Source organism: Xenopus laevis, chromosome 4S (genome assembly GCF_017654675.1).
Source record: "Xenopus laevis strain J_2021 chromosome 4S, Xenopus_laevis_v10.1, whole genome shotgun sequence".
NCBI classification, from domain to species: domain Eukaryota; kingdom Metazoa; phylum Chordata; class Amphibia; order Anura; family Pipidae; genus Xenopus; species Xenopus laevis.
The window spans coordinates 12,592,271-12,707,912 of record NC_054378.1 but is presented as its reverse complement, the minus strand read 5'-3'; the positions used below and the strand labels follow the sequence as shown (position 1 = coordinate 12,707,912).

General features: G+C 43.7%; 3 protein-coding genes and 1 pseudogene across 3 annotated transcripts; 1 reads left to right on the top strand and 3 right to left on the bottom strand.

The window, feature by feature from the left end:
- Positions 1-13,323: 13,323 nt before the first annotated feature.
- Positions 13,324-25,109, bottom strand: fbxo3.S (F-box protein 3 S homeolog). Its single transcript, NM_001093708.1, is given in 11 exon segments — positions 13,324-14,136; positions 14,508-14,698; positions 14,786-14,901; positions 15,205-15,327; positions 16,379-16,463; positions 16,568-16,613; positions 18,559-18,763; positions 20,142-20,256; positions 20,335-20,498; positions 22,685-22,774; positions 24,712-25,109. Coding segments are annotated over 11 exon segments (1,350 nt in total). The 5' UTR covers positions 24,804-25,109; the 3' UTR covers positions 13,324-14,013.
- Positions 25,110-32,987: 7,878 nt separating this feature from the next.
- abtb2.S (ankyrin repeat and BTB domain containing 2 S homeolog) lies at positions 32,988-110,348 on the top strand (the record flags this gene model as incomplete). Its single annotated transcript, NM_001094801.1, is given in 17 exon segments — positions 32,988-34,160; positions 93,845-93,991; positions 96,787-97,000; positions 97,588-97,740; positions 98,081-98,246; positions 98,456-98,545; positions 98,798-98,899; positions 99,036-99,132; positions 99,249-99,384; positions 99,708-99,934; positions 100,072-100,250; positions 100,513-100,618; positions 100,761-100,863; positions 101,001-101,091; positions 105,022-105,090; positions 106,698-106,811; positions 108,709-110,348. Coding segments are annotated over 17 exon segments (3,051 nt in total). The 3' UTR covers positions 108,907-110,348.
- A 1,442-nt stretch (positions 110,349-111,790) lies between these two features.
- Positions 111,791-113,450, bottom strand: LOC108715233 (annotated as a pseudogene).
- On the bottom strand, positions 113,187-114,968 carry LOC121393445 (formin-like protein 3). Its single transcript, XM_041562005.1, has 3 exons — positions 114,429-114,968; positions 114,201-114,317; positions 113,187-113,884 (listed from the first exon to the last, which is right to left on the bottom strand). Exons 1-3 carry the CDS (start codon positions 114,879-114,881, stop codon positions 113,780-113,782), a joined length of 675 nt encoding a protein of 224 aa, XP_041417939.1. The 5' UTR covers positions 114,882-114,968; the 3' UTR covers positions 113,187-113,779.
- Between the last annotated feature and the right edge of the window lie 674 nt (positions 114,969-115,642).

Sequence of the window (115,642 nt, the reverse complement as noted above, 5' to 3'; positions counted from 1 at the left end):
AAAACATTCGATACAGATGATGAAGACAAACCATAGGTTAATCTATAACCTACTAAATTAATCATTTGAAGGTGAACTTTCCTCTTTACGTTGTTCTGCTATTGGTTGTAATCTCCTGCCTCTTGGGCCACACAGTTAGGTGTTTTCTGGTACCATCTCCTTTTGGTACAATACATATATGATCAGTCTAGTTCCTTCATGCTATCAAATGGCACCATGGTAGTTGTAGACCAGGACCCACTTATAATCTATCTATAATCTAATATATAAACTAATGTATACAGGGAAATCAGAGGGAAGCTCCTTGTAGCCCTTGTTGATGTTTCCATGTTAGTGAGGGCCCAGATAAAGGGTAACAACATCTCACGGTTAATGATGGGCGAATTTAGAGACGTTGTGGCCAGCTGGGCTGCCTAGGGCTCTCAACCAGTTAGGCCTGGCACTGGTAGGTGAAAGTCCTTAGGTTTACTCATAGGGTCCTTAGGATTACTCTGCCCATTATGATAAAGAAGCTCATCGGATGGCTGGTTATGGTCCTGCCATTGTTCCAAATAAAGGCATTTTTTTTTTTTTTTTTTTAAAGTTCACTTTTATTTAATATATGCAAATTGACATATCAGTACACATCAAGTAGACAAGTGTGATCAAAAATATACAGTCCACATAGTATATGCAAGCAGGTACACAAATAAAACATTGCAGTCATCAAGGACAGGTTTGAATCAAAGCAATCACTGAACTTTGGGATTGGGGTAAACCTCAAGCCATCTCTCCCAGATTTTCCCGAATTTAGTTGAGGAGCCACGAGCCTCATAAGTGAGTTTAATAAGTGGTAAAGTGCGGTTGACCAAAGTAATCCAGTACTGAACTGAGGGAGGTGCAGGCTGAAGCCAATGAAGTATGATGGATTTTTTTGCATAAAATAGCAAAGTATGATATAGAATTCTAACATGGGTTTGTGGGACCATATCATCTACGACTCCCAAAAGACAGGGTCAGGAGAGAGGACTTGTGGCAACTCCAGGTTATCGCTCAAACATTCATCCACTGTATGCCAAAATCGAACAATCTTGGGGCAAAACATGTAAAAAATCTGCTGTCTGATTTTGGCACCTGCGACAGGCTGGAGATTTATCTGGGAATATTTTATGCAGTCTGAGGGGTGTAAAATAATACAGGTGAAGGACTGTAAAATTTATCAATCTATCCCTGGTAGAGATAAGGAAGTTAGATAATAGCTAGAGGTAGTGGCTTTGTCCCATATATCATCACTTATCTCAGGCAGTATTGTTTGCCATTTACGGCAGGCAGAGTCAAATGGAGAAGGTCCAAGGTCTTGTAAAGCTCTGTATAAGTTAGTAACCAGCTGTCTCAAACTCTCTACTCAAATAAAGGCATTTTTACTCAAGAACGATTTGTGGTGCTTTACTTCATCCAATGTATGCAAGAGGATTGACAGGTGGCCATTCAGGGTACGTGCACCAGATTTAAAGACTTAGGAGCTGATTCTACTAACCAAGGTTATGGTCCTACCCAACTGGAGTTTCCCATCCAACTGGAATTCAGGGAACTGTTGTTTGTATCGGAGCAGAACTGCAAAAAACATGTGGAGGCTTATTCATTAAAGGTCAAGGTTTTTGAAAACACAACTAACATCCCAAACTCTAAAACCACCAAAGTCAATGAATTGATTACAAGATCCGAATATAAAAAATGCAAAGGAAAAAAAAACAAGCACTAAAGAAAATACTAAAAACTCTAAATATTTGAGTTTATCGAACAATTTGTAGCAGAAAAATATACAGTAACCCCGTTTGCCATTGTCCGTGTCTCTGAAGCTGTACAGGTGCACAAACAACAATAAAAGCTCATCCATCCCTATCAGATCAATGCTCTTGAGTCTAATTAGAGTAATGGGCCGAGCTTATTTTTCTAGCAAAGATGCAGATAAGCCAGTGAAAGAGTAAAGACGATTAGTGCTCCCAGGTCAAAACGTGAGCTTCTCCATTTCTACTCACTGGGGACACCATGATTTAACAGTTGGAAAAACAAAAGTGACAACTAAAAAATTCTTTAATGGAGAAGTTCATCTTAAAATGAATTGGTTTCAGTGTCGGACTGACCCACTGAGATACCAGGAAAACTGCCGGTGGGCCCAGGTGTCAGTGGAACCTCATGCTGCTAAACATTTGGCCTATTTCATGGCCATTCCCTATTTCTATGAGAACAAAGAGGCTAAATAGATGGAATAATAGATTATAGTATGTAAAGAAAAGAGACTAGGAGAATAGAGGTTGAGTGAGGAGAGGAAGAATAATAGTACTGAGAGTGGGCCCCTGGTCTAAGGTTTTTGGGTGGGCCCCTGGTGTCCCGCCGGCGGGATGGCACTTGGATCAATTTGTTTTCTGAAGTCGCCCAAAGTTGCCTCACGAGGAAACTTTGGGCGTCTTCGGAAAACGAACAGCTCTGAGTGCCATCGGCATTTTACATTCTAGCCGGCGGGAAGGTTGGGGAAGGCTGTTCAGGGAGATTTCTAAGAAGAGGGGATTTGTCGCCGGGCGACTAATCTCCCCGAATCTGGCAGTGTGTCTCTGCCCTAAAGGATCGAGCCATGAGCGGGTGGAGGAGGAAGAGGAGTAGAAAGGACACTATGGAAAGAATGGGTGGGTTCATACTTATTTATAACAATAGAATTAAGCTGGCCATAGATATAAAAATAAAGTCATACGAACCTTCAATTCAACATTTTTTGCACCGTTGACAATTGGTTGTTTAGTCGATAGGACAGGTAAGAAAATTTCCATTGACTAACAATAATTTCTCTGCATTTATTGCCTGTCTGACAATATCAATTGGTGACTGTCACTTCTATTTGTTGGCTATAACTTTTGTACGATTGCTATCATGGTCAGAACATCATCTGATTTGTTCTTTTAGTACTTTATCTAATCTGAATGGTTAGTGCAGAGCCGGGCCAGGCCGGCAGGGCTCCCTAGGCAACGTGGCCGGCCACCAAACCCCCGCGTGCTCGTGCTAGCCCATGCACTCAAGCCTGACCGGGCGCAATGGAGAGAGAGGAGTTGGAGGGGTGATAGATGGTAAGGAGGGAGGGGACAGTGCCAGAGGGGAAGGGGTGAGCGACGGAGGGGAGAAGTGAGCGACGGAGGGGAGAGCGATGGAAGGAACTGCAACAGTGGGGAGGGTGACAGGAGTGAGGGGAGAGCGACGGAGGGGTGGGTGATGGAGGGAAGTAAGGGAAGTAAAACTGAGGGCTGCGGACTAGGGGTAGGGAGAAGACCATTTTAGAGGTAGTTGCCCAGAGCCCTCCTATCATTGCGCCCTAGGCAGCTGCCTCTTCTGCCTACCCCCCTAATTCCAGCCCTGGATTAGTGGCAGGTCAGTCGACTGCGGCCTATGATCGTTCGTTGCATACAAAGCTAAAAGCTGCACGTCTCTGGTCAGCTTAATACTAATTCCAACTTCCTAAATAAAAATAATCTCAAAGCCGTCTTTGGTTTGGGTCTATTTTGGGAAACAGTTACTAGAGAAAGTGCTGAGGAACGACGTTCCCATGGGATTAAGGAAACATTCTTATGATCTCTCTCTAATAAATCACTATGACTAATAATAATCACTCTCCCAGGAGAACAATTCATTATATCAGGGGAAAAAAAGATTTGTGAAAAAGAATCATTGCAAAAAATAAAAATTTTCAAGATGTTGTTCTAAATGTATTTCTATCTCACTGTTTTATCATGTTTAGATAATTCCACACCCCACCCCTAAAGTCTAATGATATCCCTCATCTTATTTAATCCATTCATCTGGCAATGGGGTAGGAGAAAAACTGTGTGGGGGGGGCGAGCGCATGGGAAGAATGATGAATATTAATTGTTGATTATGTACTATGAGCAATTGCAGTTTTGACCTGCTGATTTTTTCATATTATTTGATTTTGTGCAGTTTTTGGAAATATTTCATTTGGAATTATTGTTATTTGTTTTTTTTTTTTAATAAGTTCCTAGGGTGGCTATGGCTAAAGGCACCTGTTGCAAATAATGTTATGTTTCCTGCGACTCTGTGCTGGTTGGTGCCACATCCGATATGTAAACTCACAATAACGTATCAAAAGCCACCTCTGTCTAATAACCTTGTATCTACATCTTGTGGTTGTCACGTCCTTACCATAACCGATGAAAAAGTAACATTTATTCTCATGAATTTATATGTATAGAGTAGCATTCCTTTATTCAATCAGACCAGATTAGGTTTTCTGTGTTGGGTTCTTGTAAAGTTCCCCATGGTCCCTAAGGGGCAAACCCATACACAGCACAGACCCGCAACCCAACCCAACCCCGCAGAGCTCTTTATTCTGCCCCAGAACTGATGTCCAACCCCAACGACAGGGGGTTAATTTTAATCCCAATCTGTGAAACACTTACCCTAGAAATGATGAGACTGTGGACTAGAAGTTACAGGAAGAGAGGAATGAATGGAAAACTGTAGCACTGGGCTCTTAAAAATCTAGTATCTGTATTTTCTGTTGTTTAAAAAAACGCAGCATGATACACCTAACGCGTTTCGGGCGCTTCAGGCTGGATCTTATATCGGCTAATGTCTAGGTGGTCCTTTATGTTTCTTTTTCATCCCTTTCATTCCGATGGCACTTTCTTAGTGGAATCTGAACTCCAATTTGTATATTTAAATTTTAGAAAAACAAAATTCTGTTAAAATTTGTTGTCATATTGCTTTACCGTCATATGATTTACGCAACTTTGAGGGCCTAGATTGACTTTATCTGGACATGTTGGATTTAGGCAAATCCCAAACCAAATTCTAGATCTGGCACATCCTTATTATTAAAAGAGAACTAAACCCTCCCCAATAAGAAAAGCCCCTACCTACTACCCTAGGTAGTCCCTCCTCATAGTTTGTTACCCTAAGAGTTTGCTTACATATCAGAACAGCTCATGGGCGACATGTGTGGTAATAGTGTATACCAGGCACCCTAAAGCTATGGGCAACTCCCTGCAACTTCTAGCAGTGTGTGTGTCACTTTAAACACTTTACCCTTAGGTGGATCCAAGGTGTCTCCTGGTGCACAGATCAATCAGGACGAGAGTAACAGCTGTCCAGTTTAATTGCTTCAAACTTCTTTATTGGACAATGACAGGTATCTTGATCACAGCTTTCAAGCAATATACCTAATCTAGTACATTCAAAGCAATCAGTGGAAAACCGTCACACTTTAGGATATTACAAGTAAATCCCTCTTAAGGGTGGTACAACCTGTCTTGGTGTTTTTCCCCAACACTAGAGATCTCACGGGGTATCTTGCTCCTTGGCATTTACCCTGCACCTGAGCTCACCCACTCGTGTACCTGTCTGGCAGCTTGATCACCGCAAGGGTACTAACCCCAACTACTGTCCTTGTTGGAGCCAGAAAGCTGCTCACTAAATTACCCTGCCACTATCTTTTGCTCCTAGAGCAACTATTACATAAACTTCTGGCACCAAAAAAACTTTCCCTAACTCGGGCCTGATACTTCTCAGACCCAGGGCCGGATTTGTGGAGAGGCCACAAAGGCCCGGGCCTAGGGCGTCTGAACAATAGGGGCGGCATGCCGCCCAGCCGCTTACTGGGGAGCAGATTGCTGCTCAGACCCTCTCCTCTACCCAACTCCCTGCAAGGTAAGATCCAATAAATGAATACCCTTTTAAATTTGTAAACACTGCCACCTACTGAACTTGCTCAGTTACAATGGACCTAGGAAAAGGGACATAGCTGCCTGGGTGAATCAAAGGATCCCATCATTTTGGAAATAGAAAGAAGGACAAAAAGACAAAGAGTAGCTTCTCTGGCTGTCTCCCATAAACTCAATTTTATCCAAATAATCCAAATGTAAAAATAATTTCCTTTTTCTCTGTAATAATAAAACAGTCCCTTGGAGGGCCGCCATCAGGTGGGGCACAGGTGGTACTGTACAGGTATCCGGGTCCCCCTTGAGAGCGCCAAAGCCACACCGCTATGGGGTGCCGTTTGTCCCATGTACATTATGTTGACAAAAAGTACATTTTGTAAGCAAAATTAATCTGTTAATAGGATTTTCTGCATCATTTGGACAGAATTAATGAGAACATGGATTTTGTGCCACAAAATATATGTAGACTTGCTTAAATATGTATTGTGGAACAAAACTGATAATAGTTACCAAAAATAAATTGTGTACATTTAATATATCTATTGTATTTTGACAAAAGTGCAAATTACTTTTTTGTAGCACAAACATGTTTTGCTCAACTTCCAACACATTTTGCTCAACTTTTGTTGTTTTACAAAAGAACATACAGCTTTTAGTTTCACCAAATACATTATGTACAACCATCTTTACTTAAAAGATATGTATGTTTTCACATTATCTCTTTTATCTCATACACCGCCTCTTCCGAAGTCCTGAACCGCCGAAGACCTGAAGAGCCAAAAAGCTGAAGTCCTGAATAGCCGAAGCCGCGAAAAGACCCAAACAAGCCGAAGTGGAAGTCCCGAAGCCGTAAAAAGACCCGAAGTCCCGAAAAGAGCCAAAGTCACAAAAGGAGCTGAAATTGATGTCCTGAAGCCGCAAGTTTAGTTCTACTGAACACCAATATGTGTTTTTTTAAAATAATGTATGATTTTAATACTCTATAGGCCCCTTGTTTTTTATAGAAAAAATATTCTCTGGGCGCCCAATGTCTTTTTTAACTTTTAAGGGTGGCCCTGCCACCAATGTTCTTTTAAAAACTTTTTTGGGGGGGCCCAGGCGCCGATGTTTTTTTTTTTTTAATTTACGGGGGGCCCTGACGCCACAGTTTTCTTTTTAACTTATAGGGGGGCCCTGACCATCAATGGCTTTTTATAAATTGTGTGTGTGGGTTTTTTTTTCCCCATTTGTGATCTTTTAACTGTGGTGTGGGCGGGATCTGGGGTGGGGCTTGGGGGCCCCGAAAATGTTGTTGTACAGGCCCCCGTGATTTCTAATGGTGGCCCTGGTTGATAATAACACATTCATTTTTGAGACCTGAAGGCATATCTGTTATTGCTAGTAAGTTGCAAAGTGCATCATTTGTTTTCATTCACACCTTGCCCCTATAAGATTCCATTCTTATTCTTTGCATATGCAAATTAGGATTCTGATTCGGTTCGTTATTCGGCCGAATCTTTTCACGAACGATTCGAGAAAATAGTGAATTCACAGTACCAATTCTATATTTAATAATTCAGCTCCCACGGCAGGATAAATACAGTACCAATTCTATATAAAATACCCCCAGAACACATGGCAGCAGAAATACAATGCCAATTCTTTATATAATTCCCCCATGGCAGCATAATACCTCTTCTGCTTAATCACAGTTGTGAGCATGAGGGATGGTGTTTTGAAGGAGGACTCTGCAGGGGACCTATAATGAATAGGTGGCTTTGCTTGGCCTTTATAAAATTGTTTTCAATGGTACCAGTGGCTTATTGTAGTTTATTAAGGTCTTGTACATAACAGCCCTCTCTTAACTGAGTTGGTTAGAGCAATTACTAACACTTTTCCATAATTCTGTCTCATCAGGGATGTTCTGATATTGATCAGGTTGGGGCAAAAACTTCTGCCAGATAAGAACTTTATGAGGCCAAGTGCATTGTACAGACTCCCTGCATGATCTGACTGTGTGGTCTTGGGGGCATGAAGGGTAACAGAAATGACTGATTGGGCAAATGAGAGGAGGCTTATGTTGCAGTTGCAGGAATGAAGTTTTCTGGGGGGTTTATTAGTCAGTGCTGCGCTTACAGAATTATGTATCTGCAGACAACTACAAGGAGCAGCTACTTATCTCATAATTCTAGTATCTCTCAGGCAGCAAGAAGCCTCACAACAAACAGAACCAGTGGCTTTAGCCACTCCTTATGGGTATCAGAAATAGAAAGTACAGAAGGAAAATACGCACCATCATATTTTCCGGCTCAGTATCATGTCACACCCACAAACAGACCCGCAATAAAGTCAATAGGGTTCCTAACAGCGTATGCTGCCTCTGTGTTGAATGTACACTACAGCAAAAATGTAACAAATGCTGTGGTAATGCAAAAACAGGCACAAAGTCTGCCCAGGTCTAGTAACCCTTAGCAATCGGTTTTAAACAGCCGAACGTTAAATGCCACCTGCAAACTGCTATAGGTTACTCGTAGCAGGTTTGCACCTGTGATTACATTCAGTGGCATCACTAGATATTACGGGGCCCCACTGCAAATTAATTTTGAGGCCCCCCCAAAAATATCTAGAGGTTGACCTGTTTTACTAATATTCATTGAAATTGTATATGAATTAGGGCCTCATGGGGCCCCTATACCTCCTGGCCCCCCTACAGCCACAGGGTCTGCTCTCTCTGTAGTTACACCCATGATTACATAACAGAGGATCATTAGGGCAGAAACGCACGCTCAAATTCGGGGAGATAAGTCGCCCCAGCGGCAGTTCGGGGAGATTAGTCGCCCCGAAGAAGAGGAGATTTGTAGCCAGGCAGGCCCGGATTTGTGCAAAGACCACCTAGGCCCGGGCCTAGGTTGGCAGGATTTTAGGGGGGCAGCATGCTGCCCAATCACAGCCACACTGGTTCAAAAACACTGGGTATAAGCTGGAGATACAATCATTTTTTAAATTTCCTGTGCCCCAATCCCCATTGCTCCGGTCCAGATGATGAAAGGGGAGGGGACAGGGGCAACGAACGGCAGTGGGCCTAGGGGCTCCCACTATGTAAATCCGGCCCTGTTGCCGGGTGAGTAATCTCCCCAAATCTGAGCATGTGCCCTGACCCTTAAGTCTAATAGAAAATCATGTTTTTCGAATTCGCCAAAGTTGCCTCAACCGGAAACTTCAGGCGATTTCGGGAAACGAAGGTCTCCGAGTGCCATCCCGCAGGCGATTTACATTTTAGCCGGCAGGAGGCAGTTCGGGGAGATTAGTCGCCCCGAAAAAGAGATTTGTCGCTGGGCGACTAATCTCCCCAAATCTGAGCGTGTCTCTGCCATAATGATCCTCTGTTAATGTAATTAACCGCCTCCTGCCGGCCAGAATGTAAATTGCTGGTGGGATGGCAATCTGTGCGCTTCGTTTTCCGAAGTCGTCCAAAGTTGCCTTACGAGGAAACTTCGGGCAACTTCGGAAAACGAAGCGCTCCGAGTGCCAGCCCATCGGCCATTTACATTCTAGCCGGCCTAAGAAGAGACGATTTATCGCCGGGCGACTAAATCTCCCCGAATCTTCACGTGTGCCCTTACCCTTAGGAAGAATGTATACAATGATATAACAACCAAAGTGAAGACCCCCCACAACTGGGGAGCCTGCAAAGAGGGTTACCAGCAAGTTGCACCTCAGAATATGAGGAGGAAGGAAAGGTCCCAAAATGTCTGTACTTTGATAGGGGTGGGGACGCATGTCCATGTAAACAGACCCTTCGTGGTGCTGCACTCTGAAGACCAGACCCCCAGTAATTATGAGAAATAAAACTAACACAGCTTAATAAATATGCTTTTTATTTTTACCCGCCCATCACCCACAAAGAGGAGTACGAGGTCGGCCCGAACCCACTCGACCCGCAGGTATCGTGCCGGCCCACACATCCCTATTGATTAGCAACATGTTGCTCCTGAGGCACTGGTTGGGGGTCACTGCTTTAAATCCAAATCTATGGCCTCTAAGAAAAAGTAGGTTTGTTTATCCAATCAACAAACAGAGCACAGATTATAGCAATTGCTCATTATACACAGCAGTGGTTCCCAAACAAAAGGAGGGGGGCACAGAATTTAGACCACAAAGGGGGCTATGGATTCTTAAAGGAACAGTAACATCAAAGAATTAAAGTGCTTTAAAGTAATGTACAGTATATATAATAAATGGTTATCCTGCACTGGTAAAGCAGACCTGTTTGCTTCAGAAACACTACTATAGTTTATATAAACAAGCTGCTGTGTAGCCATGGGGGCAGCCATTCAAGCACAGGATACACAGTAGATAACAGATAAGTACTACTATAGTTTATATAAACAAGCTGCTGTGTAGCCATGGGGGCAGCCATTCAAGCACAGGATACACAGTAGATAACAGATAAGTACTACTATAGTTTATATAAACAAGCTGCTGTGTAGCCATGGGGGCAGACATTCAAGCACAGAATACACAGTCAATAACAGATAAGTACTATTATAGTTTATATAGACAAGCTGCTGTGTAGCCATGGGGGCAGCCATTCAAGCACAGGATACACAGTAGATAACAGATAAGGACTACTATAGTTTATATAAAAAAGCTGCTGTGTAGCCATGGGGGCAACCATTCAAGCTGAGCTGAGTGTCGGACTGGGACACTGGGGGCCCACCCAAAAACCTTAGACTAGGGCCCACTCTCTATTATTCTTCCTCTCCTCACTCAACCTCTGTTCTCCTAGTCTCTTTTCTTTAAATACTATAATCTATTTTTCCATCTATTTAGTCTGTACTCATCAAAATATGGAATGGCCATGAAATAGGTCAAATATTTATCAGAATAAGGGTCCACTGATACCTGGGCCCACCGGGAGTTTTTCTGGTATCCCAGTGGGCCAGTCCAACACTAAATGGCTGCCCCCATGGTTCCACAGCAGATTATATTAACTATAGTAGTCTGTCTGAAGCAAAGACGCCACTTTTACTAGTGCAGGTTAACACTACATTATATTTGAATTACTTTAATACACTTTCCCTTCTTGGTGTTATTGTTCCTTTAAGGATCTGGCGCCTGATGTAACTATCTGCCCTGCCTGCAATGACTTCTGGTCCTGAAGTGTCCCAATACCAAACCTCACACATTATTATTATTAACATGTATTTAAAGAGCACCAACATATTGCGCAGCGCTGCACACATTTGTTTTGCAGATCCAATACCAAAAAACTCAGACATTAGAGTGCCATCTAGTGTCTACTGGAGAGAAAACATGTTTTAGGAAAATGTTCTAGGCTTGTTTTGGAAATGTTTCACTATTGCTTGATAAGCCCTTCTAGGCTTTTTTTTTTATCACTTAAATGGAGTCAACCCCCCCCAAAAGCCTAATAAAAGAAAACATAATTCTAAACAACTTTCCAATATACATTTATTAAAAAAAAATCATTGCTTTATTTGAAAAAGCATTTGCTATTGAAGGCAGCATTCGCTTAATGCCTGTTTTTAAACAGTGTTGCAAAAGTCTTGGTTCCCCAGCAAAGACAGATGTTAATCAGCTGCCTTGTTTTACCTTGTATAAACAGTCTGAACCACAAAGGCCAAGAATAGAAAGGGACAACCAAATACTGCTTTCAATAGCAACACATATACAGGTATGGGACCTGTTATCCAGAAAACCATTATCCAGAAAGCTCAGAATTACGAGAAGGCCGTCAATTTTATCCAAATAATCCAGAATTTTAAAATATGATTTCCTTTTTCTCTGTAATAATAAAACAGTAGCTTGTACTTGATCCCAACTAAGATATAATTAATCCTTATTGGAAGCAAAACCATCCTATTAGCTTTATTTAATGTTTACATGATTTTCTAGTAGACAAGGTATGAAGATCCCTTATCCGGAAAACCCCAGGTCCTGAGCATTCTGGATAATATCCCATATCGGTACAAACAACTTAAAAAACATAGAGAATGTTTAATGTATATTGCAAATTTGCTTAGAATTGTGTTTTCTTTTAATTAGGCAAAAAGCACCCCAGGAATGTTTTTGTTCAGTATTATTTTCGAAGGGGATGATAAACTTTAAAGGGAACTTAACCCCATCCCTACAAACTGTTTTTAGCTTTTAGCTCAAGAGTATCCCCTGCACCATATCACACCTACTTCCCATACTAATTTGACCCTTGTCATGGCTCCCACAGCAACCTTGTCACTACCATTCCTTACCATAAGGACTGCTCCCGACGCCTAGAAAAACCTAGAGTTTCATGTCTAGACAATGGTGGAAAGAAATATATTCCTTTAGACCCATGGCACAATAAGCATTATGAGCTGCAGGTGGGCAGCCTGAGTGATGATCATTGTTTTTGAGCGTAATGCCTGGTGTGTCATGGGCCTCAGTCAAACTAACCAGAGACACACGGTCAGATTCGAGGAGATTAGTCGCCCTGCGACAAATCTTTTTCTTTGCGGCGACTAATCTCCCCCCGAACTGCCTTCCCGCCGGCTAGAATGTAAATCACCGGCGGGATGGCACTCTGAGCGCTTTGTTTTCAGAAGTCACTTTAAGTTTCCTTGTCAGGCAACTTCGGAAAACAAAGCACTCCGAGTGCCATTCCGCCGGCGATTTACATTCTAGCCGGCGGGAAGGCAGTTCGTGGAGATTAGTCGCCCAGAAGAAGAGGAGAGTTGTCACCTGACCTTGAAGTTGAAGGGGAACTATCACGAAAATGTAATATAAGCTTCCTCGTACTAAAATAAGCAACTTTCTAAATACAATCAATTACAAATTCTGTAGTGTTTCTGAAATAATCAAGTTTATCTTCACTATTCCTCTCTCAGTTTCTCTTAATTCTGTCTTCATGCAGCAGTTGGGTGCCTGATGAATGATCCAATATATTTTATAGGGGGGATAGCAGATGAATTGGAGCTCACTCAAATAACTGATTCCTGTACAAACAAAATCTAACGAAATAACTAGCTTTTGCACAAATTTTGCATGTAGAGAGACGTGATGTCTGGTGATTTTAATAGAGTGAGCCCTAATACATCTTCTAGGCAAAAGGAGCCCCCCTATGAGATATATTGGATCATTCATCTGACACCCAACTCCTGAATGAAGATGAGAGAGGAATAGTGAAGGGAAACTTGATTATTTCAGAACGGTACAGAATGTTTTATTGATTGTATTTAGAAAGTTTCTTATTTCAGTATGCTGAAGCTTATGTTAAATTTTCACGATAGTTTTCCTTAAATATAAAAGTGCAAAAGGTAATTCTACCTATAGCTGGGGGCAAACTGGCTAAATATCTGGTTAAGTAATAAGTTAAGACATCTACTTGAGGGAAACACTCATTGATCTTATAGAAAAAAAAGTATTACGAGCAAATCCAAAGCATAGACATCATTGTGTCTAATATAATACCTGTAGCCACTTGGGGATGCTGATATTAGCTTCAGTATGCTGAAGCTAATATTATATTATCGTTTTTTCGATAGTTCCCCTTTAAAAAAAAAAAGTAAAAGAAAATAGCACCAGAGAGACAAGTAGACAGTGTTGTATACAACATACATTCTCCAGATCACAAAGGAGACCCACATTTTTTATTTTAAACTCCCCAGCCTCGGTTTATTTTCCCTTTGCACGTTATTGTACCTCCACACCTGCTGCTGCGAATAGGAGTCGATAGGCTGTCTGCTCCGGGTGCAACGTCCATGGGATGAACATTAATGAATACACTAGAACATGACTTGAAAAACAACTTGCCCTCATTCGTTTTTTTGGGTTTCCATTTCATCGTCAATGGCGGGGCTGGACAGAACTGCCATACTGGGGGAAAAGTCTCTAATACTAAGCATAAAGCAAACAAATAGTATAATTGTCAGTTAAGATCTAGACAAACCATAGTAAAACAAAGTCACTTCTAACTGATTTTCCCAAAGACCAATCATTAATCGGAGGCTTTTCAGATATTGCACCCCAACACAAGCTGCCCCTTACAGAATGCTGAGCAAGCCGATACAACACCAGATATATGGCTGTTTCTACTGTTTGGATAAGCCAATCCCTTACAGCCACATCACATGATTCCCAAAGCACTCACAGCTGGGGGTTAAAGCAAGAGGTGCCCCCCATATACTTCCTGCATGTCATCTGGGATAGTCAGAGCAATGGTTGACTGGGGGGGTCCAAATCCCTGCTATTGTCCAGAATAAAAAAAAACAAAAGTGCAAACACCCAGAATTTTGACCCTTTAGTGTTCAGAGCCTGCCAGGTAGGAGCAGATTGTTCAGGTGAATCGAGGGCAGTGAACAGGCGCATTTGGCATATCCAGAAATCGACGTCTCTCCTCATAGTCATCGGTGTCGGTGGAATCATCGTCATGTAGGAAACAGTCATTGCAGCTCTCCTCCTGCATAGAAGAAACACTCTGATTAAAACTCTTTAACAGACAGGCTAGATGGTTTCTGCTGGGCCTCAATCCCAACCAGTGCTGTGGTGTAATTATAGGGAGAGCAGGCTTTGTAACCGAGGGGGATCTGGTCATTATTAGGGAAAATTAATTTGGGTTGATCTCCATAGAAAATAACTCTTGGTTTTAGACTCCGTCAATCAGACAAACATTTCACAATTCAAGCTAAATTAAAAGTTGAAGACCAATTGCAAATTTCCTCTGGCATATAATTGCCTTCAGCCCTACATTATAAAAGTAAACTTCCCCTTTAAAGCAGATTTTGACTGTGCAAAAAACTTAAGACGGAATTTGCTCTTTCTGGGGCTTACTGTGGAAATGTTGGACACACGGAACGTCGGACAGTTCATGTGAAACCTGGGGATGACAACATTGAAGGTCTCCTGTTTTTTGTCCATGCGGTGGAATGTGTAGTAGCCTTCCATGTAGCCAGAGGATGTGGAGAAACTGGTGCAGCTTGTATACTCGTACACCCGGCCTGGTCTCAGCTGGGGATAATCTCCTGACAAAGCAGATGATGAGAGCAGTTACATGAGGGATCTGCCACTGGATAGTGTCTAGATCATTGTCAAAGGCAAACAACACACACCTACAACGCCGGGTCCTTGCACTTCTTCCACCTGATCCTTGGCATTGGTTATTCTCCAGTACCTGCTGTCAAGCTGGCACGCTTTCTCAGGGTAGGCATCCTTGGACATCTCAAGTCTAAGGAAATGCCAATAGATTAAACCACAGAATCACTTTAATTACTGCGTTATTTATGTATTACAACTTTCAAATGGGGTCGCTGACCCCAACAGTCTGCTCTGCGAGGCCTCAATGTTATTGTTTCCCCTTTCTAAGATTCTCCCGAATACCTGGTTGGTAGGGTAAATTGCACCCGAGTCAAAACAATGAAGACCAGTCTCAAACTGTATCAGAAGATCGTGGTCTACATCATGCAAAAGTTTATTTAAAGGTGAACTACTCCTTTTTTTGAAACTGTCACTGCAGTCAGCGAATGCTCACCTGATCCGATATGTGAAGAAGTAATGGGGAGGGTGAATGGAGCTCAGCTCTGGCAAGAATGACGTTGAGACAGACACAGTGATATCATCAGTAGTTGCCACACAAGCCTTGTCATGTTCATACCTAGCAACAGCAATTCAGACTGGTCAGATGCACATTAATGTTATAGTAAAATGCAACCCGGCCGTCCACCCCCCACACCTCCCCGCGTGCGCCCTACTGCAGCGAAGAGGAGAGCAACGGAAGGAACAGAGGGGAGAGCGACGGGGGGGGGGAAACAACTGAAGGGAGGGAGGGGAAGGAGGGGAGAAAGACTGAGGGGAGGGAGGGGAGATTGACAGAGGGGAGAGTGATGGAGGGGAGTGCGACATAGGGGAGGGGAGATCGACAGAGGGGAGGGAGAGCGACAAAGTGGAGGGTGACAAGAGGGAGGGGAGAGGGACGGAAGAATGATGTTGAGATAGACAGTGATATCATCAGTAGTTGCCACACAAGCCTTGTCATGCTCATACCTAGCAATAGCAATTCAGACTGGTCAGACATACATTAATGGGGAGGGAGGGGTGCGCGACGGAGGGGAGAGTGACAGGAGGGAGAGCGACAGGAGGGAGAGGAGAGCAACGGAGGGGAGAGTGAAGGAGGGGAAGGTGACAAGAGGGAGGGGAGAACGGCAGAGGGGTGGGTGACAGAGGGAAGGAAGGGAAGTAAGATTGAGGGGTGAGAACACAGACAAGGGGTAGGCAGAAGACAACTTTAGAGGTAGCTGCCCAGCGCTCCCCTATATGATTGTGCCCTAGACAGCTGCCTCTTCTGCCTACCCCTAGTTGCAGCCCTGCACAGAAATCATAGTGGGCAGCAGTATCACTTTACTGCGGGTGTTTTACAGATGTTGGGGATAATTCAGGTCTACATTAAAATAATAAAACAAAAAAGGCATGCAGGGTTGTTTGAGAAATGATTGATATATCAAGTTCACCTTGGTATTCATAAAAAGCAATAGCATAAAATATCAACTAAGGATTAATTACAATAATTAGTCATCTGCTTAAAAATAATTTTTTTCCTTAGCCCCAATTATAACAGGGCTGCTTGCCCGTGTCATATAAACTGCCCTCTAATGGGAAGTGATGTAACTTAAGTGTCTGAGTTAGGTTTTGCATTGAGTCCACGCTACCTGAAAATCTGGTCCCAGATGATAGGATAGTCACCTGAGACAACGTGTTGTACGTAGGAGGTAAACCACTGGGAAAACGAGGTACCTGGTAGGAAGAGAACGGACAGAAAACCATTAGGACCTGTTGGCTGTAACATAATGAATACTATATACACCTGCCTAAGCAAGAGGAGAGCTGGTATGTCCTACCTGTAATGAACATGTCAATGGCAGCAGGGTTGTGTGCAGTCTGATCCTAAAACAGAGATTCCATATAAGTTTTTGGCCTTAATTTGGATACAATGGGAATTATTAGCAAGTGAAAGGAATAACGTGATGGTTTAACTCTCCAGTAAGACTAAGCTAGCCATACATAGAAAGATATGCTGGTCATAAAACAAGTGGCCTACGCGGATCAGATCAGCAAGGATGGCACAGGTCCCTTAATGCAGGGGTCCCCAACCTTTTTTGGCCCGGGTCGGCATCCAATTCGGCGTTCCAGCGTCCAATTCGGGCGTACCTCGTTAATTGTCCCCTAGGCTCGGCGGCACAGTTGTAGACTGTCCGTGGCCCGGCGGTTAGGGACCCCTGCCTTAATGTGATCCTCTCCCAATGGCCCTGTTATGGTACAAGTTTTAAACAGATGGTCAAATATTGGATGAACAAGCTGTACACTATAATAAACACCCGACTAAGGCAAAACGGGTTAAAGGCAGCCATAGACAGTAAGATTTTTAAAAGATCTTTTCATTATTGTAAGACCAAGCTTATCTTGAAACGATTGTTTAAATGTACGATTTGTCCATCAACAAAAAAGACAATTTTAAGCAATATCGTCTAGTTGAAGCCGGGAAAACTGATGGATACATTTTACTGCGAACGATGGAAATCTTTTAACCTGCCCGATCGATTTTCTGACCAAGGTTGGACAAAAAATCATTCGATTTTGTTTGGTGCCCATTGACCTCACGATAATTTGGTGGATTTGTCGGATCGCACTAAAATCATTCATTAGGGAGAGAAAAATCTTATCGTCTATGGCCACCTTAAGTCAAGGGTTACAAATTGGACTGTGAATAGTCAGATTGTCAGAACACAACTAACAAAAAAAACCGTGGCTCTATCCAGACAGTGAAACTCAAAAATGTTAATGAAAAACGGAAGCTCACCCGATATATGACCTGACCTGGGTGCGTGACCCCAGGTCCGTTGTTTACGGGCTCAGCCTTCTCGGAAAAATTAATCAAACAATGTAAGCATTATTCGCACTCACCGATGGAGATTGGAGGCTCGGGTGCAGGGTATTAGGATATAATTTTTAACAGGCAACTAAATTTCATAAATTAAACATCAGACTCAAAATTACACAATAGATTAATCAATAGATAATGTTTTTGAACTTGATTAATCTATTGTGTAATTTTGAGAAATTATATCCTGATATCCTGTAAGTTTTTAATTTTACATTGTATTATACACTGTGGCTATATATACATCTCCTCTTTCTGGATATAATACGTTCTAATGGCAGCTATTTAAAACTAATGGTTTAAATGTTAATTTAATGAGACATACGGATATAGGTTTTATGTGTTGAACAGTATCCAAAGGGTTAAAATCTTTAGTGAGGTTTATCCTCACGTCATATCCTCTTTTGAGGTTTAAATATTTGTAACGGTTCGCTTTGAATTTGTGCCTATGATTACGTATCTCTAGATAAGAAATGCGTTAGGACAGTTGCTTTTAACCTATGGAATAAAGAACGAGATTTTATCCAGCCTGGTGTGTCAAAGGAGTGCGTGCTCATTCCACAATTTTCGTGCTGAACACAACTAATGCAACCATTATGAAAAGAACTGGATTGCTACACTATATAAATATATATATATATATATATATATATATATATATATATATATATGTGTGTATGTATGTATGTATGTGTGTGTATGTATGTATGTGTGTGTATGTATGTATGTGTATGTATGTATGTATGTATGTATGTATGTATGTATGTATATATATATATATATGTATATATATATATATATATATATCTATATATATATAAATATATATATATATATATATATATATATATATATATATATATATATATATATATATATTATATATTTATATATGATCAGTAAATGCAACCTTGTGCACAAGCAACATGTTATCAATCTATCCATCCTTACTGGGCACTGATAAAAGATCTCATTGCGGCGTCTTCCGTCAGTGTCGGCCAACGCCAAGTACTGACTGAGCCCCGTGTGGATACAGAAGGTTATGGGCAGACATTGGTTCAGACCCATCCTGCGCTGGAAGCCGCCTGCTGCCGTGTCTATGTCCAGGAGATCCTCCGAGCGATAGTGGTTGGATAAGGCCATGCTGCCCATCAGCCTAGGAGATCAGAACAGACATTGATGGTTCATACAGGGTAATCATCCCATTTCTAAGGAGAAGGGGAGGTCCCAATTGTATCCTGCAAGATGTCCTTGACTATGAACTCCATTATCCTTCAATGGTCAAAGAATGTTTAAGTGATACCAACACGTTTACAGTATATGAAAACAATCGCATTAATTTTACAGGCAGGGCCGGATTTACATAGCGGGCACCCCTAGGCCCACTGCCGTTCGTCGCCCCCCTCCCCTTTATTGACACATTTTCATTGGGACCAGAGCAACTGGTATTGGCGCACAGGAAATTTAAAAAAACTATAATATCTCCTGCGCATACCCAGTGGTTGAGCAGCATGCCGCCCCCCTAAAATCCTAGGCACAGGCCTTGGTGGCCTTTCCACAAATCCGGACCTGTTTACAGGTATGGGATCCACTATCCAGAAACCTGTTATCCAGAAAGCTCCAAATTACTGAATGCCTGTCTCCCATAGACTCCATTTTATCCAAATAATCCACATTTTTAAAAAATGATTTCCTTTTTCTCTACAATAATAAAACAGTAGCTTGTACTTGATCCCAACTAAGATATAATTAATCCTTTTTGGAAGACAAACCAGCCCATTGGGCTTATTTAATGTTTACATGATTTTCTAGTAGAGTGGTATGAGGATCCAAATTACAGAAAGATCCGTTACCTGGAAAACCCCAGGTCCCCGAGGATTATGGATAACAGGTATATAATATATATATATATATATATATATATATATATATATATATATATATATATATATATATATATATGTGTGTGTGTAGGGGGGTACTTTATATATATATGTGTGTGTAGGGGGGTACTTTATTCACTATATATATATGTATATACACATACAAATACAAGAGGTCCTCTGCACTCAACCCATTATCAATATATTTAAGACAGAGACATTTTGTGCATACAGCTACTAACTTCCTTACCCTTTAAACAAAACAGGGATTGTTTGTCCATATATTACAATATATTTAAGCTGGCCGACTACGTCCAAGTCATCCCATATCTGGCCAGTCCTACGCACAATTTTCATCTGATTCATAAAGAATTATATTGCTTCATTATACATTTTAAACGGGGACTACTGCAACTTACTTTATCACACTCATAACCAACAGACATACTATGGCAAACTGTATAGTTCTGGCAGTACCAGTTCCACACAAACCCCTGGCTGAAGCAACTGACAGATCTGGTGCTCAAAGAACTACTTATTTAACTGTGCTGGGGGTGTCCAAGCCCCCATAAAACTGGAGTATGCTGCAGGTGAGGAGGACCAATAGTAAAGTGTCATTATTGATGCCATCCTGTTAACACTATCTCTCACCCAGGCACCACCAGCTTCTGGCCATTGTGAATCCTCAGGGAACATCTATAATCATCTGGGAGTTTGCAGCCTATTTTTTCTTCCACGGCATTTAGATCTTTCTCCTGGACCCCAGCTGCAGAAATAACCAATAATAGAGAGTTACCGTTGATAAAAAGCAACACAAGGACACTCAGAGATGAGAGGGATGTACCTTTAAGGGAACTGATCATCTTGGGACAGCATTGAGCCAGATACTGCTTTAGAGAATCCCAGGCTTCCTTCAACGTGGCATAGTGCTCAATATACCGGCCCATGTCCTTATAATATGTTATGAAGGTCTCCTTCCAGGTCTGAGTTTTCTGGGCCACCTTGTTCCTAATAACCACATAAATATATTAATATATATAGACAAATACAATCCAATACAAATACAATAGAACCAAAGGACTTTTTAACCATTGAAACATCAGTGTTGGGCAGCTTTGACCCGGATGTGTTGGCAGGTTACATATTAAGGTGTAACCTGTAAACAGAGTCTATGGCGCTGTAGCATTGTCTCTACAGAACTGACACAATGGTACCTGTGGGTCAGTGTTTGCTGGCAATTCAAGGAGAACTAAACCATAAAAATGAATGTGGCTAAAAATGCCATATTTTATATACTGAACTTATTGCACCAGCCGAAAGTTTCAGCTTTTCAATAGCAACAATGATCCAGGACTTCAAACTTGTCACAGGGGGTCACCATCTTGGAAAGTGTCTGTGACACTCACATGCTCAGTGGGCTCTGAGCAGCTGTTGAGAAGCTAAGCTTAGGGCTCGTCACTAATTGTCCAGCAGAAAATGAGGTTGGTCTGTAATATAAGCTGATGCCACAGGGCATGGCTGTGGTTGCCTTGGGCTGGTACAGAAGCACAAAACATAATATACAACATTTCTAGCCTACTTCTTTAGTTACGCTTTAGTTCTCCTTTAAGTCACCTCATTTCAAGATACTTGTTTTTAACATCATGTTTATCTTCAGATAAGATTGTTTCTTAAAGCAAAGTGAGTTAAGGTGGCCATACATGTGCCAATTTCAGCTTCCTATTCAGTCCCATCACACTGAATTGTCATCTGCCAGTGTATAGAGACCACATAAAGGCCTGGGCAGACTGATATCTGGAAGAAAATCTGACACATACCAATCAGGCAGGTTTGGAAATTCAATTGGGTGGGGGGAGGGGAGAGCATTGGCACACTGAAAGGATAGGTAAAACTTAAAAATAACTGAATGTAAAATTGTTGAGGGGGCTATTCTAAGCATTAAGGGATACATGAACTGTTAATATGAATGAATTTTGTTACAACACCACCACCTGCTCATCAGATCTTTCCTAAGCAGAAGAACATCAGAGCAGCCTCTTTCTTCCTCCTGACAACTTCCTTGACTACTTGCTGGTCAGACAAGTCGGAAACTGACCAGCAGGTGGTGCTGTTGTAACAAAATGTATTCATATTAAAGGAGAAACAAACCCCTTATTAAAAAAACCCTACCCCCCTACCCCACATAGACCCCCCAACCTAGCTGCCACTTGGGGCAAATGCCCCTAACTTTTTACTTACCCCTCGGTGCAGATTCAGGGATCAGAGTTCACGGCAGCCATCTTCCGGGTCTTCGGTAATCTGAGAATCAGACTGACGTGGCGGCGCATGCGCAGATGGAGCAATTTCCCGGTTATCGACAACTGCACATGCGCCGAAATTGACGAAGCGCCTGAAGAAGACCCGTAAGATGGCTGCCATGAACTCCGATTCCTGAATCTGCACCGAGAGGTAAGTAAAAAGCTGGGGCATTTGCCCGAGTTGGCAGCTATGCTGGAGAGGAGGAGGGAGGGGGTCTATGTGGGGTAGGAGTTTTTTTTAATAAGGGGTTTGTTTCTCCTTCAACAGCACATGTATCCTTTAATATCTTGGAATAAAAAATAAATAAATAATGAATGTACATTGCAATAGTGCTTAGAATAGCCCCCGATTTTACATTCACTTATTTTTAAGGTTTACTTATCCTTGAACCTCATCCCATGTGTCTGCCCAAGCCCTATTTGATAATCAATGATCATCAGATCAGCCCAATTGGGCCCAACATGTGGGTGGCCATACTGGCCCCTGACCCCCTTGTTTTGCGACCTACTAACGGATCTGTCCATGTCCACGGCAATCTCAACATAGAAGAAACTAGGGATGCACCGAATCCACTATTTTGGATTCGGCCAAAGCCCCGAATCCTTCAAGAGAGATTCGGCCGAATACCAAACCGAATCCTGATTTGCATATGCAAATTAGGGGTGGGAAGGGGAAACATTTTTTTACATCTTTGTTTTGTGACAAAAAGTCACGCAATTTCCCTCCCCCCTAATTTGCATATGCAAGTTCGGATTCGGTTCGGCTTGGGCAGATGGATTCGGCCGAATCCTGCTGAAAAAGTCAGAATCCCAAACCGAATCCTGGATTCGGTGCATCCCTAGAAGAAACTGCCAATTTTTCTGACATAAACATAAGGCGCACATGCAGGCACTCACTCTGACACCAGCCAATAGATCTGGCAGGGCCGCTTCCACAGAAGGTCATGGTTGCAAAGCTGGTTTAACCTCCGATTGACAAGGCTGCAACTGAAAAAAAGAGGGGATGGGAAAAAAGAATGATGGATGGTTACCTTTTGGTTAAATGTCTTGCCAAAATAAGTAATAATAATAAAAAAAAAAACAACTGCAATTTAACTCAGAATATCATTACACCACACAAAGGTAAACTTTGCCTTTAACATTACTGGTACTGAGTCATGTGATACAGTGGAATAATTCCAGCACCTCGTTTACCTGCATTTATTAGGACAGGCAAAATAAGAACGTGTTGCAAGCGTGTTGTAGCATGTCTGTGCCAAGAAGCGGCTTCAGACAGGAGACAGGGCGGAGGAGCATTGTGTTCTTATTTCTGGCATCATTTCTGGTCCTACTAAAAGCCTCTCTTTATATAAAGTAGGGCAATAGTTTTAAGCGCACAGCGAATCGCCCGAGATTTTAACCGCCTGCTAACAAAACAGACACAACAAAGGGTGAAGGTGGGTGTCATAGGGATACCTGGCAAGGGACAAACATGGAGGAGCTTTAGTTTCCCAGTTCAGCTCAGAAAATAACAGTAATAATAGATTTTATTTTTTTTTTTTTCTAAAAACCCTCTTTATTGCTTGGGGGGGGGTTTAATTACTAATCAATAATGTCAGTATTCCTTTAAATGCAGTCATTATTGCCTGGGAGCTCCTGTGGTTGCAGATGTTTTCAAATGTTGCAAATGTACAGGGTAGGGAAGGGTTACACAGGAGGCCACTAGTTGGGGACAGACACTATTTGCTGAGTCACTGATCTCTCTCTTTATCTGACACATCCACCCCCCCCCCCCCTCAGCGAGTCACTACATTTATCACCAAACAAACATCTGTAGCCCTCCCTGTCAGTGTCAATAATGTCTCCTGGACACCATGTTATTGCACCTGCACATTGATATGCATTCCCTGCATAGAGCAATAAATACAGATATACTATGAGGATGAGTACTAGGAAGAGTAAACTATACCCACATAAGGGCAGTAACTAGTGGGGCTAAATGATGTACACAGGACACTAACGGGGTAATGGTGAAAAAAGCAGACATTTACTACGAGGGAGTAAATAATGTGCATGGCTGTGACTTACTATAAGGAGTAAATGTTGTAGACAGGGGACAGTTACTAGAAGGAGGGATAAATTATACACACAGGGGACAGTCATGAGGAGGATGGGTAAATGCTGCACACAGGTGACAGTTAGTAGGAGGGGTAAATGCTGCACAAAGGGGCAGTTACTAGGAGGAGAGGTAAATGTTGCTCATGGGAGACAGTAGGAGGGGTAAATGCTGCACACCGGTGACAGTTAGTATAAGGGGTTAATGCCCTTCACACAGGTGATAGTAGGAGGGGTAAATGCTGCACACAGGTGACAGTTAGTAGGAGGAGGGGGTAAATGCTGCACACAGGTGACAGTTAGTAGGAGGAGGGGGGTAAATGCTGCACACAGGTGACAGTTAGTATAAGGGATAAATGCCCTGCACACAGGTGATAGTATAAGGGGTAAACACTACATAAAGGTGACAGTTAGTAGGAGGAGGGGTAAATGCTGCACACAGGTGACAGTTAGTATAAGGGATAAATGCCCTGCAAACAGGTGATAGTATAAGGGGTAAACACTACATAAAGGTGACAGTTAGTAGGAGGAGGGGTAAATGCTGCACACAGGTGACAGTTAGTATAAGGGATAAATGCCCTGCACACAGGTGATAGTAATGGGTAAACACTACACAAAGGTGACAGTTAGTAGGAGGAGGAGGGGTAAATGCTGCACACAGGCAGGGGCATTTCTCACATGCTGATACGCGCCTACACACAGGTGACAGTTAGTAGGAGGAGCAAAGAGTTCTAAGGTAAACACTCAGTGTTATGACACGTGTGGTAACTTATAAAGGCGCTGGTTTAGAACAAGTTGCAACACACACAGCAACACGGTCTTTCTCATACCTGGCCAAGTCCCGGAAGTCCAAGTAGGACAAAATAACCAGCAGCGGGTCAGTCGGCAGATCCACCAGGCTCATCGCTCCGACTAGCGCCATCTTGGAAGTATGGAACTGCGCATGTGCCGCCCCGCCCCTATCCTGCTGCTTCACGCCCACCGACAAACACATCTGTAGAGGAGGGGCCCTATTCGGAGCCCTGCAAGCGAGAGGGAGGAGTCTGAGGTGTCAGGGGTCGGTCGGCGTTCAGATGCGAACTACTAGCGAAGGGCTGAAATACTTCAGTTGTACCAAAATCCTCACACATATATATATATATATATATAACCTCCATCACTCATTTGCTATTTCGCTAATGTAGTTGCTCATGGCAACCAAAAAGCGCCCTCTTTACTCAGAATACATTTTACCCCATGTCCTGTGAGACAATGTGTGTGTCTGGTTATAGGGAGGGACTGACTGAGCATTTGGCTTGGGCCCTTAAAGGAACAGTAACACCAAAAAATAAAAGTCTTAAAGTGGCCATACATGGAGAGATCCGCTCGTTTGGAGATGTCGCCAAACCAGCGGATCTCCCTCCGATATGCCCACCTTGAGGTGGGCAATATCGGGCTGATCCGATCGTGGGCCCTAGGGCCCAACGGTCGGATCCTAACGATGCCTAACGGCGGTCAGATCGCGGGACCGCATCAACGAATAGATGCGGGCGCGATCCGACGGGATTTTTTGTCCCATCCGATCGAGATCGGCCAGATCTCGATCGGTGAAGCCCGTCGGGGGGCCCCATACACGGGCCAATAAGCCGCCGACTTGGTCTGTCAGCAGCTTTTATCGGCCCGTGTATGGCCACCTTTAAAGGGGCTGATCACCTTCCAAACGATTTTTTTCAGTTCAGTTGTTTTCAGATTATTCCCCAGAAATAAAGACTTTTTTTCTCTTTCTTTCCATTATTTTTTTTTTTTACTGTTTTACAAAATCTGAGTGTAAAGTTGATTGTTCGTGTCTGTGGTGTTTGACTGACAGCTCATTAATTCAGGTGCAGACTCTGAACTGTTACAATTCTGAAACACGAAGAGCATTTAAGGGAATAATCAGCAGAACACACTCCTGCATGCGCTCTCGTAAAGAAGTATTCAGACTTGACTACTCACTTATCTGAAAAAACTGCAGTCACACGTCTGTGCTGCCCACATTTGCTGTTGCAATCTCACTCCTCATGGCTCATTCCTTAGTCCTCCCTCCTCAGCCCTCATTACAAAATCCCTCCCTCCTCATTATAAAAGTCCTCCATCTTCAACCCTCCCCCCTCATCTCTCAGCCCTCCCTCCTCAGCCTTCATTACGAAAGCCCTGCTTCCTCAGCCCTCCCTCCTCAGCCCTCATTACAAAATCCCTCCCTCCTCAGCCCTCATTATAAAAGTCCTCCATCTTCATCCTTCCCTCCTCAGCTCTCAGCCCTCCATCCTCAGCCCTCATTACAAAAGCCCTCCGTCCTCACCCCTCCCTCCTCAGATCTCAGCCCTCATTACAAAAGACCTCCCTCCTCAGCCCTCATTATAAAAGCCCTCCATCTTCATTCCTCCATCTTCTTCCCTCCCTCCTCAGCCCTCATTATAAAAGCCCTCCGTCCTCAGCCCTCATTACAAAATCCCTCCGTCCTCATCCCTCCCTCCTCAGCTCTCAGCCCTCATTACAAAAGTCCTCCCTCCTCAGCCCTCATTACAAAAGTCCTCCCTCCACAGCCCTCATAAAAGCCCTCCATCTTCAGGCCGGCCTCCTCAGCTCTCAGTCCTACCTCCTCAGCCCTCCGTACAAAAGCCCTCCCTCCTCAGCCCTCATTACAAAATCCCTCCTTCCTCAGCCCTCCCTCCTCAGCTCTCAGCCCTCCCTCCTCATCCCTCATTACAAAAGCCCTCCCTCCTCAGCCCTCATTACAAAAGCCATGATACCCCTAACAGAAAACCATATATTTTCCGAAAAGTACACATTCTGACGAATTGTCTTTCTACTGCAGACTACCAAACTGCAAAGCTATGCTAAACATAATGCTTTTTATGAAATTTCTGAAAAAAATCACAAAGCTTGCATTTTGCCTCATTATATACAGTACTCATATACTTTTCATTTATTCCTTTTTTATTCATTTTTCAAAGTTTTTACAGAAAAAATAGAAGAGCAAAATAGAGCAGAGAAGCCATTTTCTATTTCTGCCTGTGGCATTAGGAGAGTCAGGTCAGGCTTGTAGGTTTGTGTGGGATTAGTTGTGCAAGCGGCTTCTTAGTCTTAATCAATGGCTTCCTACTTCTTCCAACTGGAATGTGAGGCCCAGTATTGATCCAAGTGCTGCATATTTGCTCCAGGTCTCCACGTAGAGCAAATAAAACATTACCTTTTGGTATTTCGAGGCACCGTCTTTGCTTTACCATATGCTGAATTCTGGACACAATTCCTCAGAGAAGTCCGTGGTTTGGTGCTGAAGGAAGGAAAAACAGGTTCACAGATTTCTTAGCAAAATCTCAAAGACAAGTAACAACTCACTGAATATTTATCTGCAACTATACAAAAGCTGCACCAAGTTTATCAAGATATTTGCCTCCACATTTTCATAAGCTCAAAAACCAGCTCAAAAGCAGAGAAAAGGAAAGAAATGAAAGTAGAAATGATGCAGATAGCCCATAGTAAGTGCAGTGAAAGGTGAGCTTTTGAGGTGCCAGGGACAGTAAAGCAGGAGAGATGAAATCATCCCGTGGAATCATCACGTACCACAAGTTTCGTCCTTCTCCCTGTTGGTCACCTGACACCTCAGTCAGCTCTGCTCCCAGCTCAATACTAAGTGCCACCCACAATTAGAGATGGAAAAGCCAGTGATGAGTGATGAGCAGAGCCCAAGGGGCCCAGAGATAGAGAGTCTTAGTTCAGGGTCAATGACAGGTGCCCCAAGGTGGGAGGGCCGATGTCGGTGGCCAGTGGTTGGGAGGGCCGATGACGGGGGCAAGAGGCAGGCCCGGATTTGTGGAAAGGCCACCTAGGCCCGGGCCTAGGGTGGCAGGATTTTAGGGGGGCGGCATGCTGCCCAACCACACCCACATTGGTTCAAAAACACTGGGGATGCGCTGGAGATACAACCATTTTTTAAATTTCCCATGCGCCAATCCCCATTGCTCCTGTCCGCCTGGGAGAGGGGCGACGAACGGCAGTGGGCCTAGGGGCGCCCACTATGTAAATCCGGCCCTGGCAAGAGGTGGGGATGGTCGATGACTGGGGCCAAAGGTGGGGAGGGCCGATGACGGGGGCCAGAGGTGGGGAGTCCCGATGACAGGGGCCAGAGGTGGGGAGTCCCGATGACAGGGGCCAGAGGTGAGGAGGGCCGATGACGGCCCTTTAACCTTTATCTTCCATATGAACATTCTCTGTTACTACTCGTCTCCCTCGGGCTGGCTGATTTGGGAGCTGTCACCGGCCAGGGGCTGGGACCCTTTAACAGACATGTTAAAGGGTCCCAGCTGTATATCAGGCTCCTATTTTGGCTTCATGTTTTGACACTGGAACAATTCTTAAAGCAACATTGCTTGATAAAAATGAGTGCAATGTTTTTTATTTTATTGACATAGTGTAATTCATGCCCAAATTCCTTGGCAGCACCACTACCAATGCCCACTAGAATACCAGGGCTCAAGGGACAGAGCCATTGACAGACATTACCCAGAACCATTGTACCAGACATTACCCAGAACCCTAGGGCCCACGATCGGATCAGCCTGATATCGCCCACCATGAAGGTGGGCATATTGGTAAGAGATCTGCTCGTTTGGCGATCTCTCTGTGTATGGCCACCTTCACTGAACCTTCTCATGCATATATAGTACCCTGCGCTAGGGCAATTGGGTACTGTCCCAACAAATGTGACTGGCCAAAACCATTGTCATCCTGCAGCTCTGATTAGCACCTAATTCAGATGCATAGTGGGTGACTCTGCTCCTTTTGGGGTCTGAGACTTGCACCTAAATGAGTGTGGATTCAGTACGTGTCTGGTTTTAAAGGTGTGACCCTAGAAACAATTTGAAATAGGAACTCAAACACCAGTTTATATTTCCCAGCGAGGGCAAAAATGGATAATGAATTTAGTGTTGTGTCCTGTTGGCAATACCAGTTACTGATACAGGCAGTAGATGGCAATAGAGAGCTTTAGTTTTGCTGCTGCTATTAAAAGGAAAATATTCCATTATTATTAAGATTCTTCATTCATATTTACTGTTCACTCTCGTATTTCTAGCCCTAGTGGCATGTAGTTTGGGCAGAAAAGGGAGTGGTTAAATAAAATCACCCAGTTTCATATAGAGTTGATGCCCCCAGATTTTTTGGGGGGCAGATAAACCAATTTTGACTATACTGACCATACCTATCGGACATGCATGTTCTCTTGGAGGCTGTTTGACTGTCAGGTTGCAGTTGCTCAATCCAGTACATATGGGGGGCCTTATCCAACCCAGAAGTGTCACTGTTTCATTTCCAAATGTTTCAGTATGTACCCCAGGGTTTTTTTAAATAAAGGCAATATATTATCTGGGTCCTGGTTGAGTTTACAGTTGAGTGGTCGGGACCCGGATTATTTCATTTTATAAGATTTTTAATCAGCATCTGCCACCGATCAGCAGTTTTTATAGTGGGTTGCAGTACTCCTTGTTTTCCAGTAAGTGACAAAAGTTGGCTGATGCCATTCACTTAAAGGGAGACTGTCATGGGGGAAAAAAAATCCAAAATGAATCAGTCAATAATCCAGCAGAATTCTGCACTGAAATCCATTTCTCAAAAGAGCAAACAGATTTTTTTATATTCAATTTTGAAATCTGACATGGGGCTAGACATATTGTCAATTTCCCAGCTGCCCCAAGTCATGTGACTTGTGCTCTGATAAACTTCAATCACTCTTTACTGCTGTACTGCAAGTTGGAGTGATAGCACCCCCTCCCTTTTTCCCCCCAGCAGCCAAACAACAGAACAATGGGAAGGTAACCAGATAGCAGCTCCCTAACACAAGATAACAGCTGCCTGGTAGATCTAAGAACAACACTCAATAGTAAAAACCCATGTCTCACTAAGACACATTCAGTTACATTGAGAAGGAAAAACAGCAGCCTGCCAGAAAGCATTTCTCTCCTAAAGTGCAGGCACAAGTCACATGACATGGGGCAGCTGGGAAATTGACAAAATGTCTAGCCCCATGTCAGATTTCAAAATTGAATATAAAAAAATCTGTTTGCTCTTTTGAGAAATGGATTTCAGTGCAGAATTCTGCTGGAGCAGCACTATTAACTGATTCTTTTTGAAAAAAAATTTTTTTCCCATGACAGTATGCCTTTAATAGAAAAAAAGTGGGCAGGGTTCAGCCCACAAATGAGCAGAGGACTAATGGGATGCAAGTAAAGGTTTATATTGCTATTAGTTGGCCACTGCAGTTACAAAGCTTCTGCCCCTGGGCCATGTTATTCTTTGTTTCATGTGAAGCTCAGCGGCTACACCCACAAATACAATGCTGTGCCATACGTGTGGGTAGATTCCTACTGCAGAACAATCCTGCTTTCATCCTCTGCTACAGAACTACTGTTATATTTAATGTAAATCAACTGCAAGGTTGTCTCTCTGTGACTGAACATCCCCTTTCCATGCAGCCATACATGTGCCAGTATTGGTTACCAACCCGGCCAATCTTAACCATCTTACTGACCCGTGTATGAGAATATACTAATTCCTTGCAGAAGGGGCCTGGACTGGAGTAGAACCTAGGAACCCAAGTTTTGTAAGGCAGCGGTACTATTCACTGCACCTGCCATAAAGCAAGACAGGACTGCTGTTTGAAAGCCAAACTTTAGTTAGGTGAATGTAATACATTTTATGGCAGACTACATTATGTTTGTGCAGAATCTTTGTGTGTGGCAGAGCCCGTGGGATTATTTGCAAGATTATGAGGCATCTGATTTTGTATATGACAATAGATCAGTGTAATGGGAATGACGCTCAGCACATTATTTATCCAGTGACGCAGACGTCCCCCTCTCTGCAGTAACGTGAGGTCCCTGTGCTGGGAATGACTCACCTGCTATAGACGCTGAATCATTATGTTCCCTTCCCTGTGGGGTCGTTAATCAATATCACTCTACTTCTACTCACCCCCAGGTGTCACTCTACTCCAACTCACCCCAGGTGTCACTCTGCTCCAACTCACCCCCAGGTGTCACTCTACTCCTACTCACCCCCAGGTGTCACTCTGCTCCTACTCACCCCCAGGTGTCACTCTTCTCCTACTCATCCCCAGGTGTCACTCTGCTCCTACTCACCCCCATGTGTCACTCTACTCCAACTCACCCCATGTGTCACTCTACTCCAACTCACCCCAGGTGTCACTCTACTCCAACTCACCCCCAGGTGTCACTCTGCTCCTACTCACCCCCAGGTGTCACTCTGCTCCTACTCTCCCCCAGGTGTCACTCTACTCCAACTCAACCCCAGGTGTTACTCTACTCCAACTCACCCCCAGGTGTCACTCTACTCCAACTCACCCCCAGGTGTCACTCTACTCCAACTCACCCCCAGGTGTCACTCTGCTCCTACTCACCCCCAGGTGTCACTCTGCTCCAACTCACCCCCAGGTGTCACTCTGCTCCTACTCACCCCCAGGTGTCACTCTACTTCTACTCACCCCCAGGTGTCACTCTACTCCTACTCACCCCCATGTGTCACTCTACTCCAACTCACCCCAGGTGTCACTCTACTCCAACTCACCCCCAGGTGTCACTCTACTCCTACTCACCCCCATGTGTCACTCTACTCCACTGGTGTCACTCTACTCCAACTCACCCCCAGGTGTCACTCTGCTCCTACTCACCCCCAGGTGTCACTCTACTCCTACTCCCCCAACTCACCCCAGTGTCACTCTACTCAACTCACCCCAGGTGTCACTCTACTCCAACTCACCCCCAGGTGTCACTCTGCTCCTACTCCCCCAGGTGTCACTCTACTCCAACTCACCCCCAGGTGTCATCTGCTCCACTCAGTGTCACTCTGCTCCACTCACCCCCAGGTGTCACTCTGCTCCTACTCACCCCCAGGTGTCACTCTACCTACTCACCCCAGGTGTCACTCTACTCCAACTCACCCCAGGTGTCACTCTGCTCCTACTCACCCCAGGTGTCACTCTACTCCAACTCACCCCATGTGTCACTCTGCTCCTACTCACCCCCTGCTCTACTACTCACCCCCAGGTGTCACTCTGCTCCAACTCACCCCCAGGTGTCACTCTGTCACTCTGCTCTACTCACAGGTGTCACTCTACTCCAACTCACCCCCAGGTGTCACTCTCCTACTCACCCCAGGTGTCACTCTGCTCCAACTCAACCCCAGCGGTGTCACTCTGCTCCTTACTCACCCCCAGGTGTCACTGCTGACTCCAAACTCACCCCCAGGGTCACTCTGCTCCAACCTCACCCCCAGGTGTCATTCTGCTTCCTACTCACCCCCAAGGTGTCACTCTTGCTCCCTAGCTCACCCCCAGGTGGTCATTCTGCTTCCCTACTCACCCCCAGGTGGCACTGCTGCTGCCTACCTCCACCTCGCATGGGTGTTCTATGCTCGCTACTGGTCAGCCCCCAGGTGTCACTCTGCTCCTTACTCACCCCCCAGGGTGTCATTCTGCTCCTACTCACCCCCAGGTGTCACTCTGCTCCTACTCACCCCCAGGTGTCACTCTGCTCCTACTCACCCCCAGGTGTCACTCTGCTCCTACTCACCCCCCAGGTGTCACTCTGCTCCTCCTGTACAGTTTGGCATCATCCCAGAATTCCTAAATATGTGTCATTTCCAGTATCAAAATTAGGCATTCTCCCCAAAATCTAAAGCCACTACTCTAGGATCCCATGTGGAGAGGGGGGTGGATCAAGCTACTGAATAGTATCAAATAAAATCCAGGGCCCCAGGGGAGCAAGTGTCTTGAGGTGATTCCCGAAGTTTTAGTCATTCTATAACATCCTAGATGTGAACAACCACTTTAAAAGAAAATCTAGAAACATAAGAAAGTGTTTTTCCTGCTGTAAGTGTTTCCCATCCATCCTCCCTGCAAACGTGAGCCTCATACCTCGGCGGAGTCAACGCGCTGCCGTTTCCATGGCAGCGCTGTGCCCGCCCATCGGAGCTGCTGATTGGTGGCTGTCCGGGCAGGCAGAGCCCAGTCACAGTCAGGCTGCACAGTGCAGAGAACTTTACAGAGAGCTGGTCGCGCCGGTGGATTTAAGGGGAATCCGTTCCCTTCTCTGGATTAATCCGCTCTATCCCCTGGTTGTTATTATTTCCCGGGGGTTTATGTTCTTGGATCTGCAAAGAAAGATGAGGGGGAAGATTAAAAAGGATTTCTGTCCCTAACTGGATCATGTAGCGACTTTGTAGCAACTTCTGTCCTTGCTGCAGCTTCTGGAGAACAGAGAGAACTGACAGTCAGTCCTATGGGGATCTACACTTCTCAAGGGAGGGCAATGGCCATGGGGTGCCAAGTCACAGTGTAGGCAAACATTTCCCAAATATACCCTGGGCTCCTCCTGATCAGCTTCAATGGCTGCAATGTACAACTTGAAGACCTTGGAGGATCTGACTCTAGACTCAGGCTATGGTGGAGCAGAAGACTCCTGTAGGTCCCTCAGCCTTTCCTCTTCCAAATCAAGGTCCCAGCCCCTGGCTTCATCCCAGCACCGGGGCAACTGGTGGTACCACTCAGGGTCCATGAACAGCAGGAACAGCAGCTGGGACACCATGAACACCGCTCTGACCGAGGATCCAGACTTGGTGGACCTCTTTTCCAGGTGCCACCGGCTGCCAGAGCTGGAGGACTTCCCTTGGACGGATGAGGACATTGGGAATCTCCTGAGGAAGGGGATAGAGGACGGGGGTGCCTGGGAGTTCTCTGAGGACGCAGTGAGGAGAATGGCGGTGTTATTGAGAAGACCCCTCATCAGGATCTCCAGGGAGGCACAGCGCCTTAGCATCCTGCACTCCAAGTGCACCCGCTACGAGATCCAGAGCTCCATGAAACTCATCCTGAGTTGGGCATTGTCGCAGAGTTGTGCCCTGGCGACGGTTCGCGCAATGTCGCTGTACAGTATGAGCGCAGGGGACGGCTTGCGGAGGGGCAAGTCTGCACGTTGCGGGTTGTCACTGTCAGTGGGCAGATTCTTCAGGTGGATGGTGGACACCAGGATCTCAGTGAGGATCCACGAGTATGCGGCTATTTGCTTGACTGCGTGTATGGAGAACCTGCTGGAGGAGATCAGGAGAAGGGTGCTGCTGGCCAGTCAGGGCAACGAGGGGGCTGAGATCTCCCTGGAGGTGCTGGAGATGGCCATCAATAATGATGCAGAGCTTTGGGGAGTCCTGCAGCCTTATGAACACCTCATCTGTGGCAAGAATGCTAATGGTAAGTTGTGCCTTGGGCACATTTAGGGCTCCCTCCCTTGTTGGTGTAATATCTGCATTTATATGGGTGTAGAAGTGTGAAGGGATCATGTATGGTGAACTGAAACAGACATGTATGGGATGGAACTTCATGCCAACAACATTGGCTTATAGTTGCAACTAGCCTAGAGCTTTTTCCTAACCACACTGGTAGCAGAGGATGCTGGGAAATGTAGTGCACGAAGAGCATTCAGGTTCCTCTCTCAGCTCCAGGAAATAGGTCTCACTTTCCAACATATAATATTTGGAAGACCCTGATTTTATTGATTATATTACTCATTAAAGAGAGATGCTGATGTCTATGGTCTGCCCACTGATGGTACCAATGTGCATCTATATGGAGATTTTGTACAGTAAGTGCAGTAGAGGACAACCTGCAATTCTGACATATATATAGTTTGTCAGGTGGCCCCAGGAGCTGTCACTCTAACAGCAAGTCCTGCAGTTATGGCAACAGAAGGAACATTAGGGAAGAGTACCCAAAATGTTGGAATTTGTCCAGTTTCAATGCTGGACAAAATGACAGATAGCAGCAGGCAGCAAGGGCAAAGATATTAAAACAATGGCACTGTTATTGTCCCATAGAGAATGATGGGGGTGGGGGGATGTTATTTCAATAGTCTACTGTGAGTGACCTCCAAATTATGGGACACAGTTATAGAGGGGAGGGGGCGACTCCTGCATCTAAGTACTAAGAGGAGGTTTATATGGCAAATTTTGATATGTTTGCTGCGGGAGCGACACGCATGGGTGACAGTGACCCCAATGGTGTTTGGCATCCAGTGCCATTGTTCTGGGCTTTTAGCCGGACAATATTTTAAGGTTCTGCCGCAGAGCTGACATTCTTTCTGTTATCCTGAGGCAATGGGGCCCTGGCTCACTTTTAGATTGTTCTTTTTAGTATGATGTAGACATTCATAATCAATGTTTAATTTTTTTGTGGTTTTTGAATGATTTGACTGTTAGTTCAGCAGCTCTTCAGTGTGGAATTTCAGGGGGCTGTGTGGTTGCTATGGTCTAGTCTAGCCTAGCAACCAAGTAGTGGTTTTAAAATGAATAGAAGACTGTCTGAAAGAGAAGTAGCAAAGTAACATAGTGCCAGTGGGTGATATTGTGCGAGGGGTATCTGGGAATTACAGTAATTGGTTTATCCCCAAAAAGGACCGGTGTCCCCGTACAGAGCCGTAATTTCATTTAAAGGGGTTGTACACCTCTGAGTTAACTTTTAGTATGATGTAGAGAGTGATATTCTGAGATGAATTGTAATTGGTTTTCATTTTTTACTATTTGTGGTTTATGAGTGATTTAGCTTTTTATTCACCAGCTCTTTAGTTTGCAATTTCAGCCATCTGGTTGCTAGGGTCTAAATTACCCTAGCAACCATGCACTAGTATCATGTAGAGATATTCTGAGACAACTTACAACTTTTTTCATTCCTTAATATTTGGTTTTTGAGGTTTTTTTAGCTTTTTATTCAGCAGCTCTCCAGTTCGCAATTTCAGCCATCTGGTTGCTAGGGATCAAATTCCCTTATCAACCAAACATTGATTTAAATAAGAGACTGGAATATGAATAGGAGAGGCCTGCATAGAAAGATGAGTAATTAAAAAGTAGCAATAACAATAAATTTGAAACCTTACAGATCATTTGTTTTTTAGATGGGGTCAGTGACCCCCCATATGAAAGCTGGAAAGAGTCAGAAGAATAAGGCAAATAATTAAAAAAAAACTATAAAAGATAAATAATGAAGACCAATTGAAAAGTTGCTTAGAATTGGCCATTCTGTAGCAAACTAAGATGAACCGCCCATTTAAGTCAATAATGCGGCCGCAGCGCTCCTGCAGAAAAAGGTTCTGTCTGTTATTGTTGGAGAGGGGAGATATTTTAGTTTCCCTTATTATAGGAAAGGTCAGAAATCACTTCTGTGGGCTTTATGTTTCCCTCTCCCCGGATCCATTTCCAGCTGATCTGAATAACCTCCTGCACTTATCTGGGATTTGTCAGACAGCAGCAGTTATTGGCTCCGGATAAACAGTTATTACAACTGGCTCCGACTCCAAAACTCCAGTATCTGTTACACAGACACATATGTAGCGTGTGCTGGGGGTGATTAACATAGGGACGAATTCCAAGAAAATGACATCACCAGGGAGCAGTAGTGACATCAGCAACCCCTTGAGCAACTGATTTAATCTGTGATGATTTCAGGAGTCAGCCAGAGTTCCCAGGATAAAGGATTATACAAAAATTATACAAAGATAAATATGTAATATAATCACACAGGGGAGAATATAGTTCCGCCATGCAGCATGCATCTAAGGGTCAGGGCACACAGGCAGATACGGGGAGATCAGTCGCCCAGCGGGGCGACTAATCTCCCCAAACTGCCTCCCCTGCCTTCCCGCGGCTAAAAAGTAAAATGCCGGCAGGATGGCACTTGGCGTGATTCGTTTTCCGAAGTCGCCCGAAGTTTCCTTGTGAGGCGACTTCAGAAAACGAATCGTGCCGAGTGCCATCTTGCCGGCGATTTACATTTTAGCAGGCGGGAAGGCAGGGGAGGCAGTTTGGGGAGATTAGTCGCCCCAAAGAAGAGGAGATTTGTCTCCGGGCAACTAATCTCTCTGACCTCCACTGCTACTTATGGCTTTGTACAGGTATGGGACCTGTTATCCAGAATGCTGGGGACCTGGGGTTTTCTGGATAAGGGATCTTTCCATAATATGGATCTCCATACTTTAAGGGGGTTATTTATTCAAGTCCAAATGGCAAAACATCCAAATTCTTTGTGAAAAAAACTCAAATTTTTCATGATTTATTATACCCGAGGATGGAAAAAGTCAGAATCCGAAAATCTGGCATCTCAGACCTGCCGAGGTTGTATATAAGTCAATGGGAGAAGTTACAAAGATATCCTGATCCGTGCTGGGTTTCGTGCAAAAATTCAAAGATTTGGTGGTTTTCGGTCAAGAATCTAAAAAACGATTCTAATTTTCGTACGTTTTTCACATTTTTTTTCAAGTTTTTTCCCGCAATGGATTTTTTCTGGGAAATGTATTGATAAATAACGGGAAATAAATAATTAGAGATAAATTCGGATTTTGATAAATAACCCCCGAGTGTACTTAAGGCCTCAAGCACATGGGCAGATTCGGGGAGATTTAGTCACCTGGCGACTAATCACCTCTTCTATGGGGCAACAATCTCCCCGAACTGCCTTCACCGTGCCTGCCGCCTACTATAATGACAAAACGCTAGCGCCAATGAACTCGCGGCGCTTTGATTTCCGAAGTCGCCCGAAGTTTCCACGTTTCCAATAGGCTGGTTTTCCTTCTAAAAAGGATTAATTATGTCTTAGTTGGGATCAAGTACAATGTACTGTTTTATTATTACAGAGCGAAAGGAAATCATTTTTAAAAATTTTTAATTATTATTAAGAATTATTTGCTCATAATGAAGTCTATAGGAGACGGCCTTCCTGTAATTAAGAGCTTTCTGGATAACAGGTTTCCGGATGACAGATCCCATACCTGTTCCCTTAAGTTCTGTAACGCGGCAGGAGACCTCAGGATTGGCTGAGAGTTCAGTCACTCATATGGCATGATGTTACCTGGCATTGAGTTGGCACCTCTGTGGGAATCAGAGCACTGCCTTCAGCTGCCCCAAATCAAATGTTAACCCCGCTGCCTAAAGACAATGGCTTGGGAAGGTGGCACTGATTATGTGCTGCTGAATATGGATATATGGAAATAGGAGTTATTAGCAGTTATTTCATAAGCCGGGTGGCACAATGCCTGCGTGACATATGGCGACTATGATCTTCAATCTCGCCCTGCCAACACTGTCCTGCTCGCCCCTTTGTGTGCCCAGCGCTTTGCATATATTAAGACCCCCAGCCTTTATTAGCACAGCTGAATCAAGGAGCCCAGGGAATTTCTTTAGGAGCAAATCAATCAGCGCCGACGCCTGGGTTTTGTTGAAGGTGATATCTTTGTCTGAAAGCCAAACCGCTCCAAAGAACGAGAAACTTTTAAAGGGGCAGTAAAACGCCAAATAATATTACTTAAAGGGAAACTGAGACTGCTCTAAGATTTTTTAAAGCAAACTGACAATTCCCCAGCTTTGCCACCCAACAAAGAAACTATGGCTTTAACCATAGCTAATGTACGAGAGCATTCTGGGAGATGTAGTTCAGTTTTTTATCAACAGTCGAACATGGACCAGGCAGGCTTTTCTAGTTTTAAAATCAAGATTAAGTTATGCACCTGCCATGTTTCTATAGAATTCAATAGCTGATAAATGGATGCACCATATTTTTTTTGCAGCTTGGTTCACATGCTTTTGCTGTGTGTCTGTGTCTCCTTCCGCTTAGTGGGTCTCATTTATTATCCTGGAACTTTCCTCACTATCAGTCTGAGGCATCGCAAGAGTCATGTAGAGAATTCAGCAGAAGCACTTGTTGCTAAAGGCCGACTCATGTCTGCTGTCTGGTGGGATTCAACAGAGGAATTTAAATGTTTCCCAGGCTGATCCTACTTGCCACCCACTGAGTATAGATATTACAGAAGGAGATATGTAAGAGTGCGGACTAAAGGGGAACTAACCAACCCAGTCTTGAAGTGACTGTGGCTGTGGGATAGCAGATATAGTAGGGATAGATGGTGCCTATAGTAACAGTGGCATAATAGTCTCTGGGAAGGGAGTGTGACTGTGGGATAGCAGGTATAGTAGGGAGAGATGGTGCCTATAGTAACAGTGGATAATAGTCTCTGGGAAGGGAGTGTGACTGTGGGATAGCAGGTATAGTAGGGAGAGATGGTGCCTATAGTAACAGTGGGATAATAGTCTCTAGAAAGGGAGTGTGACTGTGGGATAGCAGGTATAGTAGGGAGAGATGGTGCCTATAGTAACAGTGGGATAATAGTCTCTAGGAAGGGAGTGTGACTGTGGGATAGCAGGTATAGTAGGGAGAGATGGTGCCTATAGTAACAGTGGGATAATAGTCTCTGGGAAGGGAGTGTGGCTGTGGGATAGCAGGTATAGTAGGGAGAGATGGTGCCTATAGTAACAGTGGATAATAGTCTCTGGGAAGGGAGTGTGACTGTGGGATAGCAGGTATAGTAGGGAGAGATGGTGCCTATAGTAACAGTGGGATAATAGTCTCAGGGAAGGGAATGTGACTATAGGATAGCAGGTATAGTAGGGAGAGATGGTGCCTATAGTAACAGTGGATAATAGTCTCTGGGAAGGGAGTGTGACTGTGGGATAGCAGGTATAGTAGGGAGAGATGGTGCCTATAGTAACAGTGGGATAATAGTCTCTAGGAAGGGAGTGTGACTGTGGGATAGCAGGTATAGTAGGGAGAGATGGTGCCTATAGTAACAGTGGGATAATAGTCTCTAGGAAGGGAGTGTGACTGTGGGATAGCAGGTATAGTAGGGAGAGATGGTGCCTATAGTAACAGTGGATAATAGTCTCTGGGAAGGGAGTGTGACTGTGGGATAGCAGGTATAGTAGGGAGAGATGGTGCCTATAGTAACAGTGGGATAATAGTCTCTGGGAAGGGAGTGTGGCTGTGGGATAGCAGGTATAGTAGGGAGAGATGGTGCCTATAGTAACAGTGGATAATAGTCTCTGGGAAGGGAGTGTGACTGTGGGATAGCAGGTATAGTAGGGAGAGATGGTGCCTATAGTAACAGTGGGATAATAGTCTCAGGGAAGGGAATGTGACTATAGGATAGCAGGTATAGTAGGGCGAGATGGTGCCTATAGTAACAGTGGGATAATAGTCTATTGGATGGTAGTGTGACTGTGGGATAGCAGGTATAGTAGGAAGAGATGGTGCCTATAGTAACAGTGGGATAATAGTCTCTGGGATGGGACTGGGGCTGTGGGATAGCAGGTATAGCAGGGAGAGATGGTGCCTATAGTAACAGTGGATTATAGTCTCTGGGAAGGGAGTGTGACTGTGGGATAGCAGGTATAGTAGGGAGAGATGGTGCCTATAGTAACAGTGGATTATAGTCTCTGGGAAGGGAGTGTGACTGTGGGATAGTAGGTATAGTAGGGAGAGATCGTGTCTATAGTAACAGTGGATAATAGTCTCTGGGAAGGGAGTGTGACTGTGGGATAGCAGGTATAGTAGGGAGAGATGGTGCCTATAGTAACAGTGGATAATAGTCTCTGGGAAGGGAGTGTGACTGTGGGATAGCAGGTATAGTAGGGAGAGATGGTGCCTAAAGTAACAGTGGATAATAGTCTCTGGGAAGGGAGTGTGACTGTGGGATAGCAGGTATAGTAGGGAAAGATGGTGGCTATACTGGCACATACAGATAGTGGGAATTACATTTGATGTAAACTGGCAAGTGCAGATTTGGTGCTTCTGTTAAAAACAAAATACTCAGTAATGGAAAATGAGTGAGTTCTTAGCTGGGAGGGAGGATTCTGGGACATTTGGTTCTGTCTCAAGCCTCTAGGTCAGATTCTGTCTGTGCCAGAGTCATTGCCTTCAGCTCCATGTGGTCCAGGAACGTGTCCTTGCATCATGTCTTATTTACATGGTAAAAGTATCAGTTTCTTTGTGCAGAAATCTTTGGCTCTGTTGGATCTTCGGTCCAGATGTTGAAAGCACAGAAGGGTGTTGGCTGAACCTGTTTCCAAACCCTGTTTGTTGAAAGTAATTAGTGTTCTATGGGGACAGTGGAGCTTCTGGGCTCAGCCTCAAAGCATCTAGGCTGCCGTCTCTCTGGCAATGGTGGACATGGTGCCAATCCTTGTCTTTCATCATGGAGAGTCATTTTTAGTGAGCCCTGGAGTAAGTGAGGTCCCACTCCTTTTTACTCCTTTTCTGACTGGGGGGGGGACCCTGTCCTGAAGTAAGGGTCCAGTTTAAATACCCTGTGTCCAGCACCAGGACCTAATGCTACGGCCAACACTGCAGATAATGATGTCACTGAGCAATGATGTCATTGGGTTATTTGAGCTGCAGATAATTCAGCTGGTAAGAGGATAGTTGGAGCTTAATCTGGTGTGACAACATGTCCTTCATACTCATTGATGTGGGTGACGTGTAGTTGGATGAGCTGAGGTTGAAGAAAGACGACTGGAAGTTCAGAAGAAGACAAAAACAGTTAATAGGCACAATAAGCCCAAATCAAATGAGCTCCAAAATACCGGGAGGGTCTCATATATCTTCCAAACGATGACAGCGTTTCCTCTCAGAACGTGAGGAGAACTTGACAGCGTTTATCTGCTTTCTGGGTTTGGCCGTCAGTCAAATGAATACCTGCCATGAGGAACTGGCTGCGGTCTCCTTACCCTTTCCAGTGATTAAATCCCCCGGATTATTCCATCAGGGAGGGATATGTTTTTTGTTCTCCGCTTTGCGCATCTGGTTCCCAGTGAAGCTTTTAGGCCGGAGGCAAGAAAAGGCCTGAGTCAGGCGGAGGTGACCTCACAAGTCCTTGATGTCCAATTACAGCTCCAAGTGAGCTGTGAAATATCAGCCAGGGAGTGGGGAAGGTGTGTGCTGACTTGCTTCTTCTCAGGGTCCCCAAAATAACGAGTTAACCTTGTTAAAAGTGCATAATACAATAGTCCAGGTTCTTAAAGCAACACTGCTTAATTTAACTTTCCCCAACCCTCCAATGACCCTGTTTACTCTAAAACACCCCCTCACTTGCACATCATTTAGTCCTGATGAATAAAAGGTTCTGAGGAACCCCAGGCTTCCCTTGGACCCACAATTTTTAGTCTGGCACAAGGTGCAAAGAGCGCAGCATGCACCTGCCATAGTTGTGGATGCAAGTGCACCCTGTAAGCACCCTCTTTCCTTTTACCCCATCCACAGATATTATGTAAGCCTACATTGGTACTTGATAGGGTCTTTAGTTTCCCTTTGATCATTTTCTGCTGGATCTCTCCAGCAGCTCCAACAACCCATGTTTTCTCCAACATTCCTTCCCCTTAAAACCCCACAAACACTACATTATTCATGGGACTACAGCAGAATCATATTTATCTAGAGGAAGGGGGTTATATTATAAAAAGTGGGTTGTAGGAATGTTTGGGAAAGATGAGACCATTGACTTAATGAACTTTCCTTGTGGATATTGTTAATATTTATGGGGGTTTAATGCATACAGAGATGCCTGACGCCTCTCCAACAGTGACAGTAAAAACAGAGGGGGAAAACAAACAATCAGAGACAGCGAGGGATCTTACATCGAGGAGCTCAGGTTTCTTGGAGATTCGGTTCCAAGCCGTTGCCCTCTGTATTTATATACTGCACTGCTGTAAACAGTTGCTTACCTGCCTCTGCCATCCTGAGCAAAAATATTATTGGGGCTAACAGTGGCTTAATAGATGTTACTGGGCCACCAATATATCCAGAGGTTGACCTGTTTTACCAATATATGTTGAATTTGCTCATTAATTAGGGCCTCGTGGAACCCACTGTCCTCCTGGGCCCTCCTGCAGCCGCATGGTCTGCTTCCTCTATAATTACACCCCTGAAAACTAAAGCATGCTGGGATTTGGAGTCCAGCAGAATTTGAGGATTGTGAAGGTCTTTATTAAGTTCCTTTTCATGCCAGTTAAGGTCATTGGACCTTAGGGTTGTCAGCTTTTCTGGAAAAAAATACCGGCCTTCCTATATATTTATATTTTTTCCCTATTAATAACATTGGGATCATCCATAATTTTTACCAGCCAGGCTGTTAAAATACCGGCCAGGTGGCAACCCTATTGGACCTCCATTAGTCCAACCGGGGTCAAGTTGGCCAGCAATATCGCATCATGTGACTCTGGCTTCATACTACAATGCAGCATAGCATATTTATCCCTACGTTAAAAAAGTGGTGATTTGAAAAACTGGCGTGAAACTGGAAGTCATGGAGTAGCCATGTGTACTCTCCCAGCGGAAGCAATCCGGGGGCGGTCCAGTAAAGGAGTTTAAATGGCAGACAAAGATGACATAAGACTCTATAAAACAGGGGGGTTGCGACTCCTAAAATGAATGATGAACGGCATCTTGGGGGGTTTGTCAAAACCTCCAGAAGCACTGTGGGTAATTGTATGGCATTTGCATTGGCCTGCCCTGGTGTAGGCATCTCCATAAACACCTCTTATATTTTCTAGGTTTTGGATAACATTCAGTACTCTCTGAGAGAGCCTAAACTTGCTGGTACTGATTTAGAGAGGACAGTCCAATACTGGAAATCCTGAAAGGGGTGCTGGCTGTGAAAGTGGGGGCATGGCTGACCATGGTCGAAGTTAAAGTATGTTATAGAAAGGCCAATTCTAAGCAACTTTTCAATTGGTCTCCATTATTAATTTTTTATCGTTTATGTTGGTGACCCCTCCTTCTGGCGAGAAAATACCAGGTTTCAAGGGCAACATTTCTCCTCTTTCTTTCTTTTCTTTCTGTGTGATTGGGTCAGTGCCATGTTGCACCACGTTGCATTCGGTTCAGCATGATTGGATGGGGCAGGAATCTTTACTTGAGTTGTTCTACTGTATATAGTTCCTGTGTAGCCTGCAGAACAGTCTAGCGTTGAGGGTGGCAGAAGATTTTTGTCTCTGCAAGAATTTCACAAGTCACATTCACTGCTGTAGATAGAAGGCAGATGACATGACAGTCAGACATGCAACCGTGCTGGGGAGGGGTGATGTCTGGAAAATTCTTAAACCTACTCTTACCTACTGGTACTGGCAACGGTATTGCTGCCATTCTGCTATGTGCATATCCTGGCATATAATCATAAATATTAATAACAGTAACACTGAATAATAATATTAAGGCAACCCCCTGCATGCCCCAAACATCACTGCAACTTGCTGAATTGTGCACTCTGTTAATGAAGAACTGATTTGGCCAAATGTAAAATAGAGATAAAAATAGTCACCATGTTGGTCCTTAGGTGCATTGGCATTCTTGGGGGGAGCAGACCCTGGGCTGGAAAAGGAGCCTAAAGAGAGAGGAGGCCAGTAAGAGGGATTTCAGTCAGGGAGCTGAAAGGTCTCATTTGTGGGCTGCAAAGGTGTAAGACTTGTGGGGAGTCTGCAGGGTTTGGGTGAGGTTTGAGTATGATAGCTTGTGCCTGGGAACAGACACATAAGGGTGGTCAAGCAAGCCTCTTGCATTGCTTTCCCTGTGCCCCTTCCTTATTGGCATCTAAGAATTAAAAGCAGGGCCGGTGTTAGAGGCAGAAAAAGAACATACCTTGGATACCAGCACCCACATACCTGCCGTTTTCACATACCCCTAGGCCAGGAGTGCCCAAAAGGTAGATCGGGATCTACGGGTAGACATTTAGCTGGTGATCAGTAGATCTCAAGACACTATCAACAAAGCTTTTTTCACCCTCCTAGGTTACATAAGAAATAGTTGTTTGTCAAATATAGCAATATAAATTCTCTTGTACAGGTATGGGACCTGTTATCCAGAATGCTCGGAACCTGGGTTTTTCCGGATAATGGATCTTTCCGTAATTTGGGTCTTCATGCCTTAAGTCTACTAGAAATTCATTTAAACATTAAATAAACCCAATAGGCTGGATTTGCTTCCAATAAGGATTAATTATATCTTAGTTGGGATCAAGTACAAACTACTGTTTTATTATTACAGAGAAAAAGGAAATCTTTTTTTGAAAATTTGGATTATTCGGATAAAATGGAGTCTATGGGAGACAGCCATTCCGTAATTCGGAGCTTTCTGGATATCGGGTTTCCAGGGATCCTATACCTGTATATCAATATTTCCCTGGAAGAGAATGCCAACAATGCTTTTATGGATGTAGATCATAATGGAAGAACATAACTAAAAGTAGACCTCACATTAGTAAAGTATGGTCACTCCTGCCCTAGACAGACTGAAGATGCAATTTATTGGGGCAATTAGTTGGCAGAGGGCCCAGGAAAACACAGAGGATCCAGAGTCTCCTTCATTATACTTTGACCTCCCAATTAATGTCCCTGTCGTTTAGCTGACAGTTTATTGCCCTGCAGTTTTCCAATTGCACCTTCCTGAGTGACGGCCCATTGAGTGTCTCTTGCTTCTATAGGAAGGCTTTTCCATATCTGACTTTCCCCTGCTGCCCAACACTCAGCTAGACTCAGAGAGTGAGAGAGATCTATGGCTGCCAGCGATGCCATTCTTCCTCTGTCTCATTGTGACAGCTCTGACAGATTGTCTCTGCACTCACTTTCCATGCTGCTAAATAAAGGTCACTCCGACTCACGGAGGGAGGGGGGACTGTTGCTGAGCAAAGGTGGTTGACCCCCAAGTCTTCTCCAGATAATAAAGGAACTAGAACACATTTACTGTGCACTGTTGCTTTAAAGGGGCAAAACTTACCATCTCAAATAGTGCACCAAAAAAAGGCAAATAAACTATAAAAAAATAAATGTTTCTAAAGTATTACAGTTTGATGCATTAGTTAATACATTTTTCAGTAGCAGAATCTTCAGTTCTACTGAGCATGTTAACAAACGTTACTTTTGTTAATTATAGAATGGCTAATTCTAAGCAACTTTTCAGCTGGTCTTCATTATTTATTTCTTGTAGTTTTTAAATTATATCTCACCCAGATTTCAAAGTGGGGTCACCGACCCCATCTGAAAAAAACAAATGCTCTGTAAGGCTACACATTTATTGTTATTGCTACTTTGTATTACTCCTCTTTCTATTCAGGCCTCTCCTATTTATATTTCAGAGGATTTGAACCAAAGAAACCAGATGGCTGAAATGGCAAGCTGGAGAGCTGCTGAATAAAAAACTAAATAACTCAAAAACCAAATATTAAGAAATGAAAAGCAATTGTAAATTGTTTCAGAATATCACTCTCTACATCGTACTAAAAGTTAATTTAAAGGTGAAAGTGCCTTTAAGCCCCTATCAGAACAACTGTTACAGCTTTATACATGGGTAAATAATACATTTCTCATCAACAGAACTTAAAGTGTCAGCTCCTTCTGAGCGTGCTCAGTGGCAGGGTTTGGGTGGGATGTGGGCGGAGTTTTTGCATCATTGGGGAGTGGCCAGGATAGATCAGGGGTGTTTCCATTAGGGCCCCTTGCGGTTAGTGGGTTTATAATGGGGGCCTCCTTGGAGGAGGGTCCAGGTAACTTAGTAGCATGGAGCTCCATGATTACAGATGGCAACCCTGATTAAAATACTTGTTGGCTTAGGGCAGTGGCACACGGATCGATTCGGCTTTCTGAAGACGCCCGAAGTTTCCTCGTGAGGCAACTCTGGGCGACTTCAGAAAACGAAGCGATCCAAGTGCCATCCCGCCAGTGATTTACATTCTAGCCGACGGGAAGGCTTTTCGGGGAGATTAGTCGCCCGAAGAAGAGGCCATTTCTCGCTGGGCGACTAATCTCCTCCAGTAGCAGTGTGTGCCACTACCTTAAAGAACAGAACTATGAGAAGGAGGAAAATGAAACTTCATTTTAAATACACAAATGAATAGAAAGTAACCTTAAAGAGTTATTATTGGTGCCATACGTTTTAAATATGGTAGGTTTAGTAAAAGTGAACTGGCCCTTTAAGTATCTGCCAGCATGCTTTAACCCTAATGCTTAGAGTTATAAGGCAGCAATATTGCAAAGTCGCACTAGAAGGTTTGTGTCCCCTTTAGCTGCTGCAGGACTGCGGCATTCAGAACCTCCCGAGTGTCTGGCCCCATATTCCTTCCTAAAAAAGTGTCACCTTGCAAAGGGAAAAGCATTTGTAGGGTATTACTTCTACATGCCTGCCTGGCAGTTTGGCTTTGCACTTCAGAACGGCCCAGTAAAACCTGTCCAATAAAATCACTGGTAATTAAGGCAGGATGTTTTCTGTCATTTCAGGGCACGGAAGGAATTTGGCCCCCTGTGAGGTTAAAATCACTGCTGCCCCCTGTGGGTTTGGGGGAAAGAGAGGGTTATGCGTTTAAAGGGGTTGTTCACCTTTGAGTCAACTTTTAGTATGTAAAGAGGGACAGTCTGAGACAATTTGCAATTGATTTTCATTTTTTATTATGTGGGTTTTTTGACTTATTTAGCTTTTTATTCATCAGCTCTCCAGTTTGCAGTTTGATCCATCTTGTTGCTAGCCTCCAAATTACCTTAGCAACCATGCATTGATTTGAATAAGAGACTGGAATATGGAATAGGAGAGGCCTGAATAAGAAGAGGAGTAATAAAAAGTAGCAATAACAATACAGTGGGGGTCAGTGACCAGAGCCCACGGTCAGAATGGGCCAATGGGCCACTGGGACACTTGGAGGTATCTTGGTAGACCCAGATGCTTCAGGTTTACTCCTGGCCCAGTTATGAATCATGGGGCCCTATACTAAATCGTTCACAGGGCCTTTCCCATCATGTGACCTGTTATTAACCCATTGCCTGCTGAGTCCCTGATGGGGATTTGCCCGTCCAAAGAAGAAGATAGTGAGCTGATTCTTCCCTTTAGGGCTGTAGATTCTCATCTGTGGCAATGAAGGAGTTAAGCTGTCATATGGTTTCTAGGCTCACTGACGCTAGCAACACGCTTGAGAATAAAGGATGAAATCAAAAGGTGTGAGTAGGAAAATAAACAATAAAAAATGATTATGAATAGCTGATCCGGGCAAGCAGATGGCATTTTAACAGTCACTTTGGAAAGAGAACAGAACCAGGGAATTAGGGGAGGGGGGATCAGAACCCAAATAAAAGAATGAAGGAAAAACTGCAGCGTCGCTCAATTCATTTCCATCTGCAACACATTAAAAGTCGATTGAAAGCTGAACTTCCCCTTTAAGGTTCAAACTGTATTTTGAAACTTGTCTACGAAAATACGGCGTGTACCTTAGGATAAGCTCACAAATCATCGGGTATTTCCTCCCGGGACCCAGGGGCTTTGCTTTGTTGGTGTTTCTGAGAAAAAGCTCGGGGTTGATGTGCCAGCGTTGATGTTCCACTCCGAAAACATTCGGCCCAGTTCAGCCATTTGGCACAATTTGTCAGAGCAACGTTCCACCATGAACTGGGGGGTGATTGGGCAAGCTGAGCCCTGCAGGGGCCACACATTCATCTACTGGCATGACCAGCGATCCCACCGTTTCAAGAAACAAATACCGTCCTCTCGATGTCTGTCATTGTTTTAGCCTGTTAAAGGGACAGTAACGACAAAAATTGAAAAGTAATGAACATATAATGAAGTGTTGCCCTGCACTGGCAAAACTGGTGTGTTTGCTTCATTAACACAAACAAGCTGCTGTGTAGCCATGGGGACAGCCATTCAAGCACAGGATACACAGTAGATAACAGATAAGTACTACTATAGTTTATATAAACAAGCTGCTGTGTAGCCATGGGGGCAGCCATTCAAGCACAGGATACACAGTAGATAACAGATAAGTACTACTATAGTTTATATAAACAAGCTGCTGTGTAGCAATGAGGGCAGCCATTCAAGCACAGGATACACAGTAGATAACAGATAAGTACTACTATAGTTTATATAAACAAGCTGCGTAGCCATGGGGGCAGACATTCAAGCACAGGATACACAGTAGATAACAGATAAGTACTACTATAGTTTATATAAACAAGCTGCTGTGTAGCCATGGGGGCAGCCATTCAAGCACAGGATACACAGTAGATAACAGATAAGTACTACTATAGTTTATATAAACAAGCTGCTGTGTAGCAATGAGGGCAGCCATTCAAGCACAGGATACACAGTAGATAACAGATAAGTACTACTATAGTTTATATAAACAAGCTGCTGTGTAGCCATGGGGGCAGCCATTCAAGCACAGGATACACAGTAGATAACAGATAAGTACTACTATAGTTTATATATAAACAAGCTGTGTAGCCATGGGGGCAGCCGTTCAAGCACAGGATACACATTAGAAAACAGATAAGTACTACTATAGTTTATATAAACAAGCTGCTGTGTAGCCATGGGGCAGCCATTCAAGCACAGGATACACAGTAGATAACAGATAAGTACTACTATAGTTTATATAAACAAGCTGCTGTGTAGCCATGGGGGCAGCCATTCAAGCACAGGATACACAGTAGATAACAGATAAGTACTACTATAGTTTATATAAACAAGCTGCTGTGTAGCAATGAGAGAAGCCCGTGGCTACACAGCAGCTTGTGCATAACCTAGAGTCTAGAGAAAGGGGAAAGGGATTATACAGAGCGATTATTTTAACCAATAACCCAGATATGATGAGCGGTGCACCAGAACCCACAGAACAGGATTCCACACTGATGAATGGGCCGCATTGCTGATCACATTGATTCACTGAATTGCTGCCACCGTACCCTCGTGTTTCCATTAATAGGTGTCAGCAGCAGTTGTTGAATCTGTTCTGCTGATGCCGGTTAAATGCTACTGACCTCGGCAGAAACACAGAGAGCGAGTCCAGTCCGACCCCCTGTCTGCTGTACAAAAGCCTGTGTGTGTGTGTGCATAATTCATTCATTGTCTGCCAGTAAATAACTAGTGTGTGTTTCCTTTGTGGTCTGGGCTTGTGGGTTGTCTCATCCCACCTATATGCTATATACTCCACAAATACAATTACTGCCAGACCCTGATTCTGTAGTGGCTTTGTCCAAAGTAAAGTGTTGTTACCAGCGACAGGGGGGTTATTGGGGCAGGGAAAGAGTTAAAAGAGAGGGGGTGCAAGTAGTAGAAGAAAACAGGGACCTCCTCATTAACACAGCCTAAATGGGATGTCAAATGTTGTCTAAAGCTGGCCATAGACGCAAAGATCCTATCGTACAAATAGAGGATTCGTACGATTTTCGGACCATGTGTGGAGAGTCCCGACATTTTTCGTCCGGCAGAAATCGGTCGTTTGGTCGATCGGACAGGTATGATTTTGTCCCGACCTGTCCCGCCAGAGCCCATTGCGCTCTCATCGTAATCCGATTCGGGTTCAGATTACCCCCGATATAGCCATGCCCGTTAGTGGCGTATCGGAGAAAGATCGGCAAGTTTGGTGATGTCACCAAACGAGCGGATCTTTGCGTCTATGGCCACCTTAATGAAAGAAAATGCAACTCAAATGAACTTCTGTGCAATAAATGTATGGTTGTTTGTAAAAGTCACTGCTATTGGAAGCAGCACCTGTCCCTGCACTGCTGGTTGTGATTGAAACGATTGCAGCGCAATCCAGCTTGATGAACGCGTGACGCATGAAAGACATTGTGGGCCTTTGATCGGAGAAGAGCTGGCTTGTATTATTTTGTTGTGACAGTTAGAACCAGCAGTGAGCACGCAGAATAGGAAGGGCTGGAAAAATACTGCTTTCAGTTTTAGAAAACAGTGTTGGTATAGTGGGGCACTGATATATATAATATATATATATATATATATATATATTTCAGTAGTAGGTTAATACAAAACAAATGCATAAAAGTCGCCTGGTTCATTCCCTGCTGCCCTGCAATGATAAAGCACTTGCGTAGGAGCCTTCATTTGCCATGGAGGGCACAGAGAGTCAAATTCCAACTTTGGGCCAGGAGCTGACGCTTTACAAATAAGAGATACAAATAACCTGCATTGTGCTATGACTGTCTGACTGTTTTGGTGCTGCCCTGAATATCTGCAAACCCCCAGAGTGCTTTGAGCCATGCCAGAGAGCTGGGTTCAGGGGGCAATGTTTATTATTGCTGTGACTTTATTATTGCTGTTGGTTTATGGAGCAGTGTGTAGTGTTGCCTTCCATGTGTTCTGTATAAAGCCCCCCAGGCTAGGGATCATTTAAAGGGGTTGGTCATCTTTTAGTTAACTTTTAGTATGATTTAGAGTGATATTGTGACACAATTTGCAATTGGTTTTCATTTTTTTATTATTTATGTTTTTTGAGTTATTTAGCTTTTTATTCAGCAGCTCTTCAGTTTGTAATTTCAGCAGTCTGGTTTCTAGGGCCCCAATTCCCCTAGCAACTATGCATTGATTTGAATTAGAGACTGGAATATGAATAGGAGAGACCCGAATAGAAAGATGAGGAATATGAAGTAGCAATAACAATACCTTTGTAGCCTTACAGAGCATTTGGGTTTTAGATGGGGTCAGTGACCCCCCCCCCATTTGAAAGCTGAAAATAGTCAGAAGAGGAAGGCAAATAATTTAAAAAAAATGATAAACTGAAAAGTTGTTTAGAATTAAGCCATTCTATAACATATTAAAAGTTAAGTTAAAGGGGAAGTAAAGAAAGAATAAGTTTGTGCTTGAGCTTGTTTCCATGCCTGGGGCTGCTGAGCACTTTCCTATGTAGAAAAGCCCCCCACTGGCCCCCATAAAAGCCCCTCTCGACTAGGGTTGCCACCTGACCAGTATTTTACTGGCCTGGCCGGTAAAAATGATGCTTGATCCCAATGTTATTAATAGGGAAAAAGATAAATATAGAGGAAGGTATTTTTTTCCAGAAAAGGTGGCAACCCTACTCCCGGCCCCCGGACCTTTCATAGCCTCTAGACACAATACAGAAGCCTCATCCCAGGCCATGACAAATGTTCACTTGTAGAGTTATATCATATGTATATTTGTATCCCCAGCCTTTTTTTACCCATGAGCCACATTCAAATGTAAAAAGAGTTTAGGGGAGCAACACAAGCATGCAAATAGTTCCTGGGTGCCAAATAAAGAATATGATTGGCTATGTGGTAGCCCCTATGAGGACTGGCAACCTATAGTAGGCTCTGTTTTTCCATACACCTGTTTTTTATGCAACCAAAACCAAATCCAAAAATGAGCATCTGCTTAGAGGCCAAGAGAGCAACATCCAAGAGGTTGGTGAGTAACATGTTGCTCATGAGCCGCTGGTTGGGGATCACTGCTATAGAGAATGCACTGCATCATAGGGACGCACGCTGGAACATTTTTGCACAGAGGTCTATGTGCATCACAGTGGAACAACTAGATGCTACTGGGCCCCACTGCAAATTAATTTTAAGGCCCCCAACATAACCAGAGGTTGTCCTTTTTTTACCATGTTGAAATTGCTCATTATTTATGGCCTCATGGGGCCCCTATATCTCCTGGGCCCCCTTGCAGCTGCAGGGTCTGCTTCCTCTGGTGCATCAGACAGGACACTTTTCATTAAAAGAGAACTATAGGCAAAATGAACCAGGGGCCCCCTGTACTGACCTTTCCCCTCTCCCCAACTGTAGCAAGGACACCCCCCAGCCCTACTCCCTGTACCAATGCTCAGAATATAGAGTCTCACACGGTCATGCGATATAGGTTTATGGGCAGAGAATTTAGGGATGGGTGAATTTTTTCGCCTTGTTTGGTGGCGGAAATGACTCCCATAGACTAGTATGGTTTAGTGCATCAAAATAAAAATGTTGACACCCATAGACTTTGGCGTTGGCGACATTTTGGCGGCGGCAAATTTTTGGCGAAACAAAACAGGTCAAATTCGACCAAGCCCAGCAGAGATCTACCTGTGTGAAGGTGGAACAAAATCCTCTGCTATTCCCGAGTGCTTTTCTCTTCTCCCTGTTACCGTCCTTGGTGTCAGTAGTCGCAAAGTCAGGACTGCGTTCATTTGCCGTAATAAGGATAGGGGCACCTCGCTGTAACTTATCTGTATATAGAGGGTTAAAGCATTATAGAGAAAGGGATTGGTGTAGGACATTGTTACTGTTGCTGCAAGCCCCTTCTCCCCTGGAGGACTGCTGATTGGTAACAGGCTGCCCCCCACTGAGGTGTAAGATGAAATCACTTAGCTGCATTAGTGATGGAAGCACAAGGGGGTGGGGAGGGGTGACAGTCAGAGCTGACACTGTGAATCGGATCTCTTCCAATGAGGTCTCACCATTAGTCTGGTTCCAGTTAGGAACATGTTCATGGCCTTCCCTTTGTCCCCCGCGCATGTCAGAGAATCCATTACCCCCCCTTGACAGAGAGTGACGTCCCTTGTCTCTGGGTTGTCCCCCACTTCTCCTTCTTGTTGCCGTCACTTCCACGCTATAACTGAATGCTGTACAAGAACAAGAAAAAGAGAAGCAACAGGCATTTCTATCAAATATGAATTGGCTGTGATACTGGGCCCCACATCCACAGCTCTGGGTCCTGCTAAAGGGGCCACCACCATTTAGGGATCATTGTTGTAGAAGATATTGCTATTCTGTAACTTCCACCATCCCACAGAAAGCCAAAGGTTGATGCTGATGTCCTCTGGTCCTTCATTCTTGTCTAACTCCTTAGTACTCTGTTCACAGATATGTTTCTGGTGTCACTGCTCTGGATAGGCCTTGTTTTAAAGACCCTGCACCATGCCATAGGTTAGTTCTGATGCCAGTAGTTCAGAAAAGGCAAAGAGCCGCCACCATATTGTTTCTAATTGAGACCATCTGTTAGAGATATCAAGCTCTCCAAAAATTAGGGCTGGTTTAAGTATTTGGGGAGTTGTAGTTTACAACAGCAGTAGGGGGTATATTTTTGACATCACTGTAGTAGATATAGTAACTATTTTATGGACTGGAGGACACTGCTCATATTTCCAAGGGGTCAAGAAACAGATGTCCCTGTATCCATCTCCTGTGGTCTCCAAATCAAGTTATACTATAAATATAATAAAATGTTCCCCAAGCCCATTCTCTGGTACAAGACAAATTTTTCTGTCATGCCCTTTGATCTGGCCATTAAACCATAATGAGCCCAACCAAGTCCATGATCAGCTCCGAGCCTCCAAACAGCAGCCTTAGGTAGGAAGGGGGATTAGTAAGTTTATACAAGATGGTTGGTAGGCTAAGAGTACCACCAAAGGTGCTGTCAGGGAGAACCATAGGAAGAGCATTTCCCATTATTTTCAATGGCAAGCGATGGACAATTAAAAAGGTTTTGAACAGCGCAATTCCCCCTGTGAGTGGTGGAGGCCATCCTAAAGCCGTGGAGGTAGAGACCATCCTAAAGCCATGTATTCTCTTGGTATTTGTAACACTTAAAGAGTTACAAATACCAAGGCTGACGCACACACACACCTTGAAACCATTTTGGCTCTTCCATAACTTGCTTTAAAGACGTCTCCAGTTTCGTCTGCAGTTTACTGAAGAAGAAACAGTAATTTGTAAATTAACATTTTGTTCCTCCTCAGGGAAGCAGAAGATATATTTGTCTGTTTAGCAAATGGTTGGCAACTCCTGTCCTGTGCCTGATGCTCAACTGCAGCTCCCATCATCCACCTCTAGCCAGTCCAAAACTTTTTGCATAGGTACATAATAATGGCAGGGGACATATACCTTCCATAGTTTGTTTTACTCCACCAAAATGTTGCGTGACTACAGCTCTCTAGGGGGTAATTTAATTAGGGCAAGGTGCAAAGGGCAAAAGAGGGGCACAGTCTGCCATGCTATTTTCCCTTTTGGGGACCAATTCTACTTGTAGGTGACCAATGGGTTAATGGACCTGCTAACTTTGTTGTATGTAGTATGTGACCCTATGATTTCCAGTGGTGGCCCTGGCACTAGCACCACTTGTTGCACCTAGCTCTGTGTTTGAATGTGGTGCAAAGCCCAATATTATGGAGGGGCAATTGGCCTTGCTAGGCCTAGTAAGATTGGTACTGATCTCTATGGGTAAGATGTTTTCTAAGTCATCAAGTGCCATGAAGCTGGCAGTGACAACAGGCAATTTGCTTGTCTTCCTATAAATTGGATTCCTCTTTTTTTGTAAACCTTCGCCTCCCAGAACACATGGATTATCTTTGCATATAATTATTCTAATTACCATAACATTTGGCTCCTTAGCCTGACCTTTTCAATCTGAGATAATTGCCTTGGTCCCCTGAAAACTTTTCCTGCGCCCAGTGTCCTTGGAATTGGCATTTAGCAGCTCAAAGTGGTGATTATAGGAAGTCCTGCTGGAAGCAAAGTGTCTGGATGATGAGGAGGATGATGCGGGCATTGTGTATTGTAAGATCACCCATAATCCATTCCAAGAAGTGATTTTGGGGGGATACTAACTGGGGTAACTCACCCCTTCCTATACAGTCAGTGTGTACAGAAACTCCATTGCACCTAAAAGTTTTCTATCTTCTCCTTGTAGGGTTGCCACCTGGCCTGTATATTGCCGGCCTGGCCAGTAAAAATGATGGTTGGTCCCAATGTTATTAATAGGGGAAAAAGATAAATATATAGGAAGGCCAGTATTTTTTTCCAGAAAAGGTGGCAACCCTACTTGTAAGTGTAAAGGTGGCCATAGACGAACCAATATTATTGGGCGAAAGATCTTTTGTAGGATAATCTGTGAGTGTGCGGTGGGAGACAAGGTGAACAATATCGGTAAAAAGCCTTGGAAATGTGTTTTTTTGTCTATCGGGCAGGACTGAAAATTTCGGAAGGTGCCCGAACATTGTAACTTTAATGCTGAAGCATAAGAGTTCTTTTTGCTTTTACCTGCATAATTGACTATTCAGCTGTTAATGTTAGTAGAGTGTCTTTTGTATGGCCAATAGTCGTGGGAAAGGTTGTAATTGTAGTGTGTATGGCCCTTTAAAGGCAGAGTGTATGGGAAGGCAAGATGATGTCCAGCGAAGGGATAATTTAACGTCCTAATATTCTACTTTGGAATGTTGGGAGGTATGATTTGCTCCCCCATGCTTTTTCCTAGAATCTGCGTGTGCCACAAAATGTTGCCATTGTCAGCAACCTCAGCAGGGAGGATTTTATTTGGGGAAGCCTCCTGCACACACAGAATTAACCCCTGTGCTTCCAGCCTAGCCGTCCAAGGGAAAGTCTCACTGCTAGGGTTGCCACCTCACCCCTTTAATACCAGTCACATATTGAATTCACAACTCCACCTCCTCTTATTTCATTTTCCTCCTTTTTTCATGAATTTGAGCATTGATTTTAGTTTTTATCTGATGCGCAGTCTATTTAATTTAATTAATTTAATCCTCATTTGCCTACGCGCAAGTACTATTTAATACAGCACTCTCTAGCACTTTACAATTTATGAATTCATTTCTCCAATTGAAGTAACAATTTGAATTTAAATGTAAATGTATTACTATTTAGTATTATAGTAACTAATCAATCAACTGTTAAGAATTAATAGTCACCAATTGGGGTAGCACTTTAATTAATTAATTTTAAAATTATATTTCTACAAGATCAATTAAGGAGGGTATAAATCTCTGTTAAGGGACCCCCCTTTTTTTTTTACTTATGGTTCTATTGTAACAAAGATCAATATTGGGTTCCTTAATTCCTTAATTTGTTTTTTTTAAATCCAATTAATTATTGCACAGCACTTTATAACTTATTGCACAGCACTTTATAATTTAATCACCTAGTGAATACTTAACCCAATGTACAAACTAGTGGTTTTTACTTGAGTGTGTATAACTTATCGAATAGGCGAGTGTAGAATATATTGTGATTGCTTTAGCTTTAACTGGTCAAGTGGGGGTACTTTTCTATCTTCTCTTACATATTGAATTCACATCTTGATTGGATAATTTGCAAATTTACATGTTGCATGACGGCACATAAATCCGATGCAGCGTGCATCTAAATGAATTGCAAACTAGGCAGGACGTGGATTCAATTTGTGGTCCATTATTAAAGGGGTGAGGCAGCAATCCTACTTGCTGCCACTGATCACCAGAAAGGAGCATGAATGCAAGAAGCTGATCTGGTGCTCGTGGTTCTCAGGGTCAGGGATTGGTGCAAGGGTACAGAAATGAATTGCTTGTATATGGGGAAAGACTGGGGAGCATTGGCATTTAGGGGTGCAGATGTTCTGGAGTATTTTGGACACTTTAAGCGCCTTGTGTTTTAAAAGCTTATGTCTATGGGGGGGGGGGTTGGGCTTTTTAGAGTTTTTCCTAAAAATTCAGTGATTAAAGTGCCCAAAGTAGCACCCATGTGCCATTGCCCAACAAGCTCTGGGACTTCAAAACAATGTGCAAAATTGCTGCAATTGTGTTTAAAACAGCTGAGACCACTTGCTTAGTACAATGTGCTAGACAGGTGCTAATGAGGGAATACTAACATAAGGTGTTAGTGTAAAAATAGGATTGTTTTTTAAAGGTATCTTTTTAGGGATATTCATAGTATCACTAAACTTTCAGGGAAGTTTTAACTTCCCCTTTAATAAGTTTTTGTATTGCAGATGATGAAACCCACTAAGCCCTCCAAACCCACTTAAGACCCATTCTGTTTTAATAATCACTGCTAATCCATCCCTGATGTTGTAGAACTACAGCTCCAGCACACTGGAGAATTGAAGTCCATACTACATGATCAAGCCTGACCAATAAAAACGTCAGTAACTCAGTGGGGAAAAATTATTTTACCCCCACCCATCAGCTTATTAGGGGGCATGTCTGCTTATAGGCTTGCTCTGCTTCCAAAGGCGTGGGGGCTGCTAGAGCCCTTTAATGAGATTTACATAAGAATAAAGGGCAATGCCAGACGCATTATAAACACAAATACCCTAATCCCTTTAAATACGTACCGTAAGGCTAGGGCCACACGGCGCGATTTTGCTGCGATTCTGCGCTGGGCGAGTTGCGAGTCGCTGCGGTTTTTAAGCCGAAATAGCTTTGTTAACTTTGGCGCTGGCGTCAATGCAAATCGCGGCGAAATCGCTGCGCTAATTCACACGCGGCGATTCGTTTTCTATTGTCGCCCGAAGTTGCCTCGCTGGGCGTTTCCGGGCGACAGTAGAAAAAGAATCGCCGCGTGTGAATTAGCGCAGCGATTTCGCCGCGATTTGCATTGACGCCAGCGCCAAAGTTAACAAAGCTATTTCGGCTTAAAAACCGCAGCGACTCGCAACTCGCAACTCGCCCAGCGCAGAATCGCGGCGAAATCGCGCCGTGTGGCCTTAGCCTAAGTCATGGCTCGTGCAGCTGCTCTCACTCTTGCCTAATTCCATGCAGTTGACCTCTTCCTACATGGTTAATACCAGGGAATTAACCTTCACTAGGATCAAAAGGGTCCAACAGGGGGGCTTCCCTTGGGGGGGTACATGTGCAGCTGTTTCTGTTTCTTCATGAGTCCGTTTAACATGCAGAAAGAACAGGAGCCAGGGGGCTTGTAAGATCTGATAAGGTTACAGGCTTCAGGGAGGCCTCCCACCGTCCCACTAGAACCATCCCCAGTGTCTGCAACTGATAAAGCGAGAAACTTGTTGGCCAAGGATTTAATCAGAAGTTCTTAATGAGACTATCTGATTCCATAATGTAACCTCCCCCCACAGCTCTCAGTTCCCTAGGGATGCTGGGAGCAAGCACCTGGTGGGATGTGGGTTTTTGACATGACCTGTTAAGGGGCAAGAATGCTCATATCACTTCTACTGTATCAGCAGCCAATTAACCTGTATGTTTTTGGAGATTGGGAGGAAAGCGGAGTATTCAGAGGAAACACACCAAGAGTCTGAGAGAACAAGGAAACTCCTTATAAGTAGGGTCTGGGCAGTGTTTTACTGGCTCTCTGTTATACCAGGAATACTCCTGGTGGGCCCAGATGTCAGGGGCTCCATGTTGGACACCATTCTTGTGCAGCCTCCCAGTAAACTTTCTTCTAAGGAAACTATTTTCCATTTTGGGAGAGGGCTGAATATGCAGTAATGGGGAAGCAGTTATGTTTCCTTTTAGCACATCTGGTTAACTAACCAATCAGATCAGTTTGTGACCCTCATTGGTTTGCTGACTATTTGAAGGAGAGCACTGTAACAAACCATCTGATGATTTATTACCTATCAAAGCAGTGGGGTAACTAGATATTACTGGGCCCCACAGCAAATTATTTATCAGGCCCCCAAAATGTTTAGAGGTTGACTTTTTTACCAATATTTATTGAAACTGTATATGAATTAGAGCCTTATGTGGCCCCTATACCTCCTGGGCCCCCCTGCAGTTGCAGGGTCTGCTTCCTCTACAGTTATCAAAGCTATTTACATCATTAGAGAAGGCAACATCAACCTTGGCCATGTCATTGGACCCAGTTCTAATACATTAAGGGTTCTCTGATGACTGTCCTATCTCCAATAATCATGGACCATGGACTATGGACCATGTGACAGAGGACCAGAGGCCCTAATTAATTTCTTTGGCCATGTGTTAGCCATTCAGTGTGGTTGGTTCACCCCAAATCTTAGGCCTCCTACATACATAACTCTTCTGAGATTATTATCCATTAAACTAAAACTACATGTATCCTGCCATGGGTTCTGGGGCATTATATATAGAATAAGTGTTTAAAAATGTGTTGCTCAAAGCGCCCAAAGGGGCCCAGAGTATGAAATATTAGTGTTTTCAGGTTGATGCTGAACTTAACAGATGTCTCTGGTGCTTTGCATAAATCTCCATTTTTGTAGACTTTCATATTTGCTTCCTCTTTTTAAATTTCTAACAGGACTTGTAAATTGTTGGGTCTGCTTTACACATTTAATCACTGGCTTGTTAAAGTGTCCGGGCGTCTTGTAAAAACCTGACATTTAGATCAGAGACGGGGAATTTGCTGCTCGAGCTTTGAGGAATGGTTGGCCTCCTGTCTCAAGCTCTTACACAGAGTTTCCAAGCCTTTGAAGCCTTGGATACGGCCTCTAAGCATTGCCTAAAAATCATTTAGAGCCATGTAGGTTAGTCCACTGTGTCATTCCCATTAGATATGGTGCTGGGCTGGTGTGTTCACTTGGTCTAGCCAGGGTCAAGTTAGTACCAAAGCCTGAAATTCCATATTCGACTTGCAATTGTGGTATGATCCAGGTGAAACATGTAGATCTGAGGTTGCTGGTTGAATGACTGGGGGCTCTCAGAATTGCATATACCAAGAAAGATTTTATATTTCATTTCAGGTTTAAGAGTTCTTTACGCAACTTGATGTTTAGTTTGCAAGAGCCCTAACTGACATCTAAGCCAGAGGTCTTTGGACTTTAACATAAGCTATGACATATAATTGAGTCACCCACCTATAGTAGTTGTAGGGATATCCAAGACTACAAATAGATATTTAGCTCCAAATGGCTTCAGGGAGGACTCCCTCTTCCCTGCTTTTACCGCTTCCCCTTCCCCCAGCATCAAAGTTAGGAAAACCTCCATGTGGTGCAAGTAAGATTCGGTAGGTGGAAACCACATCTGGACTGGGAGTCAAAATAGGCCCTGGCATTCCAAGTACACAGAGGCCCAATCTGCTCCCCACCAGCCCACTAAATAGTGACTTTCTATGGCATCTTATGGCAGCCACGACATCTTACATGGCATCTTACGACACCCCTTCTCGAACCCCAGTCAATTGTCAGTGATGTGATTGGGAAGCCAATACCCTGCACCCTGAACAAAGCCAGTATTACTCCAGTAGTTAGGTTGTTGGCCGCAAATCTTTCCGTGTGTAGATGATTAATGACACCAGTCAAAGTTTGTTGAAGCCTAAATAGATTTGGCGACCAATCTCCCCGAATCTGCCCATGTGCCCTTACCCTTAAACTTAGCTGTCTGAATTAATCTGTATAAATGATTGGTCCACTGGTTCCAGATTCTAAAGAACTTTTTGCAAAACTATCTAACCATGCTTGGCCACTTACTCTTTCTATTGTCCTGTACACATAGTGCTATTATGGATCAAACTTGACCCCCTTAGCATCCCACCAATATGGTCCTAGAGCCACTACTCAGCCTGGTGTCTTTATTTTTAAAATCTTTGTAGTACAAATACAGTTTCCTCAAATCCCTGGCTTGAAGGCACGCTTTAGTTGCATAAAACTACAGTATGTGTACTGCCAAACAGAGCCTCCTGTAGGCTGCCAGTACATAGGGCTCCCAAAAACCAATCATGGCCCATATTTGGCACCCTAGGAACTTTAAGGATGCTTATGTTGATCTCCAACACTTTTTACATTTGAAAGGAGACCCCTGGTCTAGATGTAGAACTTGGATGGGCAGTCTGAGGTTCTGAGAACTTCCAGCCAGGTCCATTAGCAGTGCAATTTGTAGTTGGTAAGCAATTTGTCATATAGTGTTTGCCTCGTTTTGCCTGGAAGCATTAACTACTGTAATTTATTCTTTTATTTATTCATTCATTATTTCTGCTTGGGTTAAGGGAGCTGTTGATCATTGCTGCGCATTGGTCATACCTGTAGCTTGCATAGAAGCAAATGGGCATAACTTTTTTTTAAGGTTTTAGTTTCCCATTTCCATAAAGGAACTGTTCCATTGGTCTTGGCTGAACATTCTGGCCTGGGTACACTGGTGGGGTTAGGTGGCAGTCTGTCCACTATCTGCTCACTGTATCCAGCATTGGTTTCGGTAACTCAGTCGATTTAAAAGTGTGGACATCAAGCTTACAGACAGACAGCTGTTTGACAACACCGTGAACTGGTTATATTCATCAGCAGCTGAAGGGGGGGGTCAAGTCTGACACCTTCCATTTAAAGTGTAAGTGTCCCTTTTACAGCTTTACAGACGTCCGTCCTATGAACAGATTGCCACTGCTATAATAAGGCACCTGAATAATCATTGTCTCATTAGCCGATGCTGAATCAGCGCCTGTGGCCCAAGGACGTTGCTTCAACTCTCAAAACCTTTTCTGCCTTGAAAAATAAACGAATGTTCTTTCTCACAGACGCACACAATAAAAACCCAGTTTCCCCCTGGCTCAGTGTGCACGGGCCAAGTCTCTTTGTGCATTCGCCTGAAAAGTTGAAAATGTTCCAGGGAGGATAAACAAGAACTGCCTGATTGGGTGAAAGGCTCCCTTGTTGGTAAAGGCCAACAGTTTGTACTGTGCTCATAATGATGCCGCTCTCCCTCTTGCTCCTTTCTCTGTGGCACAACTGGTTCCAAGCCCAGACTATGGTCCCATGTGTCTTTTAGCTGCTGATTTACTCAAATATCTGGCAATTGTGTGGAATTCTACAGGGGCATGGATTCTAGAACTGTCATTATCATTGTCCTTATACAGTATATGAGTACAACCCCAGTGGAAATTACAATCTAAGGACCTATACACATACACACTATAGTTGATTTTATCAGGAGCCCATAAAAGCATCTATAGTGTTGGAGGAAACTACCAGAAACACTAGGAGAACATACAAACTCCTTGGAGATAGCTCCCTGGTTAGAATCAATCCCAGGACTCCAGTGTTGCAAGGCATCCTCCATGAATGGCTGTCCTCCACGTCCGTCATTCTATCTGCTCCTCATAAACATGTGACTGCTTGCACCTGCCTTCCTGTTCCTGGTGAAGCAACATGTGACAACACATGACATTAACTGCTTGCTCTTGGGCTTGTCAGTTTTATCTCCAGGACAGCAAAGTATTGGGAGGCTGAGAAATTCAAGTGGACCATAGCAGCCTTTTAACTCAATCTCCACTGCTAATTCACAGCTATTGACCCTGTGACCTTAACTGTTCTTGCAGCTCAGTCAGCAGATACTGGGCTGGGTCGGATGTGGTGGAAATAACTTTGCAGAAGACCTTTTGTATCTTGATTCTTTCTGAATAATAATGACTCACACCCTTGTGAATTCACCCGCATATTTCCCCATATGCTATGCATGAATTGCTCCTTCATTGAGTCGTAGATAAATGGCAACAACAGCAAAAACTGTGCAGTCCTACTAGGGATTCTCCAAATAACATCATTTGTTGACTGCGGGAACATGATGTTGAGTCATTGACTAAGTGTAAGTTACTCATCTGAGTGGAAGCTGTCATACTGAAAAAACAGTGGTGCCATTGTTTATTTAGCAAGTGAGCTGTACATGTTCCCTTTAATACACTTACTATAGAAAGGGAGCCAGTTATGGATGCTTGTGTTGAGGAACCATACTGAAAAGAGTCCCGTGAAGGATGGACAGTGTTCTAGTCAGCCTATGGTAAGATCTCCATATGGCCCCTCCTTCCGTCATTCAGACCTTATCATTGGTAAAGGAACAGGCATATCTGACTGTTTCCTTACACTCTGAAAATCTGGGAGTGCCACTTATAGACACAGTAAATAAGGGAAGGCCAGTGTCGGCCTGGGTCATTTAGGGCTGACTAGAGAACCTGGGACCAACCTGATTCTCCCAGCAATAACATATACATAGTGCCAAATGGTTTATCTTGTTATATAGGTGCACAGATGAAATAAGAATAGGCAGTTGAGAATGCACCTAGGCTGGGGCCCAATGGAAGACCCTCTGGTTTTAGGCCATCTGAGCCTGAGGAAGGCACATGCCAGGGTCAAAACACAACAGAATTAATAGGCCCAATATCTATGAGAAGCAAAGCAAGAGTAGAGACTGTTGAGGCTACAAAGTAACTCTAGGTGGGAAAGCAACCTAGGCATCAGCAGATTTATGGTCTCATCCATATTCTTCAATGACCGGGATCACATTGCACCCACCTCTGGTGTCACTAATGACAAATACTCATCACATACCCTGCTTCTAAACCCCACAGTCACTTGTCACCACTTCTCTGTTAACCTGATTGATTAGTTTGCACAAATCAATGAACACATCTGTTGAACACTAAATGAACCTGGGCGACTAAAGCTACATTGCCCTCATTGTCTTGTACGCTTTGCCTTGGGCAACCTGGTCGGTGCAAACAAAGGGTTAAAAACATAGGCTGTGCAGGGCTTCCAACATAGAACTTGGCCAAGGTCTACATTGTGTAGCATTTTAATAAAATCTAAGTTGTATAGGGCTGGTCTAACACTCTAGAACGGGGAGGTTCAACTATATTTGTCCCCTTCCTCAACTTTCATCTATGTATTGCATCTTTATTTTATTATCAGGCCCCCCAAACATTCAACATAGTAACTAACTGTCCCTCAACATTGGCCTCAAAGCAGGCCCAGTGGCCTCAAAACAGGTGCTTATTTTTGAATTCCAGGCTTGGAGGCAAGTTTTGGGCGTATAAAAACCAGGAACACTGCCAATCAGAGCCTCAATGTAGGTTGGCAATCCACATAGGGGCTACCAAATGGCCAATCACAGTACTTCGCACCCCCAAGAACATTTTTCATGCTTGTGTTGTTCCCCAACTCCTTTTACTTCTGAATGTTGCTCACGGGTCCAAAAGGTTGTGGATCCCTGCCTTAGAAAGTGCAACTGAGGAGAGCTGAGAAGGAGTGGGGAATTGTGGGAATTTGTTGGTCCTCCACTCCCTGGTTTCTGCTTCTGCTGTAGTTACTCTACTGGGTTTGACTGCAAATTTGTTAAAAGGGGCTGAATGGGCAGTCAGTATTTGCTGTGTATGGACACATTTTCTGGATATGATCAGACCTGTTCAGCCATAATAAGCCCTAGGCCTTTCTACTTATCTCAGTACAATTCAGAAGAGGGAAGATGAGGGACATTAGTAGCAGTAGAGAGATAAATGCATAATGTGACTTCAGTAGCAATATGAAGTGTTAGCCCTCATGCAAGAGATAAATACAACCCAGACATGTTTAGTAAACGTATCTTTTCAGTCCCTGAGAATCTTGGACACGGTCTTGCATGACAGCCTAGTACCAGTATCTAACGGGAATGTTGTAGAAAACCAGGCATTGGGACTTTTAAATGAAAAATATGTCTATTTTGTTCTACTCTACAACTCTATGGCTGTATAGTGATGCTGGGAGTTGTATTTCAACAACAGCTCGCCGGCTGTAGGTTAAACGTTATTTTGCATTTGGCCCTGTGCTGCTTTTTTTTTTAGGGATGAATGTGCTTCTCAGGCAGGATCTGTCATACTGCTTGTCACTTCTCATACGTAACTCTCTCTTCTACAGTCCTGTAGAACCTAATGTATCTATATTTCAGCCTGCAGCCTTGTGCCTTTATATGGTCACAGAACTCTTCAGCAACTTCTAATATCTTTATCATTTACAGTAGGGGGTACATTATCCCTTATAATACATGAGTGATACTCAGAGTTCCCTGTATAACTCAGCCTGCAGCCTTGTGCCTTTATATGGTCAAAGAACCCCTCGGTGACTTCTAATATCCTTATCATTTACAGTAGAGGGTACATTATTCCTTATAATACATGAGTGTGAGTATAATACATCAGAGTTCCCTGTATAATTGAGCCTGCAGCCTTGTGCCTTTATATGGTCACAGAACCCCTCGGTGACTTCTAATATCCTTATCATTTACAGTAGGGGGTACATTATCATCATCATCATCATCATCATCACATTATCCCTTATAATATCTTTCTAGAACCAAAGCCCATTTAAATTGTTAGCTTTCAGTTTCCTTACGGCACTGGAATATGCTGAGAAAGACAGCTAAGCACCTTTGCCATATGTTGAACAATAAAACCATTAGTCACAGTGGCAGTAAGAAGCCAGGGAAGTCCTGCAGGAAGTGGACCTCTGTCTTCCTCAGTTTACAGCATAAACACAGGTGGTGAGCAAAGGAAGCTCTCTCTGTCATCTGTGCTACTGCCAGCTTCAGTGGTGGGAATCCACTTTGAGTTGTTGGGTGTATATGTGTGTTGGGTTGTTGGGTTTATATGTGTGTTGGGTTGTTGGGTGTATATGTGTGTCACCTTGCACCAGGGGCAGAGGGAGAGAGTAACCTCCTACCTGATAGAGCCATACTGGAAGCTGATTGGTCAGTAGCTGATTTGATTTAAAACTCCTGCATCATTGCCATATGCATGGCCAATATAAGGCCTAACGATGCCAAACCTGGACTCCAAAATAAATTCGGTTCACCAGTGTATTTGGATTTGTCAGTAGCATGAAAATATTGTACTGTCAGTAGCATGATACTATTGTTGCAATTATCTCCTTAACAATAACCGGGGCTGGGTGTACAAGGCGTAGCGCCCCCAGGCAGGGTATCTCCAGCTCTGATTGAGTGGGAGAGGAATGCGTTGATTGGCCAAATAAATTGCTCTATTGACAGAAAAATAGAATGTTGTTAAATGTAGGCATGGTGGAAATGGAAGGGGCTAGTCCAGCCTTAGGGAGTGCTAACCTCACCCTGGGCTTAACGTCCTGCCCTGATCCAACTTGCTCACTAACTCTGTATGGCAAGATGGTTCCAGTAGCTAGAGAGCTGCCCTTCCCCCATAGATTTCTATCCATTATCCTGACTTTAGATGATGGGGTTGTATCATGGGCGTAACTACAGAGGAAGCAGACATTGCGGCTGCAGGGAGGCCCAGAAGGTATAGGGGCCCCATGAGGCCCTTATTCATATAAAATCTCAATATTATATTCAATCAATTATTTGTAAACCAGGTCAACCCCTAGAGATTTATGGGCTTGAAAAAAAAAAAATTCTGTAAGGGCCTAGTAATATCTAGCTACACCGCTGTGTTGTATGGAAATACCTGCATACAGCAAATACTCGTTGGTCGGGGGCGTGGCCGGAAGCTGACGGAGACGGACGCTTAGCACTGCACCGCAGCACCCGTGCTGCTAAGATACTGTTTTTCCCCTGTAAAGAACCGCCGAGTCGTGATTGGAGAACCGGAGCGTCTTTCTTGGCGAGTTTTCTTACCCGGCGGTACTCTGCGGCTCACAGCCAGGGCCCAGACTTGTGCGCCGATATGGGGAAAAGTCGCGGAGCGAATTCGCGCATCAGCGTGAAAACGCCGAATATCCAAGATGGTGCTGGCGCTCGTGGAGTGTCACCTAACTCTGCTAAACATGGCGATGGAGAGGGAAGAACTACCACCAAGTTGGGGAAAGGGAAGACTATTGGAGCTTCTGCAGCATTGAAACTGGGCAAGTATGCCAGGGACACTTCCCATAATGACACCATGCCTAGAAGCCAGGGGTCTATATCTCCTGAGCCTTCCCCTTATGGTTCTCCTATGCTTTCTCCGGTCAGTAATTTAAGTGAGCAGATAGCAGAACATAGTGAACATACTGTACATATTGAACCAACTTTGTCTGAACTTATGCTGCTCATTAACAGTAACCATGCTGCCACGATAGCAAAGATGGATGACCTTAAAAAGGATTTTGCTTTGCTGAAGCAGGATGTGCAAAAGATAAGGGAACGTACAACAGAGGCAGAGAGGCGCATTGCCATACTCGAGGATGTTACTACCTCTATCCCAAATAATTTATCTGAAATGGCACAGAAAGTTCGGAGATTGGAGGAAAAAGCGGATGACCTTGAAAATAGGCTCCGCAGGAACAATATTAGATTGGTGGGCCTACCAGAAAGAGTGGAGGGGAGTACGCCTGAGCTCTTTTTGGAGGATTGGCTCAAAGATATGTTTGGGAGCAATAATTTTTCATCAGCGTTTACAGTGGAGCGGGCTCATAGAGTCCCGGCTCGTTTACCTCCACCTGGTGCTCCTCCTCGCCCTTGTATAGCCAGAATACTGAATTACAGAGATCGAGATAAAATCCTCTCGGAAGCTCGGAAAAAGCAGGAAATTATTTATGAGAATGCTAAAATCTCTATATATCCAGATTTCTCCACCGAAGTGCGAAAGCAAAGGCTAAAATTTGCAGATATAAAAAAACGTCTCCGGCAGATCAACTTATCGTATGCGATGTTGTTTCCAGCTAAATTGAGAGTCCAGGATGGCGATAGAGTCCATTTCTTCACAGCCCCGGCCGAGGCCAATGCGTGGCTGGAGGGAAGGCCTCTGTGACTACGGGCTCACCAACCCAGAGACGCTTATGATCTTGCTGCACGATTGACCTTGGGACTGGTTCGAAACTGAAGATTTGTAAGCACGGGACAATTGGGAAGGCTAAGACATAACTAAGGGTGTCAGTTAGCTTCCTGGCCACTAGTTGGGAGCAATAGGGTTCCTCCTCATAGGGTTTAATGGTATTGGGTGTAGGCCCTCCTAGGATTAGGGGATGGGCAGGGTGGGAAAAGGGTATGTGTGGGATTTCATTTTTTATGTGTTTTGTATGTTATGGTTCACATATAATTATTCTGATCAAGGTACTTTTGACTTTTGAGATATTCCAATTCTCTTCTATATGCAGTCCTCCTTGACTCTAGTATCTTGGAATATTAGGGGTCTTAATTGTAAATATAAGCGTGCTCGAGTGTTCGATTACATCAAAAGATATAAGCCTGATGTTTTGCTCCTACAGGAGACCCACCTGGTGGGCCAGAAGCTTTTTTCATTGAAGAAACCTTGGGTGGCCTATGTTTATCATGCCTCGTTCTCTACTTATGCAAGAGGGGTCTCGATTCTTGTTAAGAAGGGTGTTCCGTTTGAGTGTGTGGGGATTAGAACAGATTTTTATGGCAGGTATATTGTCCTTCATTGTAAACTTGCTAACCAAATTTTTTCCTTGGCTAATGTTTATTGTCCTCCTCCATTTTCTTCATCCCTCTTAGACCAGGTCTATTCAGTACTTGCCTCCTTCCCAAATGCTCCAATTTGTATGGTAGGGGATTATAATGCCACTCTTGATCCTCATTTGGATAGGTTGGGTCAAACAAGTAGTTATAACCAGGGATTGAAGCAATGGGTGGAAAACCTAGGTCTTATAGAATTATGGCGCTGGAAACATCCGGGCGAGGGACAATATTCATGTCATTCAGTGACCTATGCTACTTTGTCTCGAATAGATCTAGCTTTGGCCTCTTTGGATTTTGCACAACAGGTTAGTACTGTTGAATATCTTCCGAGAGCGTTCTCAGATCATTCCCCTTTGTGTATTTCAATTCGAGTGGGGGTTGGTGGTAATAGAGCAAATTGGAGATTATGCCCAATGTGGTTATCAAATATACAAGTTAGGGATCACTCATGTGAAGAATATGGGGCATATTGGGATATCAATGTGGGAACGGCTCCTCCAGGAATCTTATGGGAGGCATCTAAGGCGGTCGCTCGGGGGGTGTTAATTAGTGAAATTGCTAAGGTTAAGAAAATATCTAAGGCAGAGGTTGATAAAGCAGCTATGGCTCTTACAGAAGCAGAGAGGGTCCATAGTCAAGCTCCCACGGATACCACATATCAGCTTCTGGTCCAGTCACAAAGAGACCTGGAGTTGGCCCAAACGAAGCTGACTAGCAATCGGTTGTTATATGCCAGCCAGGGCATATTTGAACAGGGGGATAGAGCTGGTAAATTACTGGCGAGGTTGGCTTCAGCTAGGGATTCACAGACTCCAATAGCTCAGATACAGGATTCAGCAGGGGAAGTGGTTAATACTCCAGATGATATACTTTCAGCCTTTACGAATTTTTATGAGACGTTATATCAGACGAAGACAGGTTACTCAGCAGAGCAGGTATTTTCTTATTTGGAGGCAATTACTATCCCTAGTCTGACACAGGAGGAGAGGGAGTATCTTGATACCCCGATATCTGAAAAGGAAGTGGTGGAAGCGATATCGGTCCTCCCCTCGAACAAAACCCCGGGCCCAGATGGCCTTCCAGTTGCTTGGTATATAGCACAGGGTCACTCTCTGGTTAGACACCTACATGAAACCTATATGTCTGCCTTTGAGCAGGGGATTCTCCCACCTTCCTTTTATGAGGCAGTTATTGTTCTGATAGCGAAGGAGGGCAAAGACCCTGCGTTGTGCGATTCATATAGGCCGATATCGCTTATAAACACAGACGCCAAGATATTGGCAAAGATCTTGGCCACCAGATTAGCTAAAGTAATTCCCTCTATAATACATAAAGATCAAACGGGCTTTATGCCTGCTAAGTCGACTACTATTAACCTGAGAAGAGTCTTTACTCATTTACAGACTAATCATATAAATGCTGGGTCAAGGATCATTGTGTCTCTGGACGCTAACAAGGCGTTCGACTCAATAGAATGGCAGTATCTGTGGGTAGTCATGAGGAAATTTGGGTTCGGCCCGGGTTTTATTAGATGGGTTCAAATGTTATATTTTAAACCTACGGCATGTATTAAAGTCAATGGCATGGTGTCCTCCTACTTCTCCTTGGCTAGGGGAACTAGACAGGGATGCCCCTTGTCTCCTTTTTTATTTGCAGTAGCAATTGAACCCTTAGCTACCTGTCTCCGTCAGGCTCCGAGGGTTGTGGGATTTAAGAAGATAAGATTGCTTTGTACGCGGATGATATGTTATTGTTCTTAGAAAATTCGGGCTCATCTTTGCAAGAGGCCTTGGGTATTATAGAGAGATTTGGTGATTATTCTGGACTAATTATAAATAAATCTAAATCCGTTATTCTCCCTATTGATGTGAGACCTAGTCAATCTACTAGTTCACATGGTATTAAATGGGTGAATAAGTTTAAATATCTGGGGATTATTATTTCTCTAGATCATAATCTGTATATCTCAGATAATGTTAACTCAGTAGTAGAACAACTTGGAAAGGCAGTTAAAGTATGGTCCTGTTTACCAATCTCCCTATGGGGTAGAATTAACCTGTATAAAATTATTTATCTTCCTAAGCTTTTGTATAAGCTACATAACTCTCCTGTATGGATTTCAGAATATCATTTTCGCAAGATTAATTCTGTTTTATTGCCTTTCATATGGGCTAATAAATCCCCACGCATTTCCTGGATTTCATTAACAGCTACGTTGGATAAAGGGGGCTTGGCTTTACCCCATTTACGGTACTATTTTATGGCTAGTCAGATTTATCATATTCACAGTTGGCTTCATAGTGAGGTGGAGGATCCAGCCCTGTTAATTATGGCTTCTAGAATTGGATCACTGGAGGCCCTTAAAAACTTGCCATATAGACGGCTGTGTGATTATGATGACTACCCATCTACAATAGCGGTCCCATTTAAAGCATGGGAAATTGCTTGTTCGTATACAGGCCATAAGTCCCCTTTGATATCGCCCTATCTGCCATTGTGGAGGAATTCTAATTTGCCCCACTTTAAAAACTATGCAAGATTGCTCGTACTGGACTGCAAAAGGATGTAAGTTGCTGGGAGAAATTCTGGTAAACCAGGTATTTCCTACTTTTCAACAAATGAAGGCACAACTTAGTGAACCAGAATTGCAGTTCTTTCGTTATCTCCAGCTGCGCCACGCTTTTAAGGCTCAGTTTTCATCTCTGGAGGTGATATATAATATCCCCTCGATAGAGCGGATATTGAGGGATTCAAAGAGGGATAAACTGACTGCTAGGCTCTATCAGGAGTTACTGAGTACTGTTCCTGCGCCATTTGATAGAGCATGGAGACGCTGGCATCAGATAGTCCCTGGTATTAGTGAAGAACAGTGGGAAGAGGCTATTGGCTCAATTTATGGTGATCTAATTTCTTTACGGGATAGACTTGTTCAATATAAGTTTATTCAACAGTTGTATATAACTCCTATAAAGAGGCAGAAAATGGGTAGAGAAATTGAGGCAAATTGTCCAAGATGTCAGGAGCCAGATGCATCTTTTTTGCATATGGCATGGTACTGCCCCCCAGTGCAAAGGTTTTGGAGGGAAGTGATTAGATATTTGGCTGACAACTTAGCACTTCCCTGTGGTTATTCTCCAGGAATATGTTTATTGGGACTGGTGGATGACTTAGTACCCTTGAACAAAACTAGAGCACTTATGCGGGTTGTACTATTTTATGCCAAGAAATTAGTGATAATGAACTGGATGGGTAAGAACAATCCGACCATAACTCAATGGGTTACTCTAATTAATAAAACACTTCCCTCTATCAAGCTTACTTATCGGGCCCGAGGGTGTCCGGAGAAATTTGAGAGAATATGGAAGCCATGGCTGGAGGTTAATGGTGTGCGAAACCTGTAGAAAGCTATACTTATAATCTAGTTAAAATCAGGTTGGACGCTGGGTATAACGTGCTGTGAATTATGATCTTATTTAAATGGTTTAAGCGGATTAATCAGTTAGTACTTTGGTGGATAACTGAATTTGAATTTATACTTGAATTGTATCTGTGAACCAGGTTTGGTGTTGTGTCTATCTTTTCCTCTCCCCCTTCCCCCCCCTCTCTTTCTCCCCCCCCCTCTTTTTTTTTTTTTTTTTCTCTTCCTTCTTTCTTCCTTCTTGCCTCCTGGTGGTAGTGAATATGAGAGGCTGGCGGAATCACACTATAATAGAGGTGACCATTCAAGGGGTAATGGTACTGGGTGAGGGTAACACTGGGACTAGTGTTGATAAGGGAATAAACGAATTGGAATGGTTGGGAATATTATCGGTATTGCTGTGGTTAAGGGGGAGAGAGGACACAGATGTGATTGAGTGAGGGGAAACACTGGGATTGTGTGATAAAGGTATAACCTAATGAGATTGGTAATATAAATTATTCACATTGTAATATTGTGGGTAAGGGGAGGGAGGACACAGTTATGAGTTAATGCGATAGCACATGTATAATGAATCGCACAGGGGGGTAACATATGTAGCTACACACAGTAGCCTATGGGTAACGTATATAAAATAACAACACGGAAGGGGTCACAAGATTGGATGTATACACAAGGGTTGTGGAATGTACGGTGGGAAACTCCCTCAGCTTCTATACGTACTACCGAGTACAGGAGGATGTAATGTATTGTGTCATGTATTTTTTTTTCCTTGTTTTGTTTTTTGTTAAAATTCAAATAAAATAATGTTTTAAAAAAAAAATACTCGTTGGTCACCAAAGTGGTACAGTGCTGTTAGTCTGTTAGGCCATTAATTGTTAGACAGACAGATGTCCCTGCTAGTTTCAGTATCTCATTGATTATTAGAGAGTGCTTTTTCCCCTCTTATCAGCCTGGACTTCTGGGCATTCCAGCCATATGTCCAACAAACCCACATACAAAGGCATAGTAAACCTGTAGTAGGAACCACTTTGCAATAAACCAAGCTCCTAAGGGTCTCCATATGCTGATAATGCAAATTGCATTCCGGGGTGGATGGTGGGCAGCACTTGGACCTCCCGGAAAACCTTCTATCTTATGTGCCATTTACGTGTACAGGGAACGCCATTGGCAAACTTTGGCACCATACCGTACATTTAATTTGACCACATAGTCCTGGCAAGCAGGATTCTCATTGGTCAATCCTCTTCCATCAGTAATTAAGTTTGAGTCCCCTACCTTTAATAGCCTGGGGGTCTATGGCTGCCCAGCTGTTGGTGAAATACAAGCCCCCGTACAAACTTTATTGTTGGCTGGTCCCACCATACGTCTATGGGAAAAACCCAATTAAGGTCATAATGAATCAATGTTGGGACTGTATATAACATAGGGCCTGCTTTGTAAGTTAAATATTGTCAGATTATTGTATTGAATTGCTGTCCACGTGCCATTGATCCAGGGGTACAGGACAGGTCATTAGTTGTCAGAATATGCCTTGCTAATACATTGGCTCAGTCATTGGTGTTGTCATTGGCTCAGTCATTGGTGTTGTCAATGGGCTCAGTAACTTTAAGTTAGATTTTTTATAAATTCATTACTTTTTCTTTCCCTTTACTTAGCTACAATGCTCCAAGCACACTGCTGTATTTTTATACCATTTTGTTTATAGTTGCCTTTTCCAAAGTTCAAGACCCCCTAAGCAGAACATTTCCAAGCTCTAGATCCGTAATGCTGGGAGTAACAGCGCTGAGTAGACATTGTAGCATGCCTGTCTCTCTAGGCCCCTGTGGCTTTTTTCCACTGGCTGCTAAAGGGTGTGCGAGCTCCTGTGTTGGGCTGGGGGGATAGAGTTTCCCCCCTCATTACCCACAAGGCTGCTGTTTATTTTCAGTATACAGCCCCATGCACAGAGGAGGTGGGGAGGCCCCCTGGAGATGGCAAGCTCTGAATGGAAGGATTGTACTCGGTTACATCCATCACTACCTATTTACCTGCTAACCCCTGAGCAGTTTCTGTTTGCTGCAGAACAAAGGGTTAAAAGCCCCCTGCTTGAGGCGATACCACTGCCCAACTGTATATACTGTATATGTGTGGGGGCTGCCAAAGTGATAAGGAGTGATTAAGATATGAACTTCTCTCCCCCTCAACCCACACACTTCCCTCTTGCCAAATGTGACCCCATGCTGTTGTGCCCCCTGGGAAGGAGATGCTGAGATGATTTGCTATTCATTTAAATGTAACTGAAACAATAGTCCCTTGAGGTCCTTCACATCTGTAGAGTTTCCACTAATTTGGGCCCCAGGGCCAATCACTGCTTTAAAGGAGCTGATATTTAAGCATAAGGGCATACTGGTCCTATTCCCAAAGTTTAAGGGGCCTCAAAGATTTTGCTGTGGGGCCCAGAAACTTTTAGTTATGTCACTATCCAGGACCACCAATAGGCATCACCAAGCCTTTATCCTTCAGAATGACTTCAACCTATATGGTTTTGAGCTCCCCTATTGGAGATACAACACAGTTACAATCCTGGGGCCCCATACTACTAAATTAACAGGCCCCTTTACCTCTAGGGGGCCGAATTATTACACCCTATTATCACCTTGCCTCCATGGGTGGTGGGCCTTGCCAACAAGTAAAATTTTCAATGAAAAGAAAATGTACAACCTCTGATTAGCAATGACCACTATTCATTATGTCAAAAATAACGATGGTGGCCCTGGACAGGGAAATGTCAACCACCTCTTCACCAGGAGATATAACACATGTGGGCCTAGGCTCACCATACAGGGTTGAAATTATCCAACCATTGCTAAACTTGTGGAGGCTCCTAGGGAAGATGTTCCTGTGATTGGGAAAATTCATTCATCCAATGACTCCCGTTGGGAAGCTTGAGATGTCATGTGCTTAACTGATGTCACAGGGTTTGGCCCTTTTTGTTTGACTTTTTTGATAACGCTGATTTGTTTTGTATCTGCCTTCTATTTACAACAGTTTATATCACATTGGTTTTCACTAAATGGCATATTGTACATGTTGGTTTCATTTCCCTTCCAGTAACTATGTCATTCTAGATGTTTATTGCCCAGTAAATGCTCCTTATCTTAGGATCAAGCTTCTGTAGCCTTAGATAATGTCCAGTAAAAGCAACTGTGCGGAGGCTGCCTATTGTAACTTGCCACTCAGACTAAAGGTGTCCAACGATAGGAATACATCCTGCCATCACCATGGCCTTTGTTTCCATGTGTGGGACTAAAATGATCACCTTCCCAATCAGTACTTGAACAGGGTCTATTAATAGATCTATCAAGATCTATTAAAGTCAGATCTGGAGTAAAATTCCCTTGGCTGAGAAAAGGCTGGTCCCATGGGAGCTGTTAGAAGATGATGGAATTTTACTTTCATCTATGGTTTCCAGTCATTAGCCAAGGGCCACGTCAGTAGCTCATAGGCTTGTATACATGTCCCTTCCAATGGCCTGTCTGACCAATACCTGCCAGAGCCATGCAAAAACAGAGCTGTGCCCAAGGCAAGCCCACAGTAGCCATCTACCCCTATGAGAACCATCCCAACCAAATCTCCTGCACCCTGCTCGCCAATTTCCACTACATGCCACCATTTGCTCTGCAACATTTTCCCCTGTATGCAACTCACCTGTTTGCTGATCACGATCCTGAGTTAAAGAAAAAATTAGCCCAAGGTCCTGGAACCCATAGTTGCACCTTGGCAGACACTTTTTCTGCTTAGCCCTAGTCCTGGCCCTGAGATATCTAAAGAGCAGGCTTGAAAATCCCAATGGACGTGGGATGTGGCCCTCTCCCAACTAGGGTTGCCACCTGGCTGGTATTTTACCGGCCTAGCCGGTAAAAATGATGGTTAAACCCAATGTTATTAATAGGGAAAAAAGATAAACATATAGGAAGGCCGGTATTTATGTTTCCAGAAAAGGTGGCCAAAAAAATACTGGTCAGGTGGCAACCCTATCTACAGGAAGGTCTGTTAGGCAGTACACCTGGTTTTTAGGCTTTCCTCCAAGCCAAGAATTTAATAATAAGTACTGATTTGAGGCCACTGGTAGCAACAGCCAAGGGGTTGGTGAGCAACATGTTGCTCATGAGCCATTGGTTGGGGATCATAGTGTATGTCCAGCTCTATTTACTTAAGGGAGCGCTAGGGTAACTAAGATATAGTATTACAATATAGCTGTTACCTGCATATGTCCATCAAGGGCAGCCGTTCCCACAATAACATGAAGGTTCTGTGCCTCCCACATCCAGAGCCAGCAGAGAGGAGAAACAGAGCCGTGTTATTGCCGAATGATGTCATTAATCCAAACAAACACTTGGGAGTGAGAATTTTTCCGAGCGAGGGGACTGTTCCAGGAATAAGTTTCTTGTACATAGTCAATGTGTCTCCTTGTTCCTTGTTCAGGAAGAAACTCCAAACGCCATACCTTTTTTATTATTATTTTATTTTCCATTCGGTTCTGTTTAATTATTTAATGTTTCATAAAGAGGAGAGAAGAGCCGTAACACAGGGGAAGTGCTGAACAATTTGTAACGGTACTTTGGCTTTTAAGGGAACAATAAACATTCTTATCCTGCTGGAGCTTGTGTATATTGGAAGATATAAGGGCTCGTACGCTAATGACAGGGTAGGGTGCAACTGGGAGTACCATGTTTTTTGCACTTTGCACCCTGCTTTCCCCCATGGGCACCCTCTGGTTTAGGTATTTCTCCAGAATAGAGCACGAACCTATGCCATGAACACGGCACTACCTGCATTCAGCAGCACTCAGTTCTTCAGGGGTGGGCTAGGAGCTTCAGGTAGGTGCAGTGGCGTAACTAGATGTTGCTGGGCCCCACAGCAAATTAATTTTAGGGCCCCCAACATATCCAGTGTTTGTCCTGTTTTACCAATATATGTTGAAATTGCTCATCAATGAGAGCCTCATGGGGCCCCTGCACCTCCTGGGCCCCCCTGCAGCCGCAGGGTCTGCTTCCTCTGTAGTTACGCCCCTGGGTAGGTGCCATCACAAGGTGCCCTTGACAGGAATTAAGTAAAGGACTCCCTCTCATCTGAGAAAACTGAACCCTGAACCTTGTGTCGGATTTTAGATCTGGTGCCAAATTCAGAGCCCAGCAAATCCCATGGGTGCAAGTGTTTAGCGGATAGTCCTACAGACCATGGTTTTGTGCCCCTTATGGATCTTGTACTTCTGACCTTGAGATTAGAAAATAGTCCTCCTAAAGAATATTGTGCCTTGTCTGGGGGGTCGCAATAAGATTGGGAGTGTTATTGGGGGTTGTGTAGTGCTGGCTAATACATTCAGCAGATACTATTTATTTCGAACATTTTGAACAGAGATACCCGGTATGTTGCCCCTTGAAGAATGGAATGCTAAGCATGCTGTGCTGTAGATCCTGGCAGAACTATACAAATAAACAGAAAGATAGGTGGATACAGATGGAGGGTGTGTTGCAGCTGGCACAAACCTTTTAGTAATTAAGAAGTTGCACTTTGGGCGACTTTGGAAAACAAAGCGCCATGTGTGTTTTAGCGCAGGCGACTTTTCATTATAGCAGATGGGAAGACATTCGAAGGCAGTTCAGGGAGATTGTCGCCCAGAAGAAGAGCCGATTAGTCACCAGTAGGGATGCACTGAATCCACTATTTGGGATTCGGTTCGGCCAGGCACAAGGATTCAGCCTAATCCGAATCCTGCTGAAAAAGGCCGAATCCTGGCCGAATCCCAAACCGAATCCTGGATTTTGTGCATCCCTAGTCGCCAGGCGACTAAATCTCCCCAAATCTCCTCGTGTGGACTAACCCTTAAGAGTTTAAACTTCACAAAGTGAAGTAGAGGATGTTACTAAGCTGCAAAGTCCTATTCTTAGGATGGTAAAGTTACTGGCCAGAGCTTTAGCCCACCCTTATGCTATTTATGAAAATCTAGCAGGTGGTAAGGGTGTCAGAACTGACCCACAGAGGTGCCAGTTGTACCTGTAAGAATTATCAAAAGGCCCCTTCTAGGCATTTTATGATCGCTGTTCTTCCCAGCTGGCTACCTCCTATTAATCCTCCTATTAATCCATTAACTAACAGGTTTAATAGGGAGGTGACATTTGCACTTCAGGCATCGTCGAGCGTGAATTCTGGCACCCACGAGGTGTCAATAACTCCTCCTTTCACCTGCCAGCACCTTATATATATTTTATATGTAGCCACCATATGTATATAGACAGATATTGACAGGCTGTTTTCATTGGCCCTAGCTTTTAACAAGGCAGGAGGTCATTAATAATACAGGACAAGACAAATAAGGTGTTTTATATTATACATGAACAGTCCCTGTCCCGGAGACTCTAAAATTGGAAAGCATGGCAAGATTAGTTTGTTTGGCAAGGTGGCAAGATCTTTTCTTTGCCCATGTGCACTCATCCAGCTGTTGATCTGGGGGCCATAATGGAATATGGAAGAGGACCAAATCTGTGTGTCTGAAGCAATTTTCTAATCTGTCCAGTATATATTTGGCTGGTTTTTGGATGGACAATAGTCTTAAAGGAGAAGTAATAGCATTTTACATTTGGGTTACCAAAAGTTAGGCACCCCAAGTGACTACTTTTACTTACCTAACACTCCGGGGTTCTTCTAGTGACCAACATGGAGAGATCCTCTTCCTGCTTCTTCAGATCTTCTCGCAGTTGCGCATACGTAGTAGAGCGGAAAGCCGGACTATTTCGCTCTACTGCGCATGTGTCTGCCCTGGGAAATTTGAAAACCGATGAAGCAGAAAGAGGATCTCCACGGTGCTCGCTAGAAAAACCCCGGGCCATGCGGTTTTCTGGTGATCGGAGCACCGGCCCGGGGTTTCAGTGCCTAACTTTTGGCACCCCAATTGTAAAATGATAATTCTTCTCCTTTAAAGGAAGTTGGGTAGGCTCCATACACAGGCCAGTAAGCCTTTCAAGAGATTCATGGAACCTTTGCCATAGTCATTATCAACAGTGATTGGGTCTTGGCATTGTTGCCGACCATGGTGCAGTTTGTTTCCTACTGGAACTCCTAGTCCTCTAATATATTACCTACACATCAACTCATTTATAGCTCCCCCCATACAACCAAAGTTGTTGGGCTCTTGCAGTACTGGTTCAGACCCAATCAGAGAAATGGCTTGAGTGGAAACCCACCATCAGCAGATAGAGAGACAATAACTCTGTAAATTTTACTGATACATGTACAACCAGGGGTCTGCAGTTACCCCCAAAACACTAACTAGTATATGTTCCACTTTGCCCTGCAAAGAACAGATATAAGGGAACATAGCCTGTCTAGAGAACATAAAGCTCCATCTGTCATATCCCCTGGAGCAGGCACTATAAAGCTGCAATGTTTCAGTGAGCTATTGTTCCAGCCTTTACAGACAGACTACATCAATATTTCCGCATCTAACCAGCACTAGACACGAGTTTGGCTTCCGAAGAATATGTTTTAGGGCTTTACAATGATTACAAGCCCCACACTGTACACTGTACACTGTACAATAACAACATTCTTTTAGCAACATTGAAATTTACACACACACCTCATAGCCTGTTAGCCAAAAGGAATTTCCTTACAAAGCCGCTGAATGAGGGACTTTAACTAGAGGCTAGGAATTAGGAGTAGAACCATGAAAAGAATGACTTTAAAGTGAGCCTATGAATTGGGAATAGTGCATGAGTGCAAGAAGAATGTCTTCTTAAGCCTAATAATTCAGGGTAGTTCTATGCAAAGAAGGATTTTAATTTAAGATCAAGAATTAAGGGTTATTCCATGCAAATAAGAAGTTCCACTTAAGTTTAGTAATTGTAAGTAGTGCCAGGCAAAGAACTTTCACTAGAGTGTAGGAATTGGGGTAATGCCATGTGAAGAAGAACTTTCACTAGAGTGTAGGAATTGGGATAATTCCATGTGAAGAAGAACTTTCATTAGAGTGTAGGAATTGGGATAATTCCATGTGAAGAAGAACTTTCACTAGAGTGTAGGAATTGGGGTAATTCCATGTGAAGAAGAACTTTCACTAGAGTGTAGGAATTGGGATAATTCCATGTGAAGAAGAACTTTCATTAGAGTGTAGGAATTGGGGTAATGCCATGTGAAGAAGAACTTTCACTCGAGTGTAGGAATTGGGAGTAATGCCATGCAAAGAGGAACTTTCAGTAGAGTTTAGGAATTGGGAGTAGCGCCATGCTAAAAAGAAATTTTACTAGGGTCTGGGAATTGTGTGTTGTATCATGCAAAGGGTTTTACATGAACACATGAATTGTGTTGGCAAGGGCATATATGAAATACTTTTACTTGAGCCCTGAAAGTGTGGCTAGTGGCATTTAATGAATGATCTGTACCTGAGACTTTGAATTATGAGTGAGGGCACACAAAGAACGTACTGTGGAAAGCTGTATGCAATTAAAGATTTCCTAATCCTGGGAAATGCCTGTGGTGGCATGCAAAGTACTTCACTTGTACTGGAACCAATGCATTGTCGCTAAGGTCATATAATGGAGGAATTGTACTTGAACCAAGGACCTTTATCTATGCTTAGGAAAAAGGGATAGTGGCATATGATGCAAGACTTTTACGTGATGCCAGAAATTGGTGATGGCGGCTTATAAAGAAGAAATTTTACAAGAGCATTAAAATGATAGGTAGTGGTATGCCAACATAATACTGAAGAGAATATAAATGTAATGGAGTACCCCTTATTTCATGATTGTCAGGCTATAAGAAGTATTGTTGCCAATGTGCTTTAGCCTTCTGTTATTGATACATTTTTAGGCAAGGGATTCCTGAAGCACCAGCACTGCACTCCAGGCAAAGTACAATGAGAACAGAAGAATACGACACGATTGTTATTCATTAGGGGGGTTTCTTGGCATTGAAATAAAAGCAGTTTCCTTCTGAAATCATGGTTTTGTTTGTGCAATTTATTTATAGAAAGAAAAGCCACTTTTTTTTAACACTTCAAAACATTTTTCTAGCAGGGTAAATCCAGCAACACATATTGGTTATTGTGGAATTCCAGTTTCCAGGATCATCTAGGGAACTGGAGCTATCTCAAAGCCTATGGTTGGTTTCAGAAGAAGGACAAATGGCCTTAACTGGTTTCCAAAATGTTGGTTTGTCCTCATGGGGGGGGGCAGGAACTGTTGGCATATTTGGATGATATTGGGGGAGAATGCCTATTTGCTCTTCTGGATACACCTAAAAGCTTAGTCTGATGGCCATTCAGCCTTAGATTTGGGATGCAAAAGTTAAGGTGGGAAATATGGCCTTTGGGACGCTGGGTATTTTTCCCACTTAAGCGGTGCAGTTCCCATATATCACTATAGGCAGCGGTGACAGGCGGATACAAAAACAAATAAATAAAAATACAGTAAAATACTTGGTCAATGGTATCTCCAGCAGTCGAAAAGTTTAGGCACAAGCCCTCTTTAAATTCACTGGGAGATCTTGCAATAAAACTGTCAGAGGGCGCCTCACCAGCTTTATATGATTTTTTTATGCTGTGGAAGAGGAATTAACTGAGCTATTACCACAGCTGGATAGACATCTGCAAGCAAATGGGCTGTAGGTCTATGTTTTCATCTCCTACCATAGATCTGAGCCACATGTATTGAGCAAACCTAAGAGAGTAAATAGAACTGTCCCATATCCAGCTGCATGGTAGGGCCCTCGACTTTACTAGAAGCATCGGAAGACACAGTGATGCACAGGCAGGTCAGTGTGTAATTGGGGAATGGCCAGAAAACTCCCAGAATTCACTACCTGAAGGTTGACATCTTAGCTATGGCTACGCTTGCAACAAAAGTGGGTAAATCGGAGGGTCCTAGAACTGTCCTATATCCACAACACAACCCAGACCCTATTTATTTTAGGCCATAATTTTTATTTTGATGAGATGTTAACCCTAGTAGAATGGCAGGACTCCTTTCAGGGTTGGGATTGGGGCTGGATGGAGTGTAGTTTGAGCATATAAGGGTAAGAGCACACTGGGCGATTCGGGGAGATTTAGTCGCCTGGCGACTAATCGCCAAGACTTTGCAGCGACCAGTCTCCCCGAACGTCTTCCCTCACTCTGCGCTGGCTAAAATGAGATTGGTCAAAGTCGCGGCGATTAGTCGCCAGGCGACTAAATCTCCCCGAATCGACCAGTGTGCCCTTACCCTAAGGGTGGAGTTGAGGTTTGGCTATGCATAAGTATTGGACTCCACAATTCGTTAGAGCAACCCTGGCAGTAGACCACCATATCTTATGTCTATAGCCCATTTTTCCTACTTAAGCATTAGGGAGGGGGTTAAGCTACAGAGTCAACATAAGAACTGTATGTGCAAAATCCAATAAGAAGAGCGGGTGATAAGAAAGATAATTGGCAATAGAGGACGCTGGACATGAGAGAAGAGTCATATTGAACTGATCACGATGTACAAACTGCAGGACACAAATTGCTTGGCAGTTAATCTGATCAAGCAAACTGAGACGTCGAGGGAGGCCGTACTCTCCCCGTTCACTTACGTAACTGCCTACCTGGGGAGATAAAATCATAATGCTGGCTCTGTCTGCTTTCAATCTGCATTTTGGATGATTTATTAGTGTAGAAAAGCCAAAGAGATCGGCTAAAAAGACTTAAGGGTTCATTTACTGAAGGTGAGAGTTTGGTGATTGGCTGCTGCCCATAAGGGGGGCCTTCTCAGAGCACAGCAAAGAAACCATTGTCATTCTTCATTTGTCATTGGCCACAGACTAAGATCCAGAGAGCAGGGCCTTCTGATCCCATATTAATTCTGTAACCCTTATTTATTAGACCACAGTTTGTTATAAATTATTGTGCTGCTGTGTAATGTAATGTTGCTGTTGTTGATGATGATGATGATCTGTCATAATGGTTTTCAGTACTGGGGGTCAAAAGCAATTCTTTGTATCTAAAAAACAAAATCTCACACTAATTGGTCTCAAGCTGGGTGCCCCCATCCCCTTCGTTGTGCCTCTCCTTAGAGCAGAGGACATTATGAGTCTGCAAATGTGTAGCATCTCCAATATTCCTCTTATTATTTGTCTGACTCTATGTCATTTGACTCTAATTCAATTTAAGCTATCCTTTAAAGGAACTCGTTGCCTCCAAAAACAGTATCCAAACATGAGTTATTTATGACTTTTCAACCGAGAAACCTGTATTTCTTGTGTAGTACAGTTTTGGGCACCTCTGTACCAATGATAAGTAGATGAACCAGAAGAAGCGCAGGGAAGGGCAACTCTGATGCCGTGGATGATTTCACTTCCAAAGAAAGGCCTAACGCATTTTTTTGTTCTTCCGAGACAAGTGCCTGAAATAGGATATGATGAACATGTACAAATATTTGCATGGTCAGGCTAAACATTTGTCAACGTCACTATTTTCCATAGGGCGACGTGGATGAAGGACATCTATAGAGACCAGAGTAAGAGAGGTTTCACTATAGGATGGGCGTCTCTGCTGTAAGGGTAGTAAGGGCTTTTAGCAGTTGGAAATACTTACCTGGAAAGTTGATAATGAGGGATGTATTGGTGGGTTCCAAATGTGGGTGGGGTGCAAAAAGAAGGGCATTCACGCAAACCTACACACACACTATGTTCAGTTAACCTGCCTGTATCGCCCTCCCAGAACCAACAGAATGAAGGTATTATACATAAAATTGGCACCGTATTTCTCCTGCCATGTGTTCTGGAGCATTATGCTGTATGTGGAGCTGGCACTGTATTTCTACTGTCATGTGTTCTGGGGCATTATATATGGAATTGGCACTGTATTTATCCTGCCATGTCGTCTGGGGGTATTACACATGAAACTGGCACTGTATTTATACTGCCATGTGCTCTGGGGGGTATTATATATGGAACTGGCACTGTATTTACACTACCATGTGTTCTGGCGACATTAAAGATGGAACTGACACTGTATTTATCCTGCCATGTGTTCTGGGGCATTATATATGGAACTGGCACTGTATTTATCCTGCCATGTGTTCTGGGGGCATTATATATGGAACTGGCACTGTATTTATCCTGCCATGTGTTCTGGGGGCATTATATATGGAACTGGCACTGTATTTATCTTGCCATGTGTTCTGGGGGCATTATATATGGAATTGGCACTGTATTTATCCTGCCATGTGTTCTGGGGGCATTATATATGGAATTGGCACTGTATTTATCCTGCCATTTCTTCTGGGGGTATTACACATGAAACTGGCACTGTATTTATCCTGCCATGTGTTCTGGGGACATTATAGATGCAACTGCCACTGTATTTACACTATTATGTGGTAGTAATCTTTTCTAGTGTTACTTAATGAGGTCCCCACAGTCTTGTGGTGCAACAAGTTCAAAATGTTCTGGAGTGTTTTACGTTAACACTGTGAAAAATGTTCACTTTGCCAGGCTCTAAAATGTACCCATAATCCACCTGAGATGCCATAGGAATTAGTGTTAGCAGTCACAAATTTTGCTGTGTTTAGATTACATGCTGCTTTGGTGTCTGTGCAGCCATGCCCACTAAATAATACAAAAAATAATTAAATATCTCCTTTTAGAGTGTAGATTTTAAGGAAAATATGAAATCATTCCATGTGAAATAGACTCTGTGTATTACAGACCCCGTAGTTACCGTATGGACTTTCCAATTAGAGCAGCAAATGGTCTGAGAGTTTGTCCCTTGTAAAAAAAATAAATATACAACTTCCCATTTATTTCAATGAGCACCTTGTAACATTCACACATTGCAGCCTCTTATAAAAGAAAAAAAAATCATCATTGCAGATTAACCTGTTTCCTGTGACGGGGCTGCAAAACAGCACCAGATGCTTCAGAGAGCTTAAAGGCACAATAAAACCTCTTACCAAGCAAAGTTTTCTGCCATTTATTTTCTTTATGCATTTCTAGTTAGCTGTGTCGGCCTCCGTTGTGCTGTACACAAGAGCCTTATGCATGTGCATCTTTGTGTTCATTGATCTCAACGGGAGCGGCCATGATTGTTCTGACAAGATGACCTCGCCCTCTAATGAAAGCAGTCGCTGTCTCCCGCTCATACTGTTCTCCGCTTCGGATCAAAACAATGTTGCAGAAGTCAGAACTGGCAGTGTAGGGAATTGGAACAGCCAAACGGATACTGCTTTCAATAGAAATTTCACGTGCACATGGCTTTAAAACTATTGGGAATGTTTAAATTACTTTTAGTATTATGTAGAGAATGATATTCTGATACAATTTGCAATTGTTTTTTGATTTTTGCGTTGTTTGAGTTATTTAGCTTTTTTATTCAGCAGCTCTCCAGTTTTCCGCTTCAGCAAGCGGGTTGCTAGGGTCCAAATTACCATAGCAACCATGCATTGATTTGAATAAGAGACTGTAATATGAACAGGAGAGGCCTGAATAGAAAGACGAGTAATAAAAAGCAGCAATAATAATACATTTCTAGCCTTGGGGCAGTGGGAGACGGGGAGATTTGTCACATACAAACACACAAACATATAACATTCCACTATACATTCATTAAAGGGGTGGTTCACCTTTAAATTTACTTTTAGTGTATTTTAGAATGGCTACATCTAAGCAACTTTTCAATTGGTCTTTTTGTTTTTATTCATTATAGTTTCTGAATGATTTGCCTGCTTCTTCTGACTCTGTCCAGCTTTCAAATGGGGGTCACTGACCCCATGTAAAAAAAAAAATGCTCTACAAGGGAGGTGGCAGACGGGGCAATTTGTCACCCGTGACTATTTATGAACGACTGTGGGCTACCAATCTCCTGAAAATGCCTCTCCATTTAAAATAATTGAAATCGCTGGTGCTATGACCAACGTATCATTAAATCACCCGAAATTGCCTCTGGAGGATATCAATTATTTTAAATGGAGAGACATTTTCAGGGGATTTGTCGCCCGCAGTCGCTCATAAATAGTCACGGGTGACAAATTGCCCCGTCTGCCACCTCCCTTGTAGAGCATTTGTTTTTTTTTACATGGGGTCAGTGACCCCCATTTGAAAGCTGGACAGAGTCAGAAGAAGCAGGCAAATCATTCAGAAACTATAATGAATAAAAACAAAAAGACCAATTGAAAAGTTGCTTAGAAGTAGCGATTCTATAATACACTAAAAGTAAATTTAAAGGTTAACCACCACTTTAATGCATGTATAGTAGAATGTTAGATGTTTGTATGTTTAAATAGACCCGAAATCGGCTCACGCTGCCTGCAGGTACCATTGACATTGCTCCGAGTATTACAGACACATATTGCTCTGTGTGCCGTATTCTCCCCCTTCCAAGATGCACTGAATGGATGAATCCCCCCTTTCCTCTCCCAGGCCCTCTACTTGTTGCTTGTGGTTTATATAAGAACAGCGACTCTCTTCATCCCTCCAGGAAACCATTATTTGTGAGTTTCCTACTGCCGGGCCCTGAATGCGGCTCTGTCCTGCTGGTCGGCACTCTGAAACTTTAGGGAAAGAAGAGAATTCTGTATGTTCCCATCCAGTTCAACAACAGCCTCTGTGTAAGGCATGAAAGTCTTACCCTGCAGGACGGCATGAGCCAGACCATTAATTAAGTGTCCCGGAAGATGGGGGGAAATAGGGTTAATACTCCCTTCCCCCGTGTTGGATGGGGGTTAAGGGGAACAGGTGAAATGGCACAGTCCAAAGGTGTTCTGGCTTATGTGTTTGTAGGGGGCAAAGTGCTGCTGGCTGGGGCACTGCTGTACTACAACCAAGGTAGAGCTGCCACTTCAACCCCATAAAGGTTGACATTTTTTTGTAAAAAATAAGAATGTTCCAGTGCCTTATACTCATTTAGATATAGAAGAATTGTGCTTAATAAAGTAGTGTTTCAGGCTGATTTATTGAATATTTCTGCAAAACCCCTAATAATCCCTCCCTTCTCTTCCACTTCCTGCTTCCTGAATTCCCAGGCTGTGCAGGGGAGCCGACGGCACTCAGCTCACTGCACTGTAGGACAGGAACCAATCAGCAGCTAGCAGGACCTGATAGGGAACTGAAGCCTGTCTGTGCTCGTGTGATTGCAGGGCTGTGATTGGCTGTGCCCCTCCTACTGTGCTTCTGGCAGGGACCGTTAGGACCGGCCCACTGCTCATTTGAAACACAGACAGGGACCAGAGAACATCTATAGGGAGCTTTTTAAACATAATATACATTTTTAGCACCATGTAAAAGCAACACCATATATTACTTATAATTGCCTACAAAATTAGGGTTTTTTAATTTATTCTATATGTCTCCTTTAAGGGCTTTAGCACACGGGCAGATTCGGGGAGATTGTCGCCTCGAAGAAGAGTCGCCAGGCGACTAAATCTCCTCACGAGGAAACTTCGGGCGACTTTGGAAATCGAATCGCCGCAAGTGCATCGCCGCAGGCATTTTTTCATTTTAGCAGGGGGAAGGCAGTTCGGGGAGATTGTCACCCCAATGAAGAGCCAATTTCATCGCCAGGCGACTAAATCTCCCCGAATCTGCCCTAAAAGTGGACTCATATAAGGAGGGGGTCGTATACAGAGATCACTTGCAAGATCACTACGAGGATTCCCAGCTCATTCTCAAACAACCAGCAGCTGCAGACTGGTACATAGGGGATGCCCCCCATCCTGCCCTGTAGCAATGTAGTTATGGGGGGGGTCGCAGGTCTCTGCTCTCCATTTTGGAGATAAAGGGTAGGGCACAAATTGTAAAAACCTGACAGATAATACCTTTTTTTAATTTTGCAGCTCTTAAATTACCTCTCAACATAAAATCCATGTACTGAATGTCTTTAGATTGCTAGCTCTTGTAAGCAGAGACCTCCAATCATATTTTTATTCTGTATATGTAAAGAACAAGCCGTGTAGATGTATATATGTGCACTCAAGAGCTATATACATATATATAACCTGTAATTTTATCCATATAATTGGTGCTCTGTTATATATTGGGTATTGGTTAATATCATGGCACTGACATAGTCTGTGCCACAGTGGAGCTTACAATCTAATATGCCTATCACAGTCACACACACATAAGAGGGGCAGTTTCAGGGTGGGAGGAATTCGTGGTACCCTGAGGAACCCCACACAGACACAGGGAGACTATAATCACTCCCTGTGCCCAGCAATGCTAACAATTGCACCAGTGTGCCAGCCTTGAGCCTTCTGCAGATCCACTACCATATAATCATACCTCCCAACTGTCCCGTTTTTAGAGGGACAGTCCCTCTTTTGACAGCTCAACCCTCAGTCGTTTGTACTAGAAAGTCCCTTTTTTCTCTGCACTGAACAGCCGACAAAGCTTCTAACTTAATTGGCTTTTGGCAGAGAGCCCAGAACAGCCACAGCTGCAGAAAAGATACTTTTGTAACAATTTCGAGAGAAGCAAATAAGTAATTGTAACAATATAAGATAACAGGTCCCTTGGGAGAAGTGAGACTCAGCTTAAAGGGCAATTCACCTTTATTAGCAAAATTGTAATAACTGAAAAAAACCCACAGAAATATGTTCAAACTTTGATAACCTGCCAATTTTTTTTTTTAAAAAAAACATGGTAATTAGGGGGTGTGGCCACAAAATGGGCATGTCCCAAAAATGTCACCGTGCTACGCGCGCCAACTTTTTTGTCCTTTTTATTTCCAAAATGTTGGGAGGTATGCATATATTCCTTGCAATAGAGTAGCCCCTATAAAACTCTGCACTGCTGCTAGGGGACTAGTGCTGACATTTAGAGGGAACATATACATCATGCATGAGCAGACTTTATGCTCAGGTTACTTTACATTAGACATTGCTGTATGGGAGAGGGATATATCTTACTATTTCAACTTAAACTACTTAGTCTGTATCTGCACTTTTATTATGGATAGGAGCTGCCCTATCTTTTCCCTTTGGATTTCTCTATTTTTTGTATTCAGCTGCTATATGGCTCTATACAGCTCCCTAGATAACATGTTGCAGCACCCATAGGGAGTCATTCTATTTACTAATCTAGTGATTTATGAAGTCTAAGCAAGCTTGAGTTACATGTTGAAGGAGAATATAATTCTAAACAACTTTCCAATATACATTTAGCTGTTTATGTTCTCTGCACTGCTGGTTTTGACTCTTGACACAATGTAGCCAGCTGATTAGCATCATTTTGGTTAACAAGGGTTCGTAGTTTGCAGTCTCTGGTATTATGGGCAGCAGAGACCCCGTATTTAAGCTAATGAAAACGATCTATTAGATTAATATACTACTGTTTGGGACTGCACAGAGGTCCCTTGTTTCGACACCTCCAGGTATAAAGGCTTCTGTATGTTTCTGTGGTTTTGGCTGCAGAGAAAGAATTATTGTTCCTGATTGTGAACGGCATGCCCACAAATTACTCGTTATTGGCAAGGAATAATGGGAGGGGGGCTGGCAGTGGGGAAAGGGTTAATGGGAATGAGCTGTGCCCCTGTACTGCCATATAAATAACAATCTAACAACTCTGGCACAGACGCACAAGCAGAGCAGTGTGTAAGGTGCCGCTCACTGGGCTCTTTAATTGTATCCAGATGGCTGGAGCCAAACCCAGGAGAGGGAGCTGCAGGGAGTAACCCCTTGTATGCCAGACTGATGATTTTGGCGCGATCTGACGCACTGCGACAAAACGCATGCGACAAATCGCATGCAACGGAAATAAGGTAAGAGAGAAATGTCAGACTATGCGCACTGCGTCTGCATCCGACAGTCACGTTGGATCAACGCTGCAACTTCATCCGACATTTCTATCTTACCTTATTTCTGTTGCATGCGATTTGTCGCATCGCGCCGAAAAGGTCTGTGTAGTCCTACCCTAAGGGTAGAACTACATGGGCGACTTTGGTGCGTTTCCGGCAGATCTGACACGCTGTGCCAAAACGCAGGCATCAAAACGGATGCGACAGAGAATAAGGTGTTGCAGCGTTCATCCGACATGACAAGACTGTTGGATGCAATCACATCTGCATCCAAAAGTCGTGTCGGATGAACGCTGCGACAAGATCCGACATTTGTATTTCTTCTCCGTCGCATCCAATTTGACCCCTGCGTTTTGGCGCAGCCCGGAAACGCACTGAAGTCGCCCCTTGTAGTTCTACCCTAAAGAGTTGGGGAGCAACACAAGCATGAAAATGTTCCTGGTTGGTGCCAAATAAGGGATGTGATTGGCTATTTGGTACCCCCTATGTAGATGTGAATGATGGTTAAGGCATGCATTTAATGGACAGCACATTAGATGATATAGGTGATATAAATAGATAGAGAGATGGATAGATACAGTATATACTGTGTGTGTGTGTGTATATATATATATATATCTACACATCACTATTTTCACAGTCTACACACGGTGAGTCGCCCATAATTATAGCCCTAGTGTAAGGGGCATGGCTGGGTGTAACAGGGCATGTCTGGGGCATACTGTGTTTGTGACCAATAAATACCCAGACTTCAGTGGGTTGACACATCTTGGTGTAGGGTTGTTAACTGTTATTTTTTCGTTGTTTTTGCTGAAACTCCCTATGGAACAATCTTTACACTTGGGCTGGGCATTACAAAGACAGTGACATGATAAAGAGGATGACATTTAATTTGTTTGATCTAATTTAATCAAGACAGTTTGCTATAGCATTGGTTGATATAAAGAGACAGAAATGGAAATGTGTGCATCGCACCCCCACAATCTCACAGCAGTGTTAGTATCCCTGTACCCCTAATGGGATGTGACTGCCCTGCAATCTCTGCAGTTCATTTTTGTTTCATATACAAATTGGTTATTATTGCTGTCAGTGAGTGATTCTCATGCCCAGGCAGCAGGATGATTCCTGGCTTAGAGACTGTGCCATGTGGGCAATGCAGGAAATCCTATGGAGAAATGTTCCTTGTTGTGTCAGTGGGAATGATCTGCGTAGTTCTGCATGCCCGTCCTTTACCCAGCAGAACATATTGTCCTCATTAATGTCATTTCATAGGCCAGTCAATCGATCACTGCTGTTCTTTCATTTAAAGGACCAATGCTCTTTTATTTTTTATCATCTGTTATATTTATAATATATTGGCTGCAGTACTTATAATTCAGGCCCCATAGTAATAGTTGCAGGCCAGGGTGTAACAGGGCAGATCGGGGGTGTAGTTAGGCAGGCCAGAGTGTAACTGGGCTGATTTGGGGTGTAATTAGGCAGGCCATGGTGTAACTGGGCTGATTTGGGGTGTAATTAAGCAGGCTAGGGTGTAACAGACCATATCTGGGGTATAATTAAGTAGGCTAGGGTGTAACAGGGCAGATCTGGGGTGTAATTAGGCAGGCAGGCCAGGGTGTAACAGGGCTGATTTGGGGTGTAATTAAGCAGGCTAGGGTGTAACAGGACAGATCTGGGGTATAATTAGGCAGGCTAGGGTGTAACAGGCCAGGGTGTTACTGGACTGATTTGGGGTGTAATTAGGCAGGCTAGGGTGTAACAGGACAGATCTGGGGTATAATTGGGCAGGCTAGGGTGTAACAGGCCAGATCTGGGGTGTAATTAAGCAGGCTAGGGTGTAACAGGGCAGATTCGGGGTGTAATTAGGCAGGCCAGGGTGTAACTGGGCTGATTTGAGGTGTAATTAAGCAGGCTAGGGTGTAACAGGACAGATCTGGGGTGTAATTAGGCAGGCTAGGGTGTAACAGGGCTGATTTGGGGTGTAATTTGGCAGGCTAGGGTGTAACTGGGCTGATTTGGGGTATAATTAGGCAGGCCAGGGTGTAACAGAGCAGATCTGGGGTCTAATCAGGCAGGCAAGGGGTGTGACAAAAGGTCTGAATAAATTATAACAGCACATTTTAAATAAACCAAACCACCGTTTTTATGGGTAGGCTGGTGAAATACCAGCTGGGTGTTACCCCTAGGTGTAAACCTTAATCTTAAAAAAATTTATTGCCGTTCTACAAATCACAGCATACTCCCAGCATATTGTCAAGGGCTAAAGCATATAGTCCAGCAACACCAGAGATGCATCCATAAAGCAATACTGCTCAATAAAATAACTCCCCGGTGCAGGGAGCACATATAAAGCTCATGCAGATATGAGCCTGGGCAAAATTCTAACAAGACGTATATCACGTTCAGCCTTGCAAAGTACAGTTAGTGGGACAATGTTCCAGAACAAAAGCTCCTCCATGAGTTTATTATACTTTATTGCCGCTGAGCAGCCTGATGCACGGCTCAGACCTTCCTGTCCCATAGGAGAGTATCATGAAGAGCAAATGCTAATAAATCGCTTTGTAGTGCGTTTGTATCTCTTGCACACAGATGCCTAATACCCAGTTTATAAACCCCACTATAATCTCACTGTCCCCCTGAGCTCCCAGTAAATTCACTTTTCTCTCCTGGGGCCCATATCCAGCTCCTGCTTCCTATACACATGGCTAATCCCATGCATGTAGGAGCCATTGCAGCGGAGAAACAGCAAACTGATTTTGGGTTATTCATCGTCCCTGTGCAATAGTCACAAATTATAGATTAAAGGGTTTCATCTCAATGACTTTACTTGGCTACCTGAGAGGTGTCTCTTGGGTCCCCAGCAAATCTTCACAATATGTTAAAGAATGCTTGGTAGAACCACATTGCTATGGATGGTTTATTTACCCATTAACATGTCCATAGCCTTTTTTTAATAAAGAAACTGCAGATACAGTACATAACAATTGATTTGATCAAATAAAAGTCTCCTTCATCCACTCTCTATTGATCCCTAATAAGGGGAAGTTTTGCCGTTCAGCAAATTGCTAATAAACTGTATTTTCCACTAATATGATTATATAATGACTTAACCATAGGCAGCAGTTGGGAAGGGCTCCCACAGCGTTCATTACAGGCTTCCTTCTTCTGTTTACATATTTAAAGGGAAAATAGTCACTGATGAATTGATTTTAGGCTTCCGTTTTATTTTTCATGTCTTACTGGCAGCGACGTGACGGCACAAGCTTATGGACGTCACAATAGAGACAGCAGACCAAGTGTAGGGGGCAAAGGGAAGTGTTTGAAGAAGATAGTATTTGTAAAGTGGCTAAAACCTATCCCCGAATCACCCAGCCTCATTCCACGGCCCGGGAGAGAGCATTTGGCATCCACATGAATCGTACAGATGAATATTTTCCTTGTCTGGGGAAGTTATTACCCCTGTCTATGTCATAAAAAGAATTCATGCGCTTCAAGGCAACAGCCTTCTCTCTGCACTCTCCATTATAGGAAAATTTGGGGGAATAGAATAAAGAGGGGGGATTGTGCAAACTGAAGGGACGAGAAGAGGCAAATGGATATTAAAGCTCTTGGCCTAAAGGGGAAATGTATTCAGCTATTTAGAAAAAAATAGTTAATATCTGGAACAGATGTAAAGAACACAATGACCTGGTAAAGGCCCCCTACACACAGGTTTCCCTGCAGAATGATATATATTTGTGGTATCTCTTTGTACAAGAGAGTGGTCCCTAGAGTGCAAAGTGCGGCCCCATTCGGCTGAACACACCCCTTTTTTATGTCTGTTCACCTTGGCAGTAACCCATGGAAACCCAGTCAAGTTTTTGCATTCATTGTGCCTTTGGTTGAAAAATATTGAGCACTGATTGGTTGCTATGGGGTACTGCCTAGTGACAGATTTGCCTAGTGTTGACAAATGAGCCACAATTAACCTAAAGGGACAGATACTTCTTTGAATAACAATTTCATTTATGTGTATATTGGAAAATTACTTACAAGGTCGGACTGGCCCACCGGGACACCGGGAATAAGCCTGGTGGGCTCCAACCGGCAGTGGGGGCTGCAGTGTGGCAGTGGGGAAGGGGGTAGGTTGTAGTTCCACATTGGTGGGCCCTTGACTCAGGGCTTCCAGGTACAAATTCAACACTGGTTGCTTAGAATTTGTCTATTTTTATTCTTTGTAGGTGTCCTCTCCCTCCCTCCATATTTCAGTCCCTATAATGATGGCGCTGTTGTGGGAGATGGAGCCACGAATGCCTACACGCATCTGGAACTGCGGACACTGGAACAGTCCCTGCTTGCAACCTGCGTCGGCAGCATCTCCGAACTCAGTAAGTAGCACCCATGTTACTGATTCCAGGGCATCCCAGAAGGGTTAGGGTTAAGTTCCCCTTTAATAATTCAGAAGCTGTACTGAAGGGAGGGGATGGGGGGGGAATGAGGGTGGTTAGTACAATATTCTGCATTAAACATTATAAAACAATTTTATGGTTTCATTTGGTTCCCCTTTGAGATTGGAATTAGCGCTCAGATGTGGTTTGTTACATGTTTTGCATTTCAGAAGCAGCAGTGTCTCCATTTAATAAAGTAATAGCCCCGGGGGGGGCAGGGATCCCTGACACTGGAACTCATGTCTATTTGGGCGAGTTCCTGCAAATAATATTCATCCAGAACATTCTGCGGTACAGATATGTCATCAACATTTGATTTGGGAAGGTGGGACCATCCTATAAATTTCCTAACCTGTCACCTGGGGGCGGGAGTTGTTGGGCGTTTCCCGAAGGAAACTGAAGTTTTGGCCTCCAGTTTCAGCATATGAGAGAGACCATTGCAAAGCCACTATAGGGTTGCCACTTTTTCTGCGGCCGGCCAACAGTTATGGGAGCAGGCGGATGACATCAGAGGCGGGGCCTAATTTGGAAATCCGGACAGAAAGGTTTCACCTGGACAGCCCTTCCAAATACCAGGCTGTCCGGGTGAAATCTGGATAGGTGGCAACCCTAAGCCACCATCAGTAATCATGAGTCCCTACACTACTAAGCAGGGCTGGAACTAGGGGTAGGCAGACGAAGCATGTTCTTAAGGATCAGGGGGGACGCCAAGCAAGTACCTCTTCTGCCTACCCCTGTTCCAAGCCATTGTCCCCTCAGTGCTTGCCAGTGAATGTGCTCGTTCAGTCATGTGCACATGTGCGGCAGGCAGGTTGGCAGTGCAGAGTGGCCGGCTGGGTTGCAGAGGCTTGGCCTCTGAAACCGGCTTTGCCTCTGCAACCGGCTTGGGCCCCTCTGCTACTAAGTTAAGAGGGATCCCATTATTAGCCTACAGGTCACATCTGGGTGGTTGAATCTATCTACCAGCAAGTAAAGTAGGCTGCCAATGGAAAACATGCCCCATGTATGCATGACCACATCCCCTTATCTGCCCTGGGCAATAGTGATGTTTGGGTCAACAATAAAAATATCGCCACGCCAAACACTATCCGTCCCTCTTTTAAAACCAGGCCAACCTGTGAGCTGTTATTTTTACATACCCCTGTCTGCCCCTCTCCAACTTCATTGATGCAACATTGGACTGGGGGCCCAAGGCCCACCCGGGCTCCTGCTACAGGGATCCAGGTCTCTAGCCACAAATAGCGATTTATTGGGCAGGCATGGATTTGCTGCGAATTTCCACATTTCACCGTACGCAAATGTTTTTTGCGAAACTGCGGCAAAAATTTGCAGTGGAAAATTTGCCGCAACAAAAAAAATTGTCGCGCGTCAAAATGGTTGCGCACTAAAGATTTGCCACACGTCAAAATTAGTTGGACACCCATTGACTTTAATGCATTTAAACAAAAGAGTCGCGCATATAGAAATTGTTGCTCGTGTCAACATTGTTGATGCCCATTGACTTAAATGCGTGTTTTTTTTTTACTTCAATGCAAATTTTTCGCCCATCTCCAGCCACAAAGATCCTCCGCCACATTGCCCCCCAGTTTATCTTGTTGTTCTCATGACCACGACTGGAGCCAGGGAGGGAGATTGGCAGCGGCAAGGACATCTTGCAGGGAGTAGGTCTGGGTTTGTGGGGTCCACAGCAGCAGCCTGGGACCACCGTTTTTTTTTTAAATATATATATATATATGACGAGTGACGGCAGGAGGCAGGCCCGGACTGGCAATCTGTGGGTTCTGGCAAATGCCAGAGGGGCTGCTATAAAGTCCCATAGAAAGTCAGTATTTAGTGGGCTGGTGGGAGCTGTTTGGGCCTCTATGTGGGCTGATTGGGCCTCTGTGTACCTGAAATGCCAGGGCCTATTTTAATTCTCAGTCCGGACCTGGCAGGAGGGCTTTATTGGCTGGGAGGGCCATGTGAATAGTTTGGCACGCCACTGGCACACAACCCACCCCAACCCCTAGGTCCTGGTGGTGTAGGCTGTCACATCACAACTGGAAAAGCCCCTGCATATTTAGGTTATAGAATAGGACAATTAAGTTTAACGTTATATGAAGTACCCCCTTCTATAACAATCAGCTGGACCTGTGGTTACACTTGTAGTCAGGTAATTATTCTCTTCTCTATGCACGTGCCCCTGAGCCTGTGAAGGAGATGTAGAAAGGTGTTTATGGCAGCACAATATTGTTAGTGTTTATTAATGTGACTCTGGAACAGTATTTATAACTGCTATTACTATGGGCCCATGTGCAATTGCCTCTGAGTGAACAAGATCACTTTTCCTCATGTGTTTCTCACCTCTGGACGGGTTCCTTGGGGGAGAGAGAGAGAGAAGGGATCATCAGTTTTATTCATCTTTCAACCCACGGAGACTGTTGTATCACACGCAATGTAAGAATGACCTTTTAAAGGACAAGGATGATGCAGTGATATAAATGTGCCGACAAAGAGGAAAGAAAAGAGTCAGCATATTTTGGCTAATTTGGGGAAATAGAGTCTAAGATTTCTGTCTCTGGCTAGTTGCCTCTGGGAAGAGAAGGTAACCTTAATGGGACTGTTCACCTTTAAATTACCTTTTAGTATGGTGTAGAATTAGATAATTATCATGTTTAATATTGGGGGTACTAAACCCCCCAGTGGCTCATTTCAATAGAATGGAATTTCATCTTGGCTCCTACCTGTCTCTACAGGTGACCTGGTGTCCCGTGCCATGCACCATTTACAGTGTCTGACGAGCCTACGACCTGGGATGAGCCCATCATGGCAATCCCGGCACCCTCAGCATCACATCACCTGGTCGCCCGACTCTCTGCACACACTATATTACTTCCTACGCTGTTTACAGATGGAATCCATGGAGAACCCTAACCTTGATCCTCCCAAGATGGCTCTACACAATGAGAGGTACGTGAGAGGACTACATCTTATGATGGCATCATTGTGCGCTGACTAGTGGGCCATGCTTCGTAGGTCAGGGTTATTGAACGATGCCCCCAGTTCATATCCTCCTACTGCACCATTAGTGGGTAGCAAGAGAGAAGGAGCTGAGTTGGAACTGGATGGGGCAATGTTTGAATTTGGGTAGGGTCTATGTGGATTGGGGCCTCCTAGTCCATGTCACAGCTGACAATGCCCTGTGGCACCTTAACCACACCATGTTATGCCCTGCTAAATTGAGAAGTCTTCCCTCTCATCCACATCCTTTAGAGGGTCAACATTTGAACCAGTGTTCACCCAAACTGGACCAATTTGTATAGCCATATTGGCACATACTACTCAAAGCATACCTATTCTGTATATCAACATCTGACTATGACTTAGAGTTGCCACATAGCATTGGCATTGGTGTAGGCTACCCCCAGCCACCCCAAGGTTGGTTGATGACTAAGTAGAACTTGGGGGTGAATTACAATATCAGACTAGCATGTACTCTCGTTTTCTGTGATTAGGCAATGGCACACGTTCTTCATCCTGTCCTTCTCCCCACCCAGGCCATTCATCCTGCTGCCCCCTCTTATGGAGTGGATGCGGGTCGCCATCACGTATGCGGAGCATAGACGCAGTCTGACAGTTGAAAGTGATGACATCAGACAGACAGCCAGACTCCTCCTTCCAGGGCTGGATTGCGAACCAAGGCAACTTAAGTGAGTAACAGGAGCACAGGCCTGGGTAGGAAATTTAGTGATGGGACTCACTGGAGGCCTAACATATTGCTTCCCCCCCCCTCAGTGAATTGGGCTTTCCTTCTCCATAATGGGGAACTACCCATTAAAGCTAACTGATGATTGGTTGCTGTGAAAAGGTGGTCAGTTTTGCCCATGTAACTAGACAAGCCAAGCTATGTCTTCTCCTGGTTAGCATTGTTGTCCACCATAACATCACACGCATCTTTTCTCTTTCTCTTGGTTATCCTTCCTTCCCTCTATCCTTCCTCTGTACCAGATTTTGCCCTGACTATTTTACTATTTTTAATCCAAATCTCAGGCCAGAGTGCTGCTTCAGCTCATTTCGACGACTGGATGCCGGGGCGGCTACCGAGAGATTCCAGCAGGATCTGGGCTTCCGAATGCTCAACTGTGGCAGGACAGATCTCATTCCTCAGGCGGTGCGGGCTCTGGGGCCCGATGGGATCAATACTATGGATGACCAGGTGGGATATAGACACTTACAGACATACATAAAGGGGAAATATCGCTTATATATTTAAAGGGTTTTATTTTTAAGGTAGGGACAAGCAACCTTTAGAGTTCCATGTGTTGCAGCTACAGTATCTCTTTTATAATAAAAGGAGACAAATGATTTTTCCCATTTCGATTTGCCCTGTGGGCATTAATGACACCTTTTTTCATTTTTAAATAGGGTTTGACGCCACTCATGTACGCCTGCGCTGCTGGAGATGAAGCCATGGTCCAAATGTTGATAGAAGCCGGTGCTAACCTGGATGTGGCTGTAAGGGGCATTCTGTGCTCTCGTTGGGTGTATGGGGGGGGGGCTCCTGCCAAACATAACTGATTTAGGGACGCACATCTCTGTTATATATACAGTATCTAACAATTCTTACCCAATATAATATATCGATTGTGCATTTAGCTCTGTTTACCCCAAAGGGCCCCTCTGATGCAGCAAGGAAGACCATGTAGCAGAGCCTTAAAAGGAGGCCACTGATAAATGGATTGTTTTATTTATATTTTTTTCTGGCAGGTTCCCAGTTGTTCACCCCGATACCCCTCTATCCATCCTGACAGTCGGCACTGGACGGCATTGACATTTGCGGTTCTCCATGGACACATCTCTGTGGTGCAGGTAGGTGCATTTGATACCAAGTGCATTGCACAAGGACCTGGTGGAAATAGGAGTATGACCCCCTGTTCCCCCAGAATTTATACCACTGTCAGGTATTTAGGAAAAGTCTATAGACTCCAATCTTCCCTTTTCCCAGCTGCTGCTGGATGCCGGTGCCGACGTGGAAGGCTCATCTGTAAACAGCAGCGAAGACAGCTATACAGAGACACCCCTACAACTGGCATCAGCTGCAGGTATCTCACCCCAAGACACACCTTGAATTCAAAATTATATTCTACTTGCTGCTTTCTGCTTTTATTTTTTTCCCCTTTTGAAATGACTTTAAATTGGGGGTGTTTTATATTTGCAGGTAACTACGAGCTGGTGAGTCTGCTCCTGGATAGAGGGGCTGATCCTCTCCTGAACATGCTGGAGGCAGGGGGTGTGTCCTCATCCCTGCATGAGGATATGAACTGTTTTAGCCATGCTGCAGCACATGGGCACAGGTGAGCAATGTTGCCTATGTCCCTTCTTAACTTTACCTGCACCTACATTTAAACTGCAGCGACTCGTGATTTTCCAGTTAGGTCAGAACTGGTTGAATTAATTGTAGCTCATGTGTGGTCAGCAATAAGCTCTATTTGTTGAGCTCATGTGTATTGTGCTCCTTCAGTGCGATACGGGTAAGCAGCTCTTTCTGAAGATTAAAGAATTTTTTCTTATGTAACTGGAAGAAGTAGCACTACCTATTCTGCTTGTATATGGAAACCAATCTCTTAAATGGCTTCATTATATGGATACTCAGCATCACTATTTTATACCATTGTAGGAATGTTCTACGCAAGTTGCTTACTCAGCCTCAGCTCTATCCAGGAGACGTCCTATCACTGGAGGAGATATTGGCCGAGGGGGTTGAGAGCGACACGTCTAGCATGGGTAGCAATGACCGAGGGCCCATCCGGCTCTGCAAGGCTAGGATGAAAGCTCTGCAGGAGGCTATGTATTACAGTGCAGAAGATGGATATCTGGATATAACCATGGAGCTCCGCAGCTTGGGTGAGGCACACAGACAGCTTTGTAGGGTATAAGGAACAAAATGTTGTTGGACCCAGTATAGTCCAACAAATTGTTAATGGGGTAATGGGGGGCATCTGGTAGAATTCATTTAACTCATGTCCATTTCTGTGTCCCAGGGGTCCCATGGAAGATGCATGTGTGGGTGGAGTCCCTGCAAACGTCCTTCCAGCACTTGCACCATTCAGCCATGGAGAACCTGCTGCAGGAATTCTCTTCCATAAAAGAGGAGGACTACAATGAGGAACTCGTCAATGAAGGACTAGCTCTTCTCTTTCATATCTTAAAAGCCAGTAAAGTAAGCATGATATTTGTACAGGCATAGATACAACAAGGCCAGAGTTAGAGAAGAAGATGGACCTTGGTAGAGCAGAAAGTGTGGAGGACCCAGTATCAAACAATGAAAATACAACTCTTAGCATTGTGGGGTGTTGGGAGCTGTTGATGGTTGTGCACTGGCATATTCCATATTTTTGTTCTAGAGGGGTTTCTAGACACCTATGAGAACCTATGGTGTGTAGAGGGCCCTAATGAAGGCTAACTTTGCTCTCTTTCCACAGAACGATACCATCACACAGAAAGTGGCAGCCATCTTTACTCGTTGCTATGGTGACTACCCAATACCCAGCATTCCAGAGGCACAAAAAGCACTTCCTGCTCGTCTGGGTGAGGAACACTTTATCTGCTCATGTTTCCAATGAACTGGTCAGACAATGCTGCTAAGATATGGGATATGAGGGCGGCTAAGCAAATGCCCCAGCTTGGTCTTCATGGCGGTATCTCACCCATCACATGTTGTACCTTACAGACCCTCACTTCCTAAACAACAAGGAGATGTCCGATGTGACTTTCCTGGTCGAGGGGAAACTGTTCTACGCTCACAAGGTCCTGTTGGTCACGGCCTCCAATAGGTGAGATGGGGGTTGGGGGAGGCCACAGAATAAGGGAGAAGAACCAAAGTAAAACTTGTATTTTCTTGTTCTGTTGCGACAATAATCAATAATCACAGATGGATCACCTGCCTGCCCCTTCCCCTGTTTCTCCCCAGGTTTAAATCCCTTATGATTAACACCCCAGAAAAGGAGGACCCATGTCACAGGACTATTGTAATCAGTGACGTCAAGTACAGTATATTCCAGGTGGGTGGCTAACTTTATATTCTCAGTCTACAACTTTATAAAAAATCACTATGGCGCCACCTTCGCCTTCTGTTCCATGGTAAATGTTCCGCATACCTGGCTAAGGTGCGGGAGTGCTCCCTTCCCTGAGTTTGTGTCAAAATTTTGACCACTACCCATCTGATTAAGATCTGGTATGATATCACTACCGGTTCATAGTGACATCACTTTTGCGGACCCCCGGTCAGAAGGTAAGCTATTTGGGGGTCAGGTCTGGTAGCGGGTAACATACTGGGTGGTGGTTCTGGGTGGGTCACAGGTCTGCCCAACGGGACCCATGCAGGACTGTATCACCTGAATCCAGGTTGGCATCTCTGTGGTTCTGAAAACAATGTAGCTGGGGTTGGTTTCCCTCTACTGGCTTCTGCTCAGGGTCAGACTGGGACAGCAGGACACCGGGAAAAAACACAGTGGACCCCTGCCAGCCAAGACCCGCTCCCCCAATTGGCTGGTCCTTAAAGAAAAAATGATATGCGGCACAGTGCTCCGGCATTCGCACATGCATGTGGGGGGCCTTGAAGTTTGGAGCCTGATGGGCCCCCAATGTGCCAGTCCGACCCTGCTTCTGCTACATTGTTTTAGGGCTCAGAACTTACAGAGCAAAGTCTTTATACAGCCAGGCAGAAAGATACTGCTGCAAACACTTTACACCCACTGAAAAAATGTTAATGGATGTATAACGGAATGTTTCTTACAATTACATTTTATTTCATTAGTCAAAAAAAAAACAATTTATAGGTCTTGTCCCTCTTAAGAAATGTTTCCAAAAATAAAAAAGGCTCGTCCTTGCGTCGCCATCCCGGGGTCCCTGCCATTGCTGATGTTGCAGGGAAAATAAAAAATGCAGGTAATAAACACAGAACGTGGTTTTCCCATCAGCACGGGGAGATGAACTTGGACAGTGGGGGTCTGCTGTTTTCCGGTTCAGATTATCTTCCATCCACTACTTTCATTTTCCAGATGGAAAACCCAAGGGGGAAGGGGTCTCTAATGGCCGTTATGATGGCCTCAGTACATTCCTTCCAGCTCCCAGGGCTGGATGTGCACTTAGCAGGCAAATAGCAAAATGACTCAATTAGAAAACAAGCCATGCTGGAGAACATTCTAAAGAGTTTCATCTCACGTCAGGAAGACAGAGGGCTGCATCTTCTAAACAGTGGAAAGATAGTGGCCCCCGTTTAAGATTATTCTTGTCCCCTATTTCTAACAGGGGCACCAGCACACTCGAGCACCTAATAGGTATAGGTTTGTCATTAAACATTACAAATGGTAGAAAAATATGAAAAAAAAAACCTGAAAATAAAGTAGGGATGCACCGAATCGACAATTTTGGATTCGGCCGAACCCCCGAATCCTTCGCGAAAGATTTGGCAGAATACCGAACCAAAACCGAATCCTAATTTGCATATGCAAATTATGGGTGGAAAGGGGAAAACATTTTTTACTTCATTGTTTTGTGACAAAAAGTCACTTGATTTCTCTCCTCACCCCTAATTTGCATATGCAAATTAGGATTCGGATTTGGTTTGGCCGGGCAGAAGGAATCGAATCGTGCTGAAAAAAGCCGAATCCCGAATTCAGTGCATCCCTAAAATAAAGTAATGGTAACGTTTCCTGGACTCCTCATGTCAGCAGTGAATGATGAAGTTCCCCTTTTTGCTCCCAGATTAGCTCTCCAACCCCCTCCATTAATTTCCAGTGTATTAAATCCTGTATTTGGGTGACATATGGTTCCTCTTTCCCCCTCAAGGAGGGCTGTAATGGCAGCTAATGGGATACACATAGGGTTTGTTACCTTACACTGTTTGAAAAAGACCACGGGCTCATTAAATCAGTGGTTGACCTTTTAGTATGTTATAGAATGGCTAATTCTGAACAACTTTTCAGTTGGTCTTCATGATTTATTTTTTATAGTTTTTTAGTTATCTGCTTTCTTCGTCTGACTCTTTCCAGCCTTCAAATGGGGGTCACTGACCCCATCTGAAAAAACAAATGCTCTGTAAGGCTACACATGTATTGTTATTGCTACTTTTTATTACTCATCTTTCTATTGAGGCCTCTCCTGTTCATATTCCAGTCTCTTTAAATCAGTGCATGGTTACTAGGTTAATTTGAACCTTAGCAACCAAATTGCTGAAACTGCAAACTAGAGAACCACTGAATAAAAAGCGAGATAACGCAAAAACCACAAATAAAAACCAATTGCAAATTGTCTCAGAATATCACTCTCTACATCATACTAAAAGTTAATTTAAGGGTAAACAACCCCTTTAAATAACATGAATTGTCCCTAGCGCAGTTACCAGTAGAATCCAATTAGCAATTTGAATTGATCAGACTAATACAAATTAGAATTAAATCTATTTAAAAATTAGGCTAGGAATAGTACACTTTCTCGTGTATTTAATAAAAGGCACAAAGTTTGTCAAGGGACAGTAACCAATAGCAACCAATAAGATGTTTGCTTTTAAACAGGTGACCAGTAAATTGGATGATATGGGTTACTTCTCCTGGTCAAATTTAGTGTCTTATATTACATAAGACACTTATGTATGGTTTGGGGTTCTGTACCAGCCCAAGGCAACCATAGCCCATTAGCAGTTAAGATCTGTGCTCCTGAGCACACTGAGCATGTGCAGTGCCACTGACACAAAAAAGATGACCTAACAAGATCCAAGATGGGGAGGTGCTGGGAACAATTGTGAAGGCCTGGATCATTTTAAAGGCTGCTGATCCTATAGGCTGTTGCAATAAGTGCAGTTCATAAAATGCAGCATTGGTTGGTTCAAGTTCTTTCCAACCATGGCCAGACCGAGTATTAGAGTAAGAAAACTGTGTTGTAGGGTATCATAGAAGCTTCTAGCTCTAAGACCCAAACAGGCCCTGTGAAAGTCTAAAGCAGATGATGGGTCAGGTATGTCTGGAGCTCAGAGGAGGAAGACCGTACTGAGAAAGGTACAGTAATAGGCTTATTCTTTTGATGTCCTCCATATGGGTGCTTTGATTAAAGAATTGCTATAAGCCAGGGCCGACACTTGGCAACATGTGGAAAAAAGATTCCAAAATGGGACTGTCTCTAGAAATTAGGTACTGCTGGCATTGGCACAAGTCTTTGAACTGGAGGATGAGGAGTTTTCATGATTTTTGGCTTTTGTTAAACAAACAGGCATTTTTTTGTGGTTTGTAAAGTCACTGAAATCTCTATGAAGACCAAGTCCGAGAAAGCTTCGCACTTTCCAAGTGTCAAATGTCAAAGACCTAAATGACATACTGTACGTGTCCTATAACTGATGCACCTCCAGTTCAGATCTCCAAAAAGAGAGAGTACATCTTTCCTTTAAGAGACCCTCTTCTAAAAGAGAAAAAGAAAGAGCCTTACCTTAGCAGAGCTAAGTCAAATGTCTCTTTCCTCCATCCATCCGTGGCCTGCAGACCCTGAGGCTCTTCCAAAAAGCCTTAGGTCTCTGTAGACTTATTTAGGTTAAGTTTTGGTTTGCTGCCCTGGTGGGTGGAAGAGAACCTTTTCTTTGGCCAAGATAAAGAAAAAATATCTTGGCCTACATTATATAAATAACGTAGAAGTTAAAGTATGCCTCAGTAATATACTTTTACTAATCATGAGCTTCTATAGAGTTACGGAATTTGTACTTTGTTTCTATGAAATGGTTTTGGAACCCTCTTGTTTCATCTCCCATTGTGCTGCTAAGTTCTTCCTAATGAAATACTTGTGCGCACAATAAGGTCCAGACTGCTCTGGATCCTGCCACTCACCTTGTCATTGCACAACCATCTCCGGTGGGATAGCAAATTGTTCAGGAACCTGTATCAATTGCCACTTTAATGATTGGAGGATGCTCATGTCTGAACCTATTGTAATGGTCTTCCTTGCAGATGCTGATGCAGTACTTGTATTATGGAGGAACAGAGGCAATTAAAGTCCCCATGGCTGCTGTTTTAGAGGTAATGTGAAATATAGATATATTTCATTTCTGTGTTGACAATGACACTGGCATCGTAGGTTTGGAACTTTCAGATGTGCCAGTTTGTCCATGGACTACGTTCAGTGTCGGACCAGAAAACCTTAGACTGTGGGCCCACTTTCCAAACTATTATTCATCCTCTCCCCAACATCTTTATTCTCCTAGTCTTTTATATTTACTTTCTATACTCTGTTCTTCCAATATTGTCTCTTTTCCCCCCATAAAGAAATAGGGTATGACCTTCATATTGGCCAAATGGTTAGAAGCAAGAGGCCCACTGATACCTGAGCCCACCAGGAGTTTCCCGGGTATCACAGTCCGACACTGACTACTTTATGCTGAACGTTTCCAAAATTCCTTCCATCAATAACCACTTAAAATTGGAGTACGACACACAGATTAACACATTCTTATCATATGATTAGGCACAATGCTTTGTTATTAAGACTTTTATTTGAAGTTACTCATTTGTATTTTGAGACCAATTTTTGTTGTCAACATGAACATTTTTACTGTAAATCAGGCAGATAATTCCTAGTGTCTACAGGAAGTTGCACAGGCCAATGCCCCTATAGATTGTGTGCTACAGACCCCCAGTGGCCTTGAAAGAGATTGCACTGATCTCCCATGGACCTATATTAAAGGGGAACTCCGGCTTCCAACCCAAAATCTGATAAAGAGGCCCACATAACACAGAAACCCCTAATATACCCATCACAGTTACCTTTTTCTTCAAAAAGTAGGAATAAATGCCATTTTCTATTCTGAAATCCAGCTGTTTAACAGCTCTTCTCTTTCTGCATCATTTGAAATCCTCGCAGGGAAGGAGGGACTAAACACTGATGTTACAAATTGTAACAACTTATCCACAGCTTACAGACAGCATGCAGGAACTACATAACCCACAATGCATTGCACTGTGATGTTCGGTTCCTTATTGAAATCACATGTGCAGGGAATTGTGGGGTTTGGAGGATGCAGGCTGAGGACAGCTGGCTGTTGATAGAAAGTAACAGTAGTCAGCCAGCTCAGCAAAGTAGTCAGAAAGATCAGCAGGGGCTAAGCTTAGGGAACTGTTAGAAACCATTAAAAATCATGAAAAGTCTGCATATTTTTTAATTGATGTATATTGTAAAGTTGCTTGAAATTATGTTTACTTTTCAAAAAGCTCAAGTTAAGTTTTTGTGGAGTTCCCCCTTTAAGGATGTAGCAATATATTCCTAGTTCAGCAATAGACACTGTGGCTACTGGGGAACCTTGAGTCCTGTGACACCTTGTACTGTTCCTCATTCTGCTTGGTCTATCCATTAGCACCTCTTTGTAACAGAGTATCAAAATCCTGGCCTCAGTCTGCAAATACCCTTAATGTGCCCTGGCCCAATATCCATCAGCCAAGGTATAATAGTGGAGTGTTTTCTGAGAAGCCTAGAGTTGAACGTAACTTCTCCACGACTATGGTACAAGTTCCTGGTATATGTAAACAGCCATGTGGGGCCTTTAAGTTCAAAGTTTGCAAGAGGCAATAGTGAATCTAGACCTACATGCTATATTCATACCATCTCATAGGTCTTTGGTTTCTTTGCACAGCTCCTTTCAGCGGCCAGTCAGTTCCAGCTTGATGCCCTGCAGAGGCACTGCGAGATCATCTGCTCCCACAGCATCAACACCGATAATGCAGTCAGCATCTACAAATATGCAAAGGTGAGACCCTGCCGGACCTCTTCTCTAAGACCTCCCCCATGCCATCTCATGAGCACTTGGCAACAAGTTATATTAAAATGCTCGAGGCTTTCCTAGAACTAATAGAGTTACAGAGAGTTGTACCTCTTCTATCGTCCATGGATGCTGTTCATACACCCACAGATCTCTAGAGGGACTTTGTAACTACAGTACAAGAATGTACAGTGTGTTCAGAATAATAGCGGATTGTTGTAGAGTGTAGAGTTGTATTAGCAGTGTTTCTGTGCTGCACATCTGTGTTGCATGGACTCCACCAACTCCCAACAACCTGTTCCACAATTCTTCTGCATTTCTTGCTTTTGCCTCACAAACACCAAGTTTTTGATTGGATTAAGGTCTGGGGATTGGGCCACTCCATTATGTCAATCTTGTTTTTTTGGAACTAAGATGTTGCTGGTTTACTGGTGTGTTTGGGGTCGTTGTCTTGTTGAAGGCAACATGACCTCTTCAAGTATTTTGATGTATTGAAACTGATCCACAATCCCAGGTATGTGATAAACAGGCACAACACCATAGTATGAGAAACATCCCCATATCACTGGCTTCACTCTGTACTGTGGCTTGAATTCAGTGCTTGGAGTTGTCTGACAAACTATCTGTTGCCCCAAGACCCAAAAAGAACAATATTGTTTTCATCAGTCCACAAAAAGCTGCACCATTTCTCTTTAGGCCAGTCAATGTGTTCTTTGGTAAATTGTAAGCTCTTCAGGACGTCTTTTTTTCAACAATGGTACTTTGCGGGGGGGGGGGGGCTTCTTGCCGATAGCTTGGCTTCACATAGGCGTCTTCTAATTGTAACAGTCTCACAGGTAACTTTACCCCTTATTTCATATTCCTGGAGCTGATCATTGAGTCTTTGCCATTTTGGCTATTCTTCTATCCATTTGAATGTTTTCAGGCTTTGGTTGCCATTTAAAAGCATTTGAGATCATTTTAGCTATGTGGCCTATCGTTTCCTGCACTTGTTTATTTTTTCCCCTCTCTAATCAAAGCACGCTGTTCGTTGGAACAATGTCTGGAACAAGCCATTTTGCTCAGATTTTCAGAGAGAGATGCACTATAACCAGCAGCACAACATTTGCTCCTTACTTCCTTAAATAAGGTCCAGAATTGACACCTGTTTTTTCACAGAATGAATGACCACACTTTTATTATTTGGAATAAGCCTCGAATAAATCACTGACACAGAATCATCAGCATGTCATGACTGTTGGGTTTCTATTACTCTACTACACCTACTAGTAAATGATTTGCCATGTAGAAATATAATTTGAGCCAAAAACAGTGATGGATCAGTTTAGTGATGTTGGACGGCTGTTATTCTGAACACAACTGTATATGGCATTAAGTACACCTTTTGACCAGAAAGACTATATTGGTTGACTCAGTGTCTCCAAAAAGGGACCAAGTGATATATATCCATATATAATTATAAGTCCTCCAGTGGAGAGCTGTCTGAGGATACTAGATAATTGAACCTCACACTGTTTTGCTATACAGTCCAAAAAGTTGGCCTTTAAAACGTTCAAAATAGATTCTGTTCTTATTCTTCTTCATAACAACTGCTTGCTCTTGAGTGGAACCAATGGCAGACTGCCTTACGCAGCTTAGGGCTATTGTATAAACTCCCTTGATGGTCACTTCCCTTGACGTCAGGTTGAGGGCTATGGGAAGCTCTCTTTCAAAGGATGACCCAAGTTAGTCAGAATTCTACATTAGGGTGCAATTTGCAGCCTACTACTATATTTTTGGTTACTGTATAGTTTATCCTTGCATATCCTAAATATTACTTAATTTGCAGTGACCCCTCCCTTCCCAATTGCTAACTAATAATGAGTGTGGTCTTTTTGCTCTACAGATCCACAATGCACCAGAACTGGCTCTCTATTGCGAGGGATTCTTCCTACAAAACATGAAGACTTTCCTGGAGCAGGATTCCTTTAAGCAGCTTATATATGGACGCAATAGCAAAGTGCAAGGGCTGGATACCCTGACGGACTTACAGGAGACCCTGTCTAGAAGGATAAAGAATCTGTACATATCGTCCCGGGTTTGACCCGATGGTAACAGTTTCCATAAACTCTGTTTGGAATCCGGCAGAGAACAACGTTTAGGTGGCTCTGACTTATTATCATCAATCAGACTTAAAGAGAAAGCAGAGCAGGTTCTATTAGAATCAACACCTCCCAGTAGAGGCAGAACCCTTGATTTTCGTTCAAATGAGCTCCTGGACTAAGGGACTTATCTTAATAAAGACTGAGTTCATGTGTACAGCATTAAAGAAGTAGGCTCAAAACAAAAAGCTCTTTGTAGACAAATCAGAATAGACCTTTGGAACATAGGTCCAGAGGTCCCAGTATCCTCCTCATAGGGACATGTTATTAAGGGGATGCCGCTGGTTGCCCATGTCCGCGTTAGATGTTTTGTGCACCATATTAGATGGCAACATTGAAATGACAGTTGGGGGACAAATCATTTTGCACCTTATAAAATCTGGGATATTGAGCCTATGGCCCTCTAGCTGTTGTTGGCATGGGATCATATGAATTGGGGTGCCAGAACAGCTCAAGAGATCATAAAGCGTTTAGGAGTTGGGGAACCGAAACAGTCCCAGATTAATGTAAAATCTCTGTAATTTGTAATGTAAAAAAAATTAATTCATGTATGGGACCTGTTATCCAGAATGCTTGGGACCTGGGGTTTTCCGGATAATGGATCTTCATACCTTAAGTCTACTAGAAAATAATTTAAACAAATAAATCCAATCTTAGTTTGGAACAAGTACAGGCTACTGTTTTATTATTACAGAGAAAAAGGAAATCATTTTTAAAAATTTTGATTATTTGGATAAAATGGAGTCTATGGGAGATGGCCATTGTGTAATTCTGAGCTTTCTGGATAACGGGTAACCGGATAACGGATCCCATATCTGTATTTGGAAATTAATAAATAAAGCAAGGTTTCGGTCAAGTCTGGAGTGAAATGTACTGAATGGGAAGCAAAGACATGCTAATTAGTGGGGAATTCATTGCTTAAAGGAAAAATATACCCCTTGAACAATGTAGGTCTCTATAAAAATATATTGCATAAAACAACTCATATGTAAAACCCTGCTTCTTGTAAATAAATCATTTTTATAGTAGTATGTGCCATTGGGCAATCATAAATAGAAAACTGCCATTTAAAAAAAATAAGGGCCGCCCCCTGGGATCATAGGATTCACGGTGCACCCAAATAAACCATACATGTTAGGTCACGTGAGCCAATTAACAGACAGAGTTGTGTCTTTTGGTTCCACACTTCTTCCTGTTACAGTTAGAGCTGCAGTATTTCTGGTCAGGTGATCTCTGAGGCAGCACACAGACCATCACTAAATGGTGGCTCAAGGCAAGAGATGTAAAATGGCAATATTTACTTAAATATATATATACCAGTTTGGTAAGATTATTTAATATGTCACTTATAATAATTTAAAATAAACTGTTGCGTAATTATTAATGTCTTCCTATAAAGCAACCAAATAAGGTACCATATCTTAAATGAGATATCAAAGGGATAGTCATCTGTTAAAAATATATTCTCCCATTCTCTAAGCAGGAAGTAGACTGCAATATGTCTGTTACCCATGTGCCCACGCAGTGCTCCATTTACAGGCTAAGGTCACAGACCCCCCACTCAGCGAGGAGTTCTATCACAACTTGCAAACAAAATCGTTTGGGGCAATGACAAATGCAGCCGCATGTCAGTTTCTGCCTCAACTATAAAGGGGTGGTTCACCTTTAAGCTAGCTTTTAGTATGTTATAGAATGGTCAATTATAAGCAACTTTTCAATTGGTCCTCATTATTTTTTATACAGTTTTTTTTTAAATTATTAGCCTTCTTCTTCTGACTCTTTCCAGCTTTCAAATGGGGGTCATGGAATAAGAAACAAATGCTCTGTAAGGCTACAAAATTGTTATTGCTACTGTACTTTGTATTATTCCACTTTCTATTCAGACCTCTCCTATTAATATTCCAAATCTTATTCAAATCAATGCATGGTTGCTAGGGGAATTTGGACCCTACTGGGAGCCATTAGACATTAGTGGGAACAGGTTATGGCTGCACTTCTGTCAGTTGGATCCTGCACATACTGTACAATATCCAGTTGACTGACCCATGAAATAACCAGGACTTCAGCCTAAATATGTGTCCAGTTTCACAGTTACACATTTGCATTTCAAGCATTTTGACCAAAACCAAAGGAACAAGATCTGCAACCCGAGAACACCAAATAGAAGAGGTGGGGGTTCATTTATGGTACTGAGAAAAAGAAGATGACAATTTTAGGTGTAAAAGAAGATGGCTTTTTTAAAAAAAAAAGAGACAGATAGATATAGATGAATAGATAGGCCAAATGGTATCTCTAAATCAGTGGTTGTCTCAAAGTGTTAAAGCCCACGTTTTTTTCAGGGATCCTCCCTTACCCCACGCAACAAGGAAAACTTTGGCATAGTAGCCTTCCAGCCATACTTCCAAGAATATTCTTGTAACTGGGCTTTCAGGTGTACCTAGCAGAGCAGATATAAATTTTCCCTTCGCCCTAATTGAACCCCAGGAGCCTACACGGAGGGAGGCAGTCCAACAGTTTAAAGGAACAGTAACACCAAAAAATTAAAGCGTTTTGAAGGAATGACAATATACTGTACAGTTTCCCTGTACTGGTAAAACTGGTGTGGTTGCTTCACAAACACAGCTATAGTTTATATTAACAAGCTGCTTTGTAGACACGGGGCAGCCATTCAAGCACAGGATACACATTAGTTAATAGATAAGTTCTGAAGAATCCCATTGTATACATAGTTAGTTACATAGTTACATCGGGTTGAAAAAAGACAAAGTCCATCAAGTTCAACCCCTCCAAATGAAAACCCAGCATCCTTACACACACCCCTCCCTTCTTTCAGATAAATTCTATATACCCATACCTATACTAACTATAGAGCTTAGTATCACAATAGCCTTTGATATTCTGCTTCAAGGCTATTATTCTGCTTCAAGTCGTATGGGGGTTAGGACGGCCTCTAGTTCAGAGCGGGAGATCACTATAATGTAATAGAAGAAGGTGGGTGAGAAAGGCGGCAAACATAAAAGTAAAACAAATCTCAGGTCATTGAGGATCAGGGGAGGACTTAGCAAAGGAAGACTCACAGTTTTCGGATTTCTTCTTAATACCTATCAGTGCCAGCGATGGTATAAAAGTACTGAACTGATTTGAGAGAAGCGAGAGGAAATGTTTCTGGAAATCTGCAAGAGATTCAAGGGTTACTTAAATCTCCAGTCAAGTTGCACCCAACAAAAGTACTGTCTTATCTACTCCAACCACAGATGTATATGGACATACATATATGCCCCTCACAGGCACATCATAGTTCCTGGCATTTCCCAGCAGCCCTTGTGCTTTTACCTTTCCAAAATGCTGTCAGCCATGGCTCCTGGTTGGATTCTTCATCCTCATGTAAAGTTTTCAGCATTACGCAGGAATGTTCCCCGATGAGGTCATTCTAAAAAGCAATATTGGAGGGTTCAAAAATCACTTATACTGTGCCACTGTAGCGTTTTATCTCTAAATAACAATATCACATTCCACTGTCTCCTTAACTCAACCTGCACACTGATACTCCATACCCTATCCCTGGGTCATTCTACTTAGTGACTGGCTGGTGTACATAGGCCTAGGACAAACCATATCACAAACACTCACCGGAGTTTACCGCAGATAAATCGGCACAAACCCAGCACGCTTCCAAAACCTGAGAAAAAGGAAAATAAAATTTATATGTGTGACCATATAAAGCCACAAGGCTGCAGGCTGAGTTATACAGGGAACTCTAAGCATCACTCATGTATTATAAGGGATAATGTACCCCCTACTGTAAATGATAAGGATATTAGAAGTCGCTGAGGGGTTCTGTATATAAAGACACAAGGCTGAAGGCTGAGTTATACAGGGAACTCTGAGTAACACTTGTGTATTATAAGGGATAATGTACCCCCTACTGTAAATGATAAGGATATTAGAAGTCGCTGAGGGGTTGTTCTGTGACCATATAAAGGCACAAGGCTGCAGGCTGAGTTATACAGGGAACTCTGAGTATCACTCATGTATTATAAGGGATAGTGTACCCCCTACTGTAAATGATAAGGATATTAGAAGTCGCTGAGGGGTTCTGTGACCATATAAAGGCACAAGGCTGCAGGCTGAGTTATACAGGGAACTCTAAGCATCACTCATGTATTATAAGGGATAATGTACCCCCTACTGTAAATGATAAGGATATTAGAAGTCACTGAGGGGTTCTGTGACCATATAAAGGCACAAGGCTGCAGGAAGACAGGGAAGTAGCATTATCATCTCAGTATAAATACAGCAAGCTACACACTTCAAGAGTTTGGGGGTTAACCCATAAGATACACCAAGTTAATCAAGCTTCTCTGCTGGCCTCTAACTGAGCCTCAGCAGCAGAGGAGGCAAGTTCTTCCGAGGGGTAAGCGACTCCTCCAGGAGACTCACAGCCAAAGGTCAAACACAGTTTTGAGCGAGAGGCACGCATAACCATTTCCCAAAGGCCGATACAAATCTTTACTGCAGTATTAAAGAAAAATTTGAGCCTATAACAGATTGCCTTTGCTAGGTAAAGATGATAAGGCAGGTACCACGACAAGCTTTGCAAACTAGAAGTAAAACAATTATTGCCCTAGAGAAGCAGTAAAGAACCATAATACAATATTGCCCCCCGGTAGTCTGGATGAACTGCTGTCCGCACTACTCTTCCCCCAGATAGACTGCCAAAATCAGGATCTTGGAACTATGGACAGAAAATGTATTATTGATATAGAGCAGCAAACTCAAAAAGTCTGCAAAAATATCTTCAGCTAGTCACTGACTTTAGTGGCAACCAACCCGCTCAGGAATCAGATCCCCCGATGCCTTTTTCCCACGGGACAGTCTACTCAGGATGGACTGCTGGGAAATCTCTCCCTCAAGGCACACCTAGGAAATAAGGAGGAAAGTGCATGGGAAGAATGACATTTGCACATGAGGGAAACAATTCTATGAGCAACATACATATGATCTACAGGCAGAATTGCTAGTTTATAACTCTCTCAGAAATGGCTGTTGTGGGATATAGAGAGTTAAGCTGAACCACCAAGAGAGTTATAGTTCAACCTAAGCTAAAGGGTGGTTGAATGTGCAGTTTATCTCCATCTGTACTGAGAGATGAAATATTGTAGTACAAGCTCAAATTCCATGTTGTTTTGATTATGACATTGCTTTGCTTGTTGAAAAATTAATCAAGACAATGTACCTGGACCACGGCCAGGACCTCTGGCAGAGAATTCTGAGTTGGTGGGACCGGGGGAAGGAGGCAGAAGAGATGGTGTGCAGGAGCATCAGACATCATCTGGAGTTCGTTGGGTGAATTCTTCAAGGTTACAATGGGAGGAAAAAAACAACAATAAAACAAAGATAAGGGAAAGAGTAACATAAATAAGATAATGCAACCTTGTTGCTTTCCATTTTTTCTGTCAGAGACCTGAGGTATGAGCGCAGGCATACAAGAGCAATTCAAGGCTGACAGCATGGCCCGGCAAAGCTGAACGGGCACTCTAGGAAACCCAGACGGATAATCCCACCACTCCCGCGTGCGTGCGAGCGCATCATAACATAGGAGCAACAAAGGGGAAGCAGAGGGGCAGTTTGGGGCAGGGAAGGGAGGGACTGACAGGGGAGAGGAGGGAGGGACGTACAGAAGAGGGAGGGGCTGACTGGGAAGAGGAGGGGAAGTTTGGGGCAGGGGAGGCCAAATGAGTGCACCATAACATAGGAGCAACAAAGGGGAAGCAGAGGTGCAGTTTGGGGCAGGGGAGGGAGCGGCGGAAAGGGGAGGGAGCGACGTACAGGGGAGGGAGGGGGGGACAGAACAGGTAGGGACTGAAGGGGACGAGGAGGGGAAGTTTGGGGCAGGGGAGGCAAGCGATTGCACCATAACATAGGAGCAACAAAGGGGAAGCAGAGGGGCAGTTTGGGGCAGGGGAGGGAGGGACTGACAGGGGAGAGGAGGGAGGGACGTACAGAAGAGTTAGGGACTGAAGGGGAAGAGGAGGGGAAGTTTGGGGCAGGGGAGGGAAGTGAGTGCACCATAATATAGGAGCAACAAAGGGGAAACAGAGGGGCAGTTTTGGGTAGGGGAGGGCAAGATGGACAGGGGAGGGAGGGACTGACAGGGGAGGGAGGGACTGAAGGGGAAGAGGAGGGGAAGTTTGGGGCAGGGGAGGCAAGCAAGTGCACCATAACATAGGAGCAACAAAGGGGAAGCAGAGGGGCAGGGGAGGGAAAGACAGACAGTGGAGGGACTGACAGGGGAGGGAGGGATGGACAGGGGAGGGATGGACGGACAGGAGGGTGGGACTGACAGAAAAGGGAGGAACGGGCAGAGGAGCAAGCAACAGAGAGGGTAGGCGAGACCTGCAGAGGGGAGCAAATCCGGACTAGGGGTAGGCAGAAGAATCTTGAATAGGCACCTGCCCAGCACCCCACAGTGTTGACCCCCAGGCATGTTTCTCTTCTGCCAACCCCTAGTTCCGGTCCAGTTGACAGTATTCCATTAAGACAAACAGAAACCTTATAATGAGAAGCTTTGATCAAAGGTTGGGCTCTTTCAGGGAGGGGGTGAAAAGAAGATCCTGATTTTTATATTATATATAAGAACAGCATAAGGATACAGCTCACAGGTCTCAGGGAGTGGGC

Bases quoted from the DNA above. Each gene is read 5' to 3' on its own strand.
- LOC121393445 (XM_041562005.1), bottom strand. From the start codon at position 114,881: ATGGTGCAATCGCTTGCCTCCCCTGCCCCAAACTTCCCCTCCTCGTCC. The intron at 114,318-114,428 runs GTCTCTGACAGA...GTAACCTTGAAG, and splicing joins TGCCTGCGCTCATACCTCAG to AATTCACCCAACGAACTCCA. The intron at 113,885-114,200 runs GTACATTGTCTT...CTTATTTCCTAG, and splicing joins AGGTCCTGGCCGTGGTCCAG to GTGTGCCTTGAGGGAGAGAT.